This window comes from Bos taurus, chromosome X, assembly GCF_002263795.3.
Source record: "Bos taurus isolate L1 Dominette 01449 registration number 42190680 breed Hereford chromosome X, ARS-UCD2.0, whole genome shotgun sequence".
Lineage (NCBI taxonomy): Eukaryota > Metazoa > Chordata > Mammalia > Artiodactyla > Bovidae > Bos > Bos taurus.
This window is the reverse complement of record NC_037357.1, coordinates 54,862,941-55,007,119: the sequence shown is the minus strand read 5'-3', so window position 1 is coordinate 55,007,119 and position 144,179 is coordinate 54,862,941. Positions and strand designations below refer to the sequence as shown.

Genomic DNA, 144,179 nt, shown 5'->3' with positions numbered 1-144,179 from the left:
TGGAGTAGATTGCCATTTCCTTCTTCAGGGGATCTTCCCGACCCAGGGATTGAACCCGGGTCTCCTGCATGGTAGACAGACGCTTTACAATCTGAACCACCAGAGAATTCCTTCAATAGTGTATATGTCAATCTAAATCTCCCAATTCATCCCACCACCCTTGCCCCAAGCTGGTTTTAGAAAAAGCAGAGGAACCAGAGATCAAAATGTTAACATCAATTGGATTATCAAAAAAGCGAGAGAGTTCAAGTAAAACACCTATTTCTGCTTTATTGCCTATGCCAAAGCCTTTGACTGTGTGGATCACAAAAAAACTGGAAAATTCTTCAAGACATGGGAATACCAGACCACCTGATCTGCCTCTTGAGAAATCTGTATGCAGGTCAGGAAGCAACAGTTAGAACTGGTCATGGAAAAACAGACTGGTTCCAAATCGGGAAAGGAGTACGTCAAGGCTGTATATTGTCACCCTGTTTATTTAACTTATATGCAGAGTACATCATGAGAAATGCTGGACTGGAAGAAACACAAGCTGGAATCAAGATTTCCAGGAGAAATATCAATAAGCTCAGATATGCAGATGACACCACCCATATGGCATAAAGTGAAGAAGAACTAAAGAGCCTCTTGATGAAAGTGAAAGAGGAGAGTGAAAAAGTTGGCTTCAAACTCAACATCCAGAAAACTAAGGTCATGGCATCTGGTCCCATCACTTCATGGCAAATAGATGGGGAAACAGTGGAAACAGTGGCTGACTTTATTTTCCTGGGCTCCAAAATCACTGAGGATGGTGACTGCAGCCATGAAATTAAAAGACACTTGCTTCTTGGAAGGAAAGTTATGGCCAACCTCGACAGTATATTAAAAAGCAGAGACGTTACTTTGCCAACAAAGGTCTGTCTAGTCAAGGCTATGGTTTTTCCAGTAGTCATATTTGGATGTGAGTTGGACTATAAAGAAAGCTGAGTGCCGAAGAATTGATACTTTTGAACTGTGATGTTGGAGAAGACTCTTGAGAGTCCCTTGGACTGTGAGGAGATCCAACCAGTCCATTCTAAAGGAGATCAGTTCCGGGTGTTCATTGGTGAGACTGATGCTGAAGCTGAAACTCCAATACTTTGGCCACCTGATGCAAAGAGCTGACTGATTTGAAAAGACCCTGATGCTGGGAAAGATTTAGGGCAGGAGGAGAAGGGGATGACAGAGGATGAGATGGTTGGATGGCATCACCGACACAATGGACATGGGTTTGGGTGGGCTCCAGAATTTGGTGATGGACAGGGAGGCCTGGCGCACTGCGGTTCATGGGGTTGCAAAGAGTTGGCCACGACTGAGTGACTGAACTGAACTGACACCTTGTCCAGCATTTATTTTTGTAGACTTTTTGATGGCAGCTATTCTGACCGGTGTGAAATGATACCTCATTGTGGTTTTGATTTGCATTTCTCTAATAATGAGTGATGTTGAGCATCTTTTCATGCGTTTGTTAGCCATCTGTATGTCTTCTTTGGAGAATGTCGGTTTAGTTCTTTGGCCCACTTTTCGATTTTGTTGTTTGTTTTTCTGGTATTGAACTGCATGAGCTGCTTGTGTATTTTGGAGAATAATTCTTTGTCAGTTGCTTCACTTGCTATTATTTTCTCCCATTCAGAAGTCTGCCTTTTCACCTTGCTTAGAGTTTACTTTGTCATGCAAAAGCTTTTAAGTTTAATTAGGTCCCATTTATTTATTTTTGTTTTTATTTCTATTGCTTTGGGCAGTGGATCATAGAGGATCTTGCTGTGATTTATGTCAGAGAGTTCTGCCTATGTTTTTCTCTAATAGTCTTATAGTTTCTGGTATTACATTTAGATCTTTAATCCATTTTGAGTTTATTTTTGTGTTTGGTGTTAGAAAGTGTTCTAGTTTCATTCTTTAACAGGTGGTAGACCAGTTTTCCCAGCACCACTTATTAAAGAGATTGTCTTTTCTCCATTGTATATTTTTGCCTCCTTTGTCAAAGATAAAGTGTCCATAGGTGCATGAATTTATCTCTGGATTTTCTATTTTGTTCCATTGATCTATATTTCTGTCTTGGTGCCAGTACCATACTTTGTTGATGACTGTATCTTTGGGCATAGTCTGAAGTCAGGCAGGTTGATTCCTCCAGTTCCTTCTTCTTTCTCAAGATTGCTTTGGCTATTCGAGGTCTTTTTGTATTTCCATACAAACTGTGAAATTATTTGTTCTAGTTCTGTGAAAAATACCATTGGTAGCTTGATAGGGATTGCTTTGGGTAATGTACTCATTTTCACTATATTGATTCTTCCAATCCATGAACATGGTATATTTCTCCATCTATTTGTGTCATCTTTGATTTCTTTCATAAAGTGTTTTATAGTTTTCCATATATAGGTCTTCTGTTTCTTTAGGTAAATTTCTTCCTAAGTATTTTATTCTTTTCATTGCAATGGTGAATGGGATTGTTTCCTTAGTTTCTCTTTCTGTTTTATCATTGTTAGTGTATAGGAATGCAAGGGATTTCTGTGTGTTAATTTTATATCCTGAAACTTTACTATATTCATTGACTAGCTCTAGTAATTTTCTGGTGGTGTTTTTAGGGTTTTCTATGTAGAGGATCATGTCATCTGCAAACAGGGAGAGTTTAACTTCTTCTTTTCCATTCTGGATTCTTTTTATTTCTTTTTCTTCTCTGATTGCTGTGGCTAAGACTTCCAAAACTATGTTGAATAGTAGTGGTGAGAGTGGGTACTCCTGTCTTGTTCCTGATTTTGGAGGAAATGCTTTTAATTTTTCACCATTGGGGATAATGTTTGCTGTGGGCTTGTCGCATATGGCTTTTATTATGTTGAGGTATGTTCCTTCTATGCCTGCTTTCTGGACAGTTTTTATCATAAATGGGTACTGAATTTTGTTAAAGGCTTTCTCTGCATTGTTGAGATAACCATATGGTTTTTATCTTTCAATTTGTTAATATGGTGTATCACATTGATTGATTTGTGAATATTGAAGAATCCTTGCAACCCTGGGATAAAGCCCACTTGGCCATGATGTATGATCTTATTAATATGTGGCTGGATTTGGTTTGCTAGAATTTTGTTGAGGATTTTTGAATCTATGTTCATCAGTGATATTGGCCTGCAGTTTTCTTTTTTTGTGGCATGTTGTCTGGTTTGGTGTTAGGATGATTGTGCCCTCATAGAATGAGTTTGGGAGTTTACCTACCTCTGCAATTTTCTGGAAGAGTTTAACTAAGATAGGTGTTAGCTCTTCTCTAAATTTTGGGGGTGGTACTCCAGTATAAAATAAATTGTCATTTTTTTAAAAATATGTGATGCATATATCCAATGGAATGCTACTCAGGCATAAATAAGATCAAAGTTGTGCCATTTGCAGATACATGGAGAGACTTAGAGACTGTCATACAGAGTGAAGTAAATCAGAAAGAGAAAAACAAATATTGTATCACTTATATGTGTAATCTAGAAAAATGGTAGAAATTAACTTATTTGCAAAGCAGAAATAGAGACACAGATGTAGAGAACAAACTTATGGATACCACTGAGGAAAGAGTTCAGTTCCATTCAGTCGTTCAGTAGTGCCCAACTCTTTGTGACCCCATGGACTGCAGCATGACAGGTCTCCCTGTCCATCAACAACCCCTGGGGTTTACTCAAACTCATGTCCACTGAGTTGGTGATGCCATCCAACCATCTCATCCTCTGTCATCCCCTTCTCCTCTTGCCTTCAATCTTTCCCAGCATCAGGGTCTTTTCAAATGAATCAGTTCTTCGCACCAGGCAGCCAAAGTATTGTGGTTTCAGCTTCAACATCAGTACTTCCAATGAACATTCAGGACTGATTTCCTTTAGGATGGACTGGTTGGATCTCCTTGCATTCCAAGGGACTCTCAAGTCTTCTCCCAACACCACAGTTCAAAAGCATCAATTCTTCAGCATTCAGCATACATGACTACTGGAAAAACCATAGCCTTGACTAGATGGATCTTTGTTGGCAAGGTAATGTCTCTGCTTTTAAATATGCTGTCTAGGTTGGTCATAATTTTTCTTCCAAAGAGCAAGCATCTTTTAATTTCATGGCTGCAGTCACTATCTGTAGTGATTTTGGAGCCCCCCAAAATAAAGTTTATCACTGTTCCCACTGTTTCCCCATCTATTTGCCATGAAGTGATGGGACCTTTCCCAGTCCTGTGGCCACTGCTGAGTTTTCCAAATTTGCTGACATATTGAGTGCAGCACTTTCACAGCATCATCTTTTAGAAATTGAAATAGCTCAACTGGAATTCCATCGCCTCCACTGTGGAGAAAAGGGAACCCTCTTATACTGTTGGTGGGAATGCAAACTAGTACAGCCACTATGGAGAACAGTGTGGAGATTCCTTAAAAATTGGAAATAGAATTTCCATACAACCCTGCAATCCCACTGCTGGGCATACACACCGAGGAATCCAGAGTTGTAAGAGACACATGTACCCTGATATTCATTCCAGCATATTACAATAATTAAGACATGGGAGCAACCTAGATGTCCATCGGCAGATGAATGGACAAGAAAGCTTTGGTACATATACACAATAGAATATTACTCAGCTGTAAAAAAGAACACATATGAGTCAGTTTTAATGAGGTTGATGAAACTGGAGCCTATTACACAGAGTGAAGTAAGTCCGAAAGAGGAACACCAATACAGTATATTAATGCATATGTATGGAATTTAGAAAGATGGTAACAATGACCCTATATGCAAAACAGCAAAAGAGGCAGAGATGTAAAGAACAGACTTTTGGACTCTGTGGGAGAAGGTGATGTTGGAATGATTTGAAAGAGTAGCATTGCAACATTTATATTACCACATTTAAAATAGATGACCAATCCAAGTTCCATGCATGAAGCAGGGCACTCAAAGCCAGTGCTCTGGATCAACCCAGAGTGATGAGGTGGGGAGGGAGTTGAGAGCATGTTTCAGGAGGCAGAGCCACATGTGCACCATGACTGATTCATGTCAATGTATGGCAAAACCCTCCACAATACGGTAAAGTAATTAACCTCCTATTAAAATAAATAAATTAACTTAAAAAATAAATATTGGAGTATTGGTGATTAACAATATTGTGATAGTTTCAGGTGGACAGCAAAGGGATTCAGCCATACATATACATGTATCCATTCTCCCCGAAATTCCCCTTCCATTCAGGTTGCCACATAACTGAACAGAATTCCCTGGGCTACACAGCAGGACCTTGTTGGTTATCCATTTTAAATATAGCAGTGTCATATATGTATAATAATAATACATTATATATGTATTACATATAATACCTGTCAATCCAAAACTCCCTAACTGTCTTTTCCCCCAGTCTTCCCTGCTGGCAACCATAAGTTAGTTCTTTTGAGTGAATTTGTTTCTGTTTCATAAATATATTAATTTGTATCATTTCCTTTTAGATCTGACATATAAGGGATATCATACAATATTTCTCCTTATCTGTTTGACTCACTTCACTCAGCATGATTATCTCTAGGTCCATCTATGTTGCTGCAAATGATGTTATTTCATTCTTTTTAATGGCTAGATAATAGTCCATTGTATATATGTACCACATCTTCATTATCCATTCCTCTGTTTGTGGGCATTTAGGTTGCTTCCATGCCCTGGCTATTGTAAATACCTGCCTCATTGAACATAGTGGTGTGTGTAACTTTTTGAATTATTATTTTATCCAGGTATATGCCCAGGAGTGGAATTTCTGGGTCATATGGTAATTCTGATGTGAAAATATTGGCTGTCTGTGCACCAATGCCAAAAAGAAATACAAAGACAGTGTTTTGGAGGAACAAGAGAAACTAGCTTTATTCTTCGTCAGGCAAAGAGGGAACACAAGAAGATACTGTCTGAAAAACTGTGGCCCCTTCCTTGGGAATAGGGAGAGGTTTTATATTGTATATAATGGTCTTGCTTTTTTTTTTTTTTTTTTCTTTTCCTTTTTTAAGATTTCAAAATGGCCACAGCTGGCATAGGCAGTTCTGTAACTAGGGTTTGCCTTTTCTAAAGTTATCAGCCTGTGACCTTCGTGAAACAAAGAATGCTACAAGGGAGTGTGTGTGTGTGTCGCGGGGGGTGGGGGGAGTGAGAATGCCAACTGCAGTGTGTAATTTACAAAGAGTCAGAGTAATTAACTTTGTGAAGGACAAACTAACTACAAGTGTTTTGTTAGTAGTAACAGCTAAAGAATAACCAAGATTGCTTAAATCTCTTGTTTATGCTGTTTCCCCAACCTGTTCATTTTCTTATTTTCCTTATTTATCAGAAAAGACTCATTTTTATTTAAGAAAAGCCTCATTTCAGTTTTGTTGCAACAGTTCTATTTTTAGTTGTTTTCTTTTTCTTTTTTGTTTTTTGAGGAAACTGCATACTGTTCTTCATAGTGGCTGTACCAATCTGCCAGTAGATAAATAGTTAGATATTATTCCAAAATTTTCAACAAGTTCCATGAGGAAGAAAAATGAGATTTATTGTGTACCCTCAGTTCCATAGTAAGGAAACATTAAAAAGATAATGGCCAGTGAATAGTAAAATTGTCTTCTTTGTTAATAAAGAATTTCAAATGCAAAAGTATCCCATATTTTTACCTCTTAAGATTGGTAAAACAACAAAAAATTGGCAAGGGCTCCCCTGGTGGCTCAGGGTAGCCACCTGCCAATGCAGGAGACACGGGTTTGATCCTTGGGATGAGAGGATCCCATTCACTGCACAGCAACGAAGCCTTTGAACAACTATTGACCCTGAGCACTAGAGCCCAAGAACTGCAACTACTGAGCCCATGTGCTGCAACTACTGACAACCGTGTGCCCTAGAGCCTGAGCTCTGCAACAAGAGAGTAGCCCCTGCTTGATGTAACTACAGAAAAGCCCACACAACAATGAAGATCCAGCACAGCCAAAAATAAATAAATACAATTTTAAAAAATTGGCAACATCAGATTATAGAAAGTTTGATGAAATAGACACAGGGGCATGGCGGGGGGTCGATTCTATTTCTTAAGGCCACACAGGTGGGATGTGAAGCACCCAAATCAGAAATCGAGTTAATCAGGCACCAAAGAAGATAGTTATCTCTCCTCAATATTCATTACCATAGAAATGCCTATTGGAAATGCTAAAAAAAAAGAAAAAGTGGTAAAAAGATTAATGCCAGCAGCTGAGACTTTTTAATTTATCTTTTCTTTAGGTCTTTTTTAATTTTTAGAATAAAAAATATATTTTGGGTTCTACACCAGATATTACCAAATATACTATATTTGTGTATCACTTAGAAAGTGTGACATATTGATGGTGTATTTCCTACATATCCTCAAAATAAAAATATCAGTTCTTTTCCTGATTACAAATGATGCATGTTTAATATAAATGAATAATAGTAGGAAAATCTCTTTCATAAAAAAATGTCTAAATGAATTGGCACAGCATGCAGTGGCCCTTCTCAATATATCCTCTACTACCAAGTTGATATATAAAGTTCCAATAATTTTATTTCATATTCTGTATCTATAGAAATCTCATTCTGTAGCTTTTCTTTCTTCTTTTCTTTATTTCACTCTTTCTTTCTTTTACTTTCTTTCTTTCTCTCTCTTTCTCCCTGTGCTCTCTTTGTGCTGCATTGGTGCTTGCACTGAACAATATGTAGCCTGTTAAAGTATCCCCCAAAATCTCAGAAAATTTCAGCTCTTATCCAAACATTTATTCTGATCCAGATCTTCTAGAACCTGGTGTAATATTTAAATACAAAATCAAATTAATATAAATAACAAATATTAATCTTATGGAATCCATAACTCATTAATGCATAGTTTTTAATTATCAAGAAATAAAATATTCAAGAGTTACATCAGCAATGTGGTGGTGTAATAAGTCTTGGACCCTCCTTTCCCTCAGAAACACATCAATTTAGCAACTATTCATGGATTAATTCCCTTTGTTATAAATCCAGAAACTAAATGAAATGCTCTTGCACTGTGGGCAAACTTTAAACCAGACTCACTGAAGTCAACAGGCAGATTCAGGACACCTTCTCACCTCAGTCTCTGCCTCTGGCTCAGGGCTATATGATCAGGAAGAAACCATTTAAGTCTCAGCTTCTCTTGGGGGAGGGAAGAGATTGGCTCAGCACCCCAACTTTTCCTGAGGGGCTCCCCAAAGCACTGGCTTTTGGTCTTTCTAGTCATGGAGCTCAGATAGGCTTGATACAGACTAGCCACCTGGGGGAGAATGGAGACAATAGCTTAAACTGTTAGATACCAAAGACCCTTCCTTTCTGCTAGGCACAGGGTGAGTGAATGAAAAATTCTAGGTCTCAGCCTCCCGGTGTGAGGTTATAAGTAGATTTACACATCTAATACTCCATCTATTCCAGGGATGCCCAAAGAAATGGCATCTGACTTTCCAGCCTTGGGGTTCTGATAGGTCTAGCACAGTCCTAACCATCTAGGGGAGAATAGCAGTTTGGACTTGTAGAGGCCATAAGATCCTCCCCTGCTCAGGACCAAGCGAGCAGACAAAATTCAACAGCTTGCTTCTCCTTGCAGAGGGAAAGAGTTGCTGGAAAGCCCCCAAATCTTCAGCCAGGGTGATGAATAGAGATCTTCTCCTGTGAAAGGCCAGTTCATGAACTGATTTGGAGAAGTGACTACTTTGTCTAATGTACAGACATCAACACCAAGAGTCAAAAAAAAAAAAAAGAATCAGGCAAACACACCCCAAACTAAAGGAACACGATGAGTCTGCAGAATCTAACCTTAATGAAATCAAGATACATGATTCACAGAGATTGACAGAGAATTCAAATTAAGTGTCATAATGTTGTTCACCACAATCAAGAGAACAATACACGAACAAAGCAAGAATTTCAATAAACTGAAAGACAATCTTAACAAGTACCAAATAGAATTCATGGAACTGAAGTACACAATAACTGAAGTGAAAAATCTACTAAAGGAGTCAACTGAGACTAGATCAAGTAAAAAAAAAAAAAAAGATAATCAATTGGAAATAATTTAGTCAGAAGATTAAAAAAAAGAGAGTGGGAAATTGTATGGGATATTGTCACATAGATTATGCCTTTTGGGAGTCCCAGATGGAGAAGAGAGAGATAGAACCAGAGAGGTTATTTGAATAGCTTATTTTCTTCTTTGAAGAAATAATGGATGAAAACTTCCCAAATTTAGAGAAACAACACACATATCCAAGAAACCTAGTAGATCCCAAATAAAGAAACCCAGTAGATTCCAAACATGGAACCAAAGAAATACACAGTGAGGCACATTTTAATTAAACTGTCAAAGGTCAGAGATAATTTTGAAAGCACCAAGATGAGTGACTTTTCACATACAAAGGAACCTCTTAAGACTATGAGTGAATTTTTGAGGAGAAAACTTGCAAAGGGAGTGGAATGATATATTCAGACCGCTTAAAGAAAAAAAAATGCCAACCAAAAAAATTACACCTGGCAATACTGTTCTTTAATAATTAAGGGGAGAAAGAGACTCTGCCTACCAAAAAAGTAAATAAAAAGAAAAGCTAAGGGAGTTCATTCCTACTTGCCTGCTTCACAAGAAATGCTAAAGAGAGTTGCTCGAGTTGAAACAAAAGGATCCTAAGCAGGAACACAATAGCATAGAAGAGTATGAAACTCTTTGGGAAAGGAGTATTTAAATCTCTAGAGAATACTTTATTACTGTAATGGTGTTGGGAAAGAAATGCTTTTAATTATAGTATTAAAGGCACAGGACAAAAGTATCAAGATAAATATTAAAACAACTATAATTTTAAAATACTTTAAAAGATACACAATATAAATACTTGTAAACTGTGACAACAGTACATGAAGCATATGTGGGAGGTGGTTTAAATGGTTTTTGTATGTGATTAAAGTTAAGTTGTTGTCAGCTTAAACTATATTAAAAAAAATGACACATTTACCAAGAATATTCAATGCAGAAAGGACAGTCTGTAACAAATGGTGATGAAAAACTGAGTTTTCACGTGTAAAACCTGGACTCATGTTATACTACACACACACAAAAATCAACTCAAATGGATTAAATACTTAAATATAAGACTTGAAACTGCAAAAATCCTAGAAGAAAACATAAAGAAGAGCTTCATGACATTGATCTTGAAAATTACTTCATGGATTTGACATCAAAATCACAGGCAACAAAACCAAGTGAAACTATATCAAATTAAATATCTTCTGCACCACAAAGGAAACCCTCAACAGAGAGGACAGACCAGTCAGAATGGCTGTGATCCAAAAGTCTACAAATAATAAATGCTGGAGAGGGTGTGGAGAAAAGGGAACCCTCTTACACTGTTGGTGGGAATGCAAACTAGTACAGCCACTATGGAGAACAGTGTGGAGATTCCTTTAAAAACTGGAAATAGAACTGCCTTATGATCCAGCAATCCCACTGCTGGGCATACACACTGAGGAAACCAGAAGGGAAAGAGACACGTGTACCCCAATGTTCATCGCAGCACTGTTTATAATAGCCAGGACATGGAAGCAACCTAGATGTCCATCAGCAGATGAATGGATAAGAAAGCAGTGGTACATATACACAATGGAGTATTACTCAGCCATTAAAAAGAATACATTTGAATCAGTTCTAATGAGGTGGATGAAACTGGAGCCTATTATACAGAGTGAAGTAAGCCAGAAGGAAAAACACCAATACAGTATACTAACGCATATATATGGAATTTAGAAAGATGGTAACGATAACCCTGTATACGAGACAGCAAAAGAGACACTGATGTATAGAACAGGCTTATGGACTCTGTGGGAGAGGGAGAGGGTGGGAAGATTTGGGAGAATGGCATTGAAACATGTGAAATGTCATGTATGAAATGAGATGCCAGTCCAGGTTCAATGCACGATGCTGGATGCTTGGGGCTGGTGCACTGGGACGACCCAGAGGGATGGTATGGGGAGGGAGGAGGGAGGAGGGTTCAGGATGGGGAACACATGTATACCTGTGGTGGATTCATTTTGATATTTGGCAAAACTAATACAATTATGTAAGGTTTAAAAATAAAATAAAATTAATTAAAAAAAAAAAAACAGGACAGGCAACCTATGGAATGGGACAAAATATTTGCAAAACATTTATCTGAGAAGAGGTTAAGCTCCAAATTATATGAAGAACTCCTACAATTTAATAGCAAAAGAAGTAATAACTCACTTTAAAAATTGGCAAAAGAATTGAGAAGAATTTCTCCAAAGAAGACATATATGACAGCAGGGATATGGAAAGATGCTTAGCATTATTAATCATCTGTGAAAAGCAAATTGAAACTGCAATAAGATATCACTTCACAACTGCCAGATTGGCTATTATTTTAAAATAATAAAGGATTACAAATGGTGATAATGTGGAGAAACTGGAACACTTGCATATTGTTGTTGGGTATGCAAAATGATGCAGTCACTATGCAGAGCAGTGTGAAATATCATATGATCCAGTGATCCCATCTGGGTATTTGTCCAAAAGAACTGAATCAGGATCTTGAAGAGACATTGACATTTCCATGTTCACTGCAGCACTATTAACAATAGATAAGATGTGGAAACAACCTAAGTGTCCACCAACAGATGGATGAGTAGAGAAAATGTGGTGTATGCACAGTGGAATATTATTCTGCCTTTAAAAAGAAAGGAATTGAGCCATATATGACAACATAAATGAACCTTGCTTGCATGCTAGTCATGTCCAACTCTTTGTGACCCTTCAGACTGTAGCCTGCCAGGCTTCTCTGTCCATGGGATTTTCCAGGCAAGAATACTGAAATGGGTTGCCATTTCCTCACATAGGGGATCTTCCTGACCCAGGGATTGAACCCATGTCTCCTGCATTGCAGGCAGATTCTATACCCATTAAGCCATTGCGGAAATCCCCCCACCATCCCCTGTCAAATGAACCTTGATGACATGTTAAGTGGAAAAATCCAGTCACAGAAAGATAAATACTGCATGCTTCTATTTACACAATATATATAAAACAGTCAAAGTCATAGAATCAAAGAGTGAAATGATGATTTCCAGTGTCTAGGAGAAGGGGTAAATGTCAAGTTACTAAAGTTTCAGTTAAGTGAGATGAATAAGCTCTAGAGATCTGCTACATAACATTGTACCTATAGTCAACAATAATGTATAATTTAATTGCATTGAAAAGCTGGATATCATGTTAAATGTTCTCACCACAATAAACTTAAAAAATTTTAAGTATTAAAATGTAATAATTAAGAGTTTTATTTCCTAAACTTTTAACAAAAATGAGTTGTTTTCTTCAATTGCTCATTGGTTGAAATAAAATCACTAATCAAAAAAGTTTTCATTTATCCAACTAATAGTCATGCTCTATAGAAATAGTATTTTGGAAGCTAAAATCTGATTACCATGTATCCAGGTGACTGATTAACATATACCTCAGGGAAAAGAAACCCTAGTACGGAGTTCTCTTTCAATAAGTGCACATGTCTTAAAATGACTCCCATGAATACCAACATCCATGGACTGAAATTCATTTTTTTCATTTTCACCAAATCCACATCACCAAAATTCCAAGCTATTATCTTAGAGCTTCTGGTAGCATGTAGCCTGTGGAAATTTATAGGCACCTCAATGGAGTATTTCCTAAAAGTAATGTGTAAGGAAACTTTATCACACTAAAAGATCAATTTGTAATGGTCTGAAATAGTAAAAATATTTTAGCTATTCTGGCACCTTACTGATACATTTTATAATTATTTACTAGATATATTTTATAATTGCCTTGTGTAATTAGAAGGAACTTTTGATAATTATTTTGGTGTTACATATATAGGACAATTTAAGGAGAATTTAGGTCATTACTAAATATTTTTTCTGGTAAGTTATACCCATGTTGTCAAGGGAGATCCTTTTTGGTTTTATTTTTTAACTGAAGGATAATTGCTTTACAATTGTGTCTTTGTATAAGTATATATGAATCTTCCCTCCCTCTTGAGCCTCCCTCCCACACCACCCCGCATCCCACCCCTCTAGATCATCATAGAGAAATGGGCTGAGCATTGTCAGGGGAGTTTTCAATACATAATGTTAAAACTGAAAAATATTACATACATTTTTTAAATCATGAAATTAATTTAATCCTCTTTTGAATTGCCCACATTTTACTCTATGTCCACCAACAGAATCTATTTGAAAGAATCAAAGGCTTAATAAAGCTCTCTGCTCACAGATGTCAGGCTATTTTAGAGCACAGAGGCAAGGAAATTGAATAAATAACTGATGACTCAGTTATTTACCACTCTCCTCATTAGGGCCTGACAGGCTCTCCCAAATTACAGGGGGTATCAGAAATTCAGGCTGTCCAATAAAATAACTTATTCCCTCAGACTCATACACATGAAAAGACACATAATAACAGTTATAGTGATGGTAGAAGCCTTAATAGGTCTGTTATAGATGCATGGATACCATTCTTTCTCTATGAATATCTTTGCTAACTGTTTCTACCTCTGACCATTAGATAGCATATTCCAGTTGTCATGGAAACCAGAATATCAGCATAACAATCACTTTTACATTAGCTTTCTTAGGAAACTGAAGTACAAATTCTTCCTCAGAATCAATGCAGTAAATGAATACATGAATAAAATATTAAGAGAGATTATTTCAGCAATTCTCCCAAAATTTATTATTGGAATAAAATAAAAGGATTTTGAACCAATGAGTTAAAGTGGAAGAAAAGGATAGTTAATTATTCTGGATTTCCTGTCAGACACACAAAAACCAGGTTCACTGTCTGTTGTGGACCACCTTAGAACCTGAAGAAACAGATACTTGTGCTGAAAGAGATTTCAAAATACATGTAGCCCCAAACCCAGTGTCAACATTAAATAGCTTCAAATGATCTGATTCACAAGATTATCATTCTTCTATTGTACCTTAAATTTATCATCAAAATCAAAGCATTGTACAACAGCTTAGTGGTTTATTTATTACTCAGATGCTAAAACTAAATGATTGACTGACTCAATCAATGAATGAAGTAGAATAAAAATGTTAAAATTTGGACATCTAGATGACCCTAAGGAGGAAGCAGAACCTGAGTAAAATGTGAGCAGGAGATTTTTCCCTCCACCAAAATTCTTGTTGATAATGGAGACAGTTGATTAAAGCAGTCCCCAGGAATGTACTGAGGCCATGTCCAAGAATTTTTGGTACTTTTGGAACAATATGGTGAGGAGAAAATTTAGTGACTATTAACTTTTCAGATATAGTACTAGGAAAACCAGGCATGGAAGAGCTGCATGGGCTAAGGAAACTGGCAAATTTTTGCAGAAATGCTTATGAAAATGGTAGGATGAAGAAAATGGTTACAGAAAAGATAAAAAAAAAAAATGGCACTGACTAACTTTCCATTTTTCTCTTCTCTAAATACCATGGGAGCAAAAGGCAAAGGGGAAAAGGAAAGATATACCCATCTGAATGTACAGTTCCATAGAAGAGCAAGGAGAGGTAAGAAAGCCTTCTTAATTAAACAATGCAAATAAAGAGGAAAACAATAGAATAGGAAAGACTAGAGATCTCTTCAAGAAAATTAGAGATACCAAGGGAACATTTCATGCAAAGGTGGGCACAATAAAGGACAGAAATGATATGGACCTAACAGAAGCAGAAGATATTAAGAAAAGGTGGCAAGGACACACAGAAGAACTATACAAAATAGATCTTAATGACCTAGATAACCATGATGGTGTGGGCACTCACTTAGAGCCAGATATCCTGAAGTATGAAGTCAAGTGGGCCTTAGGAAACATTGCTATGAACAATGGAGGAAGCTAGCAAGGTGACGGAATTCCAGGTGAGCTATTTCAAATCCTAAAAGATGATGCTGTTAAAGTGCTGTACTCAACATACCAGCAAATTTGGAAAATTCAGCTGTGGTCATAGAACTGCTAGAACTGAAAAGTCAGTTTTCATTCCAATCCCAAAGAAGGTCAATGCCAAAGAATGTTCTAACTACCTCACAGTTGCACTCATTTCACATGTAGCAAGGTAATGCTCAAAATCCTTCAAGCTAGGCTTCAACAGTACATGAACTGAAAACTTCTAGACATACAAGCCGGATTTAGAAAAGGCAGAGGAACCAGAGATCAAAATGCCAACATCCACTGGATCTTAGAAAAAGCAAGGAAATATCAGAAAAACATCTACTTCTTCTTTGTTGACTACCCTAAAGCCTTTGCCTGTGTTGTTGTTGTTCAGTTGCTAAGTCATGTCCAACCCTTTGCAACCCCATAAACTGTAGCATGCCAGGCTTCCCTGTCTTTCAGTTTCTCCCCAGTTTGCTCAAATTCATGTCCATTGAGTCAATGATGCCATCCAGCCATCTCATCCTCTGTCACCCCCTTCTCCTCTAGCCCTCAATCTTTCCCAGCATCAGGGTCTTTCCCAATGAGTCGGCTCTTCGCATCAGGTGGCCAAAGTATTGAAGTTTCAGCTTCAGCATCAGTCCTTCCAACAAACAGAACATTCAGGGTTGATTTCCTTTAGGATTGACTGGTTTGAACCCCTTGCTATCCGAGTGACTCTCAAGACTCACAATTCAAAAGCATCAGTTCTTTGGCACTCAGACTTCTTTATGGGACAACTCTCACATCCATACATGACTACTGGGAAAACCATAGCTTTGACTAGACAGATCTTTGTTGGCAAAGTGATGTCTCTGCTTTTTAATACACTGACTTGGTTTGTTATAAATTTTCTTCCAAGGAGCAAGCGTCTTAATTTCGTGGCTGCAGTCACCATCTGCATTGATTTTGGAGTCTAAGAATATGAAATGCTTCCACATTTTCCCCATCAATTTGCCATGACATGATAGGACCAGAAGCCATGATCTTCATTTTCTTAATGTTGACTTTTAAGCTAGCTTTTTCACTTTCCTCTTTCACCTTCATCAAGAGACTCTTAAGTTCCTCTTTGCTTTCTGCCTTTAATGTGGTATCATCTGCATATCTGAGGCTGCTGATATTTCTCCCAGCAATCTTGATTCCAGCTTGTGAGTCATCCAGCCAAGTATTTCATATAGTGTACTCTGCATATAAGTTAAATAAGCAGGGTGACAATATACAGCCTTGACTCACTCCTTTCCCAATTTTGAACCAGTCCATTATTCCATGTTCAATTTGTGGATCATAGGTAACTGTGGAAAATTCTTAAAGAGATCACAAAAACAAACAAACAAAAATTCTTAAAGAGATGGGAATACCAGACCACCTTCCCTGCCTCCTGAGAAATATGCATGCAAGTCAAGAAGCAACAGTTAGAATCGGACACAGTATAATGGACTGGTTCAAAAATGGGAAAGGGATTTCTGTGTGTTGCAGGATATAAAATCAACACACAGAAATCCCTTGCATTCCTATACACTAATAATGAGAAAACAGAAAGAGAAATTAAGGAAACAATTCCATTCACCATTGCAACGAAAAGAATAAAATACTTAGGAATATATCTACCTAAAGAAACTAAAGACCTATATATAGAAAACTATAAAACACTGGTGAAAGAAATCAAAGAGGACACTAATAGATGGAGAAATATACCATGTTCATGGATTGGAAGAATCAATATAGTGAAAATGAGTATACTACCCAAAGCAATTTATAGATTCAATGCAATCCCTATCAAGCTACCAACAGTATTCTTCACAGAGTTAGAACAAATAATTTCACAATTTGTATGGAAATACAAAAAACCTCTAATAGCCAAAGCGATCTTGAGAAAGAAAAATGGAACTGGAGGAATCAACCTACCTGACTTCAGGCTCTACTACAAAGCCACAGTTATCAAGACAGTATGGTACTGGCACAAAGACAGAAATATAGATCAATGGAACAAAATAGAAAGCCCAGAGATAAATCCACGCACATATGGACACCTTATCTTTGACAAAGGAGGCAAGAATATACAGTGGATTAAAGACAATCTCTTTAACAAGTGGTGCTGGGAAATCTGGTCAACCACTTGTAAAAGAATGAAACTAGAACACTTTCTAACACCATATACAAAAATAAACTCAAAATGGATTAAAGATCTCAATGTAAGACCAGAAACTATAAAACTCCTAGAGGAGAACATAGGCAAAACACTCTCTGACATACATCACAGCAGGATCCTCTATGACCCACCTCCCAGAATATTGGAAATAAAAGCAAAAATAAACAAATGGGACCTAATTAAACTTAAAAGCTTCTGCACATCAAAGGAAACTATTAGCAAGGTGAAAAGACAGCCTTCAGAATGGGAGAAAATAATAGCAAATGAAGCAACCGACAAACAACTAATCTCAAAAATATACAAGCAACTCCTACAGCTCAACTCCAGAAAAATAAATGACCCAATCAAAAAATGGGCCAAAGATCTAAATAGACATTTCTCCAAAGAAGACATACAGATGGCTAACAAACACATGAAAAGATGCTCAACATCACTCATTATCAGAGAAATGCAAATCAAAACCACTATGAGGTACCATTTCACACCAGTCAGATGGCTGCGATCCAAAAGTCTACAAATAATAAATGCTGGAGAGGGTGTGGAGAAAAGGGAACCCTCTTACACTGTTGGTGGGAATGCAAACTAGTACAGCCACTATGGAGAACAGTGTGGAGATTCCTTAAAAAACTGGAAATAGAACTGCCTTATGATCCAGCAATCCCACTGCTGGGCATACACACTGAGGAAACCAGAAGGGAAAGAGACACGTGTACCCCAATGTTCATCGCAGCACTGTTTATAATAGCCAGGACATGGAAGCAACCTAGATGTCCATCAGCAGATGAATGGATAAGAAAGCAGTGGTACATATACACAATGGAGTATTACTCAGCCATTAAAAAGAATACATTTGAATCAGTTCTAATGAGGTGGATGAAACTGGAGCCTATTATACAGAGTGAAGTAAGCCAGAAGGAAAAACATAAATACAGTATACTAACGCATATATATGGAATTTAGAAAGATGGTAACGATAACCCTGTATACGAGACAGCAAAAGAGACACTGATGTATAGAACAGGCTTATGGACTCTGTGGGAGAGGGAGAGGGTGGGAAGATTTGGGAGAATGGCATTGAAACATGTGAAATGTCATGTATGAAACGAGATGCCAGTCCAGGTTCAGTGCACGATGCTGGATGCTTGGGGCTGGTACGCTGGGACGGCCCAGGGGGATGGTATGGGGAGGGGGGAGGGAGGAGGGTTCAGGATGGGGAGCACTTGTATACCTGAAATTTAAAAAAAAAAAAAAAAGAATCATACATAAACAAAATGTGTTTATAATTGCAAAAAAAAAAAAAATGGGAAAGGACCCTGCTTATTTAACTTCTATGCAGAGTGGCATTGTGCAAAATACCAGGCTGGATAAAGCACAAGCTGGAATCAAGATTGCTAGGAGAAATATCAATAACCTCAGATATGCAGATAACACCACCCTATTGACAGAAAAAAAGAAGAACTAAAGAACCTCTTGATAAAGGTGAAAGAGGAGAGCAAAAAAGCTGGCTTAAAATTCAACACTCAAAGAACTAAGATCATGGCATCTGATCCCATCACTTCATGGTAAACAGGCATGTAAACAATGGAAACAGTGAAAGCCTTTAATTTCTTGGGCTTCAAAATCACTGTGGATGATCACTGTAGCCATGAAATTAAAAGATGCTTGCTCCCTGGAAGAAAAGCTATGACAAACCTAGACAGTGTATTAAAAAACAGAGACATCACTTTGCCAACAAGGGTCTGTCTAGTCAAAGCTATGGTTTTTCCAGTAGTCACGTATGGATGTGAGAGTTGTACCATAAAGAAGACTGAGCACAGAAGAACTGATACTTTTGAATTGTGGTGTTGGAGAAGACCCTTGAGAGTCTCTTGGACAGCAAGGAGATCAAACCAGTAAATCCTAAAGGAAATCAACCCTGAATATTCATTGGAAGGATTGATGCTGAAGTTGAAGTTCCAATACTTTGGCCACCAGATGCGAAGAGCTGATTCATTGTAAAAGACCCTGATGCTGGGAAAAATTGAGGCCTAGAGAAGAAGGGGGTGACAGAGAATGAGATGGTTGGATCGCATCATTGAATCAATGGACATGAATTTGAGCAAACTCTGGGAGATAGTAAAGGACAGGGAAGCCTGGTGTGCTATAGTCTATGGGGTCACAAAGAACTGGACAAGACTGAACGACTGAACAAAACAAAAACAAATTCAACAGACAATCATAAAAGGACTCTAAAGATAGAAGAAAGAGCTGACAAGCCATAGAACTTATGACTTGAGGAAAGACACCACTGTGAATCTCTTGGACTTTCTCCATATCTCTTATATATCCCTAAGTTCCAAAGAAACCCACAACCTGGAAGTTCTCACAGGCATAAAACAAACACATAAGAAAACAAACTCTTTCTTTCCCAAGGAATTGACATAAACCAGCCAGTTAAACACCTGGAGGGAAGAGCCACCGTATCCAGCAATAGAAGCAGTGGTGACCCAATCAACAGCGGGGGTGCAGTCATGAAGGCCCAGCCAGGGACCTGTTCCAGAGGCCATGCATGGAGCAGTGGTGGGTTAGACCACCACAGTATCAGCAACCAAGACCCAATATTTCATCTGCTCCCACACAGTGACTTTGGGTACACAGGTGAAACCTGCAGAGATTGAGAGGGAGCCTAGTAGAGCCAGAACGAAGCCAACCAGCATAATACTGAATTGGGCTTGAAAATTAAATTACCATTTGAACTAAAGGTCACAAAAGTTGACCAGGATATATAAGTTAGACCTAAAAAAGGATGAGTGCCTATGTGTTGAAATAGAATGTTTACATAAAATCAAGTATGTCCCAACAGAGTAAAGTGTCCAGGATTTGTTGGAAAGTCACTCATCATACCAAGGACCATGAAGAACAACTTGAATGAGATGGATTCACTGCTCCATAGTGCTCAGGAACACAGGACAGAAGATAAATATGAGGCTGCTACATTAGGGATTATGCTTGTCCCTAGGCAACTATAAAACCTACAGATTATCATTGATAATATGTTCATAGGTGTTTTACATTTATGCTATTTTAAAATTAATTTTAAAAACAAAATTTAGGTACATTTGGTGAATACCACACTAACTTATCAACAGAATACATAAGCACACACACAGTTTCTATAATATATATTTATTCAGGTTAGAGAGACTGAGATTACCACGGTTTTACTTCCTACTAGCAAGCATAAGCGGATAAGGCAACGGCACCCCACTCCAGTACTCTTGCCTGGAAAATCCCATGGACGGAGGAGCCTGGTAGGCTGTAGTCCATGGGGTCATGAAGAGTTGGACACTTACTGAGCGACTTCACTTTCACTTTTCACTTTCATGCATTGGAGAAGGAAATGGCAACCCACTCCAGTGTTCTTGCCTGGAGAATCCCAGGGATGGCGGAGCCTGGTGGGCTGTCATCTATGGGGTCACACAGAGTCGGACAAGACTGAAGCGACTTAGTAGCAGCAGCAGCAGCAGCAAGCAGAGGAGCATCCCCTGAGTGGCTAGCCAAGGGACTCAAAAGCAAGAAAAACCTGTCTCAAACCTCCTAGGACCCATAGTGTATGTCCCAGGCAAGTTCAGAAATATACCTGTATATAAACCAAAAGAAGATTGTCACACTTTTTCTTTGTGTGAGGAAAAAAATGAAAAAGGAAACCAAGGCACATAGCTTTTATACATAGAAGATAAATATTGGTAGGATTGCCAGATTTAGCAAATAAAATAACAGAAAGTCCAGTTAAACCTGAATTTCAGTTACACGGCAAATATTTTATGGATCATGCTTACACTAAAAAAATTCCTCATATGACATTGAAATTAATTGCGTGTTCTGTATTTTATCTGGCAACTTCTGCCCTGAGATCATTCACAACTGTACTTCCTAATCAGAGAGATCCACAGAGACATTTGTGGGCTTGAATCCTAGCTCTGCCACTCACTACCTCTGTTACTTTCAGTATAACCTTTCTGTTTCTTAGTTTTATCTTCCTAGTTTTATTTGCAGGGAGTATTTTTTAACACTGCAGAGAATTCCTTTTAATTTAACACTCTCAATAGTTTTCTATATAAAACTCACAATTAGTCCAAGTTTCACTGGGCCAACTTTCTTTAAATAATACATTTCATTTCTTCCTTTCTCTATAACCTCAAAGACAGGAGATTTCCTAAAGCTCATATAATTGTAAATTACTCAGGCATCAGCTTGGGGATTTAAAAACTAGTTATCTCCTTTTTTTGGAAGTGAGAGGTATGTGAATTGCATGCGTGAGTCTTTCAGCATTTATTGATATGTCTTTGCTGTGCTTCAGGAGAGAACTGACTATTGCCATGACTATTCATTGCATTGGTTTTGTAATACAACAAAACAAAACAACTGGTAACAAAGTAGCACTAGAAGGGATAGAATAATTGATATAAGGTCTGTGTGTGTGTGTGAGTGCTCAGACGTGTCTGACTCTTTGAGATCCCATGGACGGTAGCCCGCCAGGCTCCTCTGTCCATGGAATTTCCCAGGTAAAAATACTGGACTGGGTTGCCATTTCCTTCTCCAGGGGATCTTTTAACCCAGGGACTGAACCTGCATCTATTGCATCTCCTGCATTGGTAGGTGGATTCTGTATCACTGCACCACCCTATGCATCCAACAAAAGAATGAGATGGATTTAAATATATTAATATAGAAAGAGAATCATATTACATACCAAAAGATAACATGTCATTAATTTAAAATCCCATACAGATGGAAAACAATATTCTCTCTATTATTTTAGTTTAACATAAAAGCATCTATATTTATGGAAAAAGATCTTTAATGGCATATACAAAACTGATAAAATAAATTTGATGTGAAAGAAGTGGAGGAAGAAGAGTATACTCAGGTAATGAGTATCTAGTTAGATACTAATATTATAGTCATATTGTAAGATTCAACTAGGAGAATGTACTTCTATTTAATTTATGCATCTGAAAAATAATGCTTTGTGAAAAACAATAAAACAATGAAAAGATATAAAGCTTATGTCAAGAATATATTTAAAGAATTGAAGAATGGGATATTAATACAACAATATTAATACAACATAATTATTAATGGGATAAGTATTAATATAAGTATTAACATAAGTATTAATGGGATATTAATACAATATTAATACAACATAAAAGAGAATTCAAGGGGAATCGCTTTGAAAACACATAGAAGACACTTTATATTTAGTAAGAAATTGTGTACAACTAAGAAAAAAAGCTAAACAAAAACATTAAAAATTAATAGAATTGGAGATAGTGACAAGTTCAACAATAAATAAAATTTACCAAAATACAGAAATCAAGAATTTTTAAACAGATTAGTCAGAGTGAAAAGAGAAAAAAGTGGATAAAAAGTAAAAAGAACTTTTAGTAATAAAGCAGAGGCAACAAAATAAAAGTGTAGAAAATGACATAAATTTGTAAGTCACAGTGCAAAGAGTGAGAGAGACTGAACAGTAAGCAATATTTGAAGAGAAGATGGCAAAAGTGCTCCAAAAAGTATTGAGGAAAATCAAGTACCAGATTCAAGAGGTGATCCTGAAAAGCACAGGCTAAGAGGAAACCTGAAAAACCACCACAGAAAAAAAAACCCTTAACATTTGTCAGGGTCCAATCAGAAAAAAAAAGCATATCAGTTAGACTGTAGTCAGGAAACAGAAACCACACATGCTGATAAGAGTGAAGATTAAATAGAGGAAATTGGCTAAACAGTCTGGGAGCATTTAAATAAACATAAAAGGAAGACTAAATTTATATAGAGACAAAAAGGAATGCCACTCCTAAAGCTGGGCCAACCAAAGGAAGATCTGGGTGTTCTGAGAACTCTAAGGGGAGGATGATTCCCTCAGTGCTAGAACTCAGACCTCTGAGGAAAAGAGACTGCATAGCTAGTGTCGGTTCCTAAAATGGTTCAGTAAAGGAAAACCATACACCAGGGAATGCTATCTTTGAGAAGAGGGAGCTTCCAGGCTTGAGAAGAGGGAGCTTCCAGGCTGGTGCCGAGCCTCAGAATCTCAGAGGAGGATCCCACTCCACACACTAGTTGGGAACCAGACCTCTGAGTAAAGCAGATCCCAGAAGACTTGCTGTTGGTCTTTCTGAGTGGTGCAATCAAGAGTGCCTTGGAGTTGGAGGATAAACAGAAGAAAGGACATTGCTGAAGGTCCTTTACTAATATGACACTATGAATGGGAAGCAGAGAAGAAACCCTTTCTTTCTCTCCCCGATTTCTCCCTTCTGTTTTAACCATTTTAGCCTTGGTTGAGTTATGATGAGGTTTGCATGTATTTCAATTTTTGGTGCACCTATAAAAATACTCTTTGTTCATTTCAATTTCCACTTTTTGTTGATTATACATAGAAATATGATTGATTTATATATATTCCAAACCTGCAACCTTGTTAAACTCAACTATTAGAATGGCTTTTTAGTAAATTCTTTGGGATTCTTTATGTCAGGAAAAAGACAGGTTTTTTTTTTTTTATGTTTTATAAAATATCTTTTCCTTGTTTAATTTTAATACCAAAGGACACCGATATGTTAAAGACGAGTGTTGAGAGCACACTTCTTTGTCTAGTTCCCAAACTTAGGGGGAAAAGCATTGTCATTCACCATTAAATACAATGTTGAGTGTAAAAACTTTTTATTAGTACCTTTCATGAGTTTGAGGAAGTTTCTACTTATTACATGTCGTTGGATGATTTTTGTCCATTTGATTTGGAAAAATTCATATTGAATGTTGTTAAATGCTTCTGTATTGATTGAAAATACTTTTTTTTTCTTTTGTCTTCCTATAGTGAATTGCATTAATCGATTTTTGAATTTTTGTTGTTGTTGTTGTTTAGTCATTAAGTTGTGTCTGACTCTGCAACCCCATAAACTGTAGCCATCCTCTGTCCATGGGATTTCCCAGGCAAGAATACTGAAGTGGTTTGCCATTTCCTTCTTCAGGGGATCTTCCTGACGCAGGAATAGAACCCTGGTCTCCTACATTGCAGGCAGATTCAGTTTAGGCCAACTTGAAATTCATGAGTATTTCCCATTTGTTGATGATAAATTATCATTTTTCCATGTACTGTTAGATTCAATTTGCTAGTATTTTGTTAAGGATGCTTGCCTCTATATTAATGAGTCATTAGTCTGTAGTTTCAATTGTTTAACATGTTTTTATCTTTTTATGCCTTCAGTAAAATTGTGTTCTCATGAAATGAGTGTGAAGTAAAGCCTTTATTTTTTATTTTATAGAAGAATTTGTGTAGAATTGGTAATATTAAGCATTTTGTAGAATTCTCCCCAATGAAGTCTGGTTCTGAAGTTTTCATTGTTGGAGTGATTTTCACTATGAATATAATTTCTGGAAAAGACATAGAATTATTAATTCAGAGGAACCAGAGATCAAATTGCCAACATCCACTGGATCATGGAGAAAGCAAGAGAGTTCCAGAAAAACATCTATTTCTGCTTTATTGATTATGCCAAAGCCTTTGACTGTGTGGATCACAACAAACTGTGGAAAATTCTGAAAGAGATGGGAATACCAGACCACCTGACCTGTCTCTTGAGAAATCTGTATGCAGGTGAGGAAGTAACAGTTAGAACTGGACATGGAACAACAGACTGGACATGGAACAACATGGAACAACAACAAATAGGAAAAGGAGTACGTTAAGGCTGTGTATTGTCACCCTACTTATTTAACTTATACGCAGAGTGCATCATGAGAAATGCTGGGCTGGATGAAGCACAAGCTGGAATCAAGATTGCTGGGAGAAATATCAATAACCTCAGATATGCAGATGACACCACCCTTATGGCAGAAAGCAAAGAAGAACTAAAGAGCCTCTTGATGACAGTGAAAGAGGAGAGTTAAAAAGTTGGCTTAAAGCTCAACATTCAAAAAACTAAGATCATGGCATCCAGTCCCATCAATTCATGGCAAATAGATGGAGAAACAGTGGAAACAGTGGCAGACTTTATTTTTTGGGGCTCCAAAATCACTGCAGATGGTGATTGCAGCCATGAAATTAAAAGACGCTTACTCCTTGGAAGGAAATTTATGAGCAACCTAGACAGCATATTAAAAAGCAGACATTACTTTGCCAACAAAGGTCCATCTAGTTAAATCAATGGTTTTCCCAGTAGTCATGTATGGATATGAGTGTTGGACTATAAAGAAAGCTTAGCGCTGAAGAATTGATGCTTTTGAACTGTGGTGTTGGAGAAGACTCTTGAGTGTCCCTTGGACATCAAGGAGATCCAACCAGTCTATCCTAAAGGAAATCAGTCCTGAGTATCATTGGAAGGACTGATGCTGAAGCTGAAACTCCAATACTTTGGCCACGTGATGTGAAGAACTGACTCATTTGAAAAGACCCTGATGCTGGGAAAGATTGAAAGCGGGAGGAGAAGGCTATGACAGAGGATGAGCTGGTTGGATGGCACCACGGACTCAATGGGCATGAGTTTGAGTAAACTCTGGGAGTTGGTGATGGGCAAGGAGGACAGGTGATTGACAGTGTGCTGCAGTCCATGAGGTAGCAAAGAGTTGGACACGACTGAGCGACTGAACTGAACTGAATGCTGTAGATTTCTTCTTGAATGACTGTCGATAGTTTATTTCAGACAGTAGTTGATATAAAGCATGTTGTTGAATTTATGCATAAAAACATTTATAATATTTCCTTATTATATTTTTAATGTTTACAGTATCTTTAGTGATATCCTACCTTTAACTTCTAGTAATTGGTAATTTTTTCTTCTTTTTTGATCTCCTTTTTTTTTCTGGTCAGTCAGGCTAGGGTGCTATCAATTTTCTTATAATGAAAGAATCAGCTTGTATTTTCATTCATTTTCCTTATTGATTTTCTTCTTTCAAATTCATTGATTTCTACTCTTATTTTTATGATTTCATTCTTCCTGCTTGCTATGGGTATAAGTTGCTCTTCTTTTGCTAATTTTTTAATGTGGTAGTTTAGATAATTGATTAGGGATCTTTATTTCCTCTTCCAAATATTTCATGCTATAAATTTCTCTCTAAATATTGCTTTAAAAAGCATCACAAAAATTTGGATATCTTGTGTTTTATTTTTATTCCTTTCAAAATAGTTCCTAACTTTTCTTATGGCTTCCCATTTGACATATTATTTATGAATGATGTTTAATTTTAGAACAATGGAATTAAATTTTTTTTTCTGTAATTTATTTCTAGTTTAATTTCATTATGGCCAGAGAAGATATATTGTATAATTTTAACATTTTAATCTTATTGAGGATTTTTAGTGGTCCAAAATATCATTTATCTTGGTAAATGATGCATATGCATTTGAAAAGAATATTTATTATGCCAGATGCCATGTGGAGTGCTTCATAAATATCAATTAGATCAGTTATTTGATAGTCTTGTCTAAATCTTATTCAAACTTACTATTTATAAGTTATTCAGAAAATAGTGTTAGAACATCTAACTACAAATGCCTAATTTTCTATTTCTTCTTTAATTTCCTTCTTTTTTGTTTCAGTTATTTTGAAGCTCAGTTAAGCACATATCTGGGCTTCCCAGGTGACGCTAGTGGTAAAAGATCTGCCCTCCAAGGCGGAAGATGAAAAAGAGTCATGTTTGATCCTTGGAGTAGGAAATGGCCACCCACTCCAGTATTCTTGCCCAGAAAATTTCATGGACAGAGAAGCCCGGGGCTGCAGAGTCAGACTGAGCACACATGCAAGGCACATATCCATTTGGGATTTTCAATCCTTCAATTGAATCCTTTAGCATTGTTACACCCTTCTTCATCCCTTAAATGAACCTTGTTTTGAAATATAATTTTTACCATAGTAATATATCCACTCCAGCATTATGTTTAATGTTTGCATGGTTTGTCTTTTTCCATTATTTTACTTTATTAAATGGATGTATGAGGATATGTTTGACATAAAACATGCTGTTACACATTTAAACTATACAGTACAGTTTTCAACATATATGTGTGTGCGCGCTCAGTCACTTAGTTTTGTCTGGCTCTCTCAGACCCCATGGAATGTAGCCCACTAGGTTCTTCTGTCCATGGAATTTTCAAGCAAGAATACTGGAGTGGGTTGCCATGCCCTCCTCCAGGGGATCTTCCAGACCCAGGGGTCTAACCCATGTTTCCTGCTGTAGGTGCATTCTTTACTGCTGAGCCACCCAGGAAGCCTTTTGACATATATATGAGCTCATAAAACTCTCTCCACTCTCAAGATGATGACATTTCATTTCATTGATTCCTAGAAGCTTCTTCATTCCTCTGATAATCCTTTCTTGTTCTCTCTGCACCCTCCCTCCTGTTCCATGGTTACTCACAGGTCTTGAATTTTGTATGATTTCATACTAATGCAATAATGCAGTGTGTGCATATATTTTGGTGGTCTTGTTTCACTATGATAATTGTTTTGAGATTCATGTATATTGTAGCATATATTACTAACTCATTTCTATTACTGATATATTTCTATAGATATCTGGATAGATAGGTATAGAGATGTAGCTGTAGGTATAGATGTAGGTGTGTGTGCATGCTCAGTCGCTTCAGTCGGGTCCGACTCTTTGTGACCCTATGGACTATAGCCCGCTAGACTCCTCTGTCCATGGGAGTCTCCGGGCAAGAATACTGCAGTGGGTTGCCATGCGCTCCCCCAAGGGATCTTCTTGACCCAGGGATCTAACCTGAGTCTAGGTGCATCTCCTGTATCGCAGTTGGAATCTTTACTGCTGAGCCACTGGGGAAGCTGAGGTAAAGGGATAGGTATCGATATATTACAGTTTGTAGTTTATTAATTTATTTCCTTTTTAAAATTGAAGTATAGTTGATTTACAGTGTTGTGTTAACTACTGCTGTGCAGCAAAGTGATTCAGATATATACCTATATACATTAATTTTAAAAAATATTATTTTCCATTATGGTCTATCACAGGATATTGAATATAGTTCCCTGTGATATACAGTAGGAATTTGTTCTTTATCAATTCTATGTATAATAGTTTGCATCTGATAATCCCAGCGTTTCATTTCACCCCTCTCCCACCACCCTCCTCCTTGGCAATACCAGTCTGTTCTCTATATCCCAATTCTGTTTCATAGATAAGTTCATTTCTTCATTTGTGTCATATTTTAGAATCCACATATAAGTGATATCATATGGTATTTGTTTTTCTCTTTCTGACTTACTTCACTTAGTGTGATAGTCTCTAGTTACATCCATGTTTCTGTAAATGGCATTATTTTTATGGCCAAGTAGTATTTCATTGTATATATGTAACACATCTTCTTTATCTATTCATCTGTTGATGGACAATTAGGTTGTTTCCTTGTCTTGGTTATTGTGAATAGTGGTGCTATATTTATTTACTTCTCAGTGGACATTCGAAATGTTCCTGTTTACAGTATTTTTTACTAATTCAAATTAAATTGCTATGAACATTCATGTGCATATCTTCTATGGATGTACTGTTTCATTTCTCTTGGGAAATATCTAAGAGTGAAATGTCTAGATAATATGATAGGCATGTGTTTAATTATTAAAGAAATGGCCAACCTGTTTTTTTTTTTCCAAGCAGTCATGTTTATTTATAACCCTGTGATCAGAAAGAGGCCAATTAGAAGCCTTTGAGAGAGGTTGAAATCAAAGGAAAAGAAAAATATTAAAAAATACAAAAAACACCTACCACAAAAACATAACATTTGTATTTATACATAACCATTCATTTCATATAGATGTCTCTGGTGATACTAGTGATAAAGGACCCACCTGCCCACTAATGCAGGAGATGCAAGAGACGTGGGTTTGATCCCTGGGTCAGGAAGATCCCCTGGAGGAGGGCATGGCAACACACTCCAATATTCTTGCCTGGAAAATTCCATGGACAGAGGAGCCTGGTGGGCTACAGTTCATGGGTTCACAATGAGTCAGACATGACTGACCACAACAGCAATAGAGGAATAACAAAAAATGGGAGGTAAGAAGCAAATGCCCCATTCACCACTCAGCTGGCACAGAAGACCATAAAGCCAGCTGACAAACATTTTCCATAGCATCAATCCCTTAGAATTCTTTCTTCCTCTTTATTTTTATTTTTATCAATATATAGTTGATGTACAACATTATGTAAGTTACAGATTACAGCATAATGATTCAATATTTTCATAGATTATACTGCATTTATATTTATTATTAAATATTTGCTATATTATCTGTGATGTATAATATATCCTTGTAGTTTATTTATTTTATATATAACAGTTTGTACCTCTTAATCCTCCACCCCTATCTTGTCCCTTACCCTTTCCTTCCCCACTGATAACCACTGCTTTGTTCTCTACATCTGTGAACAGATATCCATTTGCTTTTTGTTACATTCACTAACTTGTTTTACTTTTTAAATTCCACACATGATATTACATGGTATTTCTCTCTGTGTGTCTGAATTATTACACTTTAGCATAAAACTCTCCAAGTCAATCCACATTGTTACAAATGGCAAAATTTCATTCTTTTTATGGCTGAATAGTATTCAATTATATATATACATATATATGTATATGTATATGTATATATATATATATATATATATATATAATTTTATTTATCCATTCATCTTTTGATGGACACTTAGATTGTTTCCATATCTTGACAATAGTAAAGATGCTGCTATGAACACTGGGGATGCGTGTATCTTTTTGAATTAATGTTGTTTTTTTTTCAGATATATACAGAGGAGTAGAATTGCTGGGTCATTTGGTGATTCTATGTTTAGTTTTTTAAGGAACCTCCATATTGTTCTCCACAGTGGCTATACCAATTTACATTCCTATCAACAGTGAGTCAGTGCTCTCTTTTCTCTACATTCTCAGAGACATTTGTTACTTGTGGTCTACCAAACTGTTTTTTAATGTGTCTGTGACATTTCATATTCCCACCAGTAGTGTATGACAGTTCCAGTCTTGCTACATCCCATTCAATACTTCTGTACATCCCATCCAGTACTTAGTGTGGTTAATATTTTTAATTTTATTCATTCTAAAATGTGTGTGATGCTAACACATTGTCGTTTTAATTTGAATTTTCCTGATAATTAATAGTGTTAAACATCTTTTGATGTACTAATTTGTGATTCCTATATATTCTTTAACAAAATGTCTGTTAAAATTCTTTTCCCATCTGATGTTTAATGTTTATTATCATATTATTGAGTTTTGTGATTTTATTTTATGTTGGTTTGTTTATTTGCTTCCTGAGTTCTGAGTTTGTGTGTGTGTGTGTATGTATTCTGGATACATGTCCTTTATCAGGTGTGATATGAAAATATTTTCTCTCTGTAGCTTATTTTTTTTCATTCTCTTAACAGTGTTTTTTCAAGGAGAATAGCTTTAATTTTGATAATGTCAAGTTGTCATGGATCATGTTTTTGGTGTCATATCTAAGACGTCTTTGCCTCCCTGAAGGTCATAAAATTTTTTCCCTATATTTTATTTCAGATGCTTTACAGTTTCAGATTTTGTATTTAATTTAATGATGCATTTTGAAAAAAAATGTATGTAATGTGAAATGTGGGCTTCCCAGGTGTCTCGGATGGTAAAGAATCTGACTGCAATGCAGGACACACAGGTTCGATCCCTGGGTTGGGAAGATCCTCTGGAGGAAGGCGTGGCAACCCACTCCAGTATTCTTGCCTGGGAAATCCCATGGACAGAGGAGCCCGCAGTCCATGTGTTTGCAAGAAAGTTGGACACAACTTAGCAATGAGAGGTGCTAACAATGAGAGGTGCATTTCAAAGAAAGGAAGGAAAGGCTATATCGGTAATCTCAATGAATGTTAGATATTTTTCATCCAACTATTTTAATCTCTCTAAACTCTCACTTTCTACACCACAGTACTCACTTTCAGAGTGTATTACATTCAAGACAGAGAGTACAAGAAGTAAAAAATATGTTAAACTCACTGTCAGTTCCCTGATATTTTGAATTTGGTTGTCCTTTCTCAACTTGCCCGCTGCTATTTATATTTCAAAGTCCTCAGCTTCTCCACTCATTCTTTCCCAGCTGTAGCTGTATTCAGTGGCAGAGATGGGTGGCATGTTTTCATTTTGTATTACCTGAAATCAGAATCAACATTCCCGTTTCCATATGTTTCTACCACTATGTTCACCTCGCAAGCACACGCATAGCTTACAAAACAACTCCCTGTTCTTCGGTGGACTAAATATAAATGTTGATCAGTCCAGAAGTCAATAGCCAACTCTTGCTTTGGATGCCAGAAGCACCAAAAAGTAAAGATGCATAAAATATACTCTATTGTTCAATGAATAAGCCCTATATACATGAAAGAAAAGTGAAAGTGTTATTTGCTCAGTCGTGTCTGACTCTTTGTGATTCCATGGACTGTAGCCCACCAGGCTCCTCTGTCCACGGGATTTTTCAGGCAAGAATACTGGAGTGGGTTGCCATTGCCATTTACTCCTGACCCAGGGACTGAACCCGGGTCTCTTGTGTCTCCTGCATTGCAGTCAGATTCTTTACTTTCTGAGCCACCAGGGAAGCTCCAATAATGCAATGAAAGAATTCTGTTTCTCACAAGTGTGCACACAAAACTGTCCCTTGTTGTTGTTGTTTTTTTAAATGTACATTTTACTCTGCTAAGTAGTTCAATTGCATACGTATCTGCTGGACTCTCAATCTGGATAAACAGAATGCCTTCTCATTGCATACCATTTGTGCCAATAACTTACCCCAAACTTCTCAATTTCAAGGGAGGATTTTTTTAAACTTCTCATTTAGTATAATATTTCCTTTTATCCTAAAATTCCAAATATAATTGAATTTTCTCTTTTAACACAAAGACAGGTTTATATAAAGATGATATATAAATACATCTGAAGACAATTGCTTTTGAAAAATATTCTGGGATTAGAAGTATCTCAGACTGTAGCCCGAGTTCTATATTGCTCACCCAGGAACAGAAGTGACAAAGGTCTTTCAAGAACAATCTCACAGAAAAAAAAATGTATTCTCAGTGTCTAGTACAATGATTTTTAAATTTGAAGCTTGAAATATCTTCCAAAGTTCCTGAAATGGAAGAGTCCACAAAAAATATTACCACTTTTATCTTCCTGCTAATTATTTATATTTATATTAAGCCATCCCGATTATTTATATTTATATTAAGTCATCCTGGAAAACTCATGAGATTTGAACTGCTTTATTTTTCTTTTTGAGGTTAATACAGCAGATGTGTTAAGCACTTTTTAAATGTTTCCTAATTAGAATCAATAAAAAAATAAGACTTGGGTGACAGAGAATAGTCAAAATGAAAGTCGCTCATTTATGCTTGATTCTTTGTAACCCCATGGACTATACAGTCTTTGGAATTCTCTAGGCCAGAATACTGGAGTGGGTAGCCTTTCCCTTTTCCAGGGGATCTCCCCAACTCAGGGATAGAACCCAGGTCTCCCACATTGCAGGCAGATTCTTTACCAGCTGAGCCACAAGGGAAGTCTACACAGTGAGGTGAACATCAAAATGTTAGCTTTATTCCTGAGATTTAACCAAAGTGTTTGCAAATAATTCCCCCATTGAGCTAGACAAATTTAGTGACCCAGTCTCTGTTACTGCTAGAAAATTGCTGCCTTCCTCATCTCCTAGCACCACAGAACAAGTCCATTTTAACTTACAGCATAAAGAAAGCCAGACTGAATCCTCATTGTAGACAGTAAGATCCAAAGACAGAAGACAAGACCGACCTAGGAACTCAATTTCTTCTCCCAAGCTCATCAATCATCCTCCCCAAGGGAGGGAAGCTTAGGGAGAGAGATCAGGAGTGCAATTGTGAAATCTTTCAATGTGGAAACAAGTAGCCAGGGAAATGGAGGACCTTTAATCCACCTTCATTCCAATGTTTCATAAGGTCTTTGCTCTTCTAACTCACATATCTTAATCATTAATTAAACTTATGATAAGTCAAGTGTGTAGCTGCATATCCCATCACCAGATTTTATTAGAGTTGTCTTTTCACTCAGCATATGAAAACTTTTTATTAGTAATTGCTGATTGAGCCCTGTGCTCCTGGTGCTATAGTTAGTAGTACCATGGATTCATTCTGGATTTTGTCTAGCCACCTGGCTACCATGCTCTCATTAGCAAGATTTCCCACACCTATAGCAGTAAATTATTCATTTACAAAGATAGTCTTTCTCTGTAGTTCTAGTTTTGCTCTCCTATTTCTCATCCTTCCTTACATCCACCTATGTTGTAATAAAGTTCATCAGAAGTTCTAATATTAGATCACATTTAGATAGACCAATAATAAAATGACCAGAATGTAGAGATGCCCTGAATTTGAAAACAAACAAAAAACCCTCTCCTTTTCCTTTATGAATTTCCCATAAATAAACTCCAAAAAATTTAATAAAAATTAATTTGCTCCTGTGTCAAATTAAATTAAAATCCAAGGATTTGGGGAGCTTCCCAGGTGGTGCTAGTGGTAAAGAACACATCTACCAACACAGGAGATGGAAGAGATACAGGTTCAAGCCCTGGATCAGGAAGATCCCCTGGAGGAGGGCATGCAACCCACTCCAGTATTCTTGCCTGGAGAATCCCACGGACAGAGGAGCCTGGCAGGCTATAGTCCATAGGGTCACAAAGAGTTGTACACAGCTGAAATGACTTAGTATGCATGCACTAAGATCTTACACTCTTCCATCATATTTTACTTTCTATTTAATTTTTGCCAAAGGTGTTCCCGATGCTTGGATAATGCTGGGCTTATGTCAAAAGCTCCATCCTCCGATATATCTCATTGGAATGAGTATAGTGCTTTTTTTAAAAATCACTCTATTGAGATACAATTTACATAAAAAGCTTTACATTTTCCACCTATACAACTTTGAATATGGAGGTAAGTATACAGCCATGAAAACATGGCCACTATCTGTTATAAATATATCCATCACCTCCAAAAGTTTTTTCCTGTCTTCTTTATTACTATCATTTTGTGATAAAAATACTTAACATATGATCTAGCCTCTTAGCAAAATTTTCAGTATTAAATGTATTATTAGCTACAGGAACTATGCTCTATGGTAGACCTCTAGGACTTATTCATCTTGCATAACTGTTTGTACCTTTTGGTTAATACCTTTCTGTTGGTAAAGTATTTTTAAGCCTCAGAAATCACAGGAGTTGAATGACAGGTTTCTCAGGAGCTTCACTTTTTGAAAAAAGTACAAATAAAGAGCAGATCTCAAGAGACATGATTTCCATTTCCTTCATTTAACAAATATTTTGAGGGTACCTCTTATGTGCCAGGCACTGCTCAGAGCATTAAATATTAAGCAGAAATAAAAGAGCAAAAATTCCTTTGAAGCTGGTCCTGAAGCTGACATTCAAGCTCATAATAAGTATAAGTAGAATACAGAAGCAAATTCCAGATTTTTAAAGCAATTATGCCATGGAAAATTATGTTCCCATAGCACAGTACATGATGTTGCCAAGGACCATAGCAACAACTGAGTGGTACTTGATGAAAAGAGGGGACACGGACAAAGTCTTAGCTTCAGTACTGCCAATCATTTATGTGACCTGTTTAGATGATAAAGCCAAATTGTAAATTCAATGAAAGAAATGTCCTTTTAAGAAGGAAATATGAAAAAAAAGTCAATATGGAACCATATTATTTAAACATCTGTGGTTGGTTAGGAAAGATCTACTCATGAATACTGAATTCTGACTCCTCTATTAGAGGTGTCATTTGAAACACTGTTATCTTCTAAGATTAGAAATTTAGAGTTATTGGCAGCCTCAATGACAAGTTCTTACCTGAAGTGCATGTCTTTGTTATTAAGTATATTTACGTCTTCTTAATTTCCATTTCTACTCCATGTTTCTCATATGACGATACATAGTGCATGTGAGTTTTGTTTAGTGACATAGTTTCTAGGCTCTTTCAGAGTGTACATTTTTATTCTATGCCATAATAGATCATAAACTCCTTATTATCTAACTCACTTAAATTGAAGAAAGTAGGGAAAAACCACTAGACCATTCAGGTACGACCTAAGTCAAATCCTTTATGATTATACAGTGGAAGTGACAAATAGTTTCAAGGGATTAGATCTGATAGAAAGAGTGCCTGAAGAACTATGGACGGAGGTCCATGACATTATACAGGAGACAGGGATTAAGACCGTCACCAAGAAAAAGAAATGCAAAAAAGCAAAATGGTTGTCAGAGGAGGTCTTACAAATAGCTGTGAAAAGAAGAGAAATGAAAAACAAAGGAGAAAAGGAAAGATACACCCATTTGAATGCTGAGTTCCAAAGAATAGCAAGGAGAGATAAGAAAGCTTTCCTTAGTGATCAGTGGAAAGAAATAGAGGAAAACAATAGAATGGGAAAGACTAGAGATATCTTCAAGAAAATTAGAGATATCAAGGGAACGTTTCATGCAAAGATGGGCACAATAAAGGACAGAATGGTATGGACCTAACAGAAGCAGAAGGTATTAAGAAGAGGTGGCAAGAATACACAGAAGAACTATACAAAAAAGATCTTCATGACCCAGATAATCACGATGGTGTGATCACTCACCTAGAGCCAGACATCCTGGAATGTGAAGTCAGGTGGGCCTTAAGGAGCATCACTGCGAGCAAAGCTAGTGGAGATGATGGAATTCCAACTGATTATTTCAAATCTTAAAAGATGATGCTGTGAAAGTGCTACACTCAATATGCTAGCAAATTTGGAAAACCCAGCAGTGGCCACAGGACTGGAAAAGGTCAGTTTTCATTCCAATCCCAAAGAAAAGCAATGCTCAAACTACTGCACAATTGCACTCATCTCACATGCTAGCAAAGTAATGCTCAAAATTCTCCAAGAGAGGCTTCAACATTACGTGAACCATGAACTTCCAGATGGTCAAGCTGGATTTAGAAAAGGCAGGGTAACCAGAGATCAAAATGCCAACATCCACTGGACCATGGAAAAAGCAAAAGAGTTCCAGAAAAACATCTACTTCTGCTTTATTGACTATGCCAAAGCCTTTGACTATGTGGATCACAAAAAACTGTGGAAAATTCTTCAAGATATGGGAATACCAGACCACCTGACCTACCTGTTGAAAAATCTGTATGCAGGTCAGGAAGCAACAATTAGAACTGGACATGGAAAAACAGACTGTTTCCAAATCAGGAAAGGAGTACACCAAGGCTGTATATTGTCACCCTGCTTATTTAACTTATATGCAGAGTACATCATGAGAAACTCTGGGCTGGAGGAAACACAAGCTGGAATCAAGATTGCCTGGAAGAATATCAATAACCTCAGATATGCAGATGACACCACCCTTATGGAAGAAAGTGAAGAAGAACTAAAGAGCCTCTTGATGAAAGTGAAAGAGGAGAGTGAAAAAGTTGGCTTCAAACTCAACATTCAGAAAACAAAGATCATGGCATCTGGTCCCATCACTTCATGGCAAATAGATGGGGAAACAGTGGAAACAGTGACAAACTTTATTTTGGGGGCTCCAAAATCACTGCAGATGGTGGCTGCAACCATGTAATTAAAAGACGCTTACTCCTTAAAAGAAAAGTTATGACCAACTTAGACAGCATATTAAAAAGCAGAGACATTACTTTGTCAACAAAGGTCCATCAAGGTAAAGCAATGGTTTACCCAGTGGTCATGTATGGATGTGAGAGTTGGACTATAAAGAAAGCTGAGCACCAAAGAATTGATGCTTTTGAACTGTGGTGTTGGAGAAGACTCTTGAGAGTCCCTTGGACTGCAAGGAGATTCAACCAGTGCATCTTAAAGGAAATCGGTCCTGTATATTCACTGTAAGGACTGATGCTGAAGCTGAAACTCCTATACTTTGGCCACCTTGTGTGAAGAACTGACTCATTTGAAAAGACCCTGATGCTGGGAAAGATTGAAGGTGGAAGGAGAAGGGGATGACAGAGAATGAGATGGTTGGATGGCATCACCAACTCAATGGACACGAGTTTGAGTAAACTCTGGGAGTTGGTGATGGACAGGAAGCCTGGCGTGCTGCAGTCCATGGGGTCGCAAAGAGTCAGACACAACTGAGTGACTGAGCTGAACTGAACTGATAATCATTGTTACCACATATTTACACAAAGGAATTGTAGAGCCATATGAAATCTGCTCAGAACAAATATTAGTTCAATAAGGTCACAGGATAAAGGACTAACATACAAAAATCAATTGTATTTTTAGATGATGACCATGGACATGCAGAAACCAAAATTGAAAATATCAGATCAGATCAGATCAGTCGCTCAGTCGTGTCCGACTCTTTGCGACCCCATGAATCGCAGCACACCAGGCCTCCCTGTCCATCACCAACTCCCAGAGTTCACTCAGACTCACGTCCATCGAGTCAGTGATGCCATCCAGCCATCTCATGCTCTGTCGTCCCCTTCTCCTCCTGCCCCCAATCCCTCACAGCATCAGAGTCTTTTCCAATGAGTCAGCTCTTCGCATGAGGTGGCCAAAGTACTGGAGTTTCAGCTCTAGCATCATTCCTTCCAAAGAACACTCAGGGCTGATCTCCTTCAGAATGGACTGGTTGGATCTCCTTGCAGTCCAAGGGACTCTCAAGAGTCTTCTCCAACACCACAGTTCAAAAGCATCAATTCTTCGGGGCTCAGCCTTCTTCACAGTGGGGACATAGATACAAAGTTCAAGGTAACAGAATTGACAACCCAGAAATAGACTCATACAACTATACCCAAGTGATTTTTTACAAAGTTGCAAAACAATCCACTTTTCAGCAAGTAGCATGGAGCAAAATAAGTAAACTGTCACCTAAACATCATACTTTATTAAAAAGCTTAACCCAAAATGGAGCACAGCTTTAAATGTAAAACCTAAAACTACAAAATCTCTGGAAAAAGATAAAGCATAAGGAAAAATCTTTGAAAAATAAGGCTAAGCAGTGTTCTTAGTTCTTAAATTAACAACACAGTGAAAAAAAGGGAAAAAATGGATCAATTAGACATCATTTAAATTGAAAGCTTTTGCTCTCGAAGGTCCACGTGAAGAGGATGAAAAGTAAAGCTACAAACTGGACAAATATTTGCACAGTACACATCCAACGAAGGACTAGTGTTTAGATTATATTAGTGAACTCTGAAAACTCAACAGTAAATAGAAGCTAGAAAGTAGGCCAAAGATATGAATAGACATTTTACCAAACAGAATATACAGGTACAAAACAAGCACATAAAAATGTATTCAATATATTTAAACATTGGAAAAATACAAGTTAAAACCACAATGAGATATTGCTACATACTTAACAAGACAGGCTATAACTTCCAACATATTATTTCAAAGAACTGGTGAAAGCAGACATTATCATCTGGCTTCTGATCTCAGGGGAAAAGAGTTCAGTCTTTCATCAGATATATATTAGGTGTGTATTTTTCTTAGAAGACTTTGATCAGGTTGAGGAAGTTCTTTACTATTCTGAGATTGTTGAGTGTTTTTATCACGTTGAAAATTGTAAATATATTTTTCTACATTAGTAGAAATGATCATTTGGGGTTTTTTCCTTTATTCTATTAAGATGATGTATTACAGTGCTTGATTTTTATATGGTGAACAGCCATTGAATTCCTGATACAAATTCCATTTGGTCACAGTGTCTAATCTCCTTAATTTGCTGTTGTATTTAGTTTGCCTGAATATTCATTGTAAGGACTGATGCTGAAACTGAAGCTCCAATATTTTTGCCACCTGAAATGAAGTGCGGACTCACTAGAAAAGCCTCTGATGCTGGGAAAGATTGAGGGCAGGAGGAGAAGGGGGCAACAGAGGATAAGATGGTTGGATGGCCTCACCAACTCGATGGACATAGTTTGAGCAAACTCCAGGAGATAGTGACGGGCAGGGAAGGCTGGCGTGCTGCAGTTTATGGGGTTGCAAAGAGACATGACTCAGCAACTGAACAAAAATTCAGTTTGCTAGTCTTTTTTGGAAGATGTTTGCATTTATATTCATAGGGATATTAGTCTGTAGTTTTCATGTGTAGTTTTTGTCTGGCTTTAGGTACAGGGTCATGCTGGCTTCACAAAATGAAGAAGGAAGAATTTCCTATTTTTTCGAAGATTCTGAGAAGGATAAATGTCCATTCTTACTTAAAAATTTGGTAGAATTCACCAGTGAAGACTGGTCACGGGCTTTTCTTACTTGAGAAAAAAACTTATTACTTATTTTAATATCCTTATTTATTACAGAGCTATGCATATTTTCTACTTCCTGAATCATTCAAAAATATTTATTTATTTTAATTGGAGGATAATTACTTTACAATACTGTGATGTTTCTTGTCATACATCAATATGAATCAGCCATAGGTATATGAGTGTCCCCTCCATCCTAGGACATGGAAGCAATGTAGATTTCCATTGGCAGACGAATGGATAAGGAAGTTGTGATATATATAGACAATGGAATATTACTCAGCTATCAAAAGGAATGCATTTGAGTCAGTTCTAGTGAGGTGGATGAACTTAGAGCCTATTATACAGACTGAATCACTTTTGATTCAGTTTATTTCTAAGAATTTTTCCATTGCAGGTAACATACAATTTGTTGACATTCAGGTATTCATAGTATTCTTATTACTCTTCTGATTTCTATAAGTTCAGTAGTAATGTACTCACTTTTATTTCTGATTTTAGCAATATTTATCTTCTTTTTTTGTTAGCCAATCTACATAAAAGTTTCTTAATTCTGTTGATCTTTTCAAAGAACCAATTTTGGCTTTGTTGATTCTTTCCATTGTTTTTCTATTCTTTATTTTTATATCTTTGCTGTAAGTTTTATTATTTTCTCTATTCTGTTAGCCTTGAATTTAGTTTGCTCTTCTATTTATAGTTCTTTAATATATGAAGTTAAATTATTGATTTGATACTTTTCTTTTTATTATAGACAATTATGATCATCTTCTCTTTGAGCCTTGCATGTTTTGCACCCTATGATTTTTACATATTGTGCTTTTCATTTTTTCATTCATCTCAAATTAACTTTCAAATATCTCTTGTGTTTTATTTTTGAGCCAGTGGTTGTTTAAGTGTCTGTTTCATAATTTTCACACCTTTGTGAATTTTCAAGTTTTATTTCTGTTACTGATTTCTAGTTATATTCTTTCATGTTCAGAAAATATACTTTGTATGATTTCAATCTTTTTACATTTATTGAGGCTTGTTTTGTTGTCTAATATATGATTTATCCTGGATCCATGTGCACTTGAGATGAATGTGTGCTCCACTGTTATATATATATATATATAATATATATAATATATATATATATATATATATATATATATATATATATTATGCTTTGTTGGTTTATAGTGAGTGAAGTTGCTCAGTTGTGTCTGACTCTTTGCAACCCCATGGACTGTAGCCTACCAGGCTCCTCCGTCCATGGACTTTTCCATGGAAGAGTATTGGAGTGGGTTGCCATTTCCTTCTCCAGGGAATCTTCCCGACCCAGGCATTGAACCCATCTCCCGCATTGCAGGCAGACACTTTACTATCTTAGCCATCTGGGTTTATAGTATTGTTCAAATCTTCTATTTCTTTACTGATCATTTCTGTAATTCTATCCATTATTGAAAGTGGGACATAGAAGACTATATTATTGTAGAATCTATTTTCCCCTTAAATTCTATCAATTTCTGTTTCATATATTTTGGGGTTTTATTTTTAACTGTGTATATGTTTTTAACTGTCAAATATTCTTGCTTACCTGACCCCTTTATAAATATATAATGTCCTTCTTTGTATCTTAATTTTTAAAAGCTAATATTAATATAAACAACTAGTTCTCTTTTGGTTATTCTACTCAGGTTTATTTTATTTTTTTCTGCTGTTGTATATTGTAGTTTTCTGTTAGTGACTTTTCTGATTTTTCTGTCTTTGCAAAGAGTGTATTGTTTGCTGTGTGTGGTCACTGAAGTCTCTGTTCCATCAGCCTAGTGGCCAGCTAGTAATTTGACAGAGATTTCCTTAAAAGCCTGGAATCAATAGAAAAAGAGAAAGTACAAGTAGAAGAAAGAGAAGGAGGAGAGGGGGAGGAAGAAGGAAGAAGAAGAGGAAGAAGGAGATGAGGAGAAGGAGGAGGAAGACAAGGAAGAGGAAGAGGAGGAGGAAAGGAACAAAGCACAAACAAATAAGCAAGAAAACCTCTCCTGTTCTTTGTGCACTGACTCTGAGTTGGGGCATGCTTTCAGTGCTTAGCCAGGCCATTAAGAACTCAGCCTTAGGTTTTACTTCCTGCCTATATTGAGGCTTAAGATTGAGCAGAGGTTAAAGCTTGGGCCTTCTTAGGTCTTTTATAACTATGCATCTATTCTTGGGTATGCATGTGTCCTTCGAGAGTCCTTAATATAAACAAAAGCATTTCAAAACCCTTATTCCTCCATGTTTCTCCTTCCCCAGCTTCTTTCTTGCAAGACTTTTTAGTTTGTCTGCTTCTTGCCATGTCTGTTGTTCCTTGCTCCAGATGGTGACTTGTATACCTTTACACGTGTGCTTGGTTGCTCAGTCATGTCCAACTGTTTGCAACCCCATGGACTGTAGCCCACCAGGCTCCTCTGTCCATGGAATTTTCTAGGCAAGAGTACTGGAGCAGGTTGCCATTCCTTTCTCTAGGGGATCTTCCCATACCAGGGATTGAACTCAGGTTTCCGAAGATAATCACAATGGTGTGATCACTCAGCTAGAGCCAGACATCCTGGAATGTGAAGTCAAGTGGGCCTTAGAAAGCGTCACTATGAACAAAGCTAGTGGAGGTGATGGAATTCCAGTTGAGCTATTCCAAATCCTGAAAGATGATGCTGTGAAAGTGCTGCACTCAATATGCCAGCAAATTTGGAAAACTCAGCAGTGGCCACAGGACTGGAAAAGGTCAGTTTTCATTCCAATCCCAAAGAAAGGCAATGCCAAAGAATGCTCAAACTACCGCACAATTGCACTCATCTCACATGCTAGTAAAGTAATGCTCAAAAGTCTCCAAGCCAGGCTTCAGCAATACGTGAACCGTGAACTTCCAGATGTTCAAGCTGGTTTTAGAAAAGGCAGTGGAACCAGAGATCAAATTGCCAACATCTGCTGGATCATGGAAAAAGCAAGAGAGTTCCAGAAAAACATCTATTTCTGCTTTATTGACTATGCCAAAGCCTTTGACTGTGTGGATCACAAGAAACAGTGGAAAATTCCTCAAGAGATGGGAATACCAGACCACCTGACCTGCCTCTTGAGAAACCTATATGCAGGTCAGGAAGCAACAGTTAGAACTGGACATGGAACAACAGACTGGTTCCAAATAGGAAAAGGAGTTCATCAAGGCTGTATATTGTCACCCTGCCTAACTAACTTCTATGCAGAGTACATCATGAGAAACGCTGGACTGGAAGAAGCACAAGCTGGAATCAAGATTGCCAGGAGAAATATCAATAACCTGAGATATGCAAATGACACCACCCTTATGGAAGAAAGTGAAGAGGAACTAAAATCCTCTTGATGAAAGTGAAAGTGGAGAGTGAAAAAGTTGGCTTAAAGCTCAACATTCAGAAAACGAAGATCATGGCATCTGGTCCCATCACTTCATGGCAAATAGATGGGGAAACAGTGGAAACAGTTTCAGACTTTATTTTTGGGGGCTCCAAAATCACTGCAGATGGTGACTGCAGCCATGAAATTAAAAGATGCTTACTCCTTGGAAGGAAAGTTATGACCAACCTAGATAGCATATTCAAAAGCAGAGACATTACTTTGCCAACAAAGTTCCGGCTAGTCAAGGCTATGGTTTTTCCTGTGGTTATGTATGGATGTGAGAGTTGGACTGTGAAGAAGGCTGAGTGCCGAAGAATTGATGTCTTTGAAGTGTGGTGTTGGAGAAGACTCTTGAGAGTCCCTTGGACTGCAAGGAGATCCAACCAGTCCATTCTGAAGGAGATCAGCCCTGGGATTTCTTTGGAAGGACTGATGCTAAAGCTGAAACTCCAGTACTTTGGCCACCTCATGCGAAGAGTTGACTCATTGGAAAAGACTCTGATGCTGTGAGGGATTGGGGGCAGGAGGAGAAGGGGACGACAGAGGATGAGATGGCTGGATGGCATCACTGACTCGATGGACGTGAGTCTGTGTGAACTCCGGGAGTTGGTGATGGACAGGGAGGCCTGGCGTGCTGCGATTCATGGGGTCGCAAAGAGTCGGACACGACTGAGTGACTGAACTGAACTGAACTTCCCACATTGTAGGCAGATTCTTTACTGTCTGAGCCACCAGAGAAACCTTTGTTCCTTTCTTTACATGCTTTCGACATAGCACCAGAGGCTACTCAAAACCTTGAGGAGGTTCTGAGGGACGCAAAACAAAGGGAAGCCTCAGAACGGCTTTCAGGGAGCTGCCAGACAGGTCACAATACACAGCCACATTTCTCTGAACAAAAGGTTCATGTTGCTCCTCTGGCACTAGCAAGCCATATCAGGTATGTAGACTCTCATCCTTATGGACATCTCCATGCTGACAAATGGCAGATGATAATCAGGTAAATAAAAGTGTTTCAACACGCTCTTACCAGCAATTATCAACTTCTTTCTTCTTTATGGACTCTCCAAGTGTCATGTTTTTAAAATTGTGGTTAAAAAAGCCACATAACATAAAGTTTATTTTTTTAATTTAATTTTATTTTTAAACTTTACATAACTGTATTAGTTTTGCCAAATATCAAAATGAATCCACCACCGGTATACATGTGTTCCCCATCCTGAACCCTCCTCCCTCCTCCCTCCCCATACCATCCCTCTGGGTTGTCCCAGTCAGAATTATTGGTAATTGTGTAGTTCAGCAGGGCTACATATATTCATATTCTTGTGAAATAGATTTTCAGAACTTTTTTATCTTGCCAAACTGAAACTCTGTATCTCTTACATAACGATTCCCCTTTGCCTTGTCTTGTAGCTACTGGTAACTCCCATTTGACTTATATTTCTATGAATTGAACTATTTTAAATACATAGTGAAGTGAAGAAGATGCTTGAGAGTACCTCGGACTGGAAGGAGATCAAACCAGTTAATCCTAAAGGAAATCAACCCTGAATATTCATTGGGAGGACTGATGCTGAAGCTGAAGCTCCAATACATTGGCCACCTGATGCAAAGAGCCGACTCATTCGAAAAGACCTTGATGCTGGGAAAGACTGAGAGCGGGAGGAGAAGGGGATGACAGAAGATGAGATGATTGGATAGCATCACTGACTAAGTGGACATGAGTTTGAGCAAACTCCAGGAGATGGTGAAGGACAGGGAAGCCTGACATGCTACAGTCCATGGGGTCACGAAGAGTCAAATACAACTTAGCAACTGAACAGTAATAACAGTAGAAGTGGAATCATACAGCAATTTGTCTTTTTGTAACTCACTTATTCCACTTAGCATAGTATCCTCAAGGTTCATCTATGTGGTAATGTGTGATAGGATTTCTTTCCATTTTAAGGCTGAATAATAGTGCATTGTATGTATATACCACACTTTGTTTACTTGTGCATCTGTTAGTGGACATTTGAGTTCATGTTCAATGTGTTTGATTAAATTCAATAGTTTCAAAAGTGTTGATTCTCACAGTTTTTGGAAGCTTATTTGTTGCTTCAGTGGATTGAAAGTTCCTTGGACTTCTCTACACCACAATTTCAGCAGAGCCACTTAATAAATATTTTAAAAATATTATCTGTCACACATTGAAATGAATAATGAAATGTGTATAACATTTAACAATTTTTATTTGCAACTATTTACCTAAATGTCTATCTTTTTCATAAAACATTAACTTATGAAGTAGAAGGAAAATGGATAATCACCCATTGAATAGGAAATGCAATATAATTTTTATTAAAGGAGCTTCTGTAAAGTAAGGGAGAAATCAAGACAGTGGTCTCATTCTTTAGATAAACTCAGTTACAACAGTCATTATTGTGAAAAAATGTGTAAATGACATCATATGTGAGGGCAGTTCATGTACCATAAAGCTTAAAAATGCAGTTAGGCCTAGGTTAAGATCTTAGTATTTATTTTCACATCAAGTTTTTTTTTTTAATAATTTATCTAACTTCTTTTTTTAAAAATCTTGTTTCAAGCTAAGATAAACAATTAATTGGCTTTAGATTTAAACTTTTAATGTGTATGCAGGCATATGTCATTTTATTGTATTTCATTTTATTGTGCTTCACAGATATTGTGTTTTTAATTGAAGCATAGTTGATTTAAAATATTTTTAGTTTTAGGTGCACACATAGTGATTTGGATATTTTTGCAGGTTATATGCTATTATAAGTTATTACAAGATATGGAATATAATTCCATATCTGTGCTATACAGTAAACAACAACTAATCCCAAATTCCTCATTTGTCCTTCCCTCTCCCTTTTGGTAACCACTAGTTTGTGTTCCTGGAGAAGGCAATGGCACCCCACTCCAGTACTCTTGCCTGGAAAATCCCATGAATGCAGGAGCCTGGTAGGCTGCAGTCCATGGCGTCGCAAAGAGTCGGACATGACTGAGTGACTTCACCTTCACTTTTCACTTTCATGCATTGGAGAAGGAAATGGCAACCCACTCCAGTGTTCTTGCCTGGAGAATCCCAGGGACGGGGGAGCCTGGTGGGCTGCGGTCTATGGGGTCGCACAGAGTCGGACATGACTGAAGTGACTTAGCAGCAGCAGCAGCAATTTGTGTTCCGTGACAGAAACAGACTCACAGGTTTCTTGCATACACATTCATTTGCATTATTTTTTAGCTTCCACATGTAAGTGATACCATATGCTATTTGTCTTTGACTGGCTTATTTTACTAAGCAAAATATACTCTAGGTCCATCCATGTTGCTGCAAATGAAATATTGTCCTAAGTCACTTCAGTCACGTCTGACTCTTTGTGACCCAAAGGACTGTAACCCACCAGGCTCCTCTGTCCACCAGATTCTCCAGGTAAGAATACTGGAGTGGGTTGCCATGTTGCTTTCCAGGGAATCTTCCCAACCCAGGGATTGAACCCATGTCTCTTAGGTCTCCTGCATTGGCAGGTAGTTTCTTTACCACTAGTGCCACCTGGGAAGCCCCATTTTCCTTATAAACATACTTGGATATGTATTTTCTTACATACTTGAATAGGTAAGAAAATGAAATATTATATTGTATCTTTTACAAATTGAAGGTTTGTGGCAACCCTGAGTCAAGCAAATCTATCAGTACTATTTTTCCAGCAGCATTTGCTCACTTTGTGTCTCTGTCACATTCTGGTTAATTCTCACAAAATTTCAAACATTTTAATTATTATTATATTCACTATGGTGATCTGTGATCAGTGACTTCTGATGTTACTAATATAATTGTTTTGGGACTCCATGAACTCATTAAGATGGCAATCTTAATAATTGTGTGTATTCTCATCGCTTGACCAACTGGTCATTCCTCTGTCTCTATCCCTTTTCTTAGGCCTCTCTATTCTCTGAAACACAACAATTTAAGATTAGGTTAATCAATAATTCTACAATGGTGTCAAAGTATTCAAGTGAAAAGAAAAGTCACTTGTCTCTCACTTTAAATCAAAAGGTAGAAATAATTAAGCTTATTGAGAAAGGTGTGATTTTCCCCTCACTTTAAATCAAAAGCTAGAAATGATTAAACTTAGTAAGGAAGGTGTGTTTTGAAAGGTGAGATAGGCTGAAAGCTAGGCCTCTTGTGCCAAACATTAGCCAAGTTGTGAGTGCAAAGGAAACATTTTTGAAGGAAATTAAGAGTGCTGCTCCAGTGAACACATGAATGATAAGCAAGTGAAACAGCCTTATTACTGATATGGAAAAAGTTTCAGTGATCTGGATGGAAGATCAAACCAGTCACATTTCCTTAAGCTAAAGCCTAATTCAGAGCAAGGTCTTAACTTCAATTTTGTGAAGGCTGAGAGAGGTGAGGAAACTGTAGAGGAAGAGTTTGAAACCAGAGGTTGGTTCATGAAGTTTAAGGAAAGAAACCATCTTAATAACATCAAAGTGCAAGGTGAAGCAGCAAGTCCTGATGTAGAAGTTGCAGCAAGTTATCCAGACCATCTAGCTAAGAAAATTAATGAAGGCAGGTACATAAAACAACAGATTTTCATTGTAGAGAAAACAGTCTTATGTTGGAAGAAGATGCCATCTAGGATTTTCATAGCTAGAGAAAAGTCAATACCTGGCTTCAAAGTTTCAAAAGACAGGCTAACTCTCTTATTATGGGCTTAAACAACTGGTGACTTTAAGTTGAAACCAGTGCTCACTTCCCATTCTGAAAATCCTAGGGCCCTTAAGAATTATGCTAAATCTAATCTGCCTGTGCTTTATAAATGGAACAACAAAGTGTGGAAGACGGCACAACTGTTTGCATGATTTAGTGAATATTTTAAGCCCTCTGTTGAGACCTACTGCTCAGGAAAAAAAAAAAAAAGATTCCCTTCAAAATATTATGGCTATTGACAATGCACCTGATCATCCAAGAGCTCTGATGGAGATGTGCAATGAGAAACTGTCCTTGAAAGAAAGTCAATCAATGTGGCAAATTTCGTTGTTCTTAGTCTAAGGAATTGCAACAATCACCCCAACCTTCAGCAACCACCACCCTGATCAATCAGCAGTCATCAACATAGAGGCAAGACCCTCCATTAGCAAGAAGATTATGGCTTGTTGAAGGCTCAGATGATGGTTTGCATTTTTTAGCAGTAAAGTATTTTAAAATTAAGGCATGTACATTTTTTAGACACAAGACTATTGCACACTTAAGACTACATTGTAGTGTAAATATGACTTTAATATGCCCTGGGGAACAGAAAAATTTGTGTGACTAGCTTTAGTGTAATATTTATTTTATTGAGGTGGTCTGGCACTGAGCCGGCAATATCTCTGAGGTATGCCTGTATTTAACCATGTTTGGGTAACTGTCATATTTACCTAACTGGAGTCTTTTTTATGTAACACATTTCTAAATTCTTAAATCCTGGTTCATTTACTCCTTCTAGGAACTTGGAATGACTTACCAGTCAGCATTTATATTACTGAAACTTATTGGAGCTACTCTATGAATAGACCAGATGATAAAACTTGCCTGGCTTATAACTATGTTTTTGGAGATACAGAAGTCAGAACAAAGTGCTTAAATTTCCTACAGATTATATCAAACTAGATGGGCTCTTAAGCAATCAGCCTGGCCTCCTACTCATAGAGTAGCCTAATCATTGAATATAACGATTCTAGCTGCTTTTTACATGTCAGATGGCTATACTAAGAAATCCAGACACTTTAATTTAGGAAGACAAACAAAAATCTGTCTGTTTTAAGAAGTCACCCAGCCACTGAAGAAGTGATACTCCTATAAGTGAAATTTCAGAGAAGTATATAGTGAACAATCTTTCTCAAGGCTGCCAAAATGATTTATTGCATGCTGAGATTTCATACACACACATATAGACAGCATTAATACTATTTTTTAAACACAAGTTGTTTTCTTGCAAAACCGACTGAAGTTAGTGATAATATATATTATCTGTCATTGGTTTGATATCTAAAAGGTAGTTTTTCAAAAATAAATAGTCATAATGGCAAATTTAGGAATTATGTTAAAAAGAAACCCAATAATTTATATCAATTATGCCTACTACTGTGGGCAAGAATCCCTTAGAAGAAATGGAGTATCCCTCTTAGTCAATAAGAGTCCAAATGCCATACTTGGATGCAATCTCAAAAACTACAGAATGATCTCTGTTCGTTTCCAAGGCAAATCATTCAATATCACAGTAATTCAAGTCTATGCCCCAACCATTAATGCTGAAGAAGCTGAAGACAAACAGGTCTATGAAGACTGACAAGACTTTCTAGAACTAAAAATACCAACAAAAAACAGATGTTCTTTTCATCATAGGGGACTGGAATGAAAAAGTAGGAAGTCAAGACATACATGGAGTAACAGGCAAGTTTGGCCTTGGAGTACAAAATGAAGCAGGGTAAAGGCTGACAGAGTTTTGCCAAGAGAAAGCATTGATCATAGCAAACACCCTCTTCCAACAACACAAGAGAAGATGCTACACATGGCTATCACCAGATGGTCAATACCAAAATCAGATTGATTATATTCTTTGCAACCAAAAATGGAGAAGATATATACAGTCAGCAAAAACAAGACAAGGAAATGACTGTGGCACAATAAAGATCATGAACTCTTTATTGCAAAATTCAGACTTAAATTGAAGAAAGTAAGGAAAACCACTGGACCATTCAGGTATGACCTAAATCAAATCCCTTATAATTATACAGCAGAAGTGACAAATAGATTCAAGGGATTAGATCTGATAGACTGAGTGCCTGAAGAACTATGGACGGGGTTTCATAATATTGTACAGGAGGCTGTGATCAACACCATCCCCAAGGAAAATAATTGCAAAAATGCAAACTGGTTGTCTGAGGAGTCCTTACAAATAGCTGAGGAAAGAAGAGAAGTGAAAGGCAAAGGAGAAAAGAAGATATACCGATCTGAATGCAGAGTTCCAAAGAAGAGTAAGGAGAGATAAGAAAGCCTTCCTAAGTGATCAGTGCAAAGGAATAGAGGAAAACAATAGAATGGGAAAGACTAGAGATATCTTCAAGAAAATTAGAGATACCAAGGGAACATTTCATGCCAAGATGGGCAAATTAAAGGACAAAAACGGTATGGACCTAACAGAAGCAGAAGATATTAAGAAGAGGTGGCAAGAATACCAGAACTATACAAAAAAGATCTTCATTACCCAGATAACCATGATGGTGTGATCACTCACCTAGAGCCAGACATCCTGGAGTGTGAAGTCAAGTGGGCCTTAGGAAGTATCACTACAAACAAAGCTAGTGGAGGTGATGGAATTCCAGCTGAGCTATTTCAAATCCTAAAGACGATGCTGTGAAAATGTTGCATTCCATATGTCAGCAAATTAGGAAAACTCAGCAGTGGCCACAGGACTGGAAAAGGTCAGTTTTCACCCAAAGAAAAGCAATGCCAAAGAATGCTCAAACTACTGCATAATTGCACTCATCTCACAGGCTAGCAAAGTAATGCTCAAAATTCTCCAAGCCAGGCTTCAACAGTACGTGAACTGAGAACTTCCAGATGTTCAAACTGGATTTAGAAAAGGCAGTGGAACCAGAGATCAAATGGCCAACATCCATTGGATCATAGAAAAAGCAACAGAGTTCCAGAAACACATCTACTTCTGCTTTATTGACTATGCCAAAGCCTTTGGCTGTATGTATCACAACAAACTGGAAAATTCTTAAAGAGATGGAAATACCAGGCTATCCTACCTGCCTCCTGAGAAACCTGTATGCAGGTCAAGAAGCAATAGTTAGAACTAGACATGGAACAATGGACTAGTTCCACATTGGGAAAGGATTACGTGAAGGCTGTATATTGTCACCCTGCTTATTTAACTTATATGCAGAATGCATCATGTGAAATGCCAGGCTGGATGAAGCACAAGCTGGAATCAAGATTGTTGAGAGATATATCAATAACTAGCCTCAGATATGCAGATGACAGTATCCTTACTGTAGAAAGCAAAGAGCAACTAAAGAGCCTCTTGATGAAAGTGAAAGAGGAGAGTGAAAAACCTAGCTTAAAACTCAATATTCAAAAAACGAAGATCATGGCACATGGTCTGGTCAGTTCATAGCAAATAGATGGGGAAACAATAGAAACAGTGACAGACTATTTTCTTGGGCTCCAAAATCACTGCAGATGGTGATTGCAGCCATGAAAGTAAAAGATGTTTGCTCCTCGAAAGAAAAGCTATGACAAACCTAGACAGCATATTAAAAAGCCGAAACATTACTTTGCCAACAAAGGTCTGTCTAGTCAAAGCTGTGGCTTTTCCAGTAGTCATGTATGGATGTGACAGTTGGACCATAAAGAAAATTGAGCCCTAAAGAATTGATGCTTTTGAACTGTGGTGTTTGAGAAGATTCTTGAGAGTCCCTTGGACTGCAAGAAGATCAAACCAGTCAATCCTAAAAGAAATGTCTTACATATTCATCAGAAGGACTGATGCTGAAGCTGAAGCTCCAATACTTTGGCCACGTGATGCAAAGAACTGACTCATTGGAAAAGACCCAGATGCTGGGAAAGACTGAAGACAGGAGGAGAAGGGGACAGCACTTGATTAGATGGTTAGATGGCATCACTGATTTGATGAATGTGAGTTTGAGCAAGCTCCAGGAGTTGGTGATGGACAGGGAAGCCTGGCATGCTGCAGTCCATGGGGTTGCAAACAGTTGGACACGACTGAGTGACTGAACTGAACTGATATCAGTTAAGTAAAAAAAAAAGGAATAGTTATGGGGAAATATACATTAAATTTAAACAATTACTCTTACTTAGTATCTGACACCAATGAATTTTTATGTTAAAAAAGAGAATGTGAATTTTATTATAAAACATTAAGTATACATAAATGAAATACATATTTTATTTTAAATTTGAGGAATTGAGTCATTTCATCTAAGTTTTAAAATCTGTGCTTATAGTGTTATTGATAGAATTTTATCATTCTTTTAACATCCAAGGAATCAGTAGTGATGTCCCCTCTTTCATTCCTGATACTGCTCATTTGTATCTTCTCTGTTTTTCTTGGTTATCTAAGCTAAAATCTTATCAAAACCTTTTCAAAGAAGCAGATTTAGGTTTCATCGATTTACTCTATTATAGTTTCCTTGTTTTCAATTTTGTTGATTTCTCTAATATTTATTTGATTTCTTCTACTTGTTTTGGATCTGATGTGCTCTTCTTTTTCTGGTTTTCTAATGTGAAAACTTGAGTTATTGATTCTGGTAAAGGGGATGGGGGAAATGTTGGACTCCATTGTTGCCAGAACTGGAAAATTACTACTTTTTAATAGTTTTCATATATGAATAAGTTTTAAATCTTTAATAAACATTTTGATCCAAAGATGCCTTATATTTTATAAAATATTTAATTATTGCAGGTTATTTTAGCCTGAGTGTCCACAAAAGAGAGTTTGACACAAAAGTTTTCATTTGAGTAGCTCATTTGGAAAGTGGTTCTAGTAAGTCAGAGTAAGGAAAACATATGTGAGAGCTGGACAATAAAAAAGGCTGAGTGCCAAAGAATTGATGCCTTTGAACTGTGGTGTTGGAAAAGACTCTTGAAAGTCCCTTGAACAACAGGGAAATCAAACTAGTCAATCCTAAAGGAAATCAACCCTGAATATTCATTGGAAGTACTGATGCTGAAGCTGAATCTCCAATACTTTGGCCACCTGATGTGAAGAGCCAACTCATTGGAAAAGACCCTGATGCTAGGAAAGATAGAAGGCAGGAGGAGGAGGGGACAACAGAAGATGAGATGGTTCGATGGCATCACCAACTCAATGGACATCAGTTTGAGCAAACTCCGGGAGATGGTGAAGGACAGCGAAGCCTGGTGTGCTGCAGTCCATGGGGTCACAAAGAGTCAGACATGACTGAGTGACTGAACAACAACATGGTTAAGCAAGGAAGGAGGAAAAGTCAAACAGTGGTATGTTAGACATTGCACATCACTATAGGCAAGTGGTGCTTGACCCTATGGGGCTAAAGTTGGCATCCATATTTGTGATGATGAATAACTACCACCTCTAAGATAGAGTGGATGCAGTGTATTCTATGTAGAATGAGGTAGCTGAATGATATCCTTGAAGGAAAGGATGGAATTGAGTGTCCAGCATCAGATGTTGCTCTTGGGGAGTTATACATTTAGAAGTGGGAGTAGCTTGATCACCCATGGAGAGAACCAGTGTTGTTGAACTCAAGCTTAGGCTCCAACCCTGCCACCAAGATAGTTCATGGGCTCATTGTGCCAGAACCACGATGACTGAGGAGAGAAGCTGTTTGATATCCACATGAGTCATCAGATACACTTGGTTTTTAACTGCCTTCTCTACAGTCAGTTCCTTGGGTGACCATTAATTACAGAGTGAAGAACCTGATGTAATGCTCACATTTCCGCCAACTGGAAGTTTCCTGCTTCAACATTATTCTACTCTGACTGAAACTGAAGTGTGGCGGCAGTCCATTTACAGCTATCATCAATATTTAATGCTCACACATCTGTGCACTAAGTTTGAGATTAATAATTTCCTCTTCCAGTAGTTGTTCAGAGACTACCCCCTGCCTCATGAGGAGCATCATTGTAACAGCAGTCAAAGGCATGAGGGTTTGTGCAGTCAGCCAATTTATTTGTGCTTTCTCAGGCTGGATCCTGGAGCATGTCCATGGTACTATGGACTGCTGTTGAGTTTGCCAGATCTTATCACTTGGTGAGTATCATAAGGTTCAGCTTGTGGTGGCCAGATCCTGTCGTATAGAACCTTACTTGCTATCTCTTGGTAAGGCACTCCATATATATTTCTACTGAACTCAATAGCATGTAAGGAGCTATGTTTTAATTGGCAAGCAGTTTACTGACATAGGAGATATGAATTTTGCTCAGAACCTCAGGATTCTGTGTTGTAACTCCCATATTATGGCTTAGAATGACTTAGATAATGCTTCCTTATCCATCATAGATTCTGTAAGCATTATAAGATATACTGAGGCATATGGCCTGAGTAACAGAAGAATTTGCACTGCAGATCTGAAAACGTGATAGGGGACCAAGTCTGTTAACATCAAACTTTTTGACTTGTCAAGTCTCATGTTTTTCTTTTCATACAAAAGAACTGTTCATATATCTAGCCCTGGAATACTATCAATAAAGCATTACCACAGACTTCTGTCAGTCAAACTAGTTTGATTCCCCTCTAACTGTGCTTCCCATTATGGTAACTATACTTGTCCCTGAGATTTTGTGCAGCAACCTGGGCTGTGAAATCTTATTATTTCCATTTGAACATAGTTTACTTCTAATGATGACTTGCAGAGGAGAGCATGACTTTTATAAAAATGTCAAATGTTTCCCTTCACCAATGTCAAGTGTTCCTCCTCACTACTTTATTATAGTAGTGTCTTCTCTGCCCTCTCAAGGAAATATACTTTAGAGATAGGTCCTCTTTTCTCATGTTATTCATGTTATGAAGGTAATTATTTCTAATGCCTTCATTCCTTTTGACCTTTTCAACAATTCCTCAGTATTCTGGCAAGCAAGTTCTAATATCTTCTATCTCATTTACCACACATAGCCTGTTGCCCAAGCTTCAACATGTCACCCAAACAGCATATGTAAAGGCAGCTCCAGGTCATTGACCTCTGAGTCATAAGTATGTACTCCCATGTCAGTGAGTCCTCAAAATTCATTCTAACATGTACTATCCCAGTTCACACAAGTACCTATTAGCCTGTTCCTAGAGCTCATTCTGGATATTCCACCTGAACAGAGACTGCATTTTGGTCTTGTGCTGTGATAACCTTACCCTTGCCATGAGTTGGAAGCAGTGAAAAACATCAGTGTTGGCTGTTGAGTAAGACAAGCAGTCTTTTCGAGGCAGCTGCCTTAGGTGAGGCTATTGCCCTGGTTTCCAGGGACAGGGAGGTTGCTCTCCAATAGTTAGGGTTAGGGGGCTACTTTTGCCAGACTGAGTGTACAGAGGATGATAGGGATTCAAATTTTTTCACTCATTACTATTCCAGGTCTCAGAGGTCTACTCTTTCCTTATTAGGATGCATATATTGATATAGAGATCTAAGTGTTATGTGGAAAATTCCGAAAGAGATAGGAATATCAGACCACCTGACCTGTCTCTTGAGAAATCTGTATGCAGGCCAGGAAGCAACAGTTAGAACTGGGCATGGAACAACAGACTGGTTCCAAATTGGGAAAGTATGTCAAGGCTGTATATTGTCACCCTGCTTATTTAACTTATATGCAGAGTACATCATGAGAAACAGTGGGCTGGATGAAGCATAAGCTGCAATCAAGATTTCTGGGAGAAATATCAATAACCTCAGACATGCAGATGACACCACCCTTATGGCAGAAAGTGAAGAAGAACTAAAGAGCCTCTTGATGAAAGTGAAAGAGGAGAGTGAAAACATTGGCTTAAAGCTCAACATTCAGAAAACTAAGATCATGGCATCCAGCCCCTGCGGGGAGCGAGCTCCACCCATGGCAAAGGTCATGAGGAAGGAGGCTCAGCATACGCAAAGGCGGGATCGAGCCTCAGGAGTCCCCCTGGAAATTCTTGAGCATTTACACCCAAAACCAGAGTCTGCCTACTTTCTGCTTTGTGCCTTCACCTACACCTCTGACTTTACGGGGGGCTGTCCCCCACTACCTCTCTGAAAAAAGAGTTAGCTTACAGCTCCAGTTAATAATTCCTGGGTGTGACACTGTTTCAACCTACAAACTCCTTTGGAAGTCCTCTAGCCTGCCTGAATAGGTTTTTCCGGCCACATGTGATTGTTCAGAGCCTCCCAACTGTGAGAGGCAGGAGATGTTCTAAACTGTCTAAACACAGATTCCTTTGAGTAGTTAAAAGATTGATTAGAAATTGTATTGGTGAAGGTTTTTTCACTTATTGGGCCAATGTTTGCTGCTAAGTCTCCATACTCCTTACCTACTGTGTCCTTGGCAGTGTATTGACTGATATAATGGGTGTATAGAAATGTAAGTAGTAGCCTCAATGTTTGTAACCTTGGACCCTTGAGTTAATTCTTTTCTTGATTGAGCCCACCTCACCTTTGCCCTATAGGAATGCAGCTTTGTCCAATGCTTTTTTGGAGGCTGGTGCCTGACTTTGGAATAATCACCTTTAGAGAAAGATAAGTTTCTTAAAATGTTAACAGGCCTCCTGGCCAGAAGATGATGTAATTCACCTGAACTTTTGCATATGATAAGTTTGAAAGCCTGGCTTCAATTAGGACCAGGAACTGCTGTCCTTGCATGACTCCACCCCTTCCCCCATTATCCTCTATGCACAACTTAAGGTATAAAAACTACTTTGGAAAATAAAGTGCGGGCCTTGTTCACTGAAACTTGGTCTCCCCATGTCGCTCTTTCTCTCAAATTCTGACTGAGTCTCCATCTGGAGAGCAGAACCCGCCATGCTTACTAATTATGCCTGGGCTTCTAAGATCGACCGGGGAGGCCTCAGTGTCTCCTCTCCTTCAGGAGACCGGAAGGACGCCTGCGGCCTACGTAAGTGGTGCAAACTTCTTGTCTTGAAGTTTTATTGGTCTCCCGCGTAAACCAAGCTACTCAGCCTCTTTTCTCCACTAAAATTTTCCTACTGGGCTATCCTCATCCTATTACTCTTTATATCTTTGATAAAATATTTAAATAAATAGGTTGCCGATGCCGTCCCCACTTCGAATACCCTGGATCAGCCAGGGCTGGTCCCCGGCAAGCCCCATCACTTCATGGCAAATAGATGGGGAAACAGTGGAAACAGTGGCAGACTTTTATTTTTGGGGGCTTCAAAATCACTGCAGGTGGTGACTGCAGCCATGAAATTAAAAGGTGCTTCTCCTTGGAAGGAAAGTTATGACCAACCTAGGCAGCATATTAAAAAGCAGAGACATTACTTTGCCAACAAAGGTCTGTCTAGTCAAGGCTATGGTTTTCCCAGTAGTCATGTATGGATGTGAGAGTTGGACAGTGAAGAAAGGTGAGTGCCAAAGAATTGATGCTTTTGAACTGTGGTGTTGGAGAAGACTTGAGTCCCTTGGACAGCAAGGAGATCCAACCAGTCCATCCTAAAGGAGATCACTCCTGAGTGTTCATTGGAAAGGCTGATGTTGAAGCTGAAACTCCAATACTTTGGCCACCTGATATGAAGAGCTGACTCATTTGAAAAGACCATGATGCTAGGAAAGATTGAAGGCAGAAGGAGAAGGGGACGACAGAAGATGAGATGGCTGGATGGCATCACCTACTCAATGGACATGAATTTGGGTAAACTCTGGGAGTTGGTTATGGATAGGGAGGCCTGGTGTGCTGCAGCCCATGGGGTCACAAAGAGTCAGACACGACTCAGCGACTGAACTAAACTGGTGTTATGAATGCAATTTCCATGCAGGTCTGCAACCTTGGAATTAGAATCAGGGTCTGCTATTCAGCATTCTCTCTTATGACTGGCAATGAGGGTCTTCTTAATCCAATGGATTAGGGTGAATGACAGGCTGTGTATTCCCATTAGACACACAAACCTAGATTACAGATCCAGTTTAGGGCACTCTTAGAGCCTGCCCTAAAAACCACTTGAGGCTGAAAGGGATTTCTGAATTCATGCTGAGCTGGAAGCCAAATTCATCTATTTCCACATTCCAAATGCCAACTCACTCAAAAGTGAAAGTGTAAGTCGCTCAGTTGTGTCCGATTCTTTGCAACCCCATGGACTATACAGTCCATGAAATTTTCCAGGGCAGAATACTGGAGTGGGTAGCCTTCAGGAGGAAAATAAATGTATATTTGAGGCACATCACCCTTATTTCAATATATGCCACAGTATAAAAAACATCCTAGGAGCAATTTAGGTGCTCTTCCTTTACCCCAAGGTGCAATCCCTGGTAACTCAGACAGTAAAGTATTTGCCTACAATGCCGGAGACCCAGGTTCGATCCCTGGGTCAGGAAGATCCCCTGGAGAAGGAAATGGCACCCCACTCCAGTATTCTTGCCTGGAAAATCCCATGGACTAAGGAGCCTGGTAGGCTACAGTCCATGGGGTCGCAAAGAGTTGGACACAACTGAGCGACTTCACTTTCACTTTCACTTTCTTTCACTTGCCTTTACCCCAAACCAGACACCCAGGAACTCACAAATATGGGGAATCCTGGGGCTCTGTTTTTCAAATACAGACAGTCTATAACATTAAGAAATATTTCCCACTATTATGATGAAGTGTATCACTATTATAAGGAAGAAGTCATCTAAGATGACTCAGGTCATCTGGTTCACTTTAAATCTGGCATCTTAAATCCCCAGAGCAGAGCTTTAAACCACACATCGCTTTTTTTCTGACTCACAATCGTATGACTAAATGAATGAATAAATGAACTAGGTAGTAAAGAGATATGAGAACCAAGGAGATAGAGTTAGCTCCACTGAGAAAATAGAAGGTGAGTAATATATTATATTCAAAGGAACACATTATAGAGTAAATACAGTGTGTTTTCCCAGGGTATAAGGCCCACATATACTGTGGTGGTGGTCTGTTGTCAAATGATCCTCAGGATCATGAGGAAACAATGTGGATTGATTCAGGCTGTAGGCCCGAGGAGTCTTGGTCATTGTCAGGCAGGAGACAGGGTCTAGAGAAGGTTCTGTGGAATCTGAAGCTTATATACTTTTGAAGGTTTTCTTTTAAAATAACACAAAATCAATCACAACAGTGAGTATTTATTTTGAATGATAATGTATAACAAGCATTAAAATTATGACAACTGCAATAAGAAAAATTCCAAACAAATCATGTGTGTGTGTGTGTGTGTGTATGCAGAAACACCTGCACAATCTGAAGTATGGTGAAGTGAACATCCAAGGTGAAAGGTATAATAGTTTTATTGAAAAGCAAAACATCAAATTTCTGCAATTTTTACATAAACACAAGGCCATGTGAACACATAACAAAACCCCAGGAGTGACATTTGTGCCACTTTCAAAAATGCAGACAGGTTCACATTAAGCCTTTAGGATTTAATTTTACATCAAGCTTTTAAAATAAAATAGCTCTCAATATTTATTCTCACTAAAAGTCTTATTTCAAGTTAGAATAAACAGTTTATTGACTTCAGACTTTAATTTTCAATTGTGTATTTTTAAACATGTTGGGATAATTGTCATATTTGTCCAAACAGAGACTTTTTATGTGACCCATTTCCAAATTCACAGATTCTGGTCCATAATTCTTTCTAGTAATGTGGAATGATTTACCAGTTGGAATTTATATTATTGAAAGCAACTGGAACTACTGTACAAATAAGCCAGATGATAAAAAATGCTTGGTTTGAAGCAAGCAACTCTGTATTTGGAGATACAAGATTCAGAACAAAGTGCTTGCATTTTCTACAGTTTATATCAAACTAGGTGGGCTCTTAAGCAGTCAGTCTGGACTCATACATCTAGAGTAGCCAGACCATGAATATAATGATTCTAGCTGCCTTCTATATGTGGTCAGAAGGCTATATTAAGATATAGCCAATGTTAGTTATGAAGGCAGGAGAAAGCCTGTCTGTTTTAAGAAACTGTTCTGGCTATTGAACAATAGACACTCCCACACATGGAACTTCATGGAACTGTAGAATGAATAATCCTGTTCAAGGCTGCCAAAATTATTTTCTGCATGCTGAGATGTTATTCACACACACATCGACTGCATGCAGATAATCCATTTACTTTATTTTTGAAGTCCAGATTGTTTTCTTGAAAAAGCAATTGCACTCAGTTGTAATATATAGCAAAGCATCTCTATCTTTGGTTCTATATCTCAGAGATATTTTTCCAAAAATAAATAAGCTTGACAGGAAAAATAATTCAGCTATCTTAAGAGAAAGTCTAATATTTTATAAAAATTAAGCAAAAATATATGATTGATGCTTTTTTTCTAATTATCTTGCTTAATATCTCATACCAGTGCAACTTTAATATTAAAACGATCGCGCACAGTATATTTAACTATACAGCATAGACACAAAAATGTCAAAAAACAAAATAGTACTCTCCGTTATTAATCATATTGGAATTATGCTTTCTAAAAATGCACAGGAAAGTAGAACTGCTAAAATATGTTAATAATCTGATGTTGAAGAAGTGAAAGAAAAGGAAATGAAGATGCAGAACAGGTCATAGATCCTAGATATTGCAAAAAGAAGTGAATATATCACCCAAAGTCTCCCATTTCTGGAAAAAATATGTTAGAATAATTCAGAGATTTTTCTTTTAAACTAGAATCTATGGAAGCTCCCTGTTACTGGACCCTCAGAAGATTTAATGATCTTCCTTTGTTAATGGTTTCCGCCTCTTTTCAAACAAGATTTTTGAATCAAATAATTCTCTTTCCCTGTATCCTAGAGATGGCCCCTTCAGATACTTTGCTTCTGCTGCCTTGTAATCTAATCCATCAACAGCAGAAATTGAACAGATGATTGCTTCTGGCAGAAGAACTTCCAGGATAAATTTAATTTTATCATTTCTTATCCGAGTCAGCATTTTTTCATCTATTTGTTTGTAGACTTCTTGTAAATATTTCACCACCTCATCCAACTGATCTTCATCTTCAAAGTATGTTTCAATACAGGGTGTGAATCTATGTGCATTCAAGAATGATTTCAGCCACCTGGACCCTTTCGTGCCATTTAAAATGGCTAAGAGATGGCTCTCTGTTCCCTTTGCATTCACGATGAAGTCCACTAGGTTTTTGTTGGCTCGGTCCCGAGCAGACTTCATTCGGTCTGGAAGAAGTTTCTGGAAGGACATTTTCTTGGTCTGGGAAGTCACAGACATTGATCCCCCAGTATTTTCATTTTGCAGCTTTGGAAATAAATTCCTGAAGGTATCCTGTTTGATTATTTTCCTAACTGGATAACTAATGTCAGCAGCGTAATACTCAAAAAATGAGCCTGCAAAAGAACCACAACCTAATCTAACTCTGTAGTCACAAATAAGCGAGATGCACCAGTCAATACTTTCACTGTATTCCTCCCTGGCTTTCTCCACTAGTGCCTGCTTCTCTTTACAGTCAAATTTCTTTAATCTTCTAAAAGGCACTCTAACGCCTCTTTTTTCAGGATTCATATTTGCCTCAACAAAAACCACACTTGCTTTTCTCTCTTTTCGCCTGATGCTTTTTATCACTGATGGCCAAAATGGATATTTTTGATACTTAAACCAGACAATCATCCCTGTCTCAAATGAACGTTGCTCATAATTAAAAAGGAAACGTGGAAGTTCTTCATCTTCTTCATCGTCATCTAATATGGATGCAGCAATCGAACTTATACGCGCTGACTTGTCAGAAGCTTGAAATTCTTCCTCAAATTCCTCAAAATCCAGTCTCTGAAGATTTCTTTCATTACTCCCGAGGAGTGAATAATCCCCAGAATGGCTAGAGGCACTAAACGAAACCTGCTGTTCCTGTGAAGAAGGCTGAGGGAATGCCTCAGCATCCATCTCTGATTCCACAGTAGGTTGATTCTGGCTGGCAACTGAGCATGGATCAGAGGGACCCTCTCCAGGATCTTCAATATTCTCTGAGAAGGCAGAGCATTCAGAAGAAGCGGCCAGGGCCTCTGGGTAGATGTCTTCTGGCTCCTCTTTTAAAGCTTTGGGCACAATGAAGCCATCTGATGGTAAAGTTGGACTGAATTTTTCTTCTTTAACATATACATCTTCCTCTTTAATTGTGGAAAGCAAAGGCAAAATTGAGAGGTCAATCTTTTTCTTGCTCTCTTTTTCATCCTCATCTTCCAAAAGTGAAGGGAAAGTCTGGCACCAGCTGAGGTTTTGTGATGATTTTGTTTCCGTTTCATTTGGAATATTATCAATCATTGCATGCACCTGTGATTTATCATCATCCAGGGAATCATCACTCTCTGATGATACTAACAGGATTGTTGAATTTTCATTTTCCTCCAGACACTTTGGTAAGTCTCCTTCTCCTTCGTGCTTCCGATACTTTTTACGAGGGGGTGAATCAGATGGCTTTTGTGGTATGTTTTGAGACAGTATAGTGGTCTCTTCCTCATCTGAACTGCTTACTTGAATCAAATTTGTTCTCTCATTCAGAATATCCAGTGCCATTTTTAGTGACCTGGCATAGGCTGTTTCCTCTCCAGGTGGGTCACTGACCTCTGACTGTGTGGCTAGTGAGGAGGCAATAGCTTCAACTTGAGATTTAGTTAGGATCTTTGTTTCTGTGCTTTCCATTTGAATTTTTTCATCCAGTGAGAGTATTTGAACTTCCAGGGAAAATACCTTTTTTCTCTTACTATTTGATGAAGCCTCAGATCGGGACAAAACTTTTGCTGGCCACAACTGGTCTTGCCAATTGCATAAGACATACTCAGCATCCATTATGATTTAGATTTATGTGCCAAGAGGTTAATATTAGAGATTTATGTGTCTGGCTATTCTCGTCACTGTGAAGGAAGTCCCTACCACAAACAATACTTTGACCAATGCCCCTTTTAGAACTACAAAGAGTTACAAAGTGTTTATAGCTTGTGTAGCCTGTTGTCCTCCAGCTGAACTTCCCAAGGATGCTTGAACACGTTGTTTGAATGGACAATATGGAAGATACTGAAATAGCAAAAAGGAAAAGAAAAGTATCAGCAAATAAAATTATTTTGCCAAAGTAGGTGAGCAATTGCAAATAGAGAAGAGACAGACAGACAGTGGGGTATCAGATGGAGGAGGAAAATGCAGAATAATATAAGGTGCGGGATAAGAATTGGAAAAGTGTTTTTATAACATCTCAAAGAACTTACTTTCATTATTGCACATGATTATTAAAGTGTGACTCTATGTGCGTGATGACAGAAGTGGTGTGTCAGGAACTCTATATATTAGACATTTTGGGACTGGTGCCCCTAATGTTATACCTAGAGAAGCAGGACTCTGAACTTGGTGTGCATCAAACTCATCTGGAGAATTCTTAAAACTAGATTTCTAGGCCCTATCCTGAGAATGGCTGCCAGGTTCACATATTGGATGAGGTAATTATCAAGGATTTTTTGAGAGTCAGGTGGCTGGCTAGGACTTCAGGTAGAAATCTGATTAGTCTCTGGCATGAATTCTTCATAGCAGTTTGACACATGAGATTCCTCCCCCAAGAAGCTACTACTTTTAATTACAAAACATTATGGCTACAGAACAGGGAGCAAAATGAATTACATCTTAAATTCTCAACCTAACATGATTTTAATATGAAATGTAGTTTTTAATATTGCTAAGGCTTTAGAGAAAGAAGCAAAATAAATTATACCCTGAGTTCTCAACATGTTTTTAATGTGAAGTATTTTGCAAAATGAAAAGAGCCTTACCCAATGTCACGTGGATCAGGAAGGGTCTGTCTCTGTGATCTGGTTGTCTTGATTCTTACTCCAAAAAGAGACAGGCTGTCTAAAAGGAAACAGGGAATTAAATTAAGTGGCCAAGGCATAAAGAAACTTTTCTACCAAAACTTTAGCACACATGTCATTTAGAAACACAGGAATGAAATGAAATCTTATCTATGATGTAGATATTTATTGTCCTCCTTGTTTATATTATTTTAACTTCTCTCTGAGTGATACAGTTATGATATCTGGTTCATGTTTAAATCATATTTCTCAGGGAAAGTGAGAGGCAAAGACAAGAAAGGGAAGTAACAATTGCCTTGTGTCTACTATGCCCTTCCCTGATGGCTCAGAGGATAAAGAATCTGCCTGAAATGGAGACACAGGAAACAAGGAATCAATCCCAAGGGAAAATACCCTGGAGAAGGAAATGGCAACCCATTCTAGTAGTCTTTCCTGAAAAATCCCATGGACAGAGGAACCTGGTCGCAAAGAGTCAGACATGACTGAGCGACTAAACACATACACACTACTATGAACAAGACTACAGGTTTTGTTTGAATCCTCAAATCAACCACTATGTGAATTTTTCATCCTTTACACATATAATTTTTTCAACAGAATTTTATTCACACTATACCTGCTGTCTCCCAGTTCACTCATACAAAATATGTTTCATTGCTTTATTGTCCGCTTCATAAAAATGGTTGCCTGGAGAAAATTTAGGAAATTTGGCCACCGCCATCTTGTGACCAGAAGCAGAACTGCAGATCTTGCAGGTGCTGTACACAGAGCTTCAGTTGCTCAGATTTTTCTTATGAGAGAAGGATGGGAACTACATTTAGCCAGCCAAGAGTCTTTCCAGGCTTATGCTATGCTATGCTAAGTCACTTCAGTCGTGTCCAACTCTGTGCGACCCCATAGACGGCAGCCCACCAGGCTCCCCCGTCCCTGGGATTCTCCAGGCAAGAACACTGGAGTGGGCTGCCATTTCCTTCTCCAATGCATGAAAGTGAAAAGTGAAAGTGAAGTCGCTCAGTCGTGTCCGACTCTTAGCGACCCCATGGACTGCAGCCCACCAGGCTCCTCCGTCCATGGGATTTTCCAGGCAAAAGTACTGGAGTGGGGTGCCATTGCCTTCTCTGTTCCAGGCTTAGAGAACTTTCTAAGTTCAAGGGGTTTGCTGTGTAGGATAAGAGGATCATAATGTCTTCAACTATAATCTTTCTGGTTATAAAACATGCAGAAGCTTATTAAAAATCAAAAAGATGCAAAAAGATGTAGGTAAAACTAAGTACAAGCTTCTATATAAATAATCTGAATATTTTCCATTTTCCAGACTTTTTTACATGTATAGATAAATGCATACCATTTCAAAACAACATCAGATCTCTGATGTTGAGCAGTCTGAACATTATTCTACCTAAGTGTTTTTCACATGATTTATGAATTACTTTAAATGAGTTTTTTTTCTCTCACATTTGTAACATTTTATCTCAGTATTTTCCCTGATGATGTAAACAAGTAAATGTGTAAGAATATATTAATACTCTAAAATTAGACAGCAGTAAAGCTAGTCCTATCTGTCCAGCTACACAAATAAATATTCATGTTAATAGTATGGCAGGTATGTTTTCCCAGAATTGGCTGCATGAATTATATAGTAGCATATATATGTTCTGCTAACACACATATTTAATTTTGTGAGATAATGTTACAATTGTATGCTACAATTTACTTTTTTCACTTTATTTCTCAGACATTTCAAATCTCTACATGTAGAGATTTACGTCTTTATTTTCGAGACACATAGTATTCCACTGTATGAATGCACCATGACCTATAATATTTTTTAAAACTGCTAATAGAAATAAACCAAATCCTCTGTCTCAGTCTTAAAAAACTTTAAAGATACAGAAAATGGTTATTGCTGACCACATCTATACCTGTGATCTGAAAGAATGAGTTGCAAGGAAGATACAGACAGGGCTGTAGCCAACACAGCAACCAGGCTACACACTTGATTATGTCCAGGAAAATTTCCACTATTGGCAAAACATGGGGGGTCATGTCTGCATGTCTGTGTGTGTCTATGAATGCTTATGTGTTTGAAGCAAATTGGATATGCTGTCAGCTTCATTTTTCTTTCATGATTATAAAAGTAATCATGGGGAGATGCTAATATTGGCTAGGAATTAATATTAAAATAGTAACTTGACTATCCAGAAATGCTGAATAACATGGGAGCTTATTTTCTCCCAGATTTTTTAAATCATGCGAATATACATGCATATATATGTATAAGTGTCTTCACTCAAATACATACTTGTTCCCCTTTCCATGTTCATGTACAGGTGACACACACATAGTCTATGTGCCAATCAAATTATAGAAGTATTTCCCCCCAAGCTGCCATACATTTTTATCCATCATTTTCTGTGTAAATTAATAAATGCTTAAACATTCAAACAGTAACAGAATGTCTAGCAATATAAACATGGAATGACAAGTCAATAAATTAGCATGAATGCCTGTGCTGCACTGAAGTCTTAATATAGAGGCTGTAATCTGATCACTCCTTCTTCCACTTGTAGACTTTTAAAGGATTGGGAGATACACAAATTCCAAAGGATTAATTCTTTCACAATGCCAACAATTATCTCAAATCCACACACCTTTCCCACCACTTTAAAACCACTGTTCCTATTTCTCTCATCTTCATCCTAGGGTCCTGAGAAATCCCTATAAAATAACTAGATTTAAGACAGCCATTACATCCCAGGGACGGGGGAGCCTGGTGGTCTGCCATCTATGGGGTCACACAGAGTCGGACATGACTGAAGTGACTTAGCATAGCATAGCATAGCATAGCATTACCTTGAAGCTTCTTGTCAGCTGCAGCCTGGTGAAATGCTGCTCCTCCCCCAAGACTGGCCAGGTACAGCTCGCTCCGAACCTTCTCAGAGAACGCTGCGCCCCCTCCCTGTGATGAAGTCAGATGATCCTTCTCTGAATTAGGGGAGGGAGAATTGCCAAATTAAATTGCTGAAGTATAAAAGGGTAGAACGGAGAAGGCGATAGCACCCCACTCCAGTGTTCTTGCCTAGAAAATCCCATGGACCGAGGAGCCTGGTGGGCTGCCATCTATGGGGTCGCACAGAGTCGGACACGACTGAAGCGACTTAGGAGCAGCAGCAGCAGCAACAAAAGGGTAGAAATGTTCCTTTTTAAAGAACTTGAAAGTGAATTAGCAACAAGTGTCTGTTTAATTTCCCTTAGGGTGGTGATTTCTTGGGGGAAAAAGGGTGTAAATCACTTTACTTTAAAAAAAAGTCTGATTTAAACTATTTCACCATGTTGTTTTTTTTTTTTTTTTTTTCCCTTGCCTTCTCTTCATCTTACCTTGGTAGGTCAATTTAAAACCCAGCTGGTCATGCTTCATTAAAACAGTTCACTAAGGATGTTGATTTGGATCGCACTAAAACTGTACACAGTTTTAGGGAACATGACTTATAATTTTCAAATCTGTTTTCAGGACATGGTATGTCTCTCCTTTTATTCAGTTCTTTTCTTAAATGCTTCAGAAATTTCTAGTATATCTTCAAGGAACATGGATATTTCTGACCAGAGGCTGGAAATCACTGGTTTGCAGGCAAATACCCATTTCATATACCCTCATCAATAACTGGAAAATCCTCCTTCTTATATTTTATTAGTATTTTTCACTCACACAAATCTATGTGGGGAAATTAATTTTTAAAAATTTACAAGTATTTGTTTTCTGTATGTCTGAAACATATCTTGCACACTTTTTTCATTAAAATTCTCCTGTGTTAGATTAAAATTCAGCTGATTTAACTTAGAAAGCTAATTTAAAATATTGCTAGGGATAATTTTGGAAATGAAAATATTTGGGAATGAAGTGTTTTATTTGACTTCTGTATTATCTAATACATATTTATATAGAAATTTATTGTTATATATTTTATTTTATATAAAATTTATTTATATAAACTAAATACACACACACACACACACATATATATATAATCTCCTATTACAGTAGAAAAAGTAAACTAATACATTGGCCGAAGAGAATGACTACATGCTCCTGATTAATTTAGAACCCAGTTCAACATCTAGAAATACACATACTTAACAAATGTCTGACAGCATTCAATGTGTAAGCCCCTTTCAAATCTAGAATGTGAGATGTAAAGGGACACAAGATATGATGGGTTGTTAAGATCTCAGTTCTAGGGTTCTCCCAAACTTTGGATGATGTTAGATATCCCTCTGACAAAGCAGCCAAGGCCTTTATTTTCTGTGGTTGGTTAGTATCTACAGTAAGTTTTACTTTATTTCTTTTTTAGAGAGGTGTAGAAAACACTTTTATTAGTCTTGACTAGGTATCTATGGAAACAACTCTATATTAGCACTCAAAATACATAATCATTTTTTGTTGTTAAGTGTACAGTATAGTGGGTCACGGGCTTCTCTGGTGGCTCAGCTGGTAAAGAATCCGCCTGCAATGTGGGAGACCTGGGTTCAATCCCTGGGTTGGGAAGATCCCCTGGAGAAGGGAAAGGCTACCCACTCCAGTATTCTGGCCTGGAGAATTTCAAGGACTGTATAGTCCATGGGGTCTCAAAGAGTTGGACACTACTGAGCAACTTTCACAGATAGTGGTTCACAATTTTAAAGATTATACTCCATCTACAGTTATTATAAAATACTGGCTATATTCCTTTTGCTGTACAATAGTCTTTGTAGCTTATTTTATACATAGTAGTTTATACCTCATAATCCCCTACTCCTATATTGTCCCTTCCCACTTCTCTATTTCCACTAATAATCATTAGTTTGTTCTCTTTATCTTGTGAGTCTGTTTCATTTTTGTTATATTTACTAGTTTGTGGTATTTTTTAGATTCCGCATGTAAGTGATATCATACAGTATTTGTCTTTCATTTAGCATAATACCCTCTAAGTCCATCCATGTTACTGCAAATGGGAAAAGTTCACTCTTTTTTATGGCTGAGTAGTATCTCATTGTATATATACCACATCTTCTTTATCCATTTATCTGTTACGTACAGTTAGGTTGCACTCGTATCTTGGCAATAGTAAATAATGCTGCTGCTACAAACATTGGAGTGCATGTATGTTTTCAAATTAGTGGTTTTGTTTTGGTTTTTGGATATATACACAGGAGTGGAACTACTGGGTCATATGGTACTTCTATTTTTAGTTATTTTGAGAAACTGCAATACCGTTTTCCACAGCGACTGCACCAGTTTACGTTCCCACCAACAGTATACAAGGGTTTTCTTTTCTCCACATCCTCACCAAAATTTGTTGTGTTCTTTATTTATAATAGTGATTCTGATAGGTGTGAGGCGGTATCTCATTGTGATAATTTGGGGGATGCAGTGTTTTATTTGGCCTCTGTATTATATAATATGTAAATGTATATAAATATATATTTATATATAAATTTTATTTTATATACTTTATATATAAATGTGTATGTAAAACCACCTCTATGTAAGTATTAATATTAGAAAATATATAATAATAATGAAGATAATCCCCAGGCTAGTATTTTATTGACAGCTCTAATAGTTACAGTATGTAATCTTTTGTACTATGCTGCTGCTGCTGCTGCTGTTGCTAAGTCGCTTCAGTCATCTCCGACTCTGTGCAACCCCATAGACGGCAGCCCACCAGGCTCCTCCGTCCCTGGCATTCTCCAGGCAAGAACACTGGAGTGGGCTGCCATTTCCTTCTGCAGTGCATAAAAGTGAAAAGTGAAAGTGAAGTCCTCAGTCGTGTCTGACTCGCAGCGACCCCATGGATTGCAGCCTACCAGGCTCCTCCATCCATGGGATTTTCCAGGCAAGAGTACTGGAGTGGGGTGCCATTGCTTTCTCCGTTTGTATTATAAACCACCCCTAAATCTCAGAGGCTCAGCCCCAAAAGAGTTTCTAACGCTGATGTCAATGTTCAACGGAGGTCATCAAGCAGCCAGAGTTCTAAGCAGGCATTAAAAGACTCAAACTTCCTCCATTCTATGACCCTACCATATTCTTTGGCCTTGAAGTCCTCCACAGTTTTTGCACCTGGCTAACGAGGGTCACAAAAGATTCAGACACGACTTAAGTGACTAAACAACAACTACAAAGGATCTTATGAAGATGGTCATTGGAGAATCCCAGGAAAGGTTTCAGAGGCCAGGACCAGCAACATCATTATTGGTCACAGTCAACTAGATAAAACTGTTATAGAGGCTGGGGAATGTAGTCTCCTTATGACCCAGGGGGAAAATGAAACACAATTTGGTGAACACATAGCATTCTCTCTGCCAGAGGAAGTTTTCCCTTTCCATCTTTTATGAACTTTTGTTGTTTAATGTTTTTTTTTCTTTTCTTTTTCGGCTATGTAGCATATTTATAAAGACCAGGGCAGACATTTCTATTTGCCCACCCTACATTCACTTTCTGCATTCTTTGTCAGTAACAGAACTCCAGTTGCACTGAAGGTGGCAGTGTAAACTCTTAAAATATTTTTTCCCCACAATCCTCCAAATAAGCCCTGGCCACAAGATGGAATTTCTTGCCGAAGAATGTAAGCAGAAATAGTTGTGAAGATTCTAGAGAAGGTACCTCCAAAGGGAAAAACTGTCTTCTTGGGCTTTTTCTTTTTCCCTCACTTTCCCTCTTTCTCTTACTCCCCCCTAGAATTTGACCACAACAGGATTCAGACAGCCAATCTGGACCAAGAAATGATTTAGAAAAAGGAGGCAACTCATTAGGGATGAAAGATCCTGAACACCTGAATAATGGGTCCATCCCATTCCAATCACTTTAACCCAATGGAACAATACATTTCTATCTTACCTAGGTCACTGTGTTTTCAAGTCTCTAGTGGTAGGAAATAAAGTTGATCTTATATACAATTACCAACAAAAATAATATTATTATTATAGAATTAATCTTTTCAAAGCTTTCAAATTATTATTACATAATTTAAAGAGGATTACCAGGTTAGTATAAATATGAATTTATATAAATCAAGAGATATATTCAATTATATATTTTACAAGTAATATTTCTCATTCCGTCTTCTCATTTCACATGTTTTAGAAAAGTCAAGTGCACACAAAATGTGATCATTACATTAAGATTATACTCTTCTGTGTTTATTTTGTCTATTTTCTATATTGCATGCTCAGTCACTAAGTCATGTCTGACTCTTGGCAACCCCATGGACTGTATCCCACAAGGTTCCTCTGTCCATGGAATTTTCCAGGCAAGAGTGGGTTGCCATATCCTTCTGCAGGGGATCTTTTTCACCCAGAGATTGAACCCACATTTCCTGTGTCACCTGCAATGGCAGGGGCAGATTCTTTACCACTGAGCCACTTGGGCTAAATCAGAAAATACTACAACACCTCACCATTTTTCAAACAAAATACAAAGGAAAAGATTAATTCCTTGGACAATATTTTATGTTTCATTGTTCTATAGAAGGAGTGGGAGAAGAAGGATAACCAATAATAATTAATGCTACTACTACAACTACTATTAATGAAGATATAGAATAATTACAGATATAATAATATCTAACATCTATAGTTTTCCATGTGCCAGGTATTGTTCCCAGCACTTGACATATTATTTTATTTAATTATTAGATGGCTATTTCAGGTAGGAGAGTCCCATGCCCGAGTCATTCTGCATAACACGAGTAGTAATATTACTAATAATAATGACAAAGAATGAGAGAAACCAAAAGTGTTTTCTTACCATGAGCCAGGCCCTCTGCCAAGTGCTCTGTTTACAGAGTGCTCCCTCTATTCTCGCAAAATCTTGTTAGGTGGGTATTCTGAGTATTACCACTTTATAGATGAGGCATTAGAGAGGTTAATTAACTTTTACAAGGATACCTAGAGACTATTGGGCACATGGGATTTGAATCCACGTACTCTGACTCTCAAGTCCATGTTTTTAATCACTAAAACACACTGAACCTACCTCATCCAAATGAAAAATGCTCTATAAATGTGGACTGGATGAATGGTGAATTAGTGAATTTGAAATAGCTATGTACTAGAAATCATGGAAACTTAAAAGAGAATCCTGTATTTAATTTAACATAAATTAGTCTTTTATAACATAATTATAAGAGTGAGTGACATCCCATCACTTTTGCCATATTCTACTGATTGGAAGCAAGTCATAGGTTATGGCCATACTTACGGGGAAGGAATTACATAAGGGGGTGGGTCACTTAGGGTGTGCCCACCACAATACTGTATGATTCCACTCATGTGACATTTTCAGAAAGAGGAAAACACAGTGACGTGATCAGTGGCTGTCAGGGATTACAGGTAGATGGAGGGTGTGATTACACATGGTTGGCACAGAAAGTTGTCAGGGTGATAGAATCTTCCACATCCTGGCTGTGACAGTGATTTTATGAATTTACACATATGTAAAATCCAAATAAGTGTATACAAAAAATCACATATTGTGTATGATGATTTAAGTATGATTTTAACATATATAATAAAAAATAAAAATTTAAATGGAAAAATTTAATAATTATTGTATAAAAATAAACTATTTATAAAAACATGCTTTAGAGATATGCTTCTCCCTGAAGCATATTTCATAACAAAGGAAAAAAAAATAACACCCATACATGTATTATTAGAAAGAATCAGTTCCATTTTGACTTAAGATACAATAAGCCATAAGAGAATGTCACCCATAATTTAATGATAAAAAATGTAAGTAATCCACAAAACCATAATATCCCTTGAGCTCATCACAGAACTGAGGTAAAATGAATTCCAAAGGGTAACCAGCCCCTTTGGCAAAGCATGGAGACAGAAGTAGCTGTCATGCAAGCAAGTTTAAAAAAAAATCAGCTGAACGCTTAATGAATTTTTAAAATCTTAAACTCTTAATGGGCTAGTGTCTCAGTAGTTTGGAATATGTGGCACCCAAGACACTTATACATTCACTGCCAAGTTATTTTTCAGTCCTTAACCAGAAGCACACAAACATGACTGTGGACAATGCAGAAGACCAAAAGAGCCCATGTCAGTGGTTCAGGTATGCAGGAGGCAATCAACTGTTGCTGGCAGACAGACATGAAGCCCCACACACTTATACAAACCCTTCTATGATGGGAAGCAAAAGTCTTAAGTCACCAGGGAAAAAGCAAAAGCCACCTTCCCAGGGAAGGGAAGATAGGAAACCCTCCTATCCCCAAAACAAAGGCAGAAATCCATAGCTGTTGGGGAGCAGTCAAAGCAAAAAACCTCTGCCCTTGAGGAGGAGCAGGAAACCTTTGAGTTCAGGATTCTCTATGAATAAAAAGCAGTGGTCAGCTACTGCTGAGGAAGGGGCAAGGTATCAACCTTAGATCCCTGGTTGTTCAGATGGTAAAGAATGTATCTGCAATGCAGGAGACCTGGGTTCAATCCCTGGGTCAGGAAGACCCCTTGGAGAAGGGAATGGCAATCCAACTCCAGTATTCTTGCCTGGAGAATTCCATGGACAGAGAAGCCTGGTGGATTATAGCCCATGGGGTCACAAAGAGTCAGACATGACTGAGCGACTAACACTAGATATAAATCAGAGGTTAGCTGCCATTTGGAGAGGAAAGAATGCTGAGAAAGTACAACCATCAGATCTAGCTACATAGGGCCTCCCTAAAGCTGAGGCTGGACAAAAAAAAACAAAGAACACTCCCTGCTTCACCAGGAACCTAGCATCTAACAATAACAGCAGCTCACTGCTAGAAAACAGGCAAGGGCATGAAGAGAGATACCACACTCCCCAACATGTGGCACAGATGTAAAGGAACTATTGAAAATTTAGAATTGAAAAAGACCACTGAGGAAAAACCTCTGGCACTCAGGCTGCACTCTAAGCAAAAAGTTTATTATGCAAGTCAGATGATAATGAAATGAGAAAAGGAGGACACAATCTTCAGCTTATTTTATGATATCAGTATTAACCTCATACTAGAGGAAAAAGTATAAAAGGAAAGAAAATTACAGATCAACTGTGCCTCAGAAACAAAGACACAAATCCAATGATACAGATATAGAAATGATATAGAATTACATAGAAAATGATTATAAAATTATTATGGATAAATCATAAGGATAAAATATTATGACTAAATGGTGTTTATCTTGGAAGCGTAAGGATGGTTATACATTTGCCAATAAATCAATGTAATTCACCATATCAACAGACTAAATAAAGAATATTAGAGGTCCTCTCAACTGATGCAGTAAAGCATTTGACATAATTCCACAGACATTCATGATAAAAAAATGTTGGCGTACCACTAATTAAAGGGCTCTCAATGGCACCCCACTCCAGTACTCTTGCCTAGAAAATCCCATGGACAGAGGAGCCTGGTAGGCTGCAGTCCATGGGGTCGCTAAGAGTCAAGACACGACTGAGTGACTTCACTTTCCCTTTTCACTTTCATGCACTGGAGAAGGAAATGGCAACCCACTCCAGTGTTCTTGCCTGGAGAATCCCAGGGACAGGGGAGCCTGGTGGGCTGCCATCTATGGGGTTGCACAGAGTTGGACACGACTGAAGCGACTTAGCAGCAGCAGCAGCAGCACTCAACTTGATCAAGGGCATCTACAAAAAAGCCTGAAGTTAAAATCCTACTTAATAGTGAAATATGGAATGATTTTCCCCTAAAATTAGGAACAAGGATTTCTGCTTTCAACACTTCTATTCTACATTATATTAGAGATTCTAAAATAAATAGCAACTGAAAAATAAAGGCATGCAGAATGAAAAGGAAGAAATAAAGCCGCTTTTAATTGCAGACAACATGATCATCTATGTAGAAAATTCCAATGAATTTAACAAAAGAAAACAAAAGCTACTAAACCTAATACCTGTTTATCAATATCATCAGTTATAAGGCCAACATTATTTATTTCTATAGAATAAAAATTAGAAGTTGAAATTTAACAAAGTACCATTTGTAATATCAAACCCAAGGAAATACTAAGTTAGAATAAATCTAACAAATATGTGCATGATTTGCACACTGAAGACTTTAAAAATGGTGAGAGAAATTAAGAAGAGATGAATAAATGGAGAAAGATATCAAGTTCATTGACTAAAAGATGAACTATTTCTAGGCTGTAACTTCTCCCCAAACATATCTATAGAAATCATTGCAATTTCAATCAAAATCCCAGCAGGCTTTATGTAGAAATTGAGAAGGTATCTCTAGAATGTATATGGAAAAGCAAAGGAAATAGGAGAACAACCAGAGTAATTTTGAAAAGAAAACACAAAGTTGGAAGACTTACACTACCTGATTTAAAGACTACAGTAAACAAAACAGTGTATTGAATATTATTGGCACAGGATAAACATACAGATAAATAAAATAGAAACAGACCAGCAAATATGGTCTATGGCAATGGTAATTAAATGGAGAAGTGATGGCCTTTTCAACAAATAATGCTGGAAAAATTAGACATTATATGCAAGAATGTTCACCCTGAACCCTTAGATAAGACCATACACAAAAATTAGCTCAAAATGACAGACTGACTTTAATGTAAAAGCAAAAACTATGAAACTCATGGAAGAAAACAAAGCAGGAAATCTTTGTAGACCTTCATTTAGACAAAAGATTTATCAGACCACAAAAAACATGGACCATAAAATTTTGATAAATTTGACTTGAAAAGTTCTCTGCTCTTCAAAAAATAAAATGAAAATCCAAAGTGGGAGAATATACTTGCAGAACAAGTATCAGATTAAAAAAAAAAACTTGTATATAGAATATATAAATAACTCTTACAATTCAATAAGATTAATGGCTCAATTTAAATAGATCCTCATCAAAGAAGATATATAAATACCAAATGAACACATTAAAAGATGCTCAACACTATTAGCAATTAAGGATATGCAAATAAATCTACAATGAGATACCACTAACATCTTTATAAAATAGCTAATATTATAAAGAGAAAATATCTGACAGTATCAACTGCTGGCAATGATGTAGAGCTACTGGAACTTATACAATGCTGGTGGAAATACAAAATATCACAGCTACTTCAGAAAACAGTTTGGCAGTTTCTAATATATTTAGACATACATTTATCAAAACCAGCTAAGAGAAATGAAACTTATGTACAAAGATCTGTTCTGGAATGTATGTTGCTGTTGTTTATTAGCTAAGTTGTGTCTGATTCTTTTGGGATCCCATGGACTGTAGCCCACCAGGCTTCCCGGTCAATGGAGTTTTCCAGGCAAGAATACTGGAGTGGGTTGCCATGCCCTCCTCCAGGGGATCTTCCTGACCCAGGGATCAAACCCATGTATCCTGCATTGCAGGCGGATTCCTTATTGCTGATCCACTGGGGAAGGCCTCTGGAATGTATACAACAACTTTAACCATAATCAGCAAAAACTATAAATCTACTGGTGAGTGAATATATAAGTTATAAAATAACAGAATACCTGTAAGCTAATATAAGAAATAAACCTCTGATACATATACCAACATGAGTAAATTATCAGAAACATTATGGTAAGTGAAAGAAATAGATGCAAAAGGGTAGAAACTGTATAATTCCATTTATATGATATTCTGGAAAATGAAAACTATAGGGACAGAAATCGGACAAGTGGTTGCTAGGAACTGGGGTAGAGAGAGTATTGACTACAGTGAGGCAGTAATGGAACTATTCTATAGCCTGACTGTACTGCTTATTACATGACTATATATGTTTGTCAAAACTCATTGAATTACATACCAAAAAGACTGAATTTAACTCTGTGTAAACCATACCTTAATAAATCTGAGTCTTAAAAAGGTGTCCAATCAGAATATAACCTATATAACCAGTTGATGTTTTACAGTGAGCATAATGGGAATATATATAGGAATTTTGTTTGTACTTTGGTCAATGATTACCTAAAGAGGTTGCGAGTACCGCAGGTAAGTGTAAAAATATCCTCTGTAGTGTATAAAGAACATATTAAATATTCTATTTGTTTAAACTCTTTAAGTAATTTTTTTGTTATGCTTAGCCTAGCATCTTTATTTTTTTAATTTTTATACTGAAATATGGCTGCGCGGGTGCAGGAGGGCGTAGAGGAGCTATTCCACGTTCAAGGTCAGAAGGGGTGGCGGTGAAGACGTAGCCCCCGTCCAAGGTAAGGAGCAGCAGCTGCGCTTTGCTGGAGAAGCCATGAAGAGTTACCCCACATCCAAGGTAAGAGAAGCCCAAGTAAGATGGTAGGTGTTGCAAGAGGGCATCAGAGGGCAGACACACTGAAACCATACTCACAGGAAACTAGTCAGTCTAATCACACTAGGACCACAGCCTTGTCTAACTCAATGAAACTAAGCCATGCCCATGGGGCAACCCAAGACGGGCGGGTCATGGTGGAGAGGTCTGACAGAATGTGGTCCACTGGAGAAGGGAATGGCAAACCACTTCAGTATTCTTGCCTTGAGAACCCCATGAGCAGTATGAAAAGGCAAAATGATAGGATACGGAAAAAGGAACTCCCCAGGTCAGTAGGTGCCCAAAATGCTACGGGAGATCAGTGGAGAAATAACTCCAGAAAGAAGGAAGGGATGGAGCCAAAGCAAAAACAATACCCAGTTGTGGATGTGACTGGTGATAGAAGCAAGGCCCGATGCTGTAAAGAGCAATATTGCATAAGAATCTGGATGTTAGGTGCATGAATAAAGGCCAATTGAAAGTGGTCAAACAAGAGATGGCAAGAGTGAACATCGACATTCTAGGAATCAGTGAACTAAAATGGACTGGATTGGGTGAATTTAACTCAGATGACCATTATATCTACTACTGCGAGCAGGAAACCCTCAGAAGAAATGGAGTAGCCATCATGGTCAACAAAAGAGTTCGAAATGCAGTACTTGGATGCAATCTCAAAAACGACAGAATGATCTCTGTTTGTTTCCAAGGCAAACCATTCAATATCACAGTAATCCAAGTCTATGCCCCAACCAGTAATGCTGAAGAAGCTGAAGTTGAATGGTTCTATGAAGACCTATAAGACCTTTTAGAACTAACACCCAAAAAAGATGTCCTTTTCATTATAGGGGACTGGAATGCAAAAGTAGGAAGTCAAGAAACACCTGGAGTAACAGGAAAATTTGGCCTTGGAATATGGAATGAAGCAGAGCAAAGACTAATAGAGTTTTGCCAAGAAAATGCACTGGTCATAACAAACACCTTCTTCCAACAACACAAGAGAAGACTCTACACATGGACATCACCAGATGGTCAACACCGAAATCAGACTGATTATAGTCTTTGCAGCCAAAGATGGAGAAGCTCTACACAGTCAAAAAAAAAAAACAAGACCAGAAGCTGACTGTGGGTCAGATCATGAACTCCTTAGTGCCAAATTCAGACTTAAATTGAAGAAAGTAGGGAAAACCACTAGACCATTCAGGTATGACCTAAATCAAATCCCTTATGATTATACAGTGGAAGTGAGAAATAGATTTAAGGGCCTAGATCTGATAGATAGAGGGCCTGATGAACTATGGACTGAGGTTCGTGACATTGTACAGGAGACAGGGATCAAGACCATCCCCATGGAAAAGAAATGCAAAAAAGCAAAATGGCTGTCTGGGGAAGCCTTACAAATAGCTGTGAAAAGAAGAGAAGCAAAAAGCAAAGGAGAAAAAGAAAGATATAAGCATCTGAATGCAGAGTTCCAAAGAATAGCAAAAGGAGATAAGAAAGCCTTCCTCAGTGATCAATGCAAAGAAATAGAGGAAAACAACAGAATGGGAAAGAATAGAGATCTTTTCAAAAAAATTAGAGATACCAAGGGAATATTTCATGCAAAGATGGGCTTGATAAAGGACAGAAATGGTATGGACCTAACAAAAGCAGAAGATATCAAGAAGAGGTGGCAAGAATACACAGAAGAACTGTACAAAAAAGATCTTCACGACCCAGATAATCACAACGGTGTGATCGCTCACCTAGAGCCAGACATCCTGGAATGTGAAGTCAAGTGGGCCTTAGAAAGCATCACTACAAACAAAGCTAGTGGAGGTGATGGAATTCCAGCTGAGCTATTTCAAATCCTGAAAGATGATGCTGTGAAAGTGCTGCACTCAATATGCCAGGAAATTTGGAAAACTCAGCAGTGGCCACAGGACTGGAAAAGATCAGTTTTCATTCCAATCCCAAAGAAAGGCAATGCCAATGAATGCTCAAACTACCACACAATTGCACTCATCTCACATGCTAGTAAAGTAATGCTCAAAAGTCTCCAAGCCAGGCTTCAGCAATACGTGAACTGTGAACTTCCACATGTTCAAGATGTTTTTAGAAAAGGCAGAGAAACCAGAGACCAAATTGCCAACATCCGCTGGATTATCAAAAAAGCAAGAGAGTTCCAGAAAAATATCTATTTCTGCTTTATTGACTATGCCAAAGCCTTTGACTGTGTGGATCACAAGAAACTGTGGAAAATTCTGAAAGAGATGGGAATACCAGACCACCTGATCTGCCTCTTGAGAAGTTTGTATGCAGGTCAGGAAGCAACAGTTAGAACTGGCCATGGAACAACAGACTGGTTCCAAATAGGAAAAGGAGTTCGTCAAGGCTATATATTGTCACCCTGCTTATTTAACTTATATGCAGAGTACATCATGAGAAACGCTGGACTGGAAGAAACACAAGCTGGAATCAAGATTGCAGGGAGAAATATCAATAACCTCAGATATGCAGATGACACCACCCTTATGGCAGAAAGTGAAAAGAAACAAAAAAACCCTCTTGATGAAGGTGAAAGAGGAGAGCGAAAAAGTTGGCTTAAAACTCAACATTCAGAAAACGAAGATCATGGCATCTGGTCCCATCACTTCATGGCAAATAGATGGGGAAACACTGGAAACAGTGTCAGATTTTATTTTTCTGGGCTCCAAAATCACTGCAGATGGTGACTGCAGCCATGAAATTAAAAGACGCTTACTCCTTGGAAGGAAAGTTATGACCAACCTAGATAGCATATTCAAAAGCAGAGACATTACTTTGCCAACAAAGGTTCATCTAGTCAAGGCTATGGTTCTTCCAGTGGTCATGTATGGATGTGAGAGTTGGACTGCGAAGAAAGCTGAGTGCTGAAGAATTGATGCTTTTGAACTGTGGTGTTGGAGAAGACTCTTGTGAGTCTCTTGGACTGCAAGGCGATCCAACCAGTCCATTCTGAAGATTAGCCCTGGGATTTCTTTGGAAGGAATGATGCTAAAGCTGAAACTCCAGTACTTTGGCCACCTCATGCGAAGAGTTGACTCATTGGAAAAGACTCTGATGCTGGGAGGGATTGGGGCAGGAGGAGAAGGGGATGACAGAGGATGAGATGGCTGGATGGCATCACTGACTTAATGGACGTGAGTCTGGGTGAACTCCGGGAGTTGGTGATGGACAGGGAGGCCTGGCGTGCTGCGATTCATGGGGTCGCAAAGAGTCGGACAAGACTGAGCAACTGAACTGAACTGAACTGAATAGCTTATTTACCCCCTGGAGGAGGAAATGGTGACCGAATCCAGTAGTCTTGCCTGGAAAATCCCATGAAAAAAGGAGCCTGGAGGGTTACAGTTCATGGGGTTACAAAGAGTCGGACATGACTGAGCACACATCGTTGATTTACAATGTTGTGTTAGTTTCAGGGGTATAGCAAAGTGATTCAGTTATACATATAATACATGCATTCTTTTTCAGATTCTCTTCCCATACAGGTTACTGCAGAATACTGAGTAGAGATCTGTGTTCTATACAGCAGGTCTTTTGTTGATTATCTATTAATATATCCAGTAGTGTGTATATGTAAATTCCAAACTCCTAAGGTACCCCTTCCCCACCTTTGCCCTTTGTGTACCATATGTTTGTATTCAAAGTCTGTGAGTCTGTTTCTGATTTGTAGATATGTTCCCTTGTATCATTTTAAAAGATGCTACATATAAGTGATATCATATGATATTTGTCTAAATTACTTCATTTAGTACAATAATCTTTAGGTTCATCCATGTTGCTGCAAATGACATTACTGCATTCTTTTCAATGGCTGAGTAGTAATCCATTGTATACAGGGACTGCATCTTCTTTATTTATCCCTCTGTCAATGGACATTTAGGTTGCTTCCATGTATTAACTAATTTTTATTAACTTCTATTTTTGAATTTGCTTTAAAAATGTTGGTGGGTACCTGACTTTTGATGCAGTTCTGTAACTCTTTGCACAAATTCAAATCTCCACTAAGTATCTGTTTCATTGAAGTTAGTTAACACAGGACAAATGTCAAGAATCTGGAGGACATCAGTACTCTACAGCTTGTGAAATTTATCCTTATTGGCAGAGCTTTAACTCCACTGACATTCTGGCATGCCATTCAAGCATATGAGCAGAAGGAAAGGAAGGAGCAGAAGCCAAAGTGCCATAATCTGGAGACAGAGGTCTGGTTAAGAATACATCCCCAGTGAGAAAGTGGAAGCCAAATAACATATGAAAGACAGAATGGTTATACAATAAACAAATGTCAATATTTTTTAGCTTATAAGGTCCATGTAAAAGAGTAGAAATTGTACATTTGGAATACTACCAAATACCATGAGGGGGCCATGAGTACAGGTAAAGCAAGACATTTTCGATTCTAAATGGATATTCCAAATATTGAATGACTGCTAAGGCACAGGCACAAAGAGTTGAAACTGCCTGTAAACAAAGTTAAGTTCTTATTATTAATGTTCACTGGCAGAAAGTGAAGAAGAAGTAAACAGCCTCTTGATGAAAGTGAAAGAGGAGAGTGAAAAAGTTGGCTTAAAGCTCAACATTCAGAAAACTAAGATCATGGCATCCGGTCCCATCACTTCATGGCAAAAAAATGGGGAAACAGTGTAAACAGTGGCTGACTTTATTTTTCTGGGCTCCAAAATCACTGCAGATGGTGACTGCAGCCATGAAATTAAAAGACGCTTACTCCTTGGAAGGAAAGTTATGACCAACCTATACTGCATATTAAAAAGCAGAGACATTACTTTGCCAACAAAGGTCCATCTAGTCAAGGCTATGGTTTTTCCTGTGGTCATGTATGGATGTGAGAGTTGGACTACAAAGAAAGCTGAGCGCCGAAGAATTGATGCTTTTGAACTGCGGTGTTGGAGAACACTCTTGAGTGTCCCTTGGACAGCAATGAGATCCAACCAGTCCATCCTAAAGGAGATCAGTCCTGGGTGTTCATTGGAAGGACTGATGTTGAAGCTGAAACTCCAATACTTTGGCCACCTGATGTGAAGAGCTGACTCATTTGAAAAGACCCTGATGCTGGGAGGGATTGGGGGCAGGAGGAGAAGGGGATGACAGAGGATGAGATGGCTGGATGGCATCACCAATTCGATGGACATGGGTTTGGGTGGACTCCGGGAGTTGGTGATGGACAGGGAGGCCTGGCGTGCTGCAGTTTACGGGGTTGCAAAGAGTCGGATACACTGAGCGACTGAACTGAACTGAACTGGTCAAATGCCAGTCCACCTAAAGGGGAAAGACATCAGAAGAAAACTCACTAAGGGTAAGAAAAAGGCAAGCCAGACAGAAAATCACTGCCAAGGCCAAAGGGACATGTTAATTTCTGGTCAAATGTATGTAAACATGATAAGGAAAAAAGAAAAAAAATGACCAACCAGTGACCTAGAGATCACAAGAATATAAACTTGTCACGTTTGGAGAATTTTGTATCTCCTGAGTAATGCAAAAGCTTAACACAGTGCCCATGGATGATGCTACTAGGAATTCAAAAATTAGGATGATGGGATGGAAAACATTAAAAGAAATAAAATGAAAGAAAGGTAGATGAGGACCCCACAATGTAATAATCACAGCACACAGCAAATAAACTTTTATTACTCTCTCAGTATTTAAGCAGATAAACTAGGCTGCAGTGCTCTTCACAGGATTATCAAGCAAAGAGAAAGAACTTCATTGGATTTGCCTTGGTGGATTTAAAGATAAAGGGAATTCCCTTCGTACTGTGATCCCCCATCATCCTCTGAGAATCCATAGTAAAAGAGAGATCCAGGCTGGACCAAATTTATTCCTGTCAGCACTCTGAATAAAGGTACTTATCAGTTCTTTACTGAAGAGATATGAGAGACTGTTAAAGATATACTCTCTAAACTTCAGAGTTTCTCAGACAAGTGTTATGGCAAGGTTGTTATGTGTTAGAAGTTCTCAGACAGATATTCAGGCATGGGTTTGGGACTAAGCTCTAACTTTAATAGCTCACCAAAGAAATCACTGGTACTACCATATATCAAAATAGATTACAAGGTTAAAATAATTGGTAAAAGATCAGTTAACAGTCTAAGTGCATAGCAAGAAGTAGATTTGAACATAAGGACGAAGGGAAAAAGATGTTCAAAATGAGCACTAATGATCTGAATGTGCATGTGATTGATTGGTACATCTAGATATAAACTGGAAAACAACCAGTGAACTCTGAGTCATCTAGAAAAATCTTTAGGTCATTGGTCTGTGTACCTGGTTAACCACAAAAACAGTAATTTAAGAGGCATCTATTGCTTAGGTCTGGGGCTTCCCAGGTGGCTCAGTGCTAAACTCACCAGGCAATGCAGGAGATGCAGATATGGGTTAGATCCCTGGGTGGGGAATTAGATCCCTGGAGAAGGAAATGGCAGCCTGCTCCAATATTCTTGCCTGGAAAATTCCATGGACAGAGGAGCCTGGTGGGATACAGTCCATATGTCACAAAGAGTTGGACACGACTGAGTGCCTGAGCACACAAAGGCACACACATTGCCTTAGGGCTACTAACTAGTTTCCTCCTTCTGTGCTTATACATATTCTCCTGAAAACTTGCAAGGAAGCTTAAACAAACATTCTGAATGAGCGATATTCACTTAAAGAAAAAGGAAAGAGAATAAGCAAAGGGGTTTCCCCTGTCAAAGGAGAAGGAAGGTGGAAAATAAAAATAGAGCAGACAAAAAGATGAATAAATACTGGGCACCAAACAAACATACTGTGGTTGGGGAAAATATTTAACAATATAAGAAAAGAGAAATAGCTCTATAATGCCCCTGTATTTAGGCATATTATAGCTATTAAATATAAAGAATGAATGAGTGTGTGATGACAAGAGCTTCAGGAAGGGGAGTGTTGAACAATGAAATGCATCAGGGACACCATTGCTTTTATGGGGTGTTTTGAAATTTTGGGACCTCTTGAGGTTTATTCTAAGGTAATCTTTTAATTTTTTAAAGATATCATACTGCCCTATCTACCCAAGGCAGCCAGACACAGATCCTGAGGTTTGTGTCTCTTGCATGCAGATAAGAGCACAATGATCTCATTAAGAGGATGAGCTTAGGAATCAGATATTTGGAATGACTGTCATGGCTATTTACTGGATAGGGTGGTTTTCAAGAATTTATTGAGAGTCAGACAGTTGGCTGAAACCTGAAAGTCTTCCATAAGTAGACATCATCATACTCATTTGCAAAACTTCTTTTAAAAAAAAAAAAAAAAACGAAGATATCTACTTTAACTTCAAAGCACAGAAATATTCTACCTGGTAGAATAGCTCTCCTCAGATGGCCAGCACTGGCCTTGGGGGACACAAGGGTGGTATGACCTGGACTGGGGCTGTGTCATTTGTATAATTTCTTTACAGGAGTTTAATACTTCTAATTCTTTACTGAACATAATTTGTGATTTTTCATTTAAAACATGGTCACTGAACAGAATCAAAACAAATTGCACTCCATATTCTCAATTTAACCATGTTTTAACAAGAGATGTGCAGAACCTTACCCAATGTCACATGGATCGTGCAGAGTTGCCCCTGTGATCCTGTTGTTTTTATTCTCACTCTAGCTGCTTGTCTGCAGCAGGGCCTTCTCCTTGTTCAGCACTTCTGTGGTCACGCTGCCCTTCTGGGGCTCAACTGATGTCACAGATTCCTGAAGATTCCCCAGGTCAAGCTAAGCTGTCCAAAAGGAGACAGGGAAGCGAACTAATTAAATGGAAAAGGTGTAAAGAAGCTTCCCTACCAAAACTTTTAGCAGGCATGCTCTTCTGAAGCACAAGAATGATATAAAATCTCAACTGTGATGTAGAGGCCTTGTTTATTTTCCTTCTTGTTCTTGGTATTTGAAATGTTCTCTGTGACACAGTTATGTTATTAGGTTGATACTAAAATCATCTTCTTCATGAAAAGTATGCTTTGGGGGCAGGAAAGAAGGAAAGTAACAATTGCATTATTCCTTTTTATAGGCCAAATCTGTGTAGCTCTCTCTCTGGTTTTTTTTTTTTTTTTTTTTGGCTTTGTTTGAGTTCTCACATCAGTCCTCATGTGGGGCTTTGTCTTCCGGACACGTACAATTTTTTTAGTGAAACTAAAACCACATTCTACAAGCTGTCTTGTAGTCTGCTAATATAAAATAGGTTTCACAGCTTTGTTTGCTCACTTCAAAAAAATAGTTGCCTGGAGAAAATCTGGAAAATCCTAGAAGCGCCATCTTGTGAGCAGTACCAGAGTTGCATCCTGTTACTACTAGATCCTTAGAGCAAAAGGGTGGGAACTTACATCCTGGCAAGCCAGCAGTTTTCTCAGGCTTCTAGGATATACCATACTAAAATTTAGAGTTTCGTTATGCATCACAAAAAATGGAAAGCTAATGCCTTTAGTTGCAATGGTCTGACAAAAATATGCATGCTTACTGAAAAGTGAAAAGATATGATTTTTAAAAGAAAGTATAATTCTGTAAGAATAATCAATATTATTGTTTTCTGAATTACCTTTCATTATCTTTTATATATATATGTACATACACACACACATATATATATATATATAAACGTGTGTGTGAATACATATTACTTTAAAACCAGCTTTTTACTGTGCTCAAGCACAGTTTGAAAAATTTTCCTTATAAATATTTCCAATGTGATTTTGTTTGAATCACTTCAAATGTAATTTCCCCCTAATTTATAACATTTTACCTGAAACTCTTTCTCTGATATTGTTAAAAAAAATTTTTAATAGAGAGAGTAAGAACTGTACTGTCTCTCAAACTATACAAATAATCCCATTTAGTGAAAGTACCCTTCTATTTTTCCTGATGTTACACATATTGTATTAACACAGTCCTCTATCTTTAAATGACATAATGTGGTGTTTGCCATTCTGCAATTTTCATTTTCACCTAATACTACTTTTCAGACATCTTTTCAAATCACTACATGCTCATATTTCTGTTTGTCAGCTATATAACATTCAATTGTAATTGTATGGATGTACCATGTCACACATTTTTAAAATGGCTAGTAGAAACAATCCAAATCCTCTTCCTGATTCACTATTAAACTTTAAAGATACAGAAAAATGGTTATTGCTGACCATGGTCATACCTGTTGTCTGAAAGAATGAGTTGCAAGGAGGACACAGACAGGGCTGTAGTCAACACAGCAACCAGGCTACGCACTTGATCAGGTCCAGGAAAATTTCAACTATCGGCAAAAGATGGGGGGATTAGTTATGGCTGCATGTCTGTGTGTTTATGAAAGATTATGTGTCTAAAACCAAACGGTACAAATTTGTTTCAGTATCATTTTGCTCTACTTTTTTTTTTATCATTTATCAATGATAAAAATGATCATGGAATAAAGCAATTCTAAAAATGCTGAAACTGGTTAAAAATATATTTTGAAATCCCCAGTAATCTGAATACTCCGGAGATGCTGACTATTAACATGTAAATCTAGTTACCAATAACACGTTTTTTTTAAAACAAATTGTTGATCACTCAACAGCATATCTGAATCCCTTCCATGTTCCTTGTACATTTATATTTTACATGTCAAGCACTTTTTATGGTTACATTTTTCTTATCAGTTATTTTTTGAAGAATAATAAACACTTCAATAAAACCTGTACCAAAGATAGAAACATGGAATGCCATGTAAAAAATTAACATGAACAGCATGCCTCACTGAAGTCTTAATTTAGATGCGGTAATCTGATCACCCATTCCCACACTGTGGACTTCAAAAAATATCGGAGAAACTGAATTTTCAGGGGATTGATTCTGTCACAGTAACGGGAATTTCCCCCAAAATATATTATATTCCCACCTCTCCCAGGCAACAGCCTCTATTTTCTTCCACCGTAACACTAAAGCCCAAAGAAATCCCAGAAAAAAAACTAGCTTTAAGACAGCCATTACCTTGAAGCTTCTTGTCAGCTGCAGCCTCGTGAAATGCAGCCCCTCCCCCAAGAGTGGCCAGGCACAGCTCAAATCCAAGCTTCTCAGAGGATGCTCCGCCCCGTCCCTGTGATGGGGAAAGGAGGGGGCCTTTCCTCAATTAGAGGGAGGAGAATTGCCAAGTTAACTGAAATTCACTTAAAGGAGAAAAACGTTCATTTCTAAAGGACTTGAAAGAGAAATGGCAACTTGTGTCTCTTTCATTTCCATTCAAACCACAAGGGTAGGTGACTTCCTAAAGGGAAACAGCAAATCCCTTTATCATATAGTAAAGACCCAGCTGAAAATATCTCTTACATATTTTCTTGCCCTTTCTGTTAACATTTTTACAAAAGATTTTAAGACTCAACTGGTCATGGTCCACTAAAAAGACCTGCTAAGTCCTTGCTTGTGATTATAGTGAATGAATACACTGTTTTGTGGAGAATTAAAACTGTACAGTGTTAATTCTTCTGGCCCTGGGACATGATACGTTTCTCTGTTACTCAGTTTCTCTCATTCATCCTTCAGAAAGTTTCAGCTTTTTTCAAGTCAAGTCACTTTTTAAACATAAACATCTACCAAAATCCTTAATGAAGAGAGATATGAGAAATATATCTCTGAATATACTAAAACTGAAGAAAAAAACCCAACTATTTATGGTTTAAAAACACTATAAAGCAAGTTGAAAACACAAGAATAAATTTGACAAACTGGTTCTGATTCAAAAAATAGCCCTAAAGTAGCTCTTATATATTAATAAGGAAAAGAGTGAAGTTAAAAAAATGAGCAAGAGACATAAACAGACAATTCACAACATTCTGAGGGAAAAATTCTTACCCACTCCCAATATTAACTTCCCTGTGAGCAAGCTCATAGAGTGCAACTACAGTGACCTCTGTCCTTCCCATATAGTTGCAAACCTCCAGGCTGTTTGGTAAAATTGTTTAAATTTGCTGTTTTAAAGTCCACTTGACTCAATAATCAATACCCTGCAGCTTACTTTCACCTTGTACAAAAGCTGATGTTTAGGCTTCCATCTGCAACTTCATTTGTTTTGTATCAGTTTGTTCAATTTGTTCAGCAGAGAAAGGGGATATGCTGTTCAATGGGGCTCCTCAAAATTCAAATATCCAAAATAAAAATTAAAACTAAACAATCCATAAAGATATTCACCTTCCTTAATAAAGAAATGCAAATGTAAACAGCAATGAAATTTCAATTTTACTTATAATGAAGTGGGGAAAAATGATTCAATGGAGAGTTGAAAAGAGTAAGAAAATGAGTACTCTTGCTCATGTGCAAGGTCACAAAGCTGGGAAGAGGGCAAAACAAAATTAAAGCAAAAGCCTTAGAGACTTTCCTAGTGGTCAGTGATTAAGATGTCACCTTTCAATTCAGGGGATACAGGTTTGAAGGCTTCCCTAGTGGCTCAGACGGTAAAGAATCCACAGTGCAGGAGACCTGGGTCTATCCCTGGGTTGGGAAGATCCCCTGGAGAAGGAAATGGCAACCCACTCCAGTATTCTTGCCTGGGAAATCCCATGGACAGAGGAATCTGGCAGGCTACAGTCCATGAAGTCACAAAGAGTCGGACACGACTGAGTGACTAAGCACAGGCACAGGTTTGAGCCCTGGTTGGGTAGCTAAGATACCGCATCTCTCGTGGCCAAAAAGCAAAAACATAAAACAGGAGTACCATCACAAATTCAATAGAGACTTTTAAAAAGATGGTTAAGATGGTAAATTTAAAAAACAAAATAAAACACCCAAAACCCAGTTTTACCCGAGTTCCAAACAGAAAGATATGTTCTCTTGATCAGTACTCGTGGCTTTCTGCACTTGGAATCCTGTCTCTTGAGGATTCTGGAGTAGAACAAAGGATTATGTCATTCACTTTCTGATTGTAGGGGAATTAATGACTGCAACCCCCAGTGAGTGTTAATTAATCTATGTCCTTGGTGAACATGCTGGTGAACCACAACAATTTTCAATAATTGCCACACTTATCTACGAACCCCCATCTTTCACATACATCCACATTTTCACACAAATTAAAAAATATATTTCTGCACTATGCTCTTACACTGACCATATCTGCATTATAGTTTCACTCAACCATAGACTAGTTACGACATATTTCTTCTGTGTCACAGGGACCTAGCAGTATGACAATTGATAATCGTTGGTTATGGAGAGAAATGTTCATTTCATCCAATCCTCATTTAAATTGGCAACTCCTTGTTCTTGTGCTTTTGTTGTTTGCAATTCAATATCCTCTTTATTGAGCATTTTTGTTCACAAAATATTCAAGAAATTAAGAGTTAAGTTTAATTTTTATTGCCTTTAACCTAGGGGTGTCATTTCCCAGGAAGGGACAAAACCTACATACTGCCAAATGGATCATTCTCTGAGGGTTAGTTCTCTTAAGATAATGTTTAGCTAATTCACAAACTATTTATATATATATATATATATATATATATATATATGTATATATATAAAGTGTAGGTAAAGTTGGTGAAGCCCTCACAACACCATCCATCATCACAATGAACAAGTAAACACGACCCCTGTCTCTTGGCACCTCTGACTAATTCAGGTTAGACAAACAGAGCTGCAGTATGACACAGCTCTTCCTGTGATTAACAGAGAGGAAGAAAACTGTGCATCAGGGGATCTAAAGAGAGAAGCCATCATTCTTTCACAGACATATAACAGGAGGGTCAGACTAGATCAAAATTATTCCATTAAGCAATCTAAGTAAAGGACATCAAGGGTTCTTTAGGGAGGAGATATGGATTTCTCTCAGCAGAACCCAATGTTTACCCTTTAAGTTTGTCACAGAGGCATTATGACAAGGAAGCAGGCAGACAGTTGTGGGTTTGAGATAGTAATAGCCAAGTGGAGAGAACATTTTCAAATGTTGATAACTATGCTAACTTGTCATGTCTCCATACTAGATCCCAGTTAAGAAACATGCATAACTCAAAAGCATCTCTGACAATAGCCTAGGTTTTCTAAATATGAAACCACATTTAAGGGTACAATAATTAAAAAAAAAAAAGAATTCAGTAGCTAAGTGTGTAGTGAGAGCTAGATCAGACAGGAAGGATACGGAAACGGGTAAAAGAAATCCTAATTTAACCACAGAGAAACTGAATTTGCAAACACACTGTTAGTGTACCAGGATATAGACAGGAACTCAATCAATAGATATGCAGTGTCCTGGAAAATTCCTCAGGACACTGATCCAGTTCTAGCTGCCTAGTTTTGTAGAAAAGCAGTTTTTGAAGGGCCCTTAACTCTACTGCAGTAGGGCTAGTAAATGGATCTCACTGCTGTAGCCTCTTCTTATCCTCTGAAACCCACAAAGTAGCCGGAATAAAGTGTTTTCAATGGGCGCCAACTGGATTAGATTAAAATATGGCAAAAAAAAAAAAAAAAAGGATCAGATAAGAAGTTTACCCTGCTAAGCAGAAAGAACATGGACAATGATGATGGAGACAAGATACAAATCAGAAGAATAATATCAGAGAGAGATTAGAGACTTGGACATCTTTTGGAGGGGAGGGGAAGAAAAACAAGAAAATTATGATAACACAAACCCAATATCACATCTTTATTATTTCTGTTGTACTGTGAGAAAAGAATGCACGTGGGAAGGGCTTTGGAAGAGGCAGGTCATTATTTATGTTCCTGGATAATTTGGGCCTTTTAAATCCCACAGGGTTATCACAACGGAATTCTGGGCTTTAATGTTTCCAAAGCTGCTAGTGCTGCCTTGCCTGTCCAAAGCAATCAAAGATCTCATGGACACAGACAATGAGGTTCGGCATCAATAGCCTTATTCAAGAGAGTGTACAGAAGTCTATTTGAGGAAGGCTGTGAGACTTTAAGCAGGTCTTAAGAAATACTTGTAACTACGCTATCTAGTGCTTCCCTGGTGGCTCAGTGGTAAAGAATCTGTCTGCCAGTGCAGGAGACTTGGGTTCAATCCCTGGGTCAGGAAAAGCCCTTGGAGAAAAAAATAGCAACCCACTCCAGTGTTCTTACCTGGAAAATCCCATGGACAGAGGAGCCTGGTGGGCTACAGTCTACAGGGTCACAAAGAGTCAGACACAACTTAGTAACTAAACAACAACATGCTGTCTAGTATGTGGTGACAACAACTGAGCAAAGCTGTCAAGGGTTGTAGAGTCAGGTCCCTGGCTGAAACCTCTGGTAGACACCTGAATAGCCTCTTCAATTATTTCTTCATAGTGGTTAAACACATGAGATATTCTCCCCAAAACTAGAAGCAATGGCTTTTAATTACAAAACATTAGGGCTGCAGAACAGGGGCAAAAGAATTGTATCTCGAATTATCAACCTAACATAATTTTAGTATGAAATGTGTCTTTTAATTTAAAATGTTATGGCTACAGAGCAGGAAACAAAATAAACTATACCTCTTATACCCCAAGTTCTCAACATGTTTTTTATGTGAAATATTTCATGAGATGGGAAGAACCTTACCCAATATCACATGGATAGTGCAGGGTATGCCCCTGTGATCCGGTTGTTTTTATTCACACTCCACCTGCTTGTTCAGCAGAGCCTTCTCCCTGTTTGGCCGTTTTGTGGTCGTGCTGCCCTTCTGAGGCTCAACTGGTGTCATACACAGATTCCGCAGGCCATGTGCATCTCAGACATTAACCTAAGCTGTCCAAAAAAAGACAGGGAAGCAAACCAATTAAATGGAAAAGCTGTAAAGAAGTTTCCCTACCAAAACTTTAGCAGGCATGCTCTTCTGAAACACAGGAATGAGATAAAAATCTCGACTGTGATGTAGAGGCCTTGTTTATTTTCCTTCTTGTTCTTGGTATTTGAAATGTTCTCTGTGACACAGTTATGTTATTAAGTTGATACTAAAATCATCTCCCTCATGAAAAGTATGCTTTGGGGACAAGAAAAAAGGGAAATAACAATTGCCTTGTGAATCTCTATAGGCCCAATCTGTGTAACTACCTTTTTTTTTTTTTTTTAAATGCTTTCTGTTTGAATTCTCATATCAGTCTTGGTGTGTTTTTATTTTATACATGTACAATTTTTCAACGAACTGCAATCACATTCTACATATTGTCTCATAACAGAAAATACATCTCATTGCTTTGTCTGTCCACTTCATAAATATGGTTGCCTGAAAGAAAATTTAGGACACCTGGCAAGTGCCATCTTGTGATTAAAACCAGAACTACTGCAGATACTCAGGTCTTTGGTCAGGAAGGGTAGAAACTATACCGACCAGACTGTAGCCTTCTCAGGCTTCTAGATGGGGTTTTGTTTTGTTTTGTTTTGTTTTTTTGCTTCTAGACTTGTTCATTCTCAACTTCAGAGTTGTGTAGGTGTCATATAAAAGTGGGATTATATTTCCTCATTTTAATGTTTGTTGTTATATCCTTCATGCATATTGCGTATCTTCCTTCATCTTTTGATTTTTCAAGAAAGAAAACAAATTCTCACAATAATGGTCAAAATATAATGGCTTGCTCTATATATTTTCCTTAAACATATTAATAAATGTGCATGTTTTTGGAAACCAGACCTTTATCCTTCCTAAGAACATATTTTAACATCTTTTCACATCAATAAATATTTTCTACATCATCTTTTGAGCTTCCCTTATAGCTCAGTTGGGAAAGAATATGTCTGCAATGCAGGAGACCTGAGTTCGATTCCTGGATCAGGAAGATCCCCTGGAGAAGGAAATGGCTACCTACTCCAGTATTCTTGCCTGGAGAATCTCATGGACAGAGGAGCCTGATGGCCTACAGTCCATGGGGTCGCAAGAGTCGGACATGACTTAGTGACTAAACCACCACCACCACCACATCATCTTTTTGTTAATAACTTTTACAAGATAATCCTACATTTCTCAAATTTTATCTCATTTTCTCATAATGAATCTGATTCAAGCTTACTATTTTCAGAATAAGATTTTTTAAATGGAGAAATGTAATATATAAAAAGTTGAAATGTTCTGTTTCCAATTATACTTATATATCTCCAATTAATAAAGTACACGCATATTTCCAAAATTTTCTTGCATAAAATGTACCTATATTATTACAGGCCATTCTGCAACATGCTTATTTTTAGAATATACCTTCTATATATTTTCTTATTTTTTGCACTTAGCTCACTACATTAGCTTATTCTTTTTACAGCTGCATAGTATTCAAAATTATGGTGAACTATCCTACATGACTATTCCATAATATGCTTTGAACATTTTTTGAATTCTTTCTCAAAAGTACATAAAAATACAAATAAATATCTTCTGCTTGAACCAAAGTCTGGACATAGTCTAAATATTTGAACTGCAAGCAAAGCACAAGCAACCAGATAACCAGCTTTCTCAGATACACAAAAAAACCACCTTTAGTAAAGACAATGGAGTGTGTTTGCATATTTACATGTCTGTAACAAAATGGATTTTTCTCTTTCAGCTCCATCCCGTGCTTCCAAAAACAAAACAAAACAAAACAAAACAAAACTAAAGGTACATAAAAGTCTAAAGAAGAAAATACACATCATTCTTACTCCAACCCCTGAATTGGTTTACTGCTTATATTTGAGCAAAATCCCCTTGATTTTTCCCTCATCATATGTGTTTGTCTGTGTACATATGTATTTCAAATAATGTTTTCATATATATATATATATATATATATATATATATACATATACACACACACATACACATATATGTCCTTTTCTCATTCTAAATACTAGAATACACTACTTTAAATTATATTTCTCCAGTAACAAATTGGAACACCTTTCCATGTTTCCATATTTACTCATTTTTTTGGCAGGTAGCTTTTCCCCCCATGTTTTTAAATTCTCATCTCAATTTTTTTATGCTGACATAGCTACTCATGCTAAGTGAAATCTGGGCAGAGTAGTGGAAATTTTCCTCTTTTTTCCTTAGACATCATTACTAGATATATTGTTGTGTTTTATTATATCAGTATAAGCCTATTATTCTTCAGCTCATGAGCTTACAGATATTTTTCATATTACAGTATAAATTGGAATATATCATTCTTTTGATAGCTAGGTAGAGACACAGACAATGATCATCTTTTACACATCCATAAAAAAAGTTATCCTTTTAAGACACTGAGTATTCCCTGACAATAAACTAAACTTCTAACTGTCTTCAGTATTTAAATTCGCAGTTATACACTATTTCAGATTATTACTATACAAACTCCACCAAAACAGCAAGATTTGTTGGAAATACAATCAACAACCAAAGTAATATAAAAACCCAGCACTCCCAACTAATAACTTCATTTCTCATTTGGCATTATCACAACATAATCTCTTTTTTTTAAATAAGGAAGATTAATTTTTCAAGTTTTGTTTCATGATTTATCTCTGTTACTACCGCTTTTTGACTGAAACATAAAATGCCCTACTCGAATGTCAGCTTTTGCAACCTCCCGAAGTATTTTTTCCGCAGGTGTAATCTGATCACCTCCCCCACTCTTAAAGTGTGGAGTTTTAAAATATCTCGAAGGAATACAAAATTCAGTCAGAATTCCCTCAAAGAAACTACGACTCTCACAAAACAATGCTCCTTTTCCACGACTCCAAAGCAGCAGTCCCTTCTTTTCTCACCTTTACTGCCAAGTCTCCAGAAATCTCCGAAAATAACTATCTTTTCACGACAGCCATTACCTCCAAGCTTCTCTTTCTCTCTTCTGCGAGGCCTCCGAAGTCTGTATGTAATGCAGCTCCTCCCCCAAGACTGGCCAGGGCTGGCTCACTCTTCTAAGCTTCTAGAGGATGCTCCGCCCCTTGCCTGTGATGGGGAAAGCAGGAGGTCCTTCCCTCATTTAGAGGGAGGAGAATCTCCAAGTTGAGCCGAAATACAATTAAAGGAAAGAAGTGTTCATTTTAAAGAACTTTAAAGTGTATTGGAAACATATGCCTGTTCAGTTTTCTTTCAAAACCCTAGGGTCTGTGTTTTCCTGAAAAAAGGAGAAAGAAAAAGAAATAGCAAATCTCTTTTTCATATAATAAAGATACAGTTAAATATTCCTTATATATTTTTTTCAGGCTTTCTCTTGTACTTTATCTCTGGTAAATTTAAGACCTGATAGTCAAGCTTCACTAAAATCATGCTGAGTGTCTTGACTGGGATTGTAGTGGATTAATAACTTTATTTTAGATAGAATTAATTTTTTACAATTTTGAATCTGAACCTGGACCACATTATAGTATGTCTCTTCTTTCATTCACGTCTACTAATACTTCCTTACTTCAGCCATTTCTGAAGAAAAATCCCCAAACAAAATCTGACTATACTGAAATTGAAAAAAAAAAAAATAGTAAAATCACAATAAGCCACAGTCAAATATCAACCACAAACAGAGATGCTTTTAATGTATATGACTGGATAAACAAAAATATCCTTAAACTAGCTGTTATATTTCAATAAGAAAGAAATGATCAACATAGTAGAATCAGGCAAAGAACACTAGCAGACAATGCACGATGTTCTTTTGTACTTCTGATATTTGTGTGCCCAGTCTTGTCTGACTCTTTTCGACCCCATGGACTGGAGCCTGCCAGACACCTCTGTCCATGGACTTTTCCAGACAAGAGTACTGGAATGGGTTACCATTTCCTACTCCAGGGGATCTTCCTGACCCAGGGATCAAACCCATGTCTCCAGCTTTGGCAGGTGGTTTCTTTGCCACTGTGCCACCTGGGAAGGTCCTATTACTTCCCTATTAAGAAGTTCAAGCAGTGAAACTCCTAGGTTCTCTCTGCTTCTTCTAGACTAGAAAGGCCTCTAGGTGATGAATAAGTTGATAAATTTGTGATTCTATTACTCATTTATTCTCATAATGAGAGTGTATACATGCTAAGTCACTTCAGTTATGTCTGATTCTTTGCGACACCGTGGTACGGTAGCTTGCCAGGCTCATTTGTCCATGGGATCTCCAGGCAACTGGAATGGTTGCCATGACCTCCTTCAGGGGATCTTCCCAACCCAGGGATCAAATCTGTGTTTCTTACATCTCTTACATTGGCAGATGGGTTCTTTACCACTAGCAGCTTCTTTAGCACTAGCAGTCACTTGGAAAAACCCCAAAATGAGCAATATCTTGCAATTTATTTTCCCTTCTTAATAAAGCTGACATTTTGTTTTCATTTACTAATCCATTTGTTTTATTTTTATTTGTTCATTTTCAAGATTTGACAATTTTCTAGACTTTTGTGAACCCACTAAATAACCTCAGAATGTGTAATACTGCAGAAATATATAGAAATACATGACTCTATACATGGACATCACCAGATGGTCAACACCAAAATCAGATTGATTATATTCTTTGCAGCCAAAGATAGAGAAGCTCTATACAGTCAGCAAAAACAAGACCAGGAGCTGACTATGGCTCAGATCATGAATTCCTTATTGCCAAATTCAGACTTAAATTGAAGAAAGGAGGGAAAACCACTAGACCATTCAGGTATGACCTAAATCAAATCCCTTATGATTATACAGTGGAAGTGAGAAACAGATTTAAGGGCCTAGATCTGATAGATAGAGTGCCTGATGAACTATGGAATGAGGTTCATGACATTGTACAGGAGACAGGAATCAAGACCATCCCCATGGAAAAGAAATGCAAAAAAGCAAAATGGCTGTCTGGGGAGGCCTTACAAATAGCTATGAAAAGAAGAGAGGTGAAAAGCAAAGGAGAAAAGGAAAGATCTAAGCATCTGAATGCAGAGTTCCAAAGAATAGCAAGGAGAGATAAGAAAGCCTTCTTCAGCAATCAATGCAAAGAAATAGAGGAAAACAGCAGAATGGGAAAGACTAGAGATCTCTTCAAGAAAATTAGAGATACCAGGGGAACATTTCATGCAAAGATGGGCTCGATAAAGGACAGAAATGGTATGGACCTAACAGAAGCAGAAGATATTAAGAAGAGATGGCAAGAATACACAGAACAACTGTACAAAAAAGATCTTCACGACCCAGATAATCACGATGGTGTGATCGCTCACCTAGAGCCAGACATCCCGGAATGTGAAGTCAAGTGGGCCTTAGAAAGCATCACTACAAACAAAGCTAGTGGAGGTGATGGAATTCCAGTTGAGCTATTTCATATCCTGAAAGATGATGCTGTGAAAGTGCTGCACTCAATATGCCAGCAAATTTGGAAAACTCAGCAGTGGCCACAGGACTGGAAAAGGTCAGTTTTCATTCCAATCCCAAAGAAAGGCAATGCCAAAGAATGTTCAAACTACTGCACAATTGCACCCATCTCACACGCTAGGAAAATAATGCTCAAAATTCTCCAAGCCAGGCTTCAGCAGTATGTGAACTGTGAACTTCCTGATGTTCAAGCTGGTTTTAGAAAAGGCAGAGGAACAAGAGATCAATTGCCAACATCCGCTGGATCATGGAAAAAGCAAGAGAGTTCCAGAAAACATCTATTTCTGCTTTATTGACTATGCCAAAGCCTTTGACTGTGTGGATCACAAGAAACTGTGGAACATTCTTCAAGAGATGGGAATACCAGACCACCTGATCTGCCTCTTGAAAAATTTGTATGCAGGTCAGGAAGCAACAGTTAGAACTGGACATGGAACAACAGACTGGTTCCAAATAGGAAAAGGAGTACGTCAAGGCTGTATATTGTCACCGTGCTTATTTAACTTATATGCAGAGTACATCATGAGAAACGCTGGACTGGAAGAAACACAAGCTGGAACTGAGATTGCCAGGAGAAATATCAATAAGCTCAGATATGCAGATGACACCACCCTTATGGCAGAAAGTGAAGAGGAACTAAGAAGCCTCTTGATGAAAGTGAAAGTGGAGAGTGAAAAAGTTGGCTCAACATTCAGAAAATGAAGATCATGGCATCTGGTCCCATCACTTCCTGGGAAATAGATGGGGAAACAGTGGAAACAGTGTCAGACTTTATTTTGGGGGGCTCCAAAATCACTGCAGATGGTGACTGCAGCCATGAAATTAGAAGACGCTTACTCCTTGGAAGGAAAATTATGACCAACCTAGATAACATATTGAAAAGCAGAGACATTACTTTGCCAACAAAGGTTCGTCTAGTCAAGGCTATGGTTTTTCCTGTGGCCATGTATGGATGTGAGAGTTGGACTGTGAAGAAGGCTGAGTGCCGAAGAATTGATGCTTTTGAACTGTGGTGTTGGAGAAGACTCTTGAGAGTCCCTTGGACTGCAAGGAGATCCAACCAGTCCATTCTGAAGGAGATCAGCCCTGGGATTTCTTTGGAAGGAATGATGCTAAAGCTGAAACTCCAGTACTTTGGCCACCTCATGCGAAGAGTTGACTCACTGGAAAAGACTCTGATGCTGGGAGGGATTGGGGGCAGGAGGAGAAGGGGATGACAGAGGATGAGATGGCTGGATGGCATCACTGACTCGATGGACGTGAGTCTGGGTGAACTCCGGGAATTGGTGATGGACAGGGAGGCCTGGCGTGCTGTGATTCATGGGATCGCAAAGAGTTGGACCCGACCGAGTGATGGAACTGAACTGAACTGTGCAAGCAAGAAAATTTTGTTTAGGTTTAACAGAAAAGAGATTAAGCATGGCCAGCTCTTCCTGAGGCTCTTATAGCATACAAAGCATTTTGATCTCTCCCAGATTGAAGTCTATGTATTTGGGTTCTCAGTGTCAAATATGATTTCTAACAGCACATTCTCTCAAGTGCTCTGATACAGTTTCAAAAACCAAGGCTTCTCAATACTGCCACTCTATCAAAGCAGCTTTCTTTTCATGAGAATTTCTGCAAAATTGTGGGATCAGTTCTGCTCTTTATCAAGGACATAATACTAAGAAACATTGTTCATTGTAACATAACAATATCGAGAACAGAAAATGGATAAACTTTGTTCTTTAAAATTGTAAGACCTTGAGAAACTTTGATATCTAGAATGAAAAGATTTTATTTCAGGGTTGCTCTTTTATTGATGTTATTTTAATTTTATTTGATATTAAAATGGTTTTAAAAGAAATTAGTGGAATATAGAAAAAAGATATATCAAAATATAAAATATCAAATATTTCAGTAGTTGGTAAGGGATGAAGAACAACTTGAAGGTACATACACTACTGGAATGTAAATTGGAATCAATATTTTGGGAAGTGTTTGATATTATCTCCTAAAGTTGTACGTTGTAAAGGTTAACAGAGAACATTTCAGGCTTTCAAACGGCAGAGTTACATGTCTAAACTGGTAGTAGAGAAATGATCCCCACAGAAAGTTATGCATATTCCAGAGCACATATAAGACTATCCAGTGGGATATATGAAGTATATAATTGAAATTAATTTATTTTCATTTTTGTTTCAAAAACTTTATTTATAAGTATTTTTAAATATTCTTAAAAATTATTGAACTATGGGAGGTATCAACAAGTCTTTTACAGTAGTGATGGCAAAAAAAAAAAAAAAAATATGTGGAGATCTCTGCTTTGTAGTCTCATAGCCCAAGTAGTGCTCCCATTTGTCTTCTCTCTGATTTGCATATTTTTGGATTATAATCTCATAAAAAGACTACTCTGAACTTCCTAGATTGCCTATACACTGGTTTCACTGCTCAGAAAAGCTACTGAGCTTTAATTTACTTTCATTAAATATTTAAGATAATAATGAAAAAACTGCTGACTGCAAGCATGTAGATCTCAGACAGGTTGAAAGCAGAAGGTTGGTGACACTTTAAATATAACTTTGCCAACAAATCTGAGAATTGTGCACAAGCTGATCAAGCGCCCTGTAGCCCCTTCCTTAACACTGCCTTTAAAACTCCTTTCCTGAAAGCCATTGAGGAGTTCAGGTCTTTTGAATATGAGATGCCCGTACTCCTTGCATTTGTTGTTGTTGTTCAGTCACTAAGTTGTGTCTTACTCTTTGCCACTCCATGGACTGCAGCACACCAGTTTTCCCTGTCCTTCACTATCTCCCAGAGTTTGCTCAAATTCATGTCCATTGAGTTGGTGATGCCATCCAGCCATCTCATGCTCTGTTGTTCCCTTATCCTCCTGCCCTCAATCTTTCCCAGACCCTAAGGTCTTTTCCAGTGAGTCAGCTCTTCACATCAGATGGCCAAAGAATTGGAGTTTCAGCTTCAGCGTCAGTCCTTCCAATGAATATTTAGGGTTGATTTCCTTTAGGATTGACTGGTTTGATCTCCTCACTGTCCAAGGGACTCTCGAGAGAGAATATCAAGCATTTTCATCTGGTGGGGGTCTGCTTCCTGTAAAAACAATTTAGGAATGTGTGTCAGACCTTTATCTATATCTTTCAGGGAACAGAGAGTTTGGTGATTCTGCTTTGTGGTGGATTTACAATCTACATTGTTACCAGTTTCTCTGCTCAACAGCTACTCTTGGTTTCTACATCTTCACATTTTCTAATCATTAACTTTTGAGCTGGCCTTTCAAGACTCTGGGGAGGCCTGGGAGACTAAAGCCAATCTTTTGTTTCAGAAGACAGGGACACTGGGGTTTGTATATGGTTTCAATACCTTCTTTACTTTGATACTCCTTAATCTTTTTTTAAAAAATAATTTTTATTTATTGATTTATTTTTGGCTCTGCTGTGTCTTCATTGCTGCTCAGGCTTTTCTCTAGTTGTGGCAAACAGGAGCTACTCTCTTGTTGCAGTGCATGGGCTTCTCATTGTGGTGACTTTTCCCATTGCAGAGCATGGACTCTAGGGCATATGGGCTCAGTAGTCGTGCTCCCAGGCTCTAGTTGCTGCTGCTAAATCACTTCAGTCGTGTCTGATTCTGTGCGACCCCACAGACGGCAGCCCACCAGCCTCCCCCGTCCCTGGGATTCTCCAGGGAAGAACACTGGAGTGGGTTGCCATTTCCTTCTCCAATGCATGAAAGTGAAAAATGAAAGTGAAGCCATTCAGTCGTGTCTGACTCTTCGCGACCCCATGGACTGCAGCCTACCGGGCTCCTCCATCCATGGGATTTTCCAGGCAAGAGTACTGGAGTGGGTTGCCATTGTCTTCTCTGCCCAGGCTCTAGAGCACAGGTTTAATAGTTGTGGCACCTGGGTTTAGTTGATCCTCATCATGTGAGATCCTCCCAGATCAGGAATTGAATCCATGTCCCCTGCATTGGTAGGCAGATTGAGGAAGACCACTAAACCACCAAGGAAGCCCCCATACTCTTCATTCTTGAGGGGAACAGGCACAGGAGAAGAAAGGGAATAAAGTTGTGAATAGAGAGGTTAATCACAAACTTAGCTTTAGGGGGAATTCAGTTTTGGTAACACTCTTGATGCATTTATGTAAATATATCAAGGTATATAGAAAAAGAACACAGTTTAAAAGCCCAGATTCATAGATAAAATTAGTTTGTTACCATTAAGATTGATTTACTTTGGAATTTTATTTGGACATTCTTCCTAGATGTTGGAGATACAAACTTTACTGATTATCATGATTGTAATAACAGTGTATAAAGTAAACCTATGTTCAATTTTTGCTAAATTCAAAATTGTAAAAAGCTAATTAATCAAACAGTAAGTCAAAATGGGAATGAATTGTTTTTTGGAGGGGGAAACCAAGAGGAGTGATATCTAAAGAAAAAAAAAATCCTCAAACTAAGAAATGGACAAACTTTATATTTTGCCTCTTCATTTCAGTTTGAAAAAAAATTGCTGATGCTAAATTATTATTTGGTATTTGTTTCCAATCTCTATTGACTGTTTCATGCTTTCCTGATAGGTGGTCCTCTTATTTACTATTGCTGGAGGATGCAAACATAATCCCAATCTCAGGCAGATATATTCAGAACATTTGCTGCATAAATGCACTGCTTTTTAAAAATCTTCTGACTGATAGTTAGCGTGTACCCTATTGCTACAAGCTTTCTTAGTAACAACTGGCAAGGACATTATGTGTTTAAGACTTACTAAAATGAAGCTTGAATTAGTATAAAAAACAGCTCGTATTTATCTAAGTATTCATAGTCTCCAACTTTGTAACATTCCATTTCAATGTCCTTTTGGAACAGGCACATTCTGTTCTAAGCGTTTTTGTTGTCTTGTTGTCTCCCTCACTAGCAGTTTAATAAATTTTGACACATGTTACAGATAACTTTATCTAAAGAAGAATTTTTATCAGACTATATACAAAGTATATAACTGTCCCTAAGTCATTGGCCTTGACCAATATCCAAGCCTGGCTATGAACAAACAGCATGATCATAGGCATGCATACGGCCTAAATGTTGGCACATCTTAAGTGCAAGAGCAGGATAGAAGAATTTACTGGAGTTGAGTCCTCACATACAGAGAAATGCAAGCTAGTTAGTGTCACTGCCAGGGCCAAAGTGGGCTGAGAAATCCCTGGTCAATGTGGGGGAACATGGCAGTGAAGGGAAAAAGTGCTTCTAGTGCAGAGAAATGAGCTCCCACAGAGAACCCTCTGACCTATGACGTCCAGGAATACAACTTTGAGTTGCCCTATTTGGAGATTTTATTTTGCTCAGTCAATACTAAAACTTAGATACTGCCAATGGCTAATGATCCTATGAGTTAGACCACTTAGGGTGATGCTACAGTAAATTTCTTTAAAAATTTAAGTAAAGGTGATGAAGAATTGACAATTACATTATCACAATGTGTGTGTGTGTATGTGTGTGTGTGTGTGTGTGTGTGTGTGTGTTAGTCACTCAGTTGTGACCAACTCTTTATGACCTGATGGACTGTAGCCCACCTGGCTCCTCTATTCATGGAATTCTCCAGGCTAGAATACTGGAGTGGGTTGCCATTCCCTTCTCCAGAGGATCTTCCCAACCCAGGGATTGAAACTGAGTCTTCCACATTATAGGCAGATTCTTTACTGTCTGAGCCACCAGGGAAGTCCCAATCACAGTACATAGGTAATTTGAAAAACAACAACCAATTCTTGCCACACTCTGAGATCACAGGTGAGAGCTGCAGTGTGATACAATTCTTCTTGGAATTAACACCCCAAAGCTGGTCCCTTTCTGGTCTTTCTTGAGGACTGTAAAGTAAGAAGGAATTATCTTACTCTCTAGGGGGCCCATGAAAGAAAGACCAAGCTGGACCAGAATTATTCCTGTATGTACTTTGAATAGAGGTTATCTTCATTTTCTAGATGAGAAAATCTAGAAAATGAGATGATAGATATCATCTAGAGATGATAGATAGGTAGATAGATAGATAGATGGATAGTTGTTCACAAGTCTTTCTATTTAGTCTGTGAGAGTTGTCAGGGAAGTGCATGCAGGATTGTTATGTATTTGATATTCTCAATAAGACACACAATCTGATAAATATGAATTTATTCCCCAGATTGCCATTTATTAGTCATGTGATCTCATGACTCATAGAAGTTTTTTAACTTCTATATACCTCAGTATTTTGAGTATATAAGTATAAAATTAGAGTAATCTTAATACCTATCTCTGGAGTTGATAGAAGTAATCAAAACAATACTATAGCTCAATTGAAAAGAAAATATCTTGGAATTTTCAGGAAACTTATGGAAAAGAATTGCAAGTATGGAACTAACACTACCATATAAAGAAGGCATAGCAAGAAGAGGAGAAAGGGAAAAAGAAGCCCAAAATGAACCATAGAGTATTTGAAGATACACATGGCCCATTAATGCATGTGAATACGGACAAGAAATCTAGCGTAGATTTTCTATGCTCCAGAAAAGTCCTTGGGGTATTGGTCCGCATTTAATTCCTGGTTTTCTTTTAATCAGACTCTTTTGTTTTAGGATTACTAGTTATTCTCACCTTTGAGGCCCTTGTCTTTTCCTCCTAAAACTCCAAGGGGGCTTGAAAACTTGTTTTGAATGGGCAATATTTGAACATACTGGATTAAGGACAAGACAGAGAAGAAGAATCAGCAAAGGAATGTCTTATGTCAAAAAATGAATCTTGTCAATGAGAATGCAATAGATATATAAAAATGAAGAGAAAAGTGTGGGGATCAGACAGGAGGCCTCACGCATGAAAAGTAGAGGGGGCTTCCACTTGAAAGAAAAGAACTATATGAGTAGTATAATATCCCAAGACCAACATATTCTCATTGTTAATTTATTTTACAATGTAGGTATGTCTGCCTGTATTCATGTGTGTGAGAGAAAGCAACACTGATGTTGTAGAAATCTGCATGCTTGAAGTCACCTGCTATTTTTGTCATTGGAGCCAAAACGACATGAGTGCACTGAAACTACAGGGATCAGAGCAAACAAGTGCTGTGTCAGCTTCTGGAATTCTCATGGCTACAGTTAGAGCTAGAGTCTGGAGCACACTGCTGCCTATCCATGACTTAACTGCACAACTAGGCCCTTTCTGCCTAACCAGGAATCAAGCAAAGAAAATGGGAGGGAACACATGTATGCCTGTGGCAGATTCATTTCGATATATGGCAGAACCAATACAATATTGTAAAGTCTAAAAATAAAATAAAATTTAAAAAAATTAAATTAAAAAAAAAAGAAAATGGGAGGGAAGGAAAGGGAAAGGAGGGAAATAAAAGAAAGAGAAGAAAAAAAAGAGAAAAAGAAAAGAAAAAACAAAACAGAAAAATGGCTTCTTTCTTTCTCTCACTTTCTAGTTTCCTTATAGTACCTCCCATTGATACAACCTAATAGACACAAAGCTGGAAATGGCATCTGGGAAAAGTAGTCTATGGGTTTTTATCACCTATAATACAGAAGGATGAGAAAGATACAATAGGTACAGTTAGAGTATAGTGTCTTAATTGCCAATATTTTTCTGTAGAATAATTACATGTTATTACATGTTATTTCTTTTTTTTTTCCGCTTTTTGACAGATTTTTTTCTTTATTATTATTATTATTATTATTTTTACTTTACAATATTGTATTGGTTTTGCCATACATCAACATGCATCCACCACGGGTGTACACGTGTTCCCCATCCTGAACCCGCCTCCCACCTCCCTCCCCATACCATCCCTCTGGGTCATCCCAGTGCATCAGCCCCAAGCTTCCTGTATCCTGCATCAAACCTGGACTGGCGATTCGTTTCTTATATGATATTATACATGTTTTAATGCCATTCTCCCAAATCATCCCCGCCTCCCTCTCCCACAGAGTCCAAAAGACTGTTCTATACATCTGTGTCTCTTTTGCTGTCTCACATACAGGGTTGTCATTACCATCTTTCTAAATTCCATATATATGCGTTAGTATACTGTATTGGTGTTTTTCTTTCTGGCTTACTTCACTCTGTATAATAGGCTCCAGTTTCATCCACCTCATTAGAACTGATTCAAATGTATTCTTTTTAATGGCTGAGTAATACTCCATTGTATATATGTACCATAGCTTTCTTATCCATTCATCTGCTGATGGACATCTAGGTTGCTTCCATGTCCTGGCTATTATAAACAGTGCTGCATGTTATTTCTACATATGTTTTAAAAAATGCATAAATATAAGAAGATATATATATATGTATATATTGTCTACTACAACACATCAGAGATACTCACTGTTACTGTCTGTAGTTTTGTCTTTCCTAAATTTTCACACATATGAATGCTAATTGAAATGGGAATTATTTTATCTAACAATTTACTTGAATATTCATATCAAAATATTTGGGCTTCCCAGGTGGCTCAGTGGTAAAGAATCTGTCTGCAATGCAGGAGACGAGTGTTCAGTCCCTGGGTTAGGAAGATCCCCTGGAGGAGGAAATGGCAACCTTCTCCAGTAGCTTAACTATGTAAGTGCCTTTAACTTTTGTTGTAAAACTGGTTTGGTGCTACTGAATTATCTTAACTTTTGCTTGTCTGAAAAGCTTTTGATTTCTCCATCAATTTTGAATGAGAATCTTGCCAGGTACAGTAATCTTGGTTGTAGATTTTTCCCTTTCATCACTTAAAATATATCCTGCCATTCCCTTCTGGCCTGCAGAGTTTCTGCTGAAAGATCAGCTGTTAAACATATGGGGTTTCCCTTGTAAGTTATTTGTTGCTTTTCCCTTGCTGCTTTTAATATTCTTTCTTTGTATTTAACCTTTGTTAGTTTGATTAGTATGTGTCTTGGTGTGTTTCTCCTTGGGTTTATCCTGTATGTACTCTTTGTGCCTCTTGAACTTGATTGACTGTTTCCTTTTCCATGTTGGGGAAATTTTCAACTATAGTCTCTTCAAAAATTTTGTCAGTCCCTTTCTTTTTCTCATCTTCTTCTGCGACCCCTATAATTCAAATGCTGGTGCATTTGATATGGTCCCAGAGGTCTCTGAGACTATCCTCAGTTCTTTTCATTATTTTTACTTTATTCTGCTCTTCAGAAGTTATTTCCACCATTTTATCTTCCAGCTCACTGATCCCTTCTTCTGCTTCAGATATTATGCTATTGATTCCTTCTTGAGTATTTTTAATTTCAATAATTGTGTTGTTTGTCTTTGTATTGTTATTGTTTAATTCTTCTAGGTCTTTGTTAATTGATTCTTGCATTTTTCTCCATTATGTTTTCAAGGTTTTTTTTTATCATCTTTACTGTCATTATTCTGAATTCTTTTTCAGGTAGTTTGCCTATTTCCTCTTCATTTCTTTGGACTTCTGTGTTGCTAGTTTGTTCCTTCATTTGTGCAATATTACTTTGCGACTCCATGAACTGCAGCATGCCAGGCCTCACTGGTTTAAAAAATTAAAATTTAAAAAAAAAAGGAAAAACAAAAAGAAGACGAAAGAAAAACAAAAACAGAAAGCTCCACAGAACTTCAAAAACCCAACATAGGGAGAGGTTTATAATGACAATAAAAAGTGCGATTGAAAAAAAGAACTCAAAAGCTTTCTTAGATTTCATAGTGCCAATAATATTGACATCTACAACAACGGGGGGTGGGAAGAAAAAGAAAAAAAATCCAAAAGAAACTACAGAACAAGTCAAAAGATAAGAATAAAAATGTTTTTCTTGAGTCACTGCTGTCAGAGTTCTTTCCCTTCCTGGGAGTCACAGTCCACCTCACCTCCCTAGGATGCCCTTCAGCACTGTGCTGGTCTCTGGATCTGCTATGGGGGCAGCTCTAATATGGTCCTACTCCTGTGTTTTCTTGCCCCGAATGTTCACAGCTATCAGAACTAGTGCATTTTCTTTTGTGGGAGCACTCAATGTCCTTTTATATATTCCATAGGCATACAGTCTGCCTAATTGATCATGTGAATTTAACCTGCAGCTTGTACAGCTGGTGGGAAGGTTTCGGGTCTTCTTCTTTAGCTGCATTGCCCCTGGGTTTCAACTGTGGTTTTATTTCCACCTCTGCATGTGGGTCATCCACTGGGCTTTGCTTCTGAGGCTTCCCTGAAGGACTTGGGTCTGCCGCAGTGAGGGGCAGGTGCAGAGGTGGTGCAGCTACTAGGGTCACAGAGGTTCTGGCACCACCAGGTACTCAGGGGAGTTAGCAGCTAGGGCAGCAGGAAATATAGTGCTCTAGGCTCTCTGATAGCTCAGTTGGTAAAGAATCCATCTGCAATGCAGGAAACCCCAATTCTATTCCTGGGTCGGAAAGATCCTCTGGAGACAAGATGGGCTACCCACTCCAGTATTCTTGGGCTTCCCTTGTGGCTCAGCTGGTAAAGAATCTGCCTGAAATGTGGGAGACCTGGGTTCGATCCCTGGGTTGGGAAGATCCCCTGGAGAAGGGAACGGCTACCCACTCCAGTATTCTGGCCTGGAGAATTCCATGGACTATACAGTCCACGGGGTCGCAAAGAGTCGGACACAACTGAGTGACTTTCCCTTTTTGGCTTCCCAAGTAGTGCAGATGGTAAAGAATCTGCCAGCAATGCAGGAGACCCGGGTTCGATCTCTGGGTCAGGAAGATCCCCTGGAGAAGGGAATGGCTACCCAATCCAGTATGTATTAGAGACTTCCCTGGTGACTCAGATGGTAAAGCGTCCGCCTACAATGCAGGAGATCTGGGTTCGATCCCTGGGTCAGGAAGATCTCCTGGAGAAGGAAATGGCAACCCACTCCAGTATTCTTGCCTGGAAAATCCCATGGACAGAGGACACTGGAAGGCTACAGTCCATGGGGTCGCAAAGAGTCGAACATGACTGAGCGACTTCACTTCACTTCACTTCTTCAGAAGGGTATAGCAACCAGTATTGACCAATACACTCCAGTATTTTTGCCTAGAGAACCCCCTGAAAGAGAAGACTGACAGGCCACAGTCCACAGGGTTGCAAAGAGTCAGACATAATTGAAGCAATCCTGCGTGCATAGGCACAAGACTTCTTTTTTGCCTGTGGCAGCTCTGCCTCAGTGAGGGTTGACCGTAAAGTTGGCACAGCTGCTTGGGTTGCAGTGACCCCCTGGTAGTGCCAACTGTGCAGGGATACAGACAGCTATACCTCAGGAGCTATGGCTCTATCAGAGCCTTTTTTCAGCCTCTGGTAGCTGGTGATCAGAAGACCTCTTTGGCTAGTCTTTCTCTGTATCTCTGCCTATTCACGCATTTAGAGGGCTCCTTTGCCTGGGGACCTTCTCTTTTGTTTGGCATGTCAGGCACATAGAGGGCCTCCCCTGGCTGTGGTCCTACTCAGTAGATCAGTGCATCAGGCACTTAAAGGGGCACCCTGGGTGGGGTCCTACACTGTAGTTCAGCCATCAGTCACTTAAAGGCATCAGTGCATCAGGCACTTGATAGGCCAGCCTCTCTGTTGTTCAGCTGAAGATGCTGGCATGTGGGGAGAGAGAGGCTATGATGATGGCTCCACCCTCTACATGTGACCCAGCAGTATTGCCTTGCTTCCATGGCTGCCTGGCTTTCCTCCACAGGCATTTCCCACCACAATCTCCTTCCTCACACCCCTTGGTCTGTCTCTCCACAGTCATCAGTAGCACTTGCCCTGGGATTGCTCCACAACCCCTAAGCTCCAGCTCCCTGCCACTTCTAGGGGACCTGCATCCTTGTCCAGGGTACACATGACTGCAGAAAGGACTGTCTGATTCTCATTCCATTTAGGCTGCCACAGATTAGCTGTTTCACTCTCAGCCTTAAATGTTTCTCCTCTGACTCATACAATTGCCTCAATGTGGGGATCAGACCCCTGCTTCAGTTCCCCTAGCCACCAAAGGCAGGTCCAGTCCTAGTAACACTCCTGTTTTCCCCCCTAGTTCCTTTGTCGTACCAAGTTTTGTGTGGTTCTGTATATTCTTTTCCGCTGGTCAGGTACTCCTGTCCACTATCAGCTGGTGTTCTGCATGTACTTCTGTGTCTGAAGGTGTATTCCTGATATATCCGTGGAGAGAGATGTACTCCACGTCCACCTACTCCTCCACCATCTTGTTCTTTCCCTCCATTTTATATTCTTTGTAACTCTATTATCTTTTATGCTTTGTTATAGTATTTATTGATTGCTTAGGGTTTAAACATACATGTTTAATTTGCCCAGGTGGCACTAGTGGTAAAGAATCTGCCTGCCAGTGCAAGAGATGTGGGTTCCATCCCTGGGTTGGGAAGATCCTCTGGAGCAGGAAATGGCAACATTCTCCAGTATTCTTGCCTGGAGAATCCCATGGACAGAGGAGCCTGGCGAGCTACATTCCATAGGGTAGCAAAGAGTCAGTCACAGCTAAGCACACAACACCCACATAGTGTATTTCCAAGTTATATTATTAACTTCATATATGGGTTAAGAATCTTACCATAGTATGATTTTATTTCTCCAATCTCAGTCCTTGTGCTATTTTTATCACACATTTTACTTCTATATTTTATATAAAACTCAAAGTATCTTATTTTTAAAACAACTCAAGGATACTTAAATATTAGGAAAATTATTTACTAATGTAGTTACTTTGCTAGTATACTTTATTACTTTGTTTACATCCAGATTTCTATTCAGAATCATCTGAAGGACTTCCTGTAATGTATTTTGTAGCAGAATTCTGCTTGTAGTGACCACTTTCAGCTTTGTATATCTGAAAGTATATTTATTTCACATTTGCTTTTAAAAGATATCTTCACTGAATTATATGTCTAGCTAAATTTTCCCCTTTATTAATTTAAACATGTAGCTCTATTGTCATCTAATTTATATTGTCTCCAATGAGAAATCTGGCATCATTACTTTCTTACTAGTCTGTACATAATATTCCTTTTTACTTTCAAACTTTAAAATGTTCTCTATCACTCATTTTAAGCAGGTTGGTTATGATATGACTTGATGTATTTTTTTCATGGTTCATATCCTTGGGATTTATTATACTTCTGGATTTACTATTTTCATCAGATTTGGAAAACTTTGAGCCAATTATTTCAACTACAACTTCAAATATTTTCTTCCCTGCCCTATCTTTAAAGGACTACAATTAAACCTGTATTAGGCCACTGAAAATTATTTCATGTCTTATGAACCCTCCTTTCCCCTAGATTGCTTTCTTTCTTCTGCTGCTCTGTCTTGAATGTCACCAGTCTTTCTCCTATAGTATCTAACCTGGTGTTAATCTCATCTAGTGTATTTTCCATCTCAGAAGCTGTAGTTTTTAATCTATGGAAAATGAATTTTGGCCTTTTTTCATATCATTCACAGCTGTACATAATACATTCAATTATTCCTCCAGTTTTGGAAATATGTAGAGTGCAGTTATAAAAATTATTTTAATATGCTTGTCTATCATTCCTATTATCACTAATATTTCAGGGTTAATTTTGTTTCTCTCCTCATTCTGTTCATATTTCTCTCCTTCACAAGACTGAAAATTTTCCCTGGACACTGAACACTGATAAGTTTATCTTGTTAAGTGCTCCATATTTTTATATTCCTATGACTATTCTTGTGCTTTATCCTAGAATATGATATGATTCTTGAAAGTAGTCAGATCCTTTCAGGTTCTGTTTTTAAGTTTTTCTAGTTGGAATCAAGGCTTTCCCTGGTGGCTCAGATGGTAAAGAATCCACCTGCCAATGCAGGAAACCCAGGTTTGATCCCTGGTCAGGAAGATCCCCTGGAGAAGAGAATGGCAACTTACTCCAATATTCTTGCCTGCAGAACTCCATGGACACAGGAGCCTGGGGGGCTACAGTCCATCGGGTCGCATAGAGTTGAACATGACTGAGTGACTAACACCCACACAGTTGTAATCAAAGTAGCCTGTAATCTAAAGCTAATTTTGCTCCTGTAGAGAGGCAAAATATTCTGAGTATTTCTGTCATGTGCTTAATTGCCATCTCTAATCCTATTCAGTGAAATATCTGCCCATTTCTAATCAGATTGTATCCTTGTTACTCTTGACTTCTCAGTATTTTATATATTCTAGATATTACTCCTTTATCAGATATGTGGTGTTCAAATACTTTCTCCCAGTGTATTACTTATAATTTCATCCTCTTAATTTTGTCCCTCAGAAAAAAAGTTTTAAATATTGATGTTACAATTTTTTCATTTTTATCTTCTATGGATTATGCAGTTGGTTTCAAGTTTAATACCTTTGCTTAGTCCTAGATTCTGAAGACTTTTTTCTCTATTTTTCCTGAAAGTTTTATAGTTTTAAATTTTATATTTAAATAGATGCCTTTGAACTGTTGTGTTGGAGAAAACTCTTGAGAGTTCCAAGGAGATCAAACCAGTCAGTCCTAAAGGAAATAATTTCTGAATATTCATTGGAAAGACTGATGCTAAAGCTAAAACTCCAATACTTTGGCTACGGATACAAAGAACTGACTCATTGGAAAAGACCCAGATGCTGGGAAAGATTGAAAGCAGGAGGAAAAGGTGACAGCAGAGAATAAGATAGTTGGATGGCATCACCGACTCGATGGATATGAATCTGAACAAGCTCCCTGGTGTGCTGCAGTCCATGGGGTTGCAAAGAGTCAGACACGACTGAGTGACTGAACTGAACTGAACTGAGATGACAATTTTGAGTTAATTTTTGTATGAGGTGTAAGGTTTAGGGTGATTTTCATTTCTTTGCCTATGACTGTTCAAGAGATCCAGCACCATTTGTTGAAAAAGATTATCCTTCAACCTTGGATTGCCTTTGCTTGTCATCAGTCAGTTGAGTATATGTTTGTGGGTGTATTCCTGGGTTCTTTATTCTATTCTATTGATCTACATGTCTGTCTCATTGCCATTATCACACTGTCTCGAGTACTCTAATTATGTATTAAGTATTACTCTCAGTAGAGTGACTTAGGTATTTTAATTCATTTGCATTTCCATTTTAATTTTAGAGTAAGCTTGCCTATGTCTGTAAAAACATGCTGGGATTTTGATACAAAATCAATTAAACTTATAGATTAGTCTGGGGAGAATTGACATCTTTACTGTGTTAAGACTTCTAGTCCACTAACACACAATGACTGTCCAAGTATTTAGGTCCTCTTTAATTTCTTTCATCAGCATTTTGTAACTTTCAACATACAGAACCTGTTCTGTTAAATATATACCTGAATATTTACTTTACTTTGGAGGGAATGTAAATTCTTTCTCACTTCTCTCTCTCTCTCTGTCTCTGTCTCTCTCTGTCTCTCTCCATATATATATATATATATATATATATATATATATATATGAACTGTGAACTTCCAGATGTTCAAGCTGGTTTTAGAAAAGGCAGAGGAACCAGAGATCAAATTGACAACATCCACTGGATCATGTAAAAAGCAAGAGAGTTCCAGAAGAACATATATTTCTGCTTTATTAACTATGCCAAAGCCTTTGTGTGAATTACAATAAACTGTGGAAAATTCTGAAAGAGATGGGAATACCAGACCACCTGATCTGCCTCTTGAGAAACCTATATGCAGGTCAGGAAGCAACAGTTAGAACTGGACATGGAACAACAGACTGGTTCCAAATAGGAAAAGGAGTATGTCAAGGCTATATATTGTCACCCTGCTTATTTAACTTATATGCAGAGTACATCATGAGAAACGCTGGATTTGGAAGAAGCACAAGCTGGAATCAAGATTGCCAGGAGAAATATCAATAAGCTCAGATATGCAGATGACAACACCCTTATGGCAGAAAGTGAAGAGGAACTAAAAAGCCTCTTGATGAAAGTGAAAGAGGAGAGTGAAAAAGTTGGCTTCAAACTCAACATTCAGAAAACGAAGATCATGGCATCTGGTCCCATCACTTCATGGCAAATAGATGGGGAAACAGTGTCAGCCTTTATTTTGGGGGGCTCCAAAATCACTGCAGATGGTGATTGCAGCCATGAAATTAAAAGACACTTACTCCTTGGAAGGAAAGTTATGACCAACCTAGATAACATATTAAAAAGCAGAGACGTTACTTTGCCAACAAAGGTCCGTCTAGTCAAGGCTTGGTTTTTCCAGTAGTCATGTATGGATGTGAGAGTTGGACTGTGAAGAAGGCTGAGTGCCGAAGAATTGATGCTTTTGAACTGTGGTGTTGGAGAAGACTCTTGCGAGTCCCTTGGACTGCAAGGAGATCCAATCAGTCCATTCTAAAGGAGATCAGCCCTGGGTGTACTTTGGAAGGAATGATGCTAAAGCTGAAACTCCAGTACTTTGGCCACCTCATGCGAAGAGTTGACTCATTGGAAAAGACTCTGATGCTGGGAGGGATTGGGGGCAGGAGGAGAAGGGGACGACAGAGGATGAGATGGCTGGATGGCATCACTGACTCGATGGACATGAGTTTGAGTGAACTCCGGAAGTTGGTGATGGACTGGGAGGCCTGGCATACTGCGATTCATGGGGTTGCAAAGAGTTGGACACGACTGAGCGACTCAACTGAACTAAACTGATATATATGGAATATATATATATATATATATGAAATATTTATGAAATATATATGAAAGTGTTAGTCGCTCAGTCATGTCTGACTCTTTGTGCCCCAATGGACTGTAGCTTACCAGGCTCCTCAGTCCATGTAATTCACCTAGGCAAGAATATTGGAGTGGGTAGCCATTCCCTTCTCCAGGGGATCTTCCTGACCCAAGGATCAAACCCAGGTCTTCTGTATTGCAGCGAGATTCTTTACTGTCTGAGCCAACAGGGAAGCCTATATATATATGTGTGTGTGTGTGTTTTAAATATATATATTTAAATTTTTGGTCTCTGCATGTTTATTGTTAGTATGTAGAAATATGATTGACTTTGCATATTGATCTTTTATCCTGAAACATTGCTAAATTCACTGATTAGTTGTAGAAGTTTTTTGGTAAATTCATTGGGAATTTCCCCATAAATAATTACGTCACCTGTAAACAAGTCTAGTTTTCTTTTTTATTTGCCAGTCTGTAAGCCTTTTATATATTTTCCTTGCTTCATGTGGAATAAGAGTGGTGAGAGCAAACAATCTTGTCTTGTTTCCAGTCTGGTGTCTCAGTATATTCAAGCTGCTGTAACAGAATATCATAGATTGGGTGGTTTATATACAACAGAAATTTATTTCTCATAGTTCTGTAGGCTTGAAAGTCCAGCAGATTCAGAATCTGGTGAAGCCTGCTTCTTGGTTTATAGTTGGCTATCTTCTCACTGGGACCTTGCATGACAAAAACTGCAAAGGTGTCTCTCAGAACACTGGAGTGGTTGCCATTTCCTTCTCCAATGCATTAAAGTGAAAAGTCAAAGTGAAGTCGCTCAGTCGTGTCCGACTCTTAGCAACCCCATGGACTGCAGCCCACCAGGCTCCTCCATCCATGGGATTTTCCAGGCTGGAGTGGGGTGCCATTGCCTTCTCCATTTTATAACCACACTAATCCCTTTATTATGGCTCCATTCTCTTGACCTAATCATTTCCCAAAGGCTACACTTTCACTGGGAATTGGATTTCAGCATACGAATTTTGTGGGGACACAAGCATTCAGTCTTTAGCAGAGGGAGAATGTTGTATTTCTCCATGAAATATGATGTAGACGCTCTTTATCAAATTGAGATAATTCCTTTGGATTCCTAGTTTTCTGCAAGTCTTTCTCATGACTGAGTATTGCGTTTTATCAATTATGTTTTCTGCATCAATTGATATGATTATATAATATTTCTTCTTTAGCTTGTTTATATGGTATAATACATTAATCAATCAAATTTTCAAACATTGAACCAGCTTTGCATAATTTAAATAAGTTCCACTTGGTCTTGTTGCATAAACACTTTTATATATGGTGGTATTTAGTTTGCTAGTACAGTGTGGAAGATCTTTTGTGTCTTAGATCATAAGAGATATTGCTTTTTTTGTTTTTGTTTTTACTGTCTTTTTCTTGTTTCAATAGCAGGATAATACTAGCCTTATAAATGAGTTAGGAAATATTCTCTCCTTTTCTATTTTCTGGGAAAGATTATATAACACTGGTTTTAATTCTTCTGTAAATGTTTGATAGAATTCTTCAACAAAACCATATGGAGATTTATTTTTCCTGTGTTTTTAAAAGTTTTAAATAGTTTATTTAACACTTATGGAAGTATTATGAGTATATATTTCATATTGATTGAGTTTTGTTATTTTGTGGTTTTTGAGAAGTTGGTCTTTTCTTTTAAGAGGTGGAACTCATGAACAAAATTGTTCATAGTATTCCCTTACTATCCTTGAAATGACTAAAAGATCTATAATCATGTTCTTTCTAATATTGGTGATTTTTTCTTTCTTTTTATCTTTGCTTTTTGCTAGGTTTATTGATTTTGTTGATTTTTTAAAAATAATTTGCTTTTGTTTCATTGCTTTTCTTTATCATTTTTCTGTTTTCAAGGATTCCTGCTCTCATCTTTATTATTTATTTCCTTTCTTCTACTTGTTTTGGGTTTGCATTCTCTTTTTGAAATATCCCTAGGTAGGAAATTTGGCTATTAATTTGATACGCTTTTTTCTTTTTTTAATGATTTTTTTATTGGAGGATAATTGCTTTATAATATTGTGTCAGTTTCTGCAATACATCAGCATTTTATTGTTATAAATTTGCATTTCATCTCTGCTTTAGCTATGGCTGACATATTTTATATTTTAGAGGCTGCATTTTAATTTTTATTTAGTTATGCTTTTATTTCCTTTTGAACTTCTTACTTGATCCATAGACTATTTAGATGTATTTTTGCTTACACTTCAAAAGTTCAGGAGTTTTCCCAGTGTCTTTCTGTTATTGATTTCTGCTTTGGTTCTATTATGGTCAGAGAATATACTGTGTATAGCTAAAATTCTTTTAAATTTGTTAAGATTTGTTTTATAGTCAAGGATATGATCTGTCATGGCAAATGTTCCATTGACACTTGAAAAATAATGTCTTCTGTTGTTGTTAGGTGGAGTCTTGTTTATATGTCAATTATATCCTATCAATGTTGTATTCTTTTGTTCTTGTATATCTTTGCTCATTTTCTGTGCAATATTTCTACTAGTTTCTGAGAGCAGAGTATTGAAGTATCAAAGTGTAATTGTGTGTTCATATATTTGTACTTTCAGCTATATCAGTTTTTGCTTCATGTGTTGTTAACAGTCTGCTGTTTGGTATATACCTATTAAAGATTGTTATATATTCCAAGTGGATTCATCCTTTTATTATAATGTAGTATCCCTCTTTGTCTCTACTAATTTTCTTTGCTCCAAAGTCTATTATAGCTAATATTAATATAATCATTCTTGGTTTTGTCAGTTAATGATTGTATGGTATATTATTTCCATCTCATTACATTAAACATACCTATGTAATTGTAGTTGAAGTGAATTTATTGTTGACAGCATATTATTGGCTCATGAGGTTTTGCTTGTTTTTGTTTGTTTTAATATTAAAATCCCCTTTATTTTGATACTTCTATTGGAATGCATATATTGGAAGTCTTTCTATTTCAAGTTATAGAAAATTCAACTTAACCAATTTTTTCCCAGTTTTATTGAGATATAATTGACATACAACACTGTATAAGTTTAAGGTACAGACCATCATGAGTTACATACATCATGAAATGATTACCACAATAATTTGTGATAAGAACTCTGTGATGTTTATTACTTTCTTATATGGCATACAGCACTGTTAATCATAGTCGTCATATTGTATATTACATCCCCAGGACTTATTTGTTTTATAACTGCAAGTTATTTTATATCTTTTGACCGTTTTCATCCAAATCCCCTATACCCACCCACTCCCTTGTCTGTTAACCACAATTATGGTCTCTTTTTTTCTGTGAGCTTGATTTTGGTTTTATTTTTGTTTTTGATTACATATATCAGGGAAATAATACAGTGATTGTCTACTGTATCTGACTTGACATAATGGCCTCAAGATCTAATCATATTGTTGGAAATGGTAGGATTTCCTTCTGTTTTAATATGGCTAAGTATTATACCATTATATAAATATCACAACTTCTTTATTCATTCATCCATTGATGGATTCTTATGCTATTTCCATGTCTTGGCTGTTGTAAATACTGCTGCTATGAACATGGGGTGCAGAAATGTTTTTTTTCCTTCAGATATATCCCAGAAGTGGAATTGCTTGATGATATGGTAGTTCTATTTTTAATTTTTTATAAGCCTCCATACTCTGCTGTTTTTCATAGTGTTTGTACCATTTACAATCCCACCAGCAGTGCACAAGGCTCCCTTTTCTCCACATCAGCTGCCTGCTAGCCCCTCCATCACCTGGCTGAAGAATCACAATGCTGCCTGCTTCTTCCAAGTGGGGCATGGATTAGCTTCCTGGCCAGGCCCACTGAAACTACCAGGTAGGGAAATTAGGGTGCAGATGATTCCATGGAGTGGGTGTATCAGATCAGATCAGATCAGTCGCTCAGTTGTGTCCGACTCTTTGCGATCCCATGAATTGCAGCACGCCAGGCCTCCCTATCCATCACCAACTCCCGGAGTTCACTCAGACTCACGTCCATCGAGTCAGTGATGCCATCCAGCCATCTCATCCTCTGTCGTCCCCTTCTCCTCCTGCCCCCAATCCCTCCCAGCATCAGAGTCTTTTCAAATGAGTCAACTCTTCGCATGAGGTGGCCAAAGTATTGGAGTTTCAGCTTTAGCAGTGGGTGTATAGAATGGATAATTCTCTTTCTGCTCACCCCCATTGAAACTGGGAAAGAGGGGTGGTTTTATTGTTGATGTTTCACTGGAGTAGGGTTGAGTATTATCAAAAAGTTTTTCTGTTTTTAAGCCACTCATCCAAAATCTGGCCAAGGGGAATAGACTTTCATTGAAACTTTTATTTATTTACTTTGTGTATGCTTGTAGGTGTTTACAAGTTGGAGGATTCTGCAATGCACTGTCTGGGTCATATGGAAGACAATAAGGAAATCGAAGTACTTTACTTGCTGTGTTCTTTAAATCTCAACTCCCTAGCCAATCTATCTTCTTGGTTCCAGTTTTAAGAGTTTTCTTTGCTTGTTTGCTATGTTATTTCTTAGTTGTTTTAGTTGTAGGTATAGAGGGGACTGATCATCCTCACTAATCTCTAAAAATGCGTGTGCAAAAAATGATATAAAATCAAAGTGTGCTTATCACTTTTGCTAACTTTAAAAGTAATCTTAATACCCTAATTTAAAGTATGCAAGAAAAAGGTACACTGTTTTTGGTGTTATGATTTTGGAGTAAGGATCTTTAAAAACTTAAAAGCACCTCTCACAGCTATCACTATTATAATAGTTTTAATTTCATTACAATTGATGTATTTATATACTCTCTTTGATTCTACTCTTTAAACTTGTTTAAAGAAAAAAATTAAGATATATATATCTAATGGTTGATTCATTTTCATACATGAAAGGTAATGAATTTAAAATCAGCAGTTTTATTTTTCCAACTTTTTTCCCCATTGTTTTTCATTTTTTGCAGTTGAGGCATACTTTTCACAAATTAAAATTATGAATATTAACTGTGCAACTCAATGTCATTTTATAAATAAAAACACTCTCATAATCTCAACGCAGCTCAAAACACAGAATACTTTTCCCAGTATAGAAAAGTCTCTTTTGCATTTTCTTTTCTTCCCCAAACTTTAAACTTTTTATTTTATATTGGGGTATAGCCCATTAACAATGTTTTGTTAGTTTTGGGTGAACAGTGAAGGGACTCAGCCATACACATACATGTATCCATTCTCTACTAAACCCCTCTCCCATCCAGGCTGCCATGTAACATTGATCTTGTGCCCTTTTCTAAGCAGTAACCAGACTTCCTAAGCCAATAGTTTTTCTGACCTGTATCAATGTGGATTAGTTTTATTCTGATCTCGAGCTTCATATAAATGAATCATATAGCACATGTCCTTTTGTGTATGATCTCTTTCAAATAAACACATATGTTAGATTCATCCATATTGAATTTATTGATAATTCCTACTTTTTTATTGTTGCATGGTATCTCATGGTATAAATTTCACATATACCTTAAGAGAATTCAGGGAGTGACTTCATCAAGATAGCAACATAGTTCATTCCCAACTCAGTCCCCCTTACAAGAGGATCATTTAGCAACTACCCATAGACAAGACTGCTTTATTGACTAGGCCAAAGCCTTTGACTGTGTGGATCACAAAAAACTGGAAAATTCTTAAAGAGATGAGAATACCAGACCACCTTACCTGCCTCCTGAGAAATCTGTATGCAGGTCAAGAAGCAACAGTTAGAACTGGATATGGAATAACAGACTGGTTCCAAACTGGAAAAGGAATACATTGAGGCTGTATATTGCCAACCTGGTTATTTAACTTATATGCAGAGTATATAGTGTGAATTGCCCAGCTGGATGAATCACAAGCTGTAGTCAAGATTGCTGGAGAAATATCAATAACCTCAGATATGCAGATGGCACTACCCATATGGCAGAAAGCGAAGAGGATCTAAAGAGCCTCTTGATGAAAGTGAAAAAGGAGAGTGAAAAAGCTGGCTTAAAACTCAACATTCAAAAAACGAAGATCATGGCATTCGGTCCCACCACTTCATGGCAGATAGACGGAGAACAATGGAAACAGTGAGAGACTTTATTTTCTTGGGCTCCAAAGTCAATGTGGACCAGTGATTGCAGCCATGAAATTAAAAGATACTTGGAAGAAAAGCTATGACCAACCTAAACAGCATATTAAAAATCAGAGACATTACTTTGCCAACAAAAGTCCTTGTAGTCAAATCTAAGGTTTTTCAGTAGTCATGTTCAGATGTGAGAACTGGACAATAAAAAAGGTTGAGCACCGAAGAATTGATGCCTTTGAAATGTGGTGCTGGAGAAGACTCTTGAGAGTCCTTTGGGCTGCAAGGAGATCAAACCAGTCAATCCTAAAGGAAATCAACCCTGAATATTCATTGGAAGGACTGATGCTGAAGCTGAAGCTTCAATACTTTGGCCACCTGAGGAGAAGAGCTGACTCATTGGAAAGGACCCTGGTGCGGGGAAAGATTGAAGGTGGGAGGAGAAGGGGACAACAGAGGATGAGATGGTGGATGGCATTACTGACTCAGTGGACATGAGTTTGAGTAAACTCTGGGAGATGGTGAGGGACAGGGAAGCCTGGTGTGCTGCAGTCCATGGGATTGCAAAGAGTCAGACATGACTGAGCAACTGAACAACAACAAAAAACAGATGTAAAATAAGAAGTAAATAGCAACACAGTTGATAGTTGGGATCTTTGGTATCCCACTCTCAAAAACAGATAGATCACCCAGAGAATCAATGAGGAAATGGTGAATTTGAACACAATAGATCAAATGAATCTAACATACATACAGAACATTTCATTCAACAGTAACAGAATACACATTGTTTTCAATCACACATGGAACATTGTTCTAGGATAGGCATACATTAGGTCAAAAACAAGCCTGAACATATTTAAGAAGTTAGAAACTACGTCAAGTACCTTTCCTGACTAAAACTGGAAAGTAACAATAAGAAGATAGTTGAAAATTCACAAATAACTGACAAAATCCAACATCTATTCATGAGAAATCTTTTAATCAAAATTGATATACAGGGTACATATTTTCAACATAATAAAGGCCATTTATGACAAACCCACAGCTAGCATCATGCTCAATGGTGAAAATATGAAAGCTTTTCCTCTAAAATTAAAAACAAGGATGCTCACTCTCACCACTGCTATTTAACACAGTATTGGAAACCCTAACTACAGCTATCAGACAAGAAAAAAAAAAGACATCCAAATTTGAAGGGAAGGGAATTCCCAAAGAAAGAAAACAAAAGGGTAAGATCAAAATTGGGCTATATGTTTTCCCATAAGACATTTTTTTGATTTTGAAAGTAGCAGCTGATGCTTTAGAACTGAGCATGTCTTTCAACAGCATCTTGGGGTTTGAGGAACAAAAACTGGATTTTTCTTTGATACTGAGAAAAAGTCCTTTGCATGTCAGAGGATTTCTGTTAGGAATTAAAAAGGGCTAAGAATAAGAGTAAACTGGAAATTGATCAGCTCTCCCAAACAATCTCAGCATTGAGTCACTTGTCTGAATTAAGGTTCTCTGCCTTAACAGACATAAGTACCTTGATGCAAAGGACTAAGGGATGTGTATTGCAATCTGAGAGCAGATACAAAATTAATGAAAAAAATATTGTAAGTAATATAGCTAGGAATTTTTAAAATATTGAAAGTCATCAAAATATGCATTCAAGAAATGCCACAAACATCAAAGAGAATGCAAATAACATCACAATTAACCATATTATGATGAAAGTACTGAAAATCAAATGCAAAGGAAAAATAACACACATTAGTCATTTAAATAGATTAAGTGATTAATTTTTTAAAAAACTGGAATATTGAAAGGACAAAAATGGGAAGGAAACATTGAGATAGCATAGAGGAAGTAACAGTGGGAAGAAATTACCATCATTTGATACAGGTTGAAAATTGGAGAAGAGGTTGGGGTTATTCAGATATGTTTGGGAACCTCTCTTTCTAGAACTCAAAAGTCACAGGACCCTCCAGTCACAGGTGTCTGTCATCTTAAATGACATAATAAGTGGTCTATAGGGCACAGTTGGAATGTCAGTCTCTCTTGTCAGAAGCAACCAGCTTCTCCCACACAAGAGGATATATCAGATGGCACTTATTTTGAATTATATTCTCCCCCTCAAAAAATACAAAAGCTCACATTAATGGTAAACAATCAATAGGCCTGTTGCTGATGGAAGTGTTCTTCCATCTAGAGTAGATATGCTTCTAAATATTTTTTCTTACAGGATATATGAGCATAACCCTGGTATCATAGAAAGCAGTATGCCATTATAAAGTTCTGATTATTGTTAGGTTTCTATGGAAACTGGAAAATACAAATTTCTAACCAGAGGTACCCCCTTAGACTAGACATCAACCATTTACCTTCATCCTAATCCAACTAATGAATTAGTAAATAAAATATTAAAGGTAATGTAAACAATCCTCAAAAAAGGCATTGAGGGAAAACATCTTTCAGATAGTGAGTTATGGAAGACAAAAAGGAACAGGTTTATCTTTTTCAGCAAACATAGACATAGGTTACAGTTACTTTTAAGGGCTGCCATAACAGATACATAAAGTGGAACAGATCTCAAAGTCCACAAAGCCCCAAATTCAATCCTAACATTTGGTTGCTGTGATTGATGCCAAGATTCAAATGGAGAGATGGAGAGAATGGAGGCATGTCTGAGATACGTCTGATGACCTTCCCTAAAGGCCTCGGGTTTGAGTCACTTGCCAAGGGGCCATAGGCCCTTAGTCTCAATCCCTAGGCAGACATACACATTAAAATCTGCAAAGATTTGATCATTAAGGATTCCAGATATATCCTGGTAGGGCTTCCCTACTGGCTCAGATGGTAAAGAATCTGCCTGCAATGCAGGAGACCCAGGTTTGATCCCTGGGTCGAGAAGATCCCCTGGAAAAAGAAATGGCTACCAACTTCAGTATTCATGCCTGGAGAATCCCATGGACAGAGGAGCCTGGTGGGCTACAGTCTATAGGGTTGCAAAGAGTCAGACACGACTGAGCGACTACACTTTCACTTTAATACAGCATATAATTTCAGTACATAATTGTATTTAATAACTGGACCTTCAGGCATAAATTACTTCATCCCAGGCAACATAAAAACTAAAATATGATGGGTCGCAACATTAATGTATCAGTTCAGTTCAGTCGCTCAGTCGTGTCTGACTCTTTGTGACCCCATGAATCGCAGCACACCAGGCCTCCCTGTCCATCACCAACTCCCGGAGTTCACCCAGACTCACGTCCATAGAGTCAGTGATGCCATCCAGCCATCTCATCCTCTGTCGTCCCCTTCTCCTCTTGCCCCCAATACCTCCCAGCATCAGAGTCTTTTCCAGTGAGTCAACTCTTCGCATGAGGTGGCCAAAGTACTGGAGTTTCAGCTTTAGCATCATTCCTTCCAAAGAAATCCCAGGGCTGATCTCCTTCAGAATGGGCTGGTTGGATCTCCTTGCAGTCCAAGGGACTCTCAAGAGTCTTCTCCAACACCACAGTTCAAAAGCATCAATTCTTCAGCATTCAGCCTTCTTCACAGTCCAACTCTCACATCCATACATGACCACAGGAAAAACCATAGCCTTGACTAGATGAACCTTTGTTGGCAAAATAATGTCTCTGCTTTTGAATATGCTATCTAGGTTGGTCATAATTTTCCTTCCAAGGAGTAAGCGTCTTTAATTTCATGGCTGCAGTCACCATCTGCAGTGATTTGGGAGCCCAACAAAATAAAGTCTGACACTATTTCCACTGTTTCCCCATCTATTTCCCATGAAGTGATGCCATGATCTTGGTTTTCTGAATGTTGAGCTTTAAGCCAACTTTTTCACTCTCCACTTTCACTTTCATCAAGAGGCTTTTTAGTTCCTCTTCACTTTCCGCCATAAGGGTGGTGTCATCTGCATACATGGGTATAAATACATGAGTCACAGTTCAGTTCAGTCGCTCAGTCTTGTCTGACTCTTTGCAACCCCGTGAACTGCAGCATTCCAGGCCTCCCTGTCCATCACCAACTCGCAGAGTCCACACAAACCCATGTTCATTGAGTCGGTGATGCCATCCAACCATCTCATCCTCTGTTGTCCCCTTCTCCTCCTGCCCTCAATTTTTCCCAGCATCAGAGCCTTTTCAAATGAGTCTGCTCTTCGCATCATGTGGCCAAAGTACTGGAGTTTCAGCTTGACATGGGTCACAAGATTAACATATAATTTCTGTGGTGCATTCACAAACAGTGGCTTTAAATACTTTTCAATGATCACATATTCCCCCAAAGCTAGAAATGAATGGATGGATGAAGCAAAAGTGAAAAAGTTAGAACCTGAGATAGAGAAGACTCAGGTTAGAAAGGAGACCATAAATAATATATCTAAGTTTCTTATTAGAGATCCATATAAAGAGTAAAAATTGGGACTTCCCTGCTTGGTCCAGTGGTTAAGACTTTGCCTTCCAATACAGGGGGATGCAGGTTCGATCCCTGGTTGGGAAGCTAAGATCTCACATGCTTCTCAGCCAAAAAAACCAAAACATAAAACAGAAACAATATTACAACAAATTCAATAAAGACATCAAAAAGTCTTTTTAAAAAAGAGTGAAAATTGACCAATTGTAGCAGTTAACAGGATTCTAATAAGGAAATATTAGGATATGGGAGATTATTAGAATATTAGAATGTGAAAGATAACCTCCATAGGTTCAGAGAAAACAACCCACATTGAGGCAATTTCAGGGCCAACCATATAAATAATCATTAAACAAATATGTACAATGATATTGAGGAAAAATAAAACTCCCAGAGTGGAGAAGCAAACACTAAAACGAATCCTATGTGCTTATGACCGCAGGTAGAGAAATCAAGCCTGTCATATTTGGGAAATTGCATTCCCCAGGAAATGCTACAATTGACACCTTGTAAATGTGTAAGGGGGCTTCTCTGATGGCTCAGTCAGTAAAAAATCTGCCTGCAATGCAGGAGACCTGGGTTCAATCCCTGGGTCAGGAATATCCCCTAGAGAAGGGAATAGCAACCAGTATTCTTGCCTGGGGAATCCCATGAGCAGAAGAGCCTGGTGGGCTACAGTCCATGGGGTCATAAAAGAGCTGGACACGACTTAACCACTAAACAGCTACAACAAAATGTGTAAGGATGGCTGGAGTTAAGGAACTTTTTATCTTCCTATAATGAAACAAGCAGACAAAAAAGTAAGTCGCTTTGCAGAGACTTCACAACATCATCGCCAAAGTACACAAGGAAGGACACTCTGACACTTACACTCTTACACAAATTCATGTTATTCCAGTTAGAGAGACAGAATTGTAATATGGTCTTGATTGATCTGGGGAGATTAATAATAAAATTGCTTTTAATTTTTATTAATATATTAATAATAAAAAGCCCTTTCTGATTGGGCCTCAGTAGTCTAAACAAGATGAAGCTATCTCATACCTCTGGGACTCAAAAAAGAGGAACCATCTAGGACAAGATTATACATGTAGCCAAACTGGATTGTTTTCATTTCTCTCGGAGAGAAAAGGTAAATAAAAAGAGAGACATCTTCAGAAATAAAATACTGAGAGAATAAATAGAAATGTGATCCCACATTTTAAACTTGTTTTGAGTGGCCTACTAGACCATTAGCAATGTGTGAGGAAATGGTCACTCTCAGGCATGTGCCCAGAGTCACATAGCTGGGAAGCAGAGGAGCCTTTATTGCACTCAGGTCTGTGTCCTCCATGGCTGAAAGCTGTACTCTCACCACCACTCTTCCTCACATCCTATTGAGGAATCAGGCTTTATTTTAGCAACCAGGGTGATGCTCATCCACAGAATGATAAAACTGGTGTTTATAATACCAGCATGTTTTGTTTAATTCTATGCCCCTAGTAGAAGGTTTTGGAAAATTCTGACTGTTTTCAGTAGACTTTATCCTTATTTTTTCACCCTCCTTCACACTCTCATACTTTCATACTGTCATTGTCATACTCACATATTCAATCCTAGACATATTCAATCCTAGACTTTTATTTCCAAACTTTCACATTCTTAAACTTTCACATTCTTAAACTTTCACATTTCATTCACAGACATTTACATACTATTTATCTACCTATCTACTATCTATCTATTTATTTTGTCTTAATATCGTTCACCTATTTCTGTTGTCCTCTCATTCCCTTCCACTCTGGTGATCACTTGTTTGTCCTCTGTATCTATGACTCTCTTTCTGTTTTGTTAGGTTTATTCATTTATGTGGTGCTTTTGACTCCACATATAGGTGAAATCATACAGTATTTTTCTTTCTCTGTCGGACTTATTTCACTTAGCATAATAACCTCTATGTCCATCATGTTTCATATGGCAGATCTCATTTCCTATGGCTATATAATACTCCATTGTATATGCATGCCACAACTTCTTTATCCATTCATCCTGATGTTGTAAAAGATTGAGGGCAGGAGGAGAAGGGGACGACAGAAGATAAGATGGTTGGATGGCATCACAGACTCAATGGACATGGGTTTGGGTGTACTCTAGGAGTTGGTGATGGACAGGGAGGCCTGGAATGCTGCAGTTCATGGGATTGCAGAGTCAGACGAGATTGAGCGACTGAACTGAACTGAATGATGGGCACCTTGGTTTCTTTCATATCGTGATTATTATAAATAATGCTGTGATGAACATAGGGGTACATATCTTTTCTAATTAGTGTTTTTGTTATCTTTGGATAAATACCCTGCAGTAGTATGTAATGGCTTCCCCACTGGAGAAGTGGTATTCAATGGCTTCTACTCAGCAGGTAAAGAATCTGCCTGCAATGCAGAAGATACAGGTTCAATCCCTTAGTCGGGAAGATTCCCTGGAGAAGGGAATGACTATCCACTCCAGTATTCTTGCCTGGAGAATTCCATGGACAGAAAAGCCTGGTGGGCTTCAGTCCATGGGGTCACAAAGAGCTGGACACAACTGAGTGACTAAACACACACACACACCCAGTGTTATGTAATATCATTTTTTGTCTCTTGTGATAGTCTTTGCTTTAAATTCTATTTTGTTTAATACGTGTTGTTACCCTGGCTTTCTTTTTTATTCCATTTATATGGAGCACCTTTTTCTATTTCTTCACTTTAAGTTTGTGTGTGTGTCTAAATCTGCCGTGATGTTTGATGTTGTCTCAGAGGTCTCTTAAATGACCCTCATTTTTTAAAAATTCTTTTTTTTTTAATTTTATTTTATTTTTAAACTTTACAATATTGTATTAGTTCTGCCAAATATCGAAATGAATCTGCCACAGGTATACCTGCGTTCCCCATCCTCAACCCTCCACCCTCCTCCCTCCCCTCCCCTCCCTCTGGGTCGTCCCAGTGCACCAGCCCCAAGCATCCAGTACCGTGCATCGAACCTGGACTGGCGACTCGTTTCATACATGATATTATACATGTTTCAATGCTATTTTCCCAAATCTCCCCACCCTCTCCCTCTCCCACAGAGTCCATAAGACTGATCTATACATCGGTGTCTCTTTTGCTGTCTCGTACACAGGGTTATTGTTACCATCTTTCTAAATTCCATATATATGCGTTAGTATACTGTATTGGTGGTTTTTTTTTTTTTTTTTTCTGTTCAGCTTGAACGATTTCCACTACTCTGTCTTTCAGTTCATCAATTTATTCCTCTGTATCACCTAATACATTGTTGATTCCTCTACTGATAGTATATTTTAAATTTCAGTTATTGAAATTTTTAAGCTCTATTTGGTTCTTTTTTATATTCTCTAACTCTTTGTTAAACTTCTCACTGTGTTCATTCCGTCTTCTTCCAAGTTTATTGAGCATTTTAATGATCATTACCTTAAACTCTTTTGACTAGATTGCTTATCTCCACTTTGCAGAGCTCTTCTTCTGGGGTTTTATCTTGTTCTGTTGCTTCAAAAATTTTCCTTTGTCACTTCATTTTGCCCGATTCTTTGTTTTCATTTATATGTATACATGTATGAGGTAGGTCAGGCATGCTTCCTGATATTGGAGAAAGGGACTTCAGTAGGAGATGTTCTATGGGTCCCAGAAGCACATTTCCCTCTGTTCACCAGAGCTATATGCTTTAGGGGTACTTCCTATCTCCCTATGTGCACTGCATGGACCCTTCTTCTGTAGCGATACTGACTACTGTGGCTGTTCTGCTAAGTGTGGCTAGTCCCCAGCCTCATTGGTTGTCAAGTCCTGCCTGATGTGGGAGCTGCTAGCCACTGGTGGGCAGAGCCGGGTCTTGAGTTAGTTAGCTACAGAGCCCTGGGGAATCCCAAGGCAGTGCCAGCCCACGGATGGGTGGATTAAGGTTCTGGAGTGGTGGATGTGAAGCCCAGGGGTCCCTAAGATGATATCAGCCTGTGGGTAGGTGGAGCTGAATCTGAACCCAGCTGGCTACAGGGGCCATGGGGTCTTGAGGTGGCTGGAGTGTTAGGGAGGAACTGCAGCTGCTGCTGGTCTTCTGATTGGTGGAACTATGTCCTTGCATGGCTAACTTTTTGGCCTGATGAGTCCCAGAATTGGGATTGACTGGCTGGCAGGCGTGGCTGGAACCAGGTGCCCATAAGCTAGAGGAAGGATTACAAAATGTCTTCATAGTAGAATAGTTAAAGTGAAAGTGTTAGTCACTCAGTCCTGTCCAACTCTTTGCAACCCCATGGACTGTAGCCAGCCAGGCTCCTCTGATTCTTTACCGTCTGAGCCACTAGGAAGCCCTCATAGTAGAATAAGCTTCCCCAAATGGCTGCTACCAGTGTCTGTGTCTCCAGGTTGAGTCCCAGTTGCCTTCTGACTCTCTAGAAGGCTCTCCAAGATCAGCAAGTTGGTTCACTCTAGGCTCCTTTCACATTACTACTTCTTCCCTTGGTCTTAGAGTATGTTAGTTAGATTTTTTGTGCACCCTTTAAGAGCTGAGTCTCTGTTTCCTACAGTCCTCTGTGCTTAGTTGCTCAGTCATGTCTGACTCTTTGCAACCCCATGGACTGTAGCCAGCCAGGCTTCTCTGTCCATGGGGATTCTCCAGGCAAGAATACTGGAGTGGGTTGCCATGCCCTCCTCCAAGGGATCTTCCCAACCCAGGGATAGAACCAAGATATCTCACATTGCAGATGGATTCTTTACTGTCTGAGCCACCAGGGAAGCCCTCTGGATCCTATGAAAGCAAGCCACACTGACCTTCGAAGCCAAACATTCTGGGAGATCATCTTCCTGGTATAGGACACCAAGCTGGGGAGCCCGATTTGGCACTCAGACCTCTCCTTGGGGAGAAACTCGGCAGTTGTGATTATCTTGCTGTTTGCCAGTCCTTTACCCATGGGTGTATTAGCTATACTGTGACTCTAATGTTCTTACTTATCTCACGGTTCCTTCTTTGTATGTATCTTAGGTTGTAAAATATTTTTTTTTTCCAAAGAAATCTGTGACATCATCTTCCATCTCACATGCTGTTTGAGAATATTGCTATATCCCATTGAGAACTGGGGTCTATGTCCCTAGCCTTTTTAACTGGGCAGGTTTGGAGGGAATGTTTCATTTAATAGATTTGCTGAAGGTGATACTATTTGACTTCCAAGGACAGATCATGAAATTCAATGCAACTTTCATGTGGTATTCTGTAACACTTGTCTTTGAATTCTTGAGCTGCCATATAATATGTCTAACTATCCTGAGGCCACTATGCTCTAAGGAAGCCAAGACATCTAGAGAGTTCATATGCATGCATGTGTTCTAACTGGCAATCCTAGTTTTTGTGTCTTTTCAATCCAGGCATCTTATGTATGAGTGAATGTACCTTCATGTTACTGCATTCCCCAGCTAATGAAAGACTCCTCGATTTCAGGTCTATCCAGCTGAGGCCCACGGTATAATGAACCAGAGAAGAATCTTTTCTGATATGCCATCTAAGAATTCTTGATCTACAAAATGTGATGGCTAAACAAAATTTTGTACTACACCACTATTTTAGAGATAATTTGTTATGCATAATAATAGCCAGAACAGATATCAGAAGTAGTTTCAGAGGAACTGCTTCAAGGATGTGTCCCCTGAACTTGTTCTCCGATCTGATTATATTTCAAGACATTAATAACCTTTTCCATTGGCAAAGGGCACAGTTGACAGCTTGCGGTATACAGCAGCAATACAGTTTCTTATATCATCACCTGTAGACACCTTTGGCCACCTGATGTGAAGAACTGACTCATTTGAAAAGACCCTGATGCTGGGAAAGATTGAAGGTGGGAGGAGAAGGGGATGACAGAGGATGAGATGTTTGGATGGCATCACTGACTCAATGGACATGAGTTTGAGTAAACTCCAGGAGTTGGTGATGGACAGGGAGGCCTGGCGTGCTGCAGTCCATGGGGTCACAAAGAGTTGGACACGACTGAACAACTGAACTGAGACACCTTGAAGCAAATGCATATACATGGCAAGAGTTTGAGTAACTGAAAAACACTTGCAGCCATAAAACATTTTATTGAAAATAAGGATTATAATGAGGTTGACTGTTTCCTTTTACATGTTTCAGAGAACTTAGGAAAGAAAATGATGAGTTCAGGGTTTTAAATTCCCAGATTAAGTTCCCGGTAGGGAAGCAAATCACATCTCTGACTGCTCTAAGCAATAATTGTTATCTCATGTAGCCATAAGATTAAGATTTCTGAATAAAAGCAAAACTAAAGTATAATCTTGTTAAGGACTGAAGTACAATGAAAATTTATTTTCCAGCCTCATGAATTCTTTTATGTTAAAGTAAGAACATTGATGCAAAAGTAAATGCACAATGAAAATTTAGATAGGGACATTCAGAACATGATCAAAAACATGATGAAACTGAAATCCTTGAAACCATAAATTCTGCCAATCTACCTTTGCTATTAGTAGCAGCCTTTACACTTGTGTGTGAAAAGATCAGTCTTTCCTAGTATTAAAAACCTATAATGGCCTAACCTGAGGTAACTGACCTGCAAGAGACTATAGATTCTCATCAGGATCTACTCACACCAAGTATCATTGTTTTTATTTTTATTTTCCTACCTTCATGAAGATACAATTGCCATATAATATTATGTAAATTTAAGGTATACAATGTGTTATGACAAAATGATCCCCACCACAGTGTTAGCTAACACCTCCATCATATCACATAGTTACCATTGCTTTTGGATCTATAACCAGACTTGTATTTTTTTGTTTGTTTTGTTGTTTTTCAGCTGTACTGGGTCTTAGTTGCAGCATATGGGATCTTTAGTTGTGGCATGAGGACTCTAGTTTCCTGACCAGAAACTGAACCTGCACCACCCCCTGCATTGGGAGTGTAGAGTCTTAAGCGCTGGACCACCAAGTATTCTTGCCTGGAGAATCCCAGGGATGGAGGAGCCTGGTGGGCTGTCATCTATGGGGTCACACAGAGTCGGACACGACTGAAGCGACTTAGCAGCAGCAGCAGCAACAGCACCGAGGAAGTCCCGAGACCCATATATGTATGGAATCTAGAGAAATGGTACTGATGAACCTATTTGCAGGGCAGGAATGGAGACACGAACATGGAGAGCAGACTCATGGATGTGGTGGGGGAAGGAGAGGGTGGGATGAATTGGGGAAATAGTATTTACATGTGTGCACTGCCACATTTGGAATAGATAGCTGGTTGGAAGCTGCTGTGTAGCACAAAGAGTCCAGCCTGGCACTCTGTGGCAGCTTGGAGGGCGGGGTGGGGGTGAGGGGGGGATCAGGAGGGAGGGGATGTACACATAGCTATGACTGATTTGCACTGTTGTGTGGCATGAAGCCAATGCAAGGTTGAGGGGCAATTGTCCTCCAATTAAAATAAAATAAAAACCCTTAAGGCTGCCAACTTGAAAATATTTCCTCTTCTATGTTAGCAAAAAGCACATTTGCTTTTAACTGAAGTAAAGATTGTGGATACAGGAGTAATAATGATCTGTGCTATAAAAATAAAGTTTATCCTTTATTAAAAGAAAAAAAAAAACTATAACCAGACTCAAGCCCTAGAAGGCTTCCCTGTTGGCTCAGACAGTAAAGAATCTGCCTGCAGTGCAGGAGACCTGGGTTTGATCCCTGGGTCAGGAAGATCCCCTACAGAATGGAATGGCTACCCACTCCAATATTCTTGCCTATGGAATTCCATGGACAGAGGAGCGTGGTGGGCTACAGTCCATGAGGTCACAAACAGTCAGACAGGACTGAGTGACTAACACTTTCACTTTCAAATCCTAGCAGCTTTCAGAGCATGAGAAAAAAGCATAGCCTTCAAGGAGGTGTTATACACATCAAAACAGTTGTATGATTTTGTCCACTTACATTAATGAAATTTGGGGGAAAAGTGTGAAAATAGATTCTGAAGTTTTTGGATCAGGATGTTAAAAGATATGTTGGATTGGGCCAAATTTATTGATATAGTCTCACTAGGTAGAGATTCCATATTTAATACATCAGTTTGAATGGGGAGAGTGACTATAACAATTTGCTGTTAGTTGGACCAAATATGGACCCAAAGGCACTCTACACGAAGTGAAGTCAAAATGCCAGTACTTCCTTAGAACACTGGAAATGAAGGTATCTAAAGGTTTAGAGACTTTGAAAGGATAGAGTGGATTTATCACTTAAGACCTACTCTCAACACCCCACTGTGACATCCAGAAAATCCAGAGGACTCTGTCTTTAACGAAGCTGTCAGAAACATTCATGAGGGGAGCATCAGCATCACTGAAGACTCTGTGATGTGTAATCTTTGTAGGGCATAAATGATTTGGAACTGCTGCCTTCAAATTATACTTCTTGCATTGAAGGGGGACATTGTATTCCTGGTTTGGAAGGAGCCAAGTGGTGACGTGTATTTGCCAGAGACAAGATGGGTATGGTTACCATAATAAGTTAAGTAGTAATAAGAACTTTCTCACTCACAATGAGCTTTAGTGTTGACAAGTTGATTGTGGTGTCCCTAGAACTAAATTAGATGAGCAGCTTACTAAGTTGTACTTCATCTGTATAAATTAGACAGCTCTATATCTAATGAATAGAATTCTGACTTGAATGACTATGGTAAAAATTCACAGGTCCTCTTGAACTCAACTCCAATACTTGAGCCACTTCAAAAATTCAATGCCCTGTGAACAAAGATGAGGCCAGATCTCCTTTAAAAAGGACTCTGCTACCCAGTCAAATGAAATATTGTAAATCTGCATTTGAAAAAAGTGAAAGTGATAGTTGCTCAGTTGTGTCAGACTCTGCGAGTCCATGGACTGTAGCTCCTCAGTGTCCATGGAATTCTCCAGGCAAGAATACTAGAGTGGTTGGCCGCTTCCTTCTCCAGGGTATCTTCCCAACCCAGAGATAGAACCGGAGTCTCTCACATTGTAGGCAGACTCCTCAACATCTGAGCCACCAGGCAAGCCCTTAATCACTGGACCATCAGGGAAGTCTTCCCTAAAGGGACTTGTCTCCATTTATCAGGGTAACTGCATTGAAGAAAGAGGGAAATAATCATATATTTTTAAAAGATTACTAGACACTGACTCTGAGGTAACCCTAATTCCCAGAGACTCAAAATGCCACTGTGGAGATTTTACTCAAGTCAGTAATGTATCTCCTGCTATGCTTACAAATAGCTGTGAAAAGAAGAGAATTGAAAAGCAAAGGAGAAAAGCAAAGATATAAACATCTGAAGGCAGAGTTCCAAAGAATAGCAAGAAGAGATAAGAAAGCCTTCTTCAGTGATCAATGCAAAGAAATAGAGGAAAAGAACAGAATGGGAAAGACTAGAGATCTCTTCAAGAAAATCAGAGATACCAAAGGAACATTTCATGAAAAGATGGGCTCGATAAAGGACAGAAATGGTATGGACCTAACAGAAGCAGAAGATATTAAGAAGAGATGGCAAGAATACACAGAAGAACTGTACAAAAAAGATCTTCATGACCCAGATAATCACGATGGTGTGATCACTCACCTAGAGCCAGACATCCTCGAATGTGAAGTCAAGTGGGCCTTAGAAAGCATCACTACGAACAAAGCTAGTGGAGGTGATGGAATTCCAGTTGAGCTATTCCAAATCCTGAAAGATGATGCTGTGAAAGTGCTGCACTCAATATGCCAGCAAATTTGGAAAACTCAGCAGTGGCCACAGGACTGGAAAAGGTCAGTTTTCATTCCAATCCCAAAGAAAGGCAATGCCAAAGAATGCTCAAACTACTGCACAATTGCACTCATCTCACATACTAGTAAAGTAATGCTCAAAACTCTCCAAGCCAGGCTTTAGCAATATGTGAACCGTGAACTTCCTGATGTTCAAGCTGGTTTTAGAAAAGGCAGAGGAACCAGAGATCAAATAGCCAACATCCGCTGGATCATGAAAAAGCAAGAGAGTTCCATAAAAACATCTATTTCTGCTTTATTGATTATGCCAAAGCCGTTGACTGTGTGGATCACAATAAACTGTGGAAAATTCTGAAAGAGATGGGAATACCAGACCACCTGATGTGCCTCTTGAGAAACCTATATGCAGGTCAGGAAGCAACAGTTAGAACTGGACATGGAACAACAGACTGGTTCCAAATAGGAAAAGGAGTACGTCAAGGCTGTATATTGTCACCCTGTTTATTTAACTTATATGCAGAGTACATCATGAGAAACGCTGGACTGGAAGAAACACAAGCTGGAATCAAGATTGCTGGGAGAAATATCAGTAACCTCAGATATGCAGATGATACCACCCTTATGGCAGAAAGTGAAAAGGAACTAAAAAGCCTCTTGATGAAAGTGAAAGAGGAGAGTGAAAAAGTTGGCGTAAAGCTCAACATTCTGAAAACGAAGATCATGGCATCCGGTCCCATCACTTCATGGGAAATAGATGGGGAAACAGTGGAAACAGTGTCAGACTTTATTTTGGGGGGCTCCAAAATCACTGCAGATGGTGACTGCAGCCATGAAATTAAAAGACGCTTACTCCTTGGAAGGAAAGTTATGACCAACCTAGATAGCATATTCAAAAGCAGAGACATTACTTTGCCAACAAAGGTTCATCTAGTCAAACTACGGTTTTTCCTGTGGTCATGTATGGATGTGAGAGTTGGACTGTGAAGAAGGCTGAGCGTCAAAGAATTGATGCTTTTGAACTGTGGTGTTGGAGAAGACTCTTGAGAGTCACTTGCACTGCAAGGAGATCCAACCAGCCTGTTCTGAAGGAGATCAGCCCTGGGATTTCTTTGGAAGGAATGATGCTAAAGCTGAAACTCCAGTACTTTGGCCACCTCATGCGAAGGGTTGACTCATTGGAAAAGACTCTGATGCTGGGAGGGATTGGGGTCAAGAGGAGAAGGGGACGACAGAGGATGAGATGGCTGGATGGCATCACTGACTCGATGGACATGAGTCTGGGTGAACTCCGGGAGTTGGTGATGGACAGGGAGGCCTGGCATGCTGGGATTCATGGGGTCACAAAGAGTCGGACACGACTGAGCAACTGATCTGATCTGATCTGATGCTGTTGTTATCCCCAGTACAGAATGTGTAAGTGAAACTGACATACTCAGAAACTGAAAGAATCCCCACGTTGGTTTCCTGATCCATAGAATATATACTGCAGGGAAGGCCAAGCGAAAGGCACTAAAACTGTCTCTACCTACCAATATAGCAAACCAAACGCAATGTTGTATTCCTGGAGGAAACTTGAGATTAGCACCACCATCTAGGAATTTAAATATTCACACAGTGAAGATTCTCATCACATGCCCATTCAAGATTCTTATTTGGCCTGTGCAGGGGAAAGATGGATTTTCAAGAATAACTGGATTATTATAAAAGTAGTCAAATGATGAACTCAATTGTAGATGCTATTTAAGATTTCTTTGCTGCAGAAAAGCAACATATCCCCTGGCATCTGGTGTGAAGTTTTTTCTCCCCTGTATTTGGAAATAAAGACCATATGCAGCAGTTTGATTATAGCTGTCAGGGCAAGCAAGTTACCTTCACCAGGCTATATCAATTCTCCAGACTTGTGTCAACAATTAATCCTTGGGGATCTTGATCATCTCTCCATACCATGGGAAATTACACTGTCCCATTACATGGATGTGTGTGCTCAGTTGTGTCTGACTGTTTGTGGCCCCGTGGACTGTAGGCCACCAGTCTCCTCTGTCCATGGAATTTCCCAGGAAAGAATACTGGAGTAGGGTGCCATTTCTGACTTCAGGAGAATCTTTCTGACTCAGGAATGGAACCTGGATCTTCTGCACTGTAGGCAGATTCTTTACCGCTGAGCCACCTAGGAAGCCCATGCTAATTGAACCGGATGAGCAGGATTTAACAGCAATCCTAGACACCTGGTTGAGAGGAATGCATTCCAGAGAATGGGAAATGAACCCCATAAAAATTCAGGGACTGGCTTTCTTGGTGAATTTTCTAGGGGGTTACTGGTCTACAGAACATTGAAATATTCTGTCAAGAGGAAGGACAAGTTGATGCATCTGGCCCCTACTAATGAGCTTCTTTTGGTTTTGAAGGTATCATATATCTTACTTGGGAGCACTATTAATAATTCTACCCATTTACTGAGTACACTAAAAGGCTATCATGTTTGAGTAGGGTCCAGAATGAGGATGGAGAAGGTGATGGCACCCCACTCCAATACTCCTGCCTGGAAAATCCCATGGATGGAGGAGCCTGGTAGACTGCAGTCCATGGGGTCGTGAAGAGTTGGACACGACTGAGTGACTTCACTTTCACTTTTCACTTTCCTGCACTGGAGAAGGAAATGGCAACCCACTCCAGTGTTCTTGCCTGGAGAATCCCAGGGACGGGGGAGCCTGGTGGGCTGCCATCTATGAGGTTACACAGAGTCTGACACGACTGAAGCGACTTAGCAGTAGCAGAATGAGGAAAAGCTTTGCAGTATTCCCAGGCTGCCATGCAAGGTGCTCTTCCATTTGGTCAGTACAGTCAAGCAGATCTAGTGGAATTTGCTGTTACTCTGCATATCAGGATGCTGTGTAGAGCACTTTTCATTCTTTTATAAGTGGTGAAAGTGAAAGTCTCTCAGTCCTGTCTGACTTTGCAACTGTATAGTCCATGGAATTCTCCAGGCCAGAATACCGGAGTGGGAAGACTTTCCCTTCTCCAGGGGATCTTCCCAACCCAGGGATCGAACCCAGGTTTTCCACATTGCAGGCAGACTCTTTACCAGCTGAGCCACAAGGGAAGCCCAAGAACACTGGAGTGGGTAGCCTATCCCTTCTCCAGCAGATCTTCCTGCCCCAGGAATCGAACTCGGGTCTCCTGCATTGCAGGCAGATTCTTTACCAACTGAGCTATCAGGGAAGCCCAAACTGAGTTTGCTTATATTTCCTTCAAATGTCCATAACAAATAGTTTATTTGGGTTGATACCCTTCCCCAAGATAATTGTAACATGTTAGCTGCTACTCCTCTTACCCCTTTGTTTTTTTCTTGGAGGGGACCAGGGTAAAGTTATTCTCACTCTGACAATTCCTGCATTAATATTTTATTTTCCAAAATGAATAGTATAACTTTTGCAGAAAAAAAGAGGTTAAGAATTTCTAAATTCACAGAGGCACATTTTGATAAGTTTCCAGATTCTTTGTAGCTTTCTTGGTATTTTGCTCCGTGAAAAACTACACTTGCAAAAATAGAAAACATTCAGGGAGTGGAGATTCTCAACTATTTTGTAGCTCATCGCAATCTATCAGTAACAGACAGAAATCAAATAGGATATTGACAGGTCAGAATGGAAGGTTGTCAGAGAAGCAAAATGTTCTTAAGAAGGATTGTTCTGTATGATCCATATAGGTATGGGCTCCATATAGGTATGTATGAACAAGCTGATGAATGTAGCCTCAAGGTGACTATTTGCATGGGAGAGAAGCAGTTTTGACTAAGAGGATTTGTGCACGCAATATGTTTGAAGAAAGTGAGATGTGAATGGGAGAGACGGTGTATGTGGTTGCGTGTGGAAATGGGGGTAGGCAAGATGGTTGGTGGTTATACTTTAGCCTTGCCCTGGGACCAGATCCATAGGTCCATCCAGCACAGTGAATGATGGACTATCCAGCTGCAGAGACTATTTCCAAAGCAAGGTCAACACTGTTACTGTGCCTAGGTAACAAAGCATGACAGGGAGTGAAGATGACGAAAGGGTAACAGATCAAATATTTAAACTGGACCACCTGCAACATTTGAAATATTTGAAGGTTTAGGTCAAGAGTTTAGTTGGGGGTCTATATTCCATGGGGGCTTCCAAGGCAGTGTAGTGGTAAAGAATCTGCCTACAATGCAGGAGATGTGGGTTCAATCCCTGGGTCAGAAAGATCCCCTGGAGAAGGAGGTGACAACCCACTCCAGTATTCTTATCTGGGACATCTCATGACCAGAGGAGCCTGGTGGGCTACAGTTAATGGGGTCGCAAAGAGCCAGACCTGACTAAGCAACTGAGTACACACACACACACACACACACACACATAATATGCCATATGTGAAAGGTGTGTGAAATATGTAAAAGGTTTAAATCAACTAATAGAGTGCTAAATAAAATATCTTCACATTAACCTGAATGGTTACATTTGCATTTGAATAGTTGGTCTATTTTTATGTTTTTCCTTATATAATTGATTAAGGAAATTTAAAAACAAACTTGTCAGAAATAGAGGTGTAGACATAGAAAACAATCTTATGGTTACCAGGAAGTGGGGGAGGGATAAATGGGAGATTGAGATTGACATATACACACGATTCCATTAGATATAAAATATAACTAATAAGAACCTACTGTATAGCATAGGCTACTCTACTCAATATTCTGTAATGACCTATATAAGAAAAGAATCTAAAAAAAAGTGGATACATGTATGTGCATATCTGATTCACTTTGCTGTATAGCAGAAACTAACACTACATTGTGAATCAACTATACTCCAACTAAAAAATTAAAAAAAAAAAAGACACACAAATCTGTCAGTAACAGGTATATACCAGGAATGGTTCAGTGATACTCAAGATCACACATCTAGATACCTGTCTCCAGGGCTGCCCTGTGCTAGATCCAGTGTATTAAGTTTCTATTGTTACATAACAAATTGCCACACAAAAGATCTCTCTCATCTATAGTCATGTATATCTTCACCCTTCTATATTCCATGGGTTAGAAGGAAGTCATTAGTCCTGTCAAAGTCCAGGACAAGGGATTACACAAGGGTGTGAACACCAGAAGGTGGGGATTATTGGGGGCCAGCTTTTAGTCTGTCCACCATACTTGGACTCCTCTAAGTTCTTTTCCAGTGATGTGGGAAGAATGGATCCACCACCCTAGACCGATGATCCTCTTCCCAGGCCCCAGTCTCTCCTCTACCCCTTCTCTACAATCACTGAGTGCCATTTCTCACCTCAAGAGGTTTTACTTGCATATATGTATATAATGTAACTAACTTATCCTCTGTTCCCTGCCTATATCCCTTATTTCTAAGCTACTTCTCAGTCCTGGGCATATTTATTTTGGCCGTGATCTGAAGCCTCAGAAGCACAGGCCTTCTGAAGAGGACTATGTAGGCCTCTTGGAGCTTAGGACTTAGGTCTACATGAGGAGCAAATTCAGGGCCCCTGATACACAGAGCATGGTTTGAGGTTGAGAGGCAAATGTCCTGAGTACACACATCCACTTAACCACACACGTGGGATTCTTGGCTGTTTGCAGAGTTGAAGCCCACCATGTTACCCTCCCCAATTAAACTTTATTCACTCTCTCCATTAGATGTAGCCACTATCCTAAATAAGTTGTTTATAATTCTCATAACTTTTTGTTTGCTATATATGTGTGCATAATTCTTATGCATTCCTTTGATTACATGTATGTTTGTGTGTGTGTGTGTGTGTGAGCTGCTCAGTCATGTCTGACTCTTTGAGACCTCATGGACTGTAGCCCACCAGGCTTCTCTGTCCATGGGATTCTCCAGGCAAGAATAATGGAGTTGGTGGCCATTGCCTTCTCCAGGGGATCTTCCCCACCCAGGGATCAAACTTGGATCTCTCCTACATTGCAGGCAGATTCTTTACCACCTCAGCCACAAGGGAAGCCCATATGTATATTCATAGGTAATCAATTTATGGTGATTGTTTAGAATGTCTCTAGACCTTGTATACAAGGCATCTTAGTGTTTGTATACTTCTGAGACTGGAATTTTCCCTTATCCATTTTCTCCACTGCTACTACCCAGTCTTTGAATCTGATCTTTCCTTGTGTCTGCATCCCTGAGAATTCTAGTCTCTTTCCCAGTTCATCCTTTATCTTCCTATTCAATTTACTTGAAACAGTCTCAAGTCAGTGAAGTAAGACTGGTCATAACATAGATAAAGCCTAAATCTGTGTTTTTCAAACTTTAGTGTGCCTCAGAATCACCTAAAGGGCTTGTAAAACTCTGGTTGCTGGACTACCTTCAGATTTCCAATTCACTATGTCTGGAATGGGGCCAGAGAATTTGTAATTCTAACAAGTTCCCAAATGATGCTGATGCTACTATATTATGTCAGCCCACTAACAGCCCAGTACTATCTGGTCTTAAGATAAGCTAAGTCATTCATCAGGTTCTTTAAATAAAATGCAGTAGGGCCTGGACCTCTATCCCTGTTTACATAAGGTGTTTTTAACTTGATGTTTCAATTGGCCGTGTGTGTGTGTGTGTGTGTGTGTGTGTGTGTATGCGCGTGTGTGTGTGTGTGAGCTCAGTCATGCCCGACTGTTTGCTTCCCCATGGACTGTACCCCGCCAGGCTCCTCTTTGGAATTTTCCAGGCAAGAATACAGGAGTGGGTTGCCGTTTCCTTCTCCAGGGATGTTACTGATTCAGAAATAGAACCCATGTCTCTTATGTCTCCTGCATTGGTAGGCAGGTTCTTTACCACTATTATCATCTAGAAAGCCCACTTCAATTAGAGGACGCAATAAAAGAACTTAAAACATGGTTGAAAATGATCCCTTTCAACGACAGTAGGGTGGGCCAGAACAGAAAGATACAAAGATAGATTTGAATCAGGTTATTTATATAAAAAAAAATTTGAAGCTTATTCATTTTTAAAAAGCTTTTTATTTTCAACTTGAACTAATTCTGTCAGACATATCAGAGAAAACAGAAAAATTAGATATCAGAGATGTTACTTTTTGGGTGAAGAATTTTGGAACAAATCAGCCTTGATAAATTTCCCACAGACTACTAAAAATCAGAAAATCTCAAATCTGTGATGAATCAATCCACTGTTTCTCTTTCATCCAAGTCTTTCTAAGCCTTCAAACTGTAGGAAGAAATAAAAGAACAATTAAACACAACAGTGACTTTCTAAATCTAATAATAGTCAATCCTGTATATATTTGTTGTTTCAACAAGAGAAAACACAATTTTCCTCTTGTAAACCAGACCCTTGGGTATCAGGGTGTTTGTCTGTCAACTGAACATGTGTTCAATCAACTGATCACACCAATCTAGTCTTTGACTTGTCAAATGCCAAAAATGTTTGTTATCATTATTTTTTTTGGCTGGTGAGGTGGGGGAAAGGAGAACACCAGACAGGGATATAAATGTCTTTCCACCTTAAAATACTGTGCTCTTTCCATAAACCATAATCTCTTAATCTCCCAGACCCTCAGAGTCCATATGTGTAAAAGGAGAAAGAAAAAAAAAAAGAAGGAAGAAAAATGATAGAAGGGATATAAGTTAAATTAATAATTCAATAACCAAAATCTTAGTATAACTAATTTTATTTTGCCTTACACATGAAATACAAAAGTTTAAATAAACACTTAGATATGTCATTAAATGAGATCTTACTTGAAATTCTTATCTTTTTGCAATTTTTAGGTAGTCACATTATCAAAGGCATTGTGTCCTTGTTAATATAAGAAAAAGTACTTAGTGGCCACCAAATGACAAACTCCCATCTCTAATGCATGTTCCGGTCACTTTTGCTACTTAGTGCTGGCAACTGTGTTCTAAACAAATATGGTCTCAGTTACCAGGCCTGATAAATTTCTCACCTGTGTTAAGTCTTATCATTACAGCTCAAAGAATGTATACCTATGAAAGATGTACAATTCAGAATACTCTGCATTCTATACTATCTAGTGAATGTGAAAATTATTAACCCTAAAACTGATGTATAAAAATAATTTTAAAACAAGTTTTATTGTTTATCAAGAAAATTTAAGAATATAACATGTGTATGGCAGAAATGGTTGGATCACACTCAACCTGGACTCTCCTAGGCTGCACTCTATTGGATTTGGATCCTTTCAAGGTTCTTTTTCTGGTTCTTCATTTTCATCTTCTTTCCCTCCTTACCTTCAAGTTCTTGGACCTCTTCATTAGAATTTTCATATTGATAATTACTAGCTTCTTTCATGAAAAATAATATGGACTTTGGGACCAGACTTCATGGAAAAAATAACCCAATTTACAATCAGTAGTGATACAATCACCTCCAGTATTCTACCCTCAGGAGGAGAGAAGTAGGTGCAGAAAAACTAACGAGGCACCTTCCTAGTGGTTGGAGCAACACTTCCAGGGCCCTCACATTTCTGCAGCTTCAGGGTTTTCAGGGTGAGGTCTTTACCATCTATCCAGTAGATCTCACACACCCTGTGCTGCTGATTATTTCTGGTCCTTTGGAGAAGAAGGGATCAGAATCATCTGGGTCTGACCGCATTTGGTATGTGTTCATCAGAACTTTGTTGAAGAAGTATTCGTTTGACTTAAAGAGGAATTCTTAAGGTGAAGCTCATTGGTTTTCGGACCCCTGAGAATTTTATTTTTACGTCTTTCAGGTGATCTGTTACAAGTTCATCATTTCCCTGGGTCATGCTACAGAGAATCTTTAAGTGCCCTCAACCAAAAGCAAGGGATGCCCTTTGTTTGCCCCTTCCGTTCAGGCTCTCTTTCCATCTCCTCCCAAGCTCCTTCTGGAACAGGTACTTGCCACTGACATTCACCTTCTGTGGGTTCATGAATTTTATTGATGATGTCAGCTCTCTTATCAAACAGAGGTTGGTAGAAGACAGCATACTTTTGGTTGAGACCATAAAGGTCTTCATAGAATTGGGATTCCACTTGTGCAAATTGTGCCTGGAGATTTTTGAGAACTTTGACCCTCTGCTTAACCGCTAGAGGCCAGCACTGAGTGTGGCCTGCCTTTAGCCGGATGCCCCAAAAGGGGCCACAAGGGCCTCAGGAATCGGCTGCCTCCTGCGGGTTTCAGTCTCCTCGGTTGCATAGGCCCCTCCAGTGCACAGAATACATCTGCATCAGTCAGGGAATTGCCCTCCTCGACCATGAGCTTCTCGGGTTCCTCTACCTTCTAGCATGCTGTCCCATCGGCAAGTTCCCCGGGCATTTAGGGGGCGGTTCCCTCTATCAGGTACTTACCCCTCCCACCCTAGTTCTCTGCTCCCTCTGCCAGACCCTTGCCCTCCCGAGGTATGGATCCCTCTCCCGGATCTTCAAGCTCTTGAGAGCCACACTTGACCATTATGCAGCCTGAATCAGAGTGAACCAAGACGTGGTTATTATAATGATACTGCATAGAACGGAATGGACCAGATCCTGGAACAGGGATCAAAACCCTGCCATGGGTAACTCATGGGCCCCTACTATGCTTTCTCTGCCCTCCTCCTGTACCTCATCATCATGGTCTTTCTCCTTGTATTCATCTTTCTCCATGCTGTCATAGTCCAGCTCCTCTTCCTCCTCCTCCTCTTCACCCTCCTCTGGGTCCTCCTCTTGCTCTGCTGAGGGGGTGTCCCTGTTCTCCTTGATTGTGGGCTGGGTGGCCTGCTGCCTAGCACCCTCCTCCAGAAGAGCTCTGGCAACTGCCTGTGAAGCCAGAAAGGCAGCAGTCCCTGCGATCCCATCTGACCCTTCGGCAAGGGGAATCACAGGGACGCCAGTGAGTCCAGGATCACGGTCCTCCCCACCATCAACTACATTCTGGCTACTATGAGCTGGGTCTTGCTCCTGCGTGGTTGACATGGCGGCAAGAACCCACTTGTCCCTGCTTGGACCCAAGTTGTGATCAAGTGCAGAAAGGACTGTGGTGAAAATGGCGGCCACCAAAGTGACTGCCACTAACTGGACGCTGTTGGCAGCAGGGGCTACAGGGAGGTGGTGGGGTGACAGAGAAGGCGGTTGAACAGGTAACAGAAGTCTAAAAAGGTGCCTGAAGGGGCCCCGCAACAGGTAGAGCTCACAGAGACTGTTGCCACGGTGGCGGTGGCCAAGTTATGAAAGAATCAGAGGGGCGGGTGGTAGGAGCTGAACCTTGAAGGGTCAACAAAGGAGCGATTTCGTCATCAGCGAGCCCTAAGCTCATTTGCTGAGAAGTGAGGATTGACATACCTGGTGTCCAGTGAGTGATCAAGGCCCCTAGGTTCTGGGTTACTCGAAATCTCCTATATCTTTGAGATGTTAAAGTCCTTGTTTGGCCTTTAGGACCACACAAGTTCACAAGTCCTGTTAATTTCATAATTGTCAGCAAAACTGTAGTATTCCAAT

At 38.4% G+C, this 144,179-nt stretch overlaps 2 protein-coding genes across 12 annotated transcripts; both read right to left on the bottom strand.

Annotated features, from left to right (window-relative positions):
• Positions 1 to 29,766: 29,766 nt before the first annotated feature.
• On the bottom strand, positions 29,767 to 94,414 carry PWWP3B (PWWP domain containing 3B). 11 transcript variants are annotated; one of them, XM_024988523.2, is made up of 10 exons: positions 94,283 to 94,414; positions 91,130 to 91,315; positions 88,398 to 88,477; positions 86,594 to 86,699; positions 85,779 to 85,877; positions 84,180 to 84,354; positions 82,973 to 83,092; positions 66,159 to 66,290; positions 63,267 to 63,345; positions 58,607 to 62,523 (listed from the first exon to the last, which is right to left on the bottom strand). In XM_024988523.2, exon 10 carries the CDS (start codon positions 62,296 to 62,298, stop codon positions 60,214 to 60,216), a length of 2,085 nt encoding a protein of 694 aa, XP_024844291.1. In that variant the 5' UTR covers positions 62,299 to 62,523; positions 63,267 to 63,345; positions 66,159 to 66,290; positions 82,973 to 83,092; positions 84,180 to 84,354; positions 85,779 to 85,877; positions 86,594 to 86,699; positions 88,398 to 88,477; positions 91,130 to 91,315; positions 94,283 to 94,414; the 3' UTR covers positions 58,607 to 60,213. The 11 variants fall into 11 exon arrangements, 10 of the variants coding, with proteins under 10 accessions (XP_024844291.1, XP_024844292.1, XP_024844293.1 ...); XR_003033439.2 differs by lacking the exons at positions 58,607 to 62,523; positions 82,973 to 83,092 and adding an exon at positions 29,767 to 31,309; XM_024988524.2 differs by lacking the exon at positions 82,973 to 83,092 and having other exon boundaries at positions 86,594 to 86,727.
• A 46,295-nt stretch (positions 94,415 to 140,709) lies between these two features.
• On the bottom strand, positions 140,710 to 143,933 carry LOC112445172 (uncharacterized protein C53C9.2-like). Its single transcript, XM_024988766.2, has 2 exons — positions 143,307 to 143,933; positions 140,710 to 140,931 (listed from the first exon to the last, which is right to left on the bottom strand). The coding sequence occupies exons 1-2, from the start codon at positions 143,655 to 143,657 to the stop codon at positions 140,905 to 140,907; spliced, it is 378 nt and encodes a 125-aa protein (XP_024844534.1). The 5' UTR covers positions 143,658 to 143,933; the 3' UTR covers positions 140,710 to 140,904.
• Between the last annotated feature and the right edge of the window lie 246 nt (positions 143,934 to 144,179).

Excerpts from the sequence above, each read along its gene's own strand:
- PWWP3B (XM_024988524.2), bottom strand. The coding sequence starts at position 62,298 with ATGGATGCTGAGTATGTCTTATGCAATTGGCAAGACCAGTTGTGGCCA.
- LOC112445172 (XM_024988766.2), bottom strand. The coding sequence starts at position 143,657 with ATGTCAACCACGCAGGAGCAAGACCCAGCTCATAGTAGCCAGAATGTA. Across the intron at positions 140,932-143,306 it reads AGAAAGACCATGATGATGAG|TTTGAAGGCTTAGAAAGACT; the intron begins GTACAGGAGGAG and ends TTCTTCCTACAG.